Source organism: Eutrigla gurnardus (assembly GCF_963514095.1).
Source record: "Eutrigla gurnardus genome assembly, chromosome: 11".
In the NCBI taxonomy this organism is placed as follows: Eukaryota; Metazoa; Chordata; class Actinopteri; order Perciformes; family Triglidae; genus Eutrigla; species Eutrigla gurnardus.
In genome coordinates this window covers 25,733,620-25,855,515 of record NC_139925.1, presented here as the reverse complement: position 1 = coordinate 25,855,515, position 121,896 = coordinate 25,733,620, and the positions used below count along the sequence as shown (strand labels likewise).

The 121,896-nt window shown below is 43.4% G+C and overlaps 2 protein-coding genes across 7 annotated transcripts in view; both read left to right on the top strand.

Moving 5' to 3' along the window:
• The first annotated feature begins 1,702 nt into the window (after window positions 1–1,702).
• ttc27 (tetratricopeptide repeat domain 27) lies at window positions 1,703–66,154 on the top strand. Its single transcript, XM_084021612.1, has 21 exons — window positions 1,703–1,753; window positions 1,836–1,988; window positions 11,091–11,274; window positions 12,239–12,362; window positions 16,584–16,724; window positions 19,005–19,107; window positions 25,667–25,825; window positions 26,078–26,217; window positions 31,024–31,136; window positions 36,138–36,204; window positions 40,106–40,219; window positions 43,402–43,497; window positions 46,332–46,454; window positions 48,916–49,143; window positions 50,435–50,533; window positions 51,315–51,367; window positions 53,876–54,041; window positions 62,501–62,698; window positions 62,791–62,902; window positions 64,722–64,822; window positions 65,744–66,154. Exons 1-21 carry the CDS (start codon window positions 1,750–1,752, stop codon window positions 65,867–65,869), a joined length of 2,604 nt encoding a protein of 867 aa, XP_083877738.1. The 5' UTR covers window positions 1,703–1,749; the 3' UTR covers window positions 65,870–66,154.
• Window positions 66,155–89,062: 22,908 nt separating this feature from the next.
• The window catches only part of ltbp1 (latent transforming growth factor beta binding protein 1), a 142,219-nt gene continuing 109,385 nt past the window's right edge, over window positions 89,063–121,896 (top strand). For all 6 annotated transcript variants that reach the window (XM_084021602.1, XM_084021603.1, XM_084021601.1 and 3 more), the window contains exons 1-3: window positions 89,063–89,900; window positions 94,643–94,713; window positions 116,643–116,988. In XM_084021602.1, coding sequence (XP_083877728.1) covers window positions 89,551–89,900; window positions 94,643–94,713; window positions 116,643–116,988 — 767 coding nt within the window. In that variant the 5' untranslated portion in view covers window positions 89,063–89,550. The remainder of the gene's footprint in view (window positions 89,901–94,642; window positions 94,714–116,642; window positions 116,989–121,896) is intronic.

Here is a 121,896-nt window from a genome sequence, read left to right as displayed (position 1 = left end):
GAAAATATTTTGCAAATGCAGGGTGGTGGGTTGCACTTCTATATAAAGATAGCTTAATGCTCTTGATTTAGGGTTCTTTAACATCTTTGCAGTCCTTTCTTTTGTGATCTTGATCTAGATTTATCCCATGGTATCAACATTCCTGATGTTAAATGTGTAGATGCCCGTACCCGACCACCAATGCCTTATGTTTAATATAGTTTTGCTGTGTGCTATCTTTAGAACAGTGCTTGAAACTAGATTTAGATTTTTTAACACAACCTCTGCTGCTAAATTTAATACTGCCTTCAACGTTGCCACTAGCATGTCTGGGTTTCCTCTTTCTGCATATGAGATGTTAAGACAATTTTAAGAATACATGTTCTTCCATCTTAGATGAAATTGCTCCCCTCAAATCTAAAAAGCCTAGTTGCCTCTCGATGCCAAAGAAATGAATATATTTGGTTGAAGCTGAAAGTCCGCAAGGTGGAAATCGTCCAATCTTAAGGGACGGGGGGCTTAACTCCATGTATACACCGATAACGTTTCATCATTCATGGCCGAAATAAACACTATTACTGCTTTGTACATGTTGTGGATGTCCCAGATACACCAGGAAACTAAACGGCGTCCTGTCTGAGTTTATAACTTTACCCGGACGGGGACCGGTGAATCTCATAGAGCTGCATTCACTCTGAATAGCAAACCAGACATAGGCCGGTTCACAGCAGCAGTGGCCATGCTCCGAAATATAAAAACATTGTGATGATTTAACTGCAATTTACAGATAAAGAGTAACCGAAATAAACAGAAGTAACGACGATAAGTTAAGACGATACGCAAATCACCTTTTGTACCACGGACCGTCTGTTTGGACTCAAAGTTTGGTTATTATTCTAAAGGATGTTTTTAGCACAGTGACACTCGCTATTCTATTGTTTTAGAGTTGATTTTAAGATTTGATTGATTACTTACAAAGCCCTGAGAGTCAATGCCCAAAGTTATTTATCGGACCCCTTATTGCCCTATGTCCCTTCCCGCACCCTGAGATTTTCGGATGAATCATTGTATCATTGTAGTTGTTCCAAGGACCTGCCTCTTTTAAACCTGCCTCTTTTAAATCACTTTTAAAAACCCACATTTTAAAAATTGGGAACAAACTGTTAAACAACAAAAAGAAGATCCTCTAGATGGCAGAAGGGTATTTTAAAACAATTATCTTCAGAGTTTAATGAGGTATACCTGAATGCAATGCACCAGTAAGCTTCTGTTGGAATGCTTTGGCGAACAAAGTGATGTAGACATTCAATCTGTTTAAAGTGGAGATAGTTATCCGTTGCTGCATTCTCCAAATCTTCTGAGACCTATAACAATACATTGGTTGTTTGAATAACTCACTGGGAAGCCCGACAGAGATGACTTAAGAAGCAAGTGGATAGTTTTGGTGGCCATCATCTAACGACATGATTCTGACACATTAATTGTGGTTCCTGTTTCAACTAGTACTTAAACTACTGTATATTGTTTCATAAACAATGGCCACTACGAGTTAATATTAGCCTATTAATGTTAATATAATTTTATTCCATTAAATAGAGCTAACAACAGTAAAGTGTATTGATAAATGCAACATCGGGCCACCATCGACATCCGGATTTACAAGCCTCAACTTTGAAAATACCCAGCATCCCTGCAAGTCTTCATTTGATTAGTTCTCCCACAATGCAATGCGCATCTGTCATGGCTGCTCACTGATGCCACTTACACCACATGGGTGGACATAAACATTTTATCTCCGACTCTAACACACCGACTTGGCTCATAAAGAAAACGACTAATCGCCTGCTTTCTTCCAGGACGGTACGGACCGACGGCAGCAGCTTCCACTTCACTTCAGCGGGAACCGGAGACGTTAGTAATGCCGCTGGACGTAGAAATCCCCGTGCTCCGGGGCTTTTTAACAGCCAGCGAGGCGACGGAATGGAAGCAGAGTGTTTTCAGTACGGCAGGTGAGACACCAGACTGTCGTTTATTATTTTACCACACCGCCGAGAACATGTTATGTTATCTGACGAGCCCTTTAAAGGGCTACACTGGCAGCTCGTGGTCTCTCAAGACATTTAACCAGAAACGCGGCGGCGTAGAGGTGATGAAACTCCCGGTAACCCGGCACCGGTTTGACCGTTTCTCGTGATAACAGCGTTGTAATGTCATGGTAACGAAAGCCACGGTCGCTGCTTCGCTTCAACTACAGTTGCAAATTAATCCCTGTGAATTTACTAACTGCTAAGCGACTGTCAGCAACGATACGTCCCGTTCTCGCGTGTGAACGTCATGCCGGACTCCATTCAATTTGTCGCCGATTTTAACTGGCCTTACTCGTGGGCGATTTTACATGTCGCGAGTGGCTTTTCCATTCGTCATTCACACCATACGTGAGTTTCTGTGAATGGAAATACAATATTAACTTGTGTGACAAACACCATCTCACTTCCGCCCAATTTTCTCAATCTTCTCCGATCAAGCCGATGTGGAGTTTAGCGTGAAAATCAGATTGAGTTTTGCTCATTTGGGTTTAGCCTGGGAGCTAGCTAGCTGCGTCGAAAATCCTGTTGCGTTGCTGTTCCGTTGTTGTGTCGTTTTGCAAGGCAGCTCGTTTTTTCCTGACTGCTGGAGTCTAGCGTGACGTCTTCATTACATACACTTGGTCTCGAGGCGCGTCGTGCTCACCCTGTCACCATCATCCGGCAGAGCCGCTGGAGCCGGACGGACACTGAGCCACATTACCACAGCGCTAGTCCAGCCGACATTATACAATGTGCTGTCAAACCAGTGCTCTCTGTCTCAAGTGTGACCTGTTCTCATGTGTTTTATGTCGGTTCAGTTTAATGCTGGGCTGGCAGCTTTGAATAGTCGGACTGTGTTTTCTCCAGGAGGTAACCTTCTAAAAGCGAAGCCAAGGCTGAAGTGTCTTAAACGTGCATTCACTCTACTAGCCATCAGGGGGCGACTCGGTTCCAAAATGCAGTCTGATTGCATGGAAGTCTGAGAAAATGACCCTACTTCTCACTAACTCAGTGAACATGAGTTTATATTATGAGTTTCAAGTCTTCTTCAATCCGGCATGTTACTTTAGTCCATTATGGTCCATTTAGATTCAAATACACATAATGCAGGGGATGCTTTAGGGGGCGGGGCTACCTTGTGATTGACAGCCACGCTACCAATGCAGTTAGCTACTAAGATGACTTAAACACTTTGCTGTAAAGTTGACCTTGAATTATGAAGGTGATTTTGTTATATCTGTTCACTGGTTGCAAAAATTGCAAGCTGCCGATGACCAAATTGCTCAACTCAAGGCTTCATGATGATGTCATGATGACTACGTCCACTTCTTATATACAGTATATGTTTTGAACCTCCCATTGTGTCACCCTGGTATTGTATTCTTGTTTGAGAAGAAAAGCCTCTAAAACAACATGCAGATGACGATAACACTCTGGATGAAACCCCAGAGATGAAATTGATTAAAGTATAATACAAGTCATTGAGACTGTGAAACACCCCACCTGGCTGTGACTGTGAGTAGTTTCCAGTTGAAAACTAGCTGATGCACAGTATAGAAACTGCCATACCTGTCTGAGATGTTCCTGATCCTTCAGTGTTTCCCACAAATAGACCAATGTGTGGTGCAGCGCTACAGAATCAACACCGAGCCACACAAATTGATTCCGGCATTTTGTTATTTTTTCTGCACGATTTTCCGAATTATAAATGGGTCATTCCGTGTAATTTCATCAAATTTCTGAAAATCTTCCCACCTGACCATCTCGGAATGTCCTAAAAAAATTCAAGTACAAAGACACACTTGTTAATAGGACAAATCCAAAATATTAGGTCTCTACTGTCAATAGTTTTCTCATTAATTGACAAACTGTTATTCAATATCAAATTTTGGAGACTTTTCTACTGTAATGTAAAATCTTTATGCTCAAATTAAGATTATTTTATTCGGTTGTGTAATTTATATACTTAAAGTATGACAAAATGTAGTCTTCAATATTATGCTGTTTGTTCATGATTTAAGACATTAAAAGCTGTTTTCAGCATGTTTAACTCACATTCAAGGACTTATTGCCTCTATAACTACAACTGTGCTACATTTTAATGTTTTCGTAAGGCTAAATGTATCAGTAGAATTTAGTCACATGTAAGTCTTTGGTAAATGGTAAAAAACACAATTGAATTGCCCTCCTGTGATGTTTACTTGTAGGATATTAAGACATGCAGTACCAAAACCGGCCACAAAACCCCCACCAATATCAGGATTTAAAAAAATCACTGCGACAAATTGAGGCAAAACACCTTTCCGATTTTTTAAGAATATCTTTCAAAAAAAGTAAGTTTGGACCTGATACTTGTCAGTTTTTTGGAATATGGCTCTGAAGTTGGGCAAAGATGTGAATTGCCCCTCCTCTCTGTGAATAGCCCCTCCTCTCTGTGAATTGCCCCTCCTCTCTGTGAATAGCCCCTCCTCTCCGTGAATTGCCCCTCCTCTCTGTGAATAGCCCCTCCTCTCCGTGAATAGCCCCTCCTCTCTGTGAATTGCCCCTCCTCTCTGTGAATAGCCCCTCCTCTCCGTGAATTGCCCCTCCTCTCTGTGAATAGCCCCTCCTCTCTGTGAATAGCCCCTTCTCTCCGTGAATAGCCCCTCCTCTCCGTGAATTGCCCCTCCTCTCTGTGAATAGCCCCTCCTCTCTGTGAATAGCCCCTCCTCTCCGTGAATTGCCCCTCCTCTCTGTGAATAGCCCCTCCTCTCCGTGAATAGCCCCTCCTCTCCGTGAATAGCCCCTCCTCTCCGTGAATAGCCCCTCCTCTCCGCGCACACTCAATGCTCATTTGCAGGAAGGATTGTTTTCCCCACAGAAAAGATGGCTGGCTGAGTTCCCCAATAAAATCAAACTTTACTACAAGTAGGCTGTGGAGCCGTCACTTAAAGTGGGGCAATGAAGCTGTATATATTGTTCAGTTATTTGTCAATTAAAATATACAGTGGAGCACCATATACAGTGGTATTATTTAATAATTGATTTAAGAAAGCATGTGTAATTGCTGCCATTTCATTGGCGGACCTGAAGAGGAGCTGAAATGTCATTAAACATGTGGCCATACCTGAGGCTTTCATTTTCCCCCTCATAAAGCTTCGTAGTCCTCCCCCTCCCTTCTCACTGTGCTATGACAGTCCTGGTTTATTACATAGCACTGAGATGAAACTCTCCACACCTCCATTACAACACAAGGCTATTGCGTATTACTGCCAGAATACAGTTACGGGATTATGTGATTGACTCAGGGGCCGATCGCTCCGCGACGTGTAGCTAGAAATGTTTTAGAAGCACATACAAGTTAAAATATTCTCAGCTCTTTAGGGTCGCACCACTCCTCAATCTTACCTGTTTTTGTGAATGTTAGTAGAATGGCTTCTGTCTGTTTTCGAGATATTTTTTGCTTGCTTTTATTGTGCAGGGACTTGAGTCCATGTTTTGTTCTATCATGTATTATTATATTACATTAAAATGGAACATTCCATTTACATTAAGAAACTAACAATGAGTGATGAACATGTTTCATCCTTTTATTCAACAACTGAACAACAAAAATAAAAACTAAGAGCAGGATCTAGTAGAAAAGAAGTAAACATGATTTCAACAAAACTATATAAAAAAAATATTAGCATATTGCCAGCTGCCTTAGAAATAAGTCCAGATAACTGACTTTGCTTTTCTTTTTGGCACCAAGTCTTCATTTTCGGTTTTCTCTTGTTTGTTGCTCATTTTGCAAACGTTGTTGTTACCGGCAACACCAGAGACTCACTCCATGTGCAGGGGCGTGGTTTCCTACTCTCTAATTTTGATTGGCGGCTGGCAGGGTAGTCTGCTTGGCAGCTAAAGAGCGAATGTGATTGGTGGATCGCTGCACAGCACACACAGAGTGTACATGCAGTGTATGTCAGTCAGCTACCGTTGACATTAGATGAGTTCATTCGCCTCCTACATCGCAGGCTCTGTGATGTGACTACCGCTCACGCGTACATTGCAATGACGATGCTCAAACGATATATCGTGCAGCCCTACACTTGGCCCAGGCAGAGTGTACAGTGGGGTGGGAGGGTTAGCTAGCCAAACGCTCACACGCTTCTCTCTGGTGTACTGCTTCAATATGCAGATCAACTTAATGAGAATATGGAAGAAGACTAAAAGTCACTGCAAATGATATCAGACAAATGTGGGAAATGGATTGTCAAAGTGGAAGGGTCACCTGTCGGTTTCTGCTGGGATGCTATCTATCACAGGGCTGACATGTAGAGACAGACAGGTAACCAGTCTATCACAGGTAGACATGTAGAGACAGACAGGTAACCAGTCTATCACAGGTAGACATGTAGAGACAGACGGGTAACCAGTCTATCACAGGTAGACATGTAGAGACAGACAGGTAACCAGTCTATCACAGGTAGACATGTAGAGACAGACAGGTAACCAGTCTATCACAGGTAGACATGTAGAGACAGACAGGTAACCAGTCTATCACAGGTAGACATGTAGAGACAGACAGGTAACCTGTCTATCACAGGGCTGACATGTAGAGACAGACAGGTAACCAGTCTATCACAGGTAGACATGTAGAGACAGACAGGTAACCTGTCTATCACAGGGCTGACATGTAGAGACAGACAGGTAACCAGTCTATCACAGGGCTGACATGTAGAGACAGACAGGTAACCAGTCTATCACAGGTAGACATGTAGAGACAGACAGGTAACCAGTCTGTCACAGGGAGACATGTAGTGACAGACAGGTAACCAGTCTGTCACAGGGAGACATGTAGAGACAGACGGGTAACCACTAGGGTTGTGAACGATAAACCGATGCGACCGGATATTCGGTTCAACAAGTAAGAGATACGGCTGCATCGGTAGAGAGGAGGCCTCCATGCTAGGCTAAAGGCTCGCGCTAGCCGACCACCGCTACCCAGCCTCTTGCTAGCTAACGTGCGGTCTCTGGAAAACAAGCTGGACGAACTAAGAGCCAGGACTACAACACAGCGGGAAATAAGAGAGTGCAGTGCTCTAATTTTCACCGAGACCTGGCTTTCAGACAAAGTCCCAGAATGCGCCGTTCAGCTACAGACTCACTCCGTACACCGAGGAGACAGGACTGCAGCCTCCGGTAAGACCAAAGGGGGAGGTGTGTGTGTGTTTATCAACAACTCGTGGTGTGGCGACATACGGACCGTTCACAAGCACTGTTCGCCAGATGTGGAGTTTTTGCTGCTGAAATGCCGTCCCTATTACCTACCGAGGGAATTTACTGCTGTGTTTTTGGCCGCTGTTTACATCCCCCCGCGAGCTAACTCCACGGCAGCGCTCAGCAAACTCCACGAAGCTATCAGCGCGTTAGAAACTGCTCATCCTGATGCTGTTTTTATCGCCGCCGGCGACTTTAACCAGTGCAATTTACGGACTGTATTTCCCAAATACTACCAACATGTGGATATTCCCACCCGTGAGAAGAATACACTGGATCATGTTTACAGCAGTATACGCAGTGCATACAAGGCTGCACCCCGCCCCCACTTTGGATACTCTGACCACATCTCGTTGTTCCTGTATCCAGCCTACAGACAAAGACTGAAACAGACGAACCCCGTCACTAAACAAATCAAACTCTGGACCCCAGAGACAGAGAGCACCCTGCAGGACTGTTTTGCTCAGACAGACTGGGATGTGTTTAAAGCTGCAGCCACGCTGGAGGACTCTTCTGTCAGCATACAGGACTATGCTGAGTATGTGACTGGGTACATTAGCACTTGTGTTGACAACATCGTGCCCACCATACAAGTCGAGAAGTTTCCCAACCAGAAGCCCTGGATAAACAGTCAGGTACGCCACATGCTGCGTGCTCGCTCTCTTGCATTTAGATCAGGCAATGAGACGGAGTACAAAGCTGCGAAGTACGGACTGAAAAAAGCCATTACAGCGGCCAAGAGGCAGTACAGAGAGAAGCTGGACGGCTTCTACTCCACTGCTGACTCTGGGCGGATGTGGCAAGGCCTGCAGCACATCACAGACTACAGGACCACCACCAACACCATCAGCTCCACAGACAGCCTGCCGGACGACCTTAACATCTTCTACACCTGCTTTGAGACCTCCAGCCACAGCACAGAGAGGAGGCACACAGACACCGGGACCACTCGACCCCACTCCCCTCCACTAACCATCTCATCAGGCCAGGTAAACAAAGCCCTGAGGAAGATCAACCCCCGCAAGGCAGCAGGACCAGACAACATCCCTGGGCGGGCTCTCAGAGCATGTGCTAACGAGCTGGCTGATGTTCTCACCTCCATCTTCAACCTTTCCCTCAGTCACAGCACTGTTCCCTCCTGCTTCAAGACCACAACCATCGTCCCCCTTCCCAAGAAGAGCCAGCCTGCCTGCCTGAATGATTACAGGCCAGTAGCACTGACTCCAATCATTATGAAGTGTTTTGAGAAAGTGGTACTGGCACACATTAAGAGCAGCATGCCGGACACCCTAGACCCCCTGCAGTATGCCTACCGGCCCAACAGGTCCACCTCAGACGCTATCGCTGCTGTCCTCCACTATTCCCTCTCCCACCTGGAAAACAAAGACTCCTACATCAGGACGCTCTTTGTAGACTACAGCTCCGCTTTTAATACAGTCATCCCCCACAGATTGGCAATAGGACTTCAGCCAGCATTATTACAAATGTTGGCACCCCACAGGGATGCGTCCTCAGCCCCATCCTCTACACCCTGTTCACCCATGACTGTGTCGCCTCCCACAAGGACAACATCATCCTAAAGTTTGCAGACGACACCGCAGTGATAGGATGCATCACTGGTGGGGACTAAGCGGCTTACAGGAGGGAGGTGGCCAGTCTGGTAACATGGTGCGAGGACAACAACCTCACCCTCAATACGGACAAGACGAAGGAGATGATAGTGGACATGAGGAAGAAGAGGGGACCTCATCGGCCACTGTACATCCGGGAACTTGAAGTAGAGAGGGTGAGCAGTTTCAAATACCTGGGCGTCCACATCAGCGAGGACCTCACCTGGACACTTAACACCACTCAGCTGGTTAAGAAGGCCCAACTTCTACAGCTGCATTGTTGAGAGCATCCTAACTAGCTGTATCACTGTGTGGTACGGCAGCACTACTGCTATGGGCCGCAGACGCCTGCAGAGAGTGGTGAAGACCGCTGAGAAAATCACCAGGACTCCACTGCCCTCCCTGCAGAGCATCTACAACCGCAGAGTCCACAGGAGAGCCGCCTCCATCCTCAAGGACCCCACCCACCCCCAGCACGGACTGTTCACACTTCTACCCTCAGGCCGGAGGTACAGAAGTGTTAAATGCAGGACCACCAGACTGAAGAACTCCTTCTTTCCCACTGCCATCAGGCTCCTAAACAACCCATAGGAGATTAATATAACCTTACTACCTCAAATAACTGAATTCCAGTTTGCATAATTGCACTGCTACATTTGCACTGTTTTATTATTATTATTGCTGCTATTTCATTTTTTGCCTTAAATGTTGCTGTCTTGTACATTTGTTAAGTATATATTGTATATTCTTTAGTATTGTATATTTCATTGGTTGGCATTCTGCGGACAGCAAAGCAAGAATTTCGTTGTACAGGCAAACATGTTTTCTACTGTGCATATGATAATAAACACTTTGATTTGATTTGATTAGAGACAGACAGGTAACCAGTCTATCACAGGGAGACATGTAGAGACAGACAGGTAACCAGTCTATCACAGGGAGACATGTAGTGACAGACAGGTAACCAGTCTGTCACAGGGAGACATGTAGAGACAGACAGGTAACCAGTCTATCACAGGGAGACATGTAGTGACAGACAGGTAACCAGTCTATCACAGGGAGACATGTAGTGACAGACAGGTAACCAGTCTGTCACAGGGAGACATGTAGTGACAGACAGGTAACCAGTCTGTCACAGGGAGACATGTAGAGACAGACGGGTAACCACTAGGGTTGTGAACGATAAACCGATGCGACCGGATATTTGGTTCAACAAGTGAGAGATACGGCTGCATCGGTAGCAGCCTCCTCAATCGATACGAATTATCAATGGATTCCTAGATGAATCGGTTACAGAGTCATGGATCGGGTATCGCAAGACTTTGAAGCGGTCGGCGGCATTATATCTATGGGCGGCATAAAACAACGCGAGAACTGAAGCTGCCGGCGAAACGCCGTAGCTGGCTAGCTTGTATGAGTTATAAACAAAGGACAACACGGAACATGGAGGAGGTGGAGGTGGAGAGGCGGGCGCAGCACAGGAAGGTGGCTGCGACGCTGCCGTGTGACCGCAGGCACTCCACGACCGCACGTGAGAGACGGACGGCTTTGAATGTCGATCGCTTATGTCTCAACTTGCGCCACAAGAGGCGCCGCAGCACGGGTAGCGTCCACGACAGACTTTTTTTTGCTCCATGTCTAAAAATAAATACATTGACATGTGATTTTGTTGTTCTGTTTTTTTTTTTTTTTTGTCAGTGCCATACAGCTTGGGGATATGTGGTATTTTACATATTTGAAAAGAAACTATTGTACTGTCACTTTCATAGAATCGGCTTCTTTATTTGATAAAATATCTACAACAAATATTAACCGTAGAATCGTATCGTATCGTTACACTGTATCGAATCGAATCGGTCTGTAATAAAAGGATATCGTTTTTGAATCGAATCGTAACCTGTGTATCTAGATGCATATCGAACCGTTTATCACAAAGAGATGTGCAACCCTAGTAACCAGTCTATCACAGGGCTAAATGTGTCCTTCAGATGAATAGGTTGTAAATGCATTCTTTGAATCAGGTTAAATTCCTTCTAATCAAATTATTTTGACAGAGCAAAATACCATACCAAAAAATAATGTGCAAAATACCCTCGTTGTATCAATATTTGTTGCGTTTATTGTCATTGTTTCTTAGTGATGTCATGAATTGAACTAAAGGAGTAAATGCGAACTCTCTGCTCTGTTCTTCCAGAGGCAGGTTCTCTGCTGGAGTCCTTGATGGAGGGGGACTTTGAGGCAGTCCTGCTGAGCCCCCAGGTGTTAGATCTGCTCGCTGGAGATGGCAGTTGCAACGAGGGGGAGGACATTGAGGCCTACCTGGAGAGACGGGTCCTGCTGTACCTTACCTCTGGCACCAGTGATGACCAGACCAACAGGTGATACAGCAGGGAGGGACACCAGCCATCAAACCAACTAGAGGATTCCTCAAATGTCTTTTAACTGACTATCGCAGCTCTTATATTGTCGAAATGTGATTAAATGTTCCTCTGCATGTACCTCTACATAGTCCTCCATATGGTCCTCTACATAGTACTCTAAATGGTCCTCTACATATTCATCTATATAGTCCTTTATATATCCAATAGTCCTCTATATTAACCTCTCCATAGTCCTCTATATTAACCTCTCCATAGTCCTCTGCATGGTGCTCTATGTAGTCCTCTACATGGTCCTCCCTGTATAGTGAGTAATTTTGGACATCACCATTGTCTTTCAGTGTTCCCAGCAGTCAAAGGCATAAACAGCCCTTTCTTCACCAAACCTAAAAAAATAAATTAAATAAAATTCACTTCAACATGATTTATGCAAACCTGGAAAAATTAGATTTTTAAATTGTGACTCGCGGTAGTCTTCTGTTACTGATGAGAACAAATAAGTAAATAACAGTGTCCTTTTTGAGCTGATGAGGCAGGTTTTCCAGGACAGAGCTGTTCTCAACCGTGCTTGTTTGCTCTCCCTTCACCACCTTTATTCTTTTTGTTGTGAATTATTAATTTTTAATAAGGACAGCTTAACATCTCCCAGCTGGTTCTCAGGGAAGAACTGTCCACGAGTAAATGTTGAATGCAGCACATATTGCTCCTCCTCTGATTTGGATCCTTTTCCTCTCTTCTATCACCTTCCGTCACTTTCCCAGCCTAATAGAAAGGCAGCGGGGCATGTCGCCACTCGGAGCCAGCTTTTAAAACCCTCTAATTGCCTGCAGAGTGAGGTGGCAGCGAGGAAAAAGACTGTTGTCACTTTGCCTTTTCTATAAACTTCTGTGACCATCGATTAATCCCATAGACAGGTTTTGCATCCCGTGAGTCCGGTGTGTGTGTTGTGTGTGTCCTGCTGCAGGGAGCTGGCAGTGACGGCCCTGGCGGTCTCTTGCCTCCACATGTTCGTCCAGAGTAACTGGACTGGTCCTCCCATCTCCATCCAAGTCTCTGACCTGCTGCCCCACGCCCTGCTCTCCTCTCAGGTATGATGCGTCTCATCACTCTTTCCCACCTTTGTCACTTTGATTTTACAGTAGCCCGTTTCTCAGCCCCATGCTCACCAGAACAACACCTCAGTCAAAGTAATGAAAATCAACTCACAACCCCCACCCCCCACCCCTGCTGTAGACGGGCACGGTGCACACAAAGTCTCCTGTAATGAAGCATCTCTGGGGTCCTAATTACACCGGCTTGAGGAGATTGCTTCCTCTAGGCGCCGCGGTGCTGACAGCTGAATTGTGTGTTTCACACTGCCATTACACCAGAAGAGACGGCCATTTCTTTTATCAAAGTAATTCCTTTGACGTCGATGATTTATCTGTACTGTCACACCAAGGAGTCTGTGTTCTGCAGCAGGTCTTCAGTACATGCATGACAGCACAGGTGAAAGGGAGGACAAACGTGACACATCATTGTCATGCAGATTGAATTAATCTAGGAACCAGAGAAAAAGTGAACAGAGAAAATAATTCAAATGGATTTTGACAGCTGATGAGTTTACTGATCACCATGGGGAAACCCTGGTAACATATCCAGCTAAATGTAATATAGAAAATGTGGTCATGAATATATATTGAATAAGCAATTTGAGTTTTTTATTGTTTGAAAGGTATGACAGGGTATGGACATGAGTTCTGTGTAAATGATGATAAAGCCTACTGTTTTGACTGTAGCAGTAACGTGCAGTATGCAGTAAAACAAAGCCTCCAATTTGTATAAATGTGCTTATGTACACATTAGCTGGGCATGTATTATAAATATGATCATTGTTAAAAATAATGCTTTGTAATGATCAAATATTGATTTAATAGCCAGAGTCAAAGTGCATACATTTACATTTACATTTAGGTCATTTAGCAGATGCTTTTGTCCAAAGTGACTTACAATAAGTACATTTGTCAAAAGAAGGAAACAAAGAAACCACAACATATCATTGCCGATAAAGTAAGAGCTGAAAATAGAACAAGTTTTAGATCCTCGTCTGAGAAAGTAGGAGCTGTTCATCAAACGTACCTTAAGAGCAACAGTGCTATGATCAAAGTGCTATAGGTAAGGGGTTTTTTTTTGGGGGGGGGGGGGGGGGGGGGGTGTTAGTGGGTCATGCTATGTAGAGTCGAGGTGAAGTCTGAACAGGTGAGTCTTTCGGAAGATGGCAAATGACTCAGCTGTCCTGACATTGGTCGGGAGTCCGTTCCACCACTGAGGACCAGAACAGAGAACAGAGTCTGGACTTTGCTGAGCGACATTTGTTTGATTTCAGCGATGGTGGTACCAGCCGGCCAGCTGAAGTAGAGGAGCGGAGTGCTCGCTTCGGGGCATGAGGTTTGACCAGTGTTTGAAGGTAGACGGGTGCTGTTCCATTGATGGCCCTGAAGGCCAGTGTCATCGTCTTGAATTGGATGCGTGCTGCAACAGGGAGCCAGTGGAGGTCACGGAGGAGGGGGGTCACATGGGAGAATTTGGGTAGATTGAAGATAAGACGTGCTGCAGCGTTCTGGATACGCTGCAATGGTTTAATCGCAGAGGCTGGGAGTTCAGCCAGGAGAGAGTTGCAGTAGTCAAGGCGGGAGATGACCAGTGCTTGGACCAAGAGTTGCGTTGCATCCTTTGTGAGCAAAGCCTGAATCCTGCAGATTTTGTAGAGGGCTCTGCAGGATCGGGCCACAGCATACAAATAGAATGATGACTCATTTTCTATTGATTTTTTTTAAGTGATTAGTCTTCCTGCAAAAATTCAAGTTGACTACGGTATTTCATTAAAGTAGTTAAAGTAGACTAACTATCATTGTATAATACAATACAAAATAAAGAAAATGCTACCCCTGAAATATTAAATGGATATAACTAGAAGTATCAAAACATGCTCCTTTTATGTTTTTACAATACACGTACCCTCGTTAGTAATCAGCATTTTTTTTAACTGTCTATGAAATCAATATCACTTTTGTCACTTAGGAAGGTTCCTAACTGAAGAAGTGACCCGGAAGTAAACAAGTGGCCGCCATGATAAGAGCCGTTCGGATTCTCTAAATGCAAAGGAAAGGAGCTCCAATGCTTCCTTTCAGAGCTCCTTTAGCAGAGGATGCAACGGACCTTCCTATAGGAAAGGTTCATGAAAACAAACGACATGTACGTTTGCATATTTAACAATTACTTTCATGCAGACATAGTAATTGGAATTGATAAATGTGGGTGGACAGTGATAATAATTAAATGGTATTTTTTATTTATTTCAATCATGTTACAAATTTGACAAAAACAAAACTTAAACCACAAATGAAATGTACAGGGGTCAAACAGGAAGGAGTTTTTTGACTATTCGACCTCAGCCACGTCCTCTCCCAGTCTTCTCTCCTCCTCGTTGGCAGTCCAACGTTTCCCGAGGATGGCTCTCTGTCTGTCCATGAGTGAGGGGAATGCCTGCATGATATTGGTGTCGGTGCATACACTGTGTCTGTGACTTGGCCCGGAGACATGACAGTCGGCACGTCGGCCCCCGACCAATCACGGCTGCCCCTCTTTTGCGCGTGTGTGATGTCATCACTACTCACCTGGTTGTACCTCTGCTACTTCTCTCCAGCTGTTTTCTTTCTTAACTCTGCTCACACCTCGAAGAGACATCAAAGAGGCAGGGCTGTTGTTGCCATAGTAACAGAAATCTTTCCTTCATTACACAATTCCACCTCACAGCACCAACATCGTTCCTCATCAGCCTTTCCATTGTTCAGTTGTTTACAGATTGCTCTGTGCTCGTATTGGTCAAAGTGACTGCCGTGAAGGAACACATCGTGGTAGACAAAAAACAAACACACACTTGCCAGACTTCCTGTCAGTATCCCAGATGGGGTGTCGGTTGTCGTCTGCTGTGACACATGACATGCTAATGAACGATTGATTGGCGCTGGCGACGCTCATCATGGTTCCTGATCTGAGGCGACATGGCCGTCGGGATGGAATCAGGCTGATGTCGTGGAGTCTGAAGCAGGCATTCGTCACTTGCTACAATATTGACACCCAGCGACATGCCAGGCACAACTCACTCTCTGCTGCTGTTTGTGAGAGCTTTGCCCCAGATCCCGGGTACTCGAGCGTTGCTAAGGGATGCAACGATGTCATGGCAGGCAGTGTCATCTGGTAGTCCTGTTTCTTGGAAGACATCTTGAAATGTCACAACTGTTAAATCAATGAATGGGGGCTGAATGGTGCGTGTGTGAGTGTGAGTGTGAGTGTGAGTGTGAGTGTGTGTGTGTGTGTGTGTGTGTGTGTGTGTGTGAGAGAGAGAGTGTGTGAGTGTGATTGTGTGTGTGTGAGATTGTGTGTGTGTGTGTGTGTGAGTGAGATTGTGTGTGAGATTGTGCGTGTGTCACACACACACGTGAATACAGAAGCACGTGAATAAACCAGAGCCTCCGTTAACGTCTGTGCTCAAACTGTCCTGTGAAAGAGGACGGTCTTGTTGTGGTGAAGAGGGAGCCGAGCCTGGAGAGAGTTTTTGATTTACTGCTCGATCTCCCTTCCAACTCTCATTTATGGGTGTTAGATTTGGCTCGGAACAGAAGGGATAAAATAATGAATACAAGCAGCTGAAATGAGTTTGACTCAGAACGTGTCTGGCCTCACAATTAGGGACAAGATGCCTCCGTGTGCTTGGCACGGTGACCTGAGATGGGAACCTGGATCAAACCTGAACACGCTGCACGTTAAATATCCCATCTGCTCTGGGAACACTTTGGGATCCTCCGGTTAGAGCTGGATGGTGAGGATGTGGAACAGGGGCTCTGGGCAACTGGAAATCATGGCTACTGTTGCACGAGTCACTGTATATCACTGAAGTTGGATTGCTGGTTTGTGCCAGAGTCCCAGAGGCCACAGGCATTTTTTGAGATGCTTAAAACTGCAATGCTCCTTCCATGGCAACGACTTCTGGTCTTCTCCCAAACTATCTCAGCACCAGAAGTAGAAGAGTTATCGGTAAAGCCAGGAATATTGGCCAATATTGACTTAATGCAGCTAAAACTCTCTGCAACAAATTGCAGTACAGAAATACCAAGCTGATTCTCATCTACGAAATGTCCTGTTGAGTATCTCACTGTCACAATTGTTAAAAAAAACCCAACCAAATCTGTTGGCCAATATAATATTGAATTTGCGAGAAATTGCCATGGAGATGACTTAACTGTAATTTGCATATCTTTGCCTGGCAGCCCCAGACCCTGGTTGAGGCTCTCCACTCCAGCCTGCTGCTTGATGGGGAGTCTGTGTATACCCTGGTGGCCAACCCCTTTCTCCTCCTGCTGGCCAGGGTTATTCTCACCAAGTGCTCCTCCAAGATGGACAGCCTCCAGGTAAGACTGTCTTTCTCACCTCCTTGTTTAATGGTAACTCTCCCTAAACGAAGGCTTTAGCATTTTACTGCTACAGACTCAAGTAAATACCATTAATAATTTAATATTTTTGGTCCTTAGTAGTGCCGCATATTTGTGTCTCCCTGCTGCAGTACCACTCTATACCTAAAATGTTACTAATGGGACAGCAATTTATTTGTTGATAATGAAATAATTATCAAAGAAATCATGTAAGCTCAAGTATAGGAGACATTGCATTTATGTACATTTTTTACAAAATAAACTTTCACATTTAAACATTTCTAATTAATAGGGAAACGCATTTTAAGTTCCATGTTCTGTCATCTATTATTCCATTACTTTATTTATTACTTTCCCGTTCTTCCCAGGATGACCATGTATGTTATCTTGTGTAGATTAACTCTTCACACTTTAGAAGTATTGTATGTTTTGTTTAGATAAATCAACTATAGATTTAAAGTTAATTTGAATTTGGACAGTATTTTAGTCTGACTCTTGACCTTTAAAAAAAGAAACTTCCAACAAAAAAGTGTATGCTGACCTCCAGAATGTTCTCCCGGTGACATCACAGTTGGGTTCAGTAAATCCGGGGCTCTCAACACGTTAGAGCTTGCTTCTGATTGTTTTAAAAATAAAAGGGAGAACTGGGTTGTAAATTTGAGTTCTGCCAAGTCAGCTGTAATGACCAAATAAAAGACTCTGCTCAGGCTAACGGCTAATGTCGCCATAGAGGCTCATGGTCTCAGTGAGTTTCCAGCAGACTGCGTATTAAAGAAGAGTCCTAAACAAGCTGGGTTTCTTGGCTCTTCCTGCACATTTGCCTCCAGTACCGTATGCACGTAACGGAATTTCAAATATCAAAGGGAGAGTGAACACAGGCAGCCAATCTCTCTTCAGCTCTCCATAAGTCAGCGCCTCTAAAGAGTACATTAACGTGAAGTCACGTCGGGCCAATAGCCATTGTTGCGCTGATGCCAAAAGACATGCTTTGCATAAGCGTTCTAATGCCTGCTCAGAAATCACCAGAAGGGATGTGGACACAAGTGCAACAAGGCTTTTCTGCTATAGGTGATGTAGTGTTAAATTGATCTTTGCATGCTAATGAGGGCCATTCCCAGCAACATTCTGGTCCAAGCGTAGAGTTTGCCATGATCCCACCACCTTCCCCTCCTGGCAGCCGCTCATAACCCGTGGTACCGCAGCTAATGTGGAGGAAGGGAGATGTGTGAACACGTGTAAGCTGCTGAGACGTTGAATGTATGTGTGAACACGCTTAGTTGGAGTGTATGTGTGTGCTGCAGGATATTGATTCAGCGAGACAGACAATTAAATCTCTCTGTTACCAGCCAACAGAGGATGGGGTCATCTTGCATCGGAAGTGAGGCAGGAGATATCCTCCCCGACACACAAATCAGATTTTTACATGGTTCACTTCCACTCTCCTGCTGCTGAACAAAATGGGGTTTTGGTGTAAGAGGAAATGTAGCACTTACATGGCTGCAAGACATTATTGGTTTTTTTTTTCTTCCTGCCGCTTTGTGTTCCGGTCAGACTCGAAAACAAGGGAGTTGGCTGTTTTTAATGTGTGGTCAGCACTTGGCTCCAGTTTGCAGCACTCTGGATGTTGTTTTATTTGTGCCTAAGGGACTTCAAGCTGCATTTTATGTGTTTTTATTTATTAACCTCAGCATGTGTGTTCCGAGCTGAAGGTACATTTTATTACTGAAATCACAAAGTAATGAAGAATAACACATTTCCATTTTATGATATACACCTATGTAACATGAATTGATATGTGGGGGGGTCTTGTTTAGGTGGGGGTTCTGGGGGTCCTCCCCCTTAATATATTTTGAATTAAGTAGATTCAATTTCCAACATTCTGATGCATTCTAACATGTTTTTAGAAGATGTCTCTTCCGTATGTAATGTCTCTTGTTCCTAGAAATGAAAAAGAGAATTAAATAGGCCAATCATTGGTATACTGACAATGACATGACATGCTTTGCCATTGTAGTTATACAACCGACTACAGAATCAAAACAAGCTTTTGCACAGTGTATAGCACATCGTGGCATACACTCATGATAGCCTAAATATTGATCTGAGAGTGCATTGTTAATACGATATTTATAAATTCGTGTGTGTGTGTAATGGGACCACAAACTGCATTCCGTTGTGCAACCCTGTTTTACGATGAAAATAAATGAAAGAGTTTTGTCACTTATTGTCACGTTACTTCATGTTCACATCTTTCTTTAGCTGCTGCCCTGGTGGACGCTGCGCTACATCAGCTTGCACCAGCAAATCCTGGAGGCCCGTTCTCCCCAGCTCCTGGACTTGGCCCACAGCAGCATTGACAAAGGTCTGTGAACTCGACAATGTGGACATGCGTTCTTGGGGTGTAACGTACCGGGGTTAGGATTCATGCTTTGGTTCAAGTCTGATAAAAAAAAAATCCCAAATGCATAAGGACGATGTTTGTTTCATTTATGTGGAACAGACGGTGGTAGTAATGTCTATGTAAGACATAGACATTAGTTCTGTCGAGGCAGCTTTTTGCCCATTTAAAACTTTGGTAAACTATTTTTCATTACCCTTTCCTAAAAGGACACGGATCACAATAGGCTATAAAACTGAAAAGCATCTCTTGTGCTATGAAATTGAAAATAAATAGAATAATAAAAATACAACTTGTGCATTAGGAGGAGTGTTCGAGCCACCGTGGCCATATAACAATGTAAATGCCAACTGCTTCAGTCATTGATTTATCCCGTTGTGCTTCTAAAGGCAGCTTGAAAGCAGTGGGGAGAAGGAGTCTGACTCCAGTTTTTTTCTCCTCCCACATCTGGGTGATGCGTTGGCATTTTCAGTACACACATTTACTCCCCTCTTCATATCCAAACATGAAGCATCTGATCCAACCACCAATGAGAGGACATTTAAGATGTTTGAGTAATTATTGTTGTAGTTTCTCTCATCTGTGGAACGTTGCTTTCTTGAGTGTTGTTTAAAGGCAGACGGTGTGTTTGTCGCTGTGCAGTTAGTTGTGTGATACAGAAGTTAACAGAGTGTGAAGGGTGAGCAGTATGTGCAGCCTACAAAACAGCCCGATCCATATTCCAGCAGAGTATTTGGTCACACAATCCTTTTCCTGTTGACGTGAGGAGAGAGGTGGGCTGCTGTGGGAAGCATGCAGATGTTCCTGCTGCTACAGAGCTGTGGGGATGTTTGGGTTGTTGTGAGGGAAAAGTCTCCTTTTTAATAATGCTGCTCTAGCACATTTTGACCACTCTAACGCGGTACACCAGTCTGTGTACACTGTGGGTAAACATCTGCCTTTTCAGCCTGAATTCTTCCCTTCTGCTATCTGCGCCTGCTGTCTATTTTTCAGCGAACTGCAACGGTCTGGCTCTGCAAGGCTAGAACAAGCACCAGCTTAATGTTTCTTTATTTGAGAATGAATGCAACTCCCCCTGGAGACGCTTTACACACACTGTAGTAGGGGTGGGATCACCAGAGGCCCTGTGATATATTATCATGAAACTTAAGTCACAATACAATTTTATTGCAATTTTACGCGTTGTGCGATATGCTGAATATTGCAATATCATATGTTGCTTTAATGTGATTTATTCCCCTTTTCCAACTGCAAATCATGTTGGTACAGCCGTTTTGCTGTTTTTATTTTACTTGTAATATAATTTATTTTAGTTTGGAAGTATGGAAAGTTTTTGTAAGACAAAATGATTTTGTATTATCCTGCTTGTTTTTTGTATATTATTTGACGTTTGTCACCGTCATGGGGCCAACATAGGCCAGATCTGAGTGAGGCCAAATGTTGGTAATGGCCGATGGATGAGGGTAGTGTGGTGACATACTTTGTTTTGACCACTACTGTCGATATAAGTTATTTGTTTGATATTTTTTGTTAAGATTGCATGATTTACCTAATTTATAACTCCTTTGCATTACCTTTTTGTTACTGGAAAGGATCGAATGAATAATTTTTATTTTTTTTTTTTTTTAAAGATAATTTTTTGGCTAGAACGCCATTGAAGCCTTTTTATTCATTTTCCAGACAGTGTGGAAACGGGGAGAGTGAGGGAGATGACATGCGGGAATGCGTCCCGGGCGGGTGTCGTACCCGGGACCACTGCGTCTAGGACGTTGAGCCTCTGTACATGTGGCGGCTGCCCTAACCACTGCACCACCGGCCGCCCTGAATGAATCATTTTTTACGATATCAAGAGTGTGCGTAACAATCCACCTACGCTTTGACGTTATTCACTGCCACAAGAAACTTTGCTTGAAATTAGTGCTGTGCGATATGGACAAAATGTTATATCCCGATATAGCTAATTTTATATCCCGATAACGATATATATCCCGATATAGTATTTTTTCTTAGAATTATTTATATATATATATATATATATATTAGGGGTGTAACGATACACAAAAATCTCGGTTCGGTACGTACCTCGGTTTTGAGGTCACGGTTCGGTTCATTTTCGGTACAGTAAGAAAACAAAATGCAAAATATAAATGTGCTAGTTGTTTATTACTTTTGTGCTTTTAACAGTAGGAACATGCACTGGAGCTAGAATGCTGCTCAAAAATATAAATACAAGTATTTAAAATATTTATTTAAAAAATAAAAATAACAGACTGTTTCTTTAAAAAATATATTTTTTCCATCTGATATGCAAAATTGAACAGTTGCAACACTAAACAGTTTCAAGTTGTTGCTCAGATTAAATAACATGAATAAGGCTCAGACTAAAAATAAATAAAAATAACAGACTGTTTCTTTAAAAACAAATATTTTCTCCATCTGATGGTGCAAAATTGAACAGGGCAGGGAGAGGCTGTTTAAATGCGGTGGGGAGCTGTGTTTGCACTAACGTTACGCTCGTCTTTCTCCTCGTTGTAGCGATGTTCACGTGGGGGTGGTGCCGTTTCAAATGCGTCAACAGGTTTGACGCTTTGCCAGAAATATACCCGACCTCACATGAACAATGTCGGCAAACCGCTTTGGTTTTATCAACCTCTCTTTGTCCCTGTTTGTATCTCACCGGGAAGCCGAAGTGTTCCCAAACGGGAGACCTAAATGTCGCGGGAGGGTCCTCCAACTCTGGCTTGTTGCCAACGCTAGCGGCATTAAGGTACGTGTCCACAGGGGCGATTTTAAACGCGAGTGGACGCGCCGCTTCCCAGTATTGCACGCTTGGCGGGCTGCCACTAGAGGATGATTGACAGGCGCTCTCCTTCAAACAACAGATTTTTGCGAGCGTTCCCGAGGCAGCGAGTCGAGCCCGGTGCCTCTGATTAGCATAAAGTAGCTGCATGTGCGGCTGCAGCATCCTCCACACATGCGGTCCTCTACTTAATATGTCCGTATGGAAACTCGTTCGGTACGCCTCCGTTCCGAACCGAGCACCCCGTACCGAAACGGTTCAATACAAATACATGTACCGTTACACCCCTAATATATATATATACATACATAAATCAATCAATCAATCACATCTCGGCACTATTTTTGATAACCATGTGAATGAAAGGCAAATGAATGGCACTTTCTTCTTTCCTTTTATTCGTGACTTTTTGCAACAAAAACTATTACAAGCTTTTATGTAAATATAAAAAAATAAATATCTTGGGACAGCCAGTAGGCCTCGCAGCCGTCCGCCAATCCCCACAGGATGCGTTTGAGTCCGCCACGGCACAGTCCGTCGTTCGCGATAAATACGTAATCGCGCGCTGCAGTTAAAGATATGTGTAAACACAGCAACCAAGCGATACAAAGGTCAGTGTTCCCAAGGAAGGAGTACAAGACTTTTTTTGACGTAGTCAAGTGGTTTTATTAACACAAGTGTTTTATTTTGAAAAGTTTTATTGTTGAGTATGTACCGAACTTCCTGTTTCGCTATATTTGCCCTGTGCTGAATTGCTGCGCCGTGGTCCGGCATCCGCCAGAAATAGAAGTCCGTATTTGTTGCGGAGAGCTGCGGACTGCCCGAGCTGAGACGCAGCGGACACGCAGCGCAGCGGACCTGGTGGGGATTGACCCATAGACTAAAGTGAAACGTATCTGCTCCGCTGGTGTGGCGGAGACGCAACGCAGCGGAGACGCATGCAGTGGAAATGCGTGTAGCAACAGTGTAGCAACAAGTAGCCTACACGTTAAAATTACGATATAAACGACAGAGGGTTATATCCTACGGTAGACATTTTTATATCGTACTACGATATATATCGTAATATCGCACAGCTCTACTTGAAATGGACATCAAAGATGATGTTTTTTAAACATCCGTTATATCTAATTAAAGTTTTCACTCTGTTCATCTCATTTAAATCGTTGCAGCCAAATGGTCGGTCTGTCTGCTTGACCAACTAACCCAACACATTGATAAATGTTGCATCATGTACCTGACAAAGTGAATGATTTATTAAAGTCTACACAGTCTGTCTTTAGCAGCATATAATAAAATATTATCAGCATATGTTCACTAATACAATTCAAAATATGCCTCCCCCTGCAAGCATGGCTGAAGATGTTTCATACTCCAAATAAGGAAATCTATTTAACTCTAGATCAAATATTACAATAATGAAAAAGCGTAGCTTGTCTTTAAGGAGGTTGAATAATTCTTTCTCTCCTCCACTCAACAGCTCTCATAACCACCAGTTATTTTCCTGCAGTGTAGAATCACCGGTGCTAAAGGTGACACACATGTGTTGCATGTAAATCTGTCTCTAGCCTCGGGCGCCATCCGCTTCAGTGTCGCTTCATTAATGTTGAATGGGAATAAGAACGTATGATTTCTGATCATTAATTATCCAGCTCCTCTGCTGCCGGCCGCGGCTGAGGGTAACCTCTGTCTCCGTGACGGGGCCTTCAATGAGGCCGCATTAATGCTCACATCAGATGGAAGGAAGAGAAGGAGCCATCGAGCTTTCATCCAATGCCCTCACCTCCACACGGCGTTTGTCTTTTGAATGCGTCACCTCAAGGCCTCGGTTCGTCAGGAGCGTCGCTGTACTGGGTTTACATGGACGCTGCTTAAGGGAACAACTCGGGCGTCTGTCTGTTAGTACTGCTCAAACATCCCCATGTTCTCCTCCCAACTCTGCCGCATGGTTACATTTCAAGCCACTTGATTAATGGGTTTGATTGTTTTTAAAGCTGATCATTATTATCGTCTCTCAGAAAAGCACTTTTAAATGTCCTCTGTGAAGAACTTGGCTTGCCGAGTGCAGCTTTGGACAGGAAATGAGACGTAACATCATTGCAACCCAACTCGACTACAGCTACGTTTTGTAGATAAATAGTAAGAACACAATTTAAGTAGAGTTGGGACGACTTGTAAATGAAAAGGTTGTGAAATGGCAACTGGGAAATACAAAATGGTGTTAGAATCATAGAGTAATGCTGTATTCACACCAAATGTGAACTTATCACGTGGCCTGATTTCATACACAGTCGATGCAAAGCCTTGAGGTTGTCGTCCTGACGTTGCTGAATCACAAGTAGAGCAAACAAATGTTGTCTCCTGTGTCTGTGGTCCCCCAGAGGTCTGCGTAACTCACATTAGTCCAAAGACCAGACCAGACTATGTGGAGAAACCAGAGACTGTCTGTGGTCCCCCAGAGGTCTAGATAGTAGCTCACATTAGTCCAGAGACCAGACCAGACTATGTGGAGAAACCAGAGACTGTCTGTGGGCCCCCAGAGGTCTAGATAGTAGCTCACATTAGTCCAGAGACCAGACTATATGGAGAAACATAGCCTAGCACCCATCAACCAGACTCCATTCAGAAAACAAGCATTTTGAAAGTAGGTATCTTGTGTTCTTGCAGACAGACCTAACAAAGCATGACTTCACACTTTTTACTAATCACCATCATTATGGAGTTATTTCAGTTATTCAACAACTGCTTAACTGCTGTCAACATCTGTTTTATATAATGAGATACAATTTCCACCCAGTTCATCTTTGCAGCAATGTGTTTGTCAGTGTGTGAACATCAGTCAGTCTTTGTTTCGACCAAATTCATGTCAATCCATCGAAACATTTAACTTGGATTTGCAACATTTCTAGTTTAAATAATAGAAGATTGATACTTTTGTCTGTGTGACAATGCGATATGACCAGGAAAAGTATAGTGATACTATGCTGTATAAATGTTTTTCTCCCAATGCCTTTTAGATACCAAGCTATCCTTAATGCTCAAGAAAGGTAGATGGTAGGATACAATTTCAAAAATGGAAACATAAAAGCAATGAATGTTTGTACGATGGCATAAATTGTGAAAAATTATTATAGATAGATATTATAAAGACTTTATGAAGTCGCATATTTGCTACTTTATAAAGTAAGTAAAAGTAAAAGGTTTTTAAAGTAGCAAATTGGCTGGATGTTTGCCGTTGCTATGACAACAAGTAAAAGCTACTGCTAGCATCTTAGCCCAACCACCCGAAATAATAAACACCCATAAGATGATGACATCAACAGCCATCACCCTAACGACCGTAACAAGACATTTTATTTAGAATAGTGGCCCAAACACGCTGTCGTATGTTTGCCAATTATATCAATCCGAATATATAAGTGTGTCTGAGAACGTGCTTTCCTAACTAAGCCAGCTTTATAATTAAACTGCTGTAATGTGTTTGTTTCCTACGGTGTGATCAGACTGTGAAGATGATAGTCTCTCTCTGTGCTGCCTAACGTTATGACTCCACCGATAGCCGTTACTGTGAAAGCTCTTGATGTAAGTCGGTTTACTTTATACCGAAGTGTCCCATTACAACGGTCTCTACTGGCCACCGCCCTGAACCTCCTGCTATGTTGATATATTTCTATGGTGGTTATTGAGGAGAAAATGACAATTGTCCTCTGTGCTCTTTCACAGTGCTGAAATGCCAGTCTGTGTTGTTGGAGTGGAGAAAGCTGGCTATCCATTTCCACCTGGAATGTGTGTACATAAGTCTGACCTACTACGAATACCAGCCAGCCAAGGAGCACATGAAGAAGGCCCAGGAGCTCTCAGGGTTGGATATCAACATGACCGGTACGAAGAGTCATCTGGTCTGATTGAATGACTCAGTGAGAATGCCTGGTAAAGACTGTGCTGATGTGGGATTCACACTGGGAGCAGAAGCCCTGGTGTAAACCGGCGTGGCGCTCCACGGTTGACCTTGTGATCTTCAGCAGTAGTCTTGATGCTTTTGCGTCCACTGTGAACCCGGCATGAGCCCACACTGATCAAGCCTTAGCGATACCATCACTGAATGTAACTGCTGATTGTTTCTGGTCAAACTAGGTGCTCTTGGCAAACGGACACATTTCCAGCACAAGTACTTGGCTCAGCTCATTGTTGAGGTGAAGAGGAAACAGGACCAGCCTGGACAGATGGACGATGAGACCAGCCCCACCCCCACTCCCCGGGGCATCCTGCCCAAGGTAACTTTTCTTCTACCGTTGAACGACTGCTGAGCTCTCTTTCTTTAATGAAAGTTTTTTATTCACTTTTTCATTACAAACATAGTGGCACAAAACCAGTTGCCACAGTAGATCAATAACAATTAACCACGGGAGAAAAAAAACCCAAACTAAATCTGGGCACAAAATTAACTATAAATACAATTAAAAAAAAAAAGCTAACAAAGTGTAAAATGTGCAGAAAATTAATAAAATGTCCTCATGGATCAATATGCGGGGTAGAATATTTTCCTGTGAGCTTCCTTCCTTTATATCCATCAGAAACTTAAGTTTTCCTTGGTGATTATATCAGTGTTCTAGTCCTGCTCTATGTAAGGTATCCTGAGAGAACTTTTGTTGTGATATGACGATGGATGGATCGATAGATAGATAAATGGAATTACTTTATTAATCCCAGACTGGGAAATTATTTTGTCACAGCAGCATAACGTAACATAAATTGAAACAAGATATATATATTAGGGCTGTCAAAGTTTAACGCAACATCCTCTTAACGGCGTTAATTTTTTTAACGCGCGATTAACGCTCGGTATTAAAAAAAAAAAAAAAACGCGCATTGTATGATTTATGGCCGTCGGTGGCACCTGTAGTCTTGATCCAGAGGGAAGGTGCATGTCCACAGGCAGCGGTGTTTCCCCGCGTCCCATTCATTGTATTCTGGTAGCGTTGCGGCGAATGTCGAGAGACGGCGCGCGAGTTGGCCGCTCCTCAAGTATAAGTCGAATCTACTTTATGCTAATCAGAGGCACCGGGCTCGACTCGCCGCCTCGGGAACGCTCGCGAAAATCTGTTGTTTGAAGGAGAGCGCCTGTCAATCATCCTCTAGTGGCAGCCCACCAAGCGTGCAATACTGGGAAGCGGCGCGTCCACACGCGTTTAAAATCGATTTGTGAACGGCAAATTCACCTTCAAAAGACTGCCGGATGGTTCAGTCGATAAGACCAAAGTCATCTGCGCGTACTATGGGTATGAAATGAGCTACCATAGAAGCACGTCCAGTCTGAGATATCACTTGCAAGCCAATGCACTTATATCCTAACTGTACTTATCTCCTGTTACACTATCTCCTGTGACATGTTCACTTTAATTGTTTGTGATATATTCATATAACCCTGTTTTGATCCCATGTTTTGGTAAGGGGATATTTGAAGTGTTAAATAAACATTTTCATAAATCAAGTATATTTGCCCTTATGTTGTTAAAAGTATTAAGAATATGAAAAAAAATTCATTAAAGTACATTTAGAAGAAAAAAAATGTGCTAAAAAAATGCGATTAATTTGCGATTAATCGCGAGTTAACTATGGACAAAATGCGATTAATCGCGATTAAAAAAATCAATCTTTTGACAGCCCTAATATATATACAATGTACATAGTGCAAAACTATACAATAAACAATAAACTATACAAGAATACTGAGTTCTGAGTTCTCTGTAGCTCCTGTATCACCAACCACCACACCAGACAGAACACTGCCCACAAACTGTGGCCTGCCTGCCTATCAATAATCCTAAAAATAAACTATAGAAATACAATTGAATTGAACTTCACAAGGTATGTAATCAATGTCAACCATTCAGCAATCCTGCTTTGGTCTGGCTCTCCAGAAGCCTGTCGGTGCAGGTCCAACGTTTAGTGTTTAGTGTACGTGGTAAAAGAGAACGGTCCGCTGGGGAGATGCAACCACTCGCTGAAGCCTTTACTTACACTTCAAGGAATGGTTATCAACTGTGAGTCCCATTTTTTAAGTCTAACTGGTGTATGGTTTGTGAATGATTCTTTCAATGATTACTAAATTTGCTCACTGCGTCTTTAACTGACCCATTTATCCACCTCTGTGTTCAGGTTCAGATCTTTCCATATTTTCCTTTCAAACGTGGTTGAGCTCTGTTTCAACAAACCTTGACTCAAACACAGTGGGCGACCTGTGGGTGGTTGTATCAGACTGCCGTGTATCGATAAATCCATGATTCTGGACACAACCAAGAGTGAGTCAGTCAACAAACCAAACAAAACCAACCACACCCCCGTTAAAAAAAAGAACAAATTGCTGTCTGTTTTAAGAGGTTAACATTTCTGGGATGCCGAAGGTAATTTATACGTGATGATGCGTGACTGAAAAGATTCCCATCTGCTGTGAATCTTTAATTGTCCTCCGCAGTCCAATTATGGTCACTTCTGTTCACTGGTTGCCAAAATCCAAGACGGCGGTGTCCGAAATGCCCAACTCGAGGCTTCAAAACCGTAGTCCACCAAACAATGGGCGACACAGGGTTCCCCTAATGTACTTTTTTCAGTGGCAGTTTGCTAGACCTGCAGGCAGACAAATAAGTAAAAGGTTTTAATTCAGAATGATAAAAAAAAAATCACTTTTTTGACAAAAACAAAAAAAACTTGTTTTTTCTTGCAGAATACTATTTGTTAAGGATACCCAATGCATAATATACTGTTTTTGGACTATATTACAATATTACATGTTAACAGACTACACTACAGCTCTCTTAAGATGGAGCTGCTGTTTCTACCATCGGGCTAACCGACTCGGCAGCCGAGTTTCAAAGCCTTTTTTGCTGCCCCAAATGTTCCCCAGGGGCAAATAAGTCTTGATACCTGGCATGATCAGCAGAGGGAGTCGTCCACCTCTGGACCCTTGATGCCATCTAGGTCTTGTTTCTTGTGAAGTGAGGATCACCTGGTGTGTTGCTCCGGTTAACACTGGTGGCAACCCGTTCATTAGTTTTGTGGCTTCACAGAAATAAAGTCAAAGTAGAGACAAGACTTATTATAAAAGATGATAAATAATTATATGCAGTTGCTTTTGAAACCATTCGTATTGTTATGGAAATGTATAATTTGGTGTCACAGGGGAAAAACTGAAATTAATGCGCTCATACATTTACATATGTATACATTTCATTTTTTGAATCCTTTTTTCAGTCGAGTTAAATGATTAAAAACTGTAAAAAATAAATGCTTGCACAGCCATGAATCGGTGTCGAAGAGAGAGATTCTAGCAATGACCGAAACACTTCACTCCACCGTCCTCACAATCCTCAGTATTCAAGCTTCAACTGTCCAAAAAATAATGATATATGAATACACAAATATATAGAGCCATGTACATTTTCATACACGCATAAAGGGATCATATACTGTATATGAATACATACCTGTACATATAGATAGATGGTGGTGGTCACCATAGGACCTTATTTTAGTCAACAGCAAGAGGTTACATTGCCTCACTAATTAATATTAACAGTATCTCAAAGTATATCAAAAGTTAATATTTAATATTTACACATGCAAATTTGCATCCATAACACGTTCCATCTTTAGAAAGGAAGTCAAATAATCCAAAGATAAATGTAGTTTGGCCGTTGTGCTCTCCAGTTTGCTCCCCTTTAGTGTGTCATGTTGGACTGACGAGGCATTCATCATGTTTGTCTACGAACACCGACAAATAATTGGGTTGCTCCAAATGACTTCCTGTTGGCGTTTGCACAGCTGCACAGTTACACAATGTCAACCAGCTGATGATGCAGTGCTGGTCCGACTCACCGCCGCGGACACACACAAACACACACACACACACACACACCTTTAAACGACTCATTGGAAGTCTCCTAACTAGCAATCTGATAATACATAATGTTCAACAATCCTAAACATTAGAGTAATGTCCAGAATTTAAAGGGCTTAGGTCCATAACAATTATGCAAAATGTAACCGCTTCATACCCAATGGTGTAGCCATTGAAATTAAGTTGTGGTGTGAGTGAAATACTATAAGATTTTGCAGTTAAATTTGGTTATAGTTGCACGATGAATTATAGAATGATGACATTTCATGTGAAATGGAGCTCCAAAATGAAGCAACTGATTTATGAAAATAAAATAAACGGTAAGTATGGACCAAATGAGCTGAGGATTGGATATACTGTATTTAGTGTGGGGAAAACAAAGTATAAAATGGCAGCCTGTCTGCTTAGCTGAAAATTGGTATGTTCCACGCGAAGCAAACTTCTCCCACGCTGTGATTACATACAAAAACACAACCAGAGAAATAAAGAGAAGATTTATTAAATGTATATTTGTAAGCAACTGCCTCCAACCTCGTTTAAGATGATGGGTGGGGGGAGAACATCGACTCAATCAAGGCCATCGTCACCATGACTTCCTTTCTAGAACGGATCGTAGACAAGCAGACAGAAACTCACTTCATCACTGGCGAATCAGAACCAGTAGCCATTTCTGTCACTGTGGTTCTGACTGGACTTGGAACTAGGAACCTCGGACCATAGACAGTCTCTGGTTTCTCCACATTGTCTGGTCTGGTCTCTGGACTAATGTGAGCTACTATCTAGACCTCTGGGGGACCACAGACAGTCTCTGGTTTCTCCACATAGTCTGGTCTGGTCTCTCATTCATCATCTAGCAACGTCAGGAGGAGGATGTCAACGCTGAGAGGCTTTAGAGACACAGCGTCGCGCAAATTTCTTGCTCATTGAAATATTTTGCAATATATTACTTGCATGAATACGTGAATGACATGATGCTAATGATGCAAATAAAATCATTCTTGCAACCCACCGCAGATTTGCATGTATTTACGTCTTTGTGCTGAATTTATATTCTATTGTGCAAATCATGTTTGATGTGAACCCAGCTTTAAATTTAAATTGCTGTATTTCCCACAGCTGCAGGTCTTCTTTTAGAGGTTGCATATGCAATGCTGGACCTTATGCTGTTCCTGTGTGCCTCCAGGACTACAGTCTGGGTGATGACACGGTGCTGGATAAGATCAACTTAGCGGAGCCAGATCAGTATGAGCTTCCTGACTTCAGCGCTGAGGAGCAGGCCGTCATTCTGGGTGTCTGGTAAGTCCTCTACGTCAGACCTCAGTTTCTTGACCGGTTGTGTAACTAACTTCAGGAATACTAAAGATGGTCTTACAAAAAAGTAGAGTATCTGGGCCCCTCAGTGGCCCGGGTTCCATTCCAGTCTTCCCTACCATTTCCTATCTCTCTCTCCAAGCTTTCAATTAGGGAGAAATGCCGAACACTTCTAATAATAAAACCCCAAACAAACTTGAGGGTATACTTTCCTCCAGAGCAATCAGAAAAGTCCTTTTGCTTAATGTATCACTCTGAGCTGACTAACATCTGACTTTTTAAATGGTCGTATCACTTATCCATTCACTGCATAATCATTTCCTCCAGCTGATTGATGTTCTCATACAGTCACATTTTGTTTCAAAGTTAATTGTAACATTGTCGGTCACCTAAAAGAGTCTCATTCAGTGTTTGGTTATACTTAGCTCCACCCTCTCGTGTGACATCTGGTTCTAAACCCAGCTCTCGAATGCAGGCTGGGACCTGGTCTTCAGTGTAGAACTGAATCAGCAGCTCATGAGGACCTTCCTGAGCTGGCACAGTAAATCCATCCTCTTCAGGGCCTTTTTCCCAGATGGTGTCTATGCTGGACGTAAACTTGTCGTTAACAGGGAGTCAGGGACGGTGGATCCCAGAAACCTGAAGGATTCTACAGATTCAGTATGTAAAACCAGTTTGCTTCATAGCAAGCCAGTGATGAATTCCTATGATGCTGCAGGGGCTTTAAGGGTCAAGTGAAGGTCAACGGAGCAGTTAGTGAGATTGCTAGGAGATGATTAATGAGCAGCAGGTCTGTCTAAATGAATGTTAGAGCCACACACCTGCTTGCTTCTCCAAGACATAATCAAAGAGAACTCCTCCATAGAGGTTTAAATGCATTTAAAACAAGATAGTGAGCATCCCTTGTACGTTGGAATGTCTTAGATTGATGAGTGACCACCTGCTGTTAGCGACCACCAGGGGATGATGGGAGACACGTCTCCAGTTTGTACCAAAGCGTCAGCCAGAGTTTTGGCTTTTTAATAACAAGATGTTCTGCTAAAGACAAATATATTCATCATGTCACAGATAAGATGCATCTTTTTAATGAACATCCTTTTTAGTGAAAAATCATCTTAAATTTCAATAAGGCCTTCACTGGCCCGACCTCGTCTGTGCTCGGGCCCTAATAAGATGATCATAAATCATAATGAACTCCCTGCATGAAGAAATAAAATGTTTTTTTCAATCCTGCGTTTTTTAAATCAGGTTAAAGTTTTTACTTCTCTCCCATGATGGCGAGCTAGACAGCTTTTTCAGTGATTTTTATGTTTGTTCTTTTTGAAATAGATTTAGATGGAATGAATGCTGCAAATTGTACAAAGATGGAACTCGCTGACCTTGTGTTGTTGTGTTTACATTAAAAATGTACCTCAGCCCTAATTGTGTATCTGTATAACCTATCTCGTGTTTGATACCACAGAAATACACAATCAGGTACTTCCATAGATAAGTAGAAAAGACCTAAATAGACGTCCGGGTGAAGCCGGAGCCGTTCCACCGCCGGTGTGAACGCTTCCATCAGATTGGATAGGAGTAAATCCAGTGACTTTAAGTGTCAGCTACAGTTTCAGTGTCTAAAGTAATTGGTTAGACCGGACACACCATGCACTAAAGAATTTTAATTACCTCTTCATTGTCAGTGTGTCTTGTATTAATGAGAGCACATGGCAGGATGCGATTACTTTTTCAGAAATTTTAGCCAAGGGTTTAAAAAGTTGAAGAGTCCTCGGTCACCTTGGCTCATTTTAACTCCAGGAATGTGACCTTGTCTGGATTTCCTTTTCTCCCTCTGGAGATGCTGAGCTCTTAGCAGCTCTTACATTTGTAAGGGTAAGAGGAAAAAAATCACATTCTGGATTCTAGAGTTGAAACATATAACTAAATGTTCTTACACTAACATGCATCATTGAGTAATAAAGTGTGAAATACATCGCTTGATTCATGAACAGTTTAGACAAAGTGAATTCCTTAACCTGGAACAGCTCATAGTCCACTTACTAGATTGTTGTGGAGCCTGAACTTACAGTCGGGGAGAAATGAAAGTGCCCTTTTATATCACATTCCTGCTCGTATCATTCAATTCCTTTGTATTTTTATATCGATATCCAATCCTTTTTTTCTTCCTGGAAGACAAAAGTGCTTGTACCTACTGCAGCTAGTACCACTAGTACCTAGTGCAGTTAGTACCACTAGTACCTAGTGCAGCTAGTATCTAGTGCTGTACTAGCTGTAGCTGCTACAGCTAGTATCTAGTGCAAAGTTTACTTTGGGATTCTGTACAAAAAAAAAAATGTCATCAAATACTAAACAGATATGCAACATGTTGCTGGCTCTGAAAGCTTAACTAATCCATCACGGTGGTGTTTATGAAGCTAAGCTCAACAGGTAGATAACTAGGGCCCTATGAATGTATTGAATGTGTATGTCTGTATTTATTTGTTCCCAAGTTCTGTGTTTTCCGTTTTATTTTTCTTAATTCTGTGTTTTAAAATGTAAGTGGGTCCTTTCCATCAAATGTCTAATCATTTGGTTGATGACTAAAAAAATAAATAAATTAACAAGAAAATATGAGAAATGTATTGAAGAAACATCGCGCACGCAGTCACTTCATCACATCACACTAGTATCCAATTCGGGCAAAATAAGATTTAGTTAAAAAGAACAACAGTTGTAAAGTGCAGGACCAACAACAGACTTAGGATGAGTGAATCTGCAGTACAGAGGTCATGTGATGGAGTCCAGTTGACCAGTAGCTACGGGAACAAAGGAGGCCTTAAATCTCTGTCCTTCCTGCATGTCCCCTGACACGCCGGCCTGATGGCAATAACTCCAACTACGGACTCACCCTCATCATGTACACTGCTAATCTGACAAGGCTGTTAAGTCTGTTTTGATGGACTACACCATCCTATCATACAGAATCAATACAACTCAAAGAAGCCTCAACATGGTTGCACACACAGTTTATCAATTCAATATCAGAACCTTGTATGACAGTTCCTTCCTAATAACAATCGAGTCCTTAATTTGAGCCACATTTAGTGGAAGAGATTACTAATCACACCACAACACAAAGGGTCTGGTACATTTTGGAGTTTTGATCTTGGCTACTGGGAATATTCTGGATGGTTTCCATATCTTTGGGACCTTTTGTAGTTTCATAGAAAACAATAATATAGAATATACTACTCACACCCTTTAAGTACCCATGTTATAGTTTATAGCAGGGATGTTAGTTTTGCTTCATTTTTATTTATATTAATCTTTATTTCCTTATTGGGGTTAACACAGGTAGTGCAAAAAGTAACAACCAAACAAGCCTTCCAATCAAAGCTGCCCTGTCGGTCTGAAGAACTATCCTCCGTCCAAACCTGAACTTGTCTTTTTATTTCCTTTTCTATTCTTGTCTGAGATCTGATAATCCCAGTGACATACATAAATGCAACATAAAAAGCCCCTTTAATTGAGCCATAAAAGAGATCAAGAGTTTTGTTTCACCGAGTAGGACTGGTCGGCCTTTTTAAGGTACAGTGGTTGAAATTCCTTACAATATAATTCTGGATGTCCGGGGCGACAGATTGCAAGTTCTGAATGAGTCAAGAGTCTCAGCAGCAGTCTTCGCAATGGCCTTGAAATGAAAATATAAAACGCTAACAAATATCAGTGGGAATTTTCTTGAGAGATATAAAGGGCCTTTAGAGAGAGATACAGGCAGAGTAATGTGATTCTTTTTTACTGTGCCATTTTTATGCATTTCCGCATGCCTCCTTTTATTTCCGCCTGTCCTGCCTATCCTATTAGGCTTCTAACAAGCACCATGAAGATGAATCTGATCCTGATCATAACCCTGCTTATGGTTAAAATGTATGTAGAGCATGCACCCAGACTTGGTGATTGTTTGTTTGGGCATAGTGAAGACACAGGACCTTGTTGATATAAAATTACAAAGTCAAAAGTAGCTCTAGTTTGCCAGATCTTGTAGATGAATAATGAAGAATTTGCTCTGCAGACTCCGTCAACACCAACGCACAATAATTAAGACAATAAAACACCTGCTGCCGTCGCTTCAAGGGCACGCACGTACCCCAAATGAGGTATTAATTAAATTAACTCGACATCTATTAGATGCATTGCCTTGAAATTTCACATTCATGATGCTCTTGATGATAATTTATATCATCAGATCAAATCTATCATTGGTCGAACTTATTGGGAGTAAAAAGCCTATCTGCAATCCCAATGACAACCCATCAGCCTCAGCTGTACTTCCTGTTTATTACAAAATGTTAACACGCTAACAAGTTGAACTAAACCTGACATTTTCATCATGTTAGTGTGCCCTCTTTTGCATTAAGTTTAAACGCAGAGCTTCACAGAGCTGCTTCAAACTGGTCTCCAGAAATTGACCTCCCCCCACAAGAAAACTTGCCATAATTTGTCTTGACCTAAATTAGTCACAACTGGTGGTGGAAAACTTCAGGACTTTCTCCAGGAGACTGTAGTTTTGTTGCCTAAACATAACCAAGTACGTTGTTAATTTTTTTTTGGGGGGGGGGGGGGGGACAGGACATTTTTGCCCTTAATTGAGATAGTGAGCCTGAAAGGGGAAAGAGAAAGGGGGATAACATTGCAGAAAGGACCGCCGGTGTTATTCAAACCCGGGGCCGCTGCAGTGATGACTCAGCTCCTGTACGTGGGGCGCCGACTCTACCATTGAGCCATCCTGGTGCCCTGTACTTTGTGGTTTTGTTTTGTTTAAATTGTAAGCCAAATCATGTCTTTAGTAAACCTAACAAAGTAGTTTTGTCACATGTTAGGATACGCAATTGAGTTTGCAGCTTAGTTTTATGGTATCATGGTTTTGTAGGAGACAGGGTTGACTGCTAACTGTAGACTCTTTGTTTCATAATGTATGTACTGTTGACCAAGAGTGTTGTCTTGCAGCACTGACTTCCAGAAGAATAACCCTGTCCACAAACTGACCCAAGAGGAACTCCTGGCTTTCACATCGGTAAGGAATTCTTGGATTTCGTGACATTCTTGTTACAGTTTGTGGCCTATAAAACTACGTCAGGAGTACCCGATGAAACAGGTCTCCATGCATTTGCATTTTAAGGTTTTGCACTATTTACCTCAACAATCATACATTAAATTGTAATGATGTATCTGTTGATGACCTTTCTTTGAACATCACTCACTGTTCTTGAAACCACAGAGCCCTTTGACTGTATTGTAATATTCATGGAGAGAAGCCAGGATTAGGGAGATGTGCGATGAAACCTTTGAACAATATATAAATCTTAACAAGGGCAGACCAATGAATTGAATTCAAACCACCATGTAATAGAGCCACTGGCCTCTGCATACTCGGCAGCAGCATGCTGTGCCTGTCTGGTCCAGGTCATGCTATAGACACCATTAATCACGACCCGGACTATTCGCTCCGCACCTCCCCCTGGCTCCCTGTCAGACCCCCACATTTGCTCCTTATGGTCCAGAATAAATGATAATAAATTCAGATGAAGTTCTGTGAGCAGCTGGTGAGGGAAAGCTGCTAAAAGCAGGAAGACCCTACAGTAAGTGTAGAAAGCTCTGGTTGAGTTGAAGTGGTGTTTGTGAAGAGAACTTACTCTCACCATCTGCTTTTACTTTCTGTTCACTTCACGACCATTTAGGGCTTACAAGCGACTAAAAATGTTCCTTGGTGCGCCTTAGATTCAGCTGGTCTGTTTGTGTGAAGCGTAATGTTTTTTCCACACCAGCATACAGTGAAGGAGAATCACCACAGACCTAGCCAATCAGAGTAGGGGCGGGCCTACGTCTCTGATTGGCTCTGATCCCAGTCTCTTCTTTGCTGAATGTTGGTGGGGAAAAAGAAACTAGGCAGAGTGTAGAAGCCTCAATATACTACGAGTGAAAATGTAGCTATCCTGCTCCTCCTCGAGCGACACAAGAGAACTGTACAGAAAGGTGCTGAGGCCGTAACACCACCTCTCCCAGCAAAGACACAACATCATCGGTGGAGTTCACTGCTTTAAGATGCCGGTCCTGTCTTATCGGGGACTGAGTCGGTGTCACAAAGCAGGCGGTCTGATTGGCCCTAGTTTTAAGAACTGGGCGTTTGATTCGGTCTCCGGGCCGACATTATGCATTTACTGCAGAGTGTACAGCCAGAGAATGGCTGGGAACGCTGCTTTAGCTGTCGGAGCGTCGTCGTTCAGAATCAAAAGGTTAAAAAGCACCAGAAACACAACCGGTACTGTGATAGGTGCTGGTGGGCCGAGCAGCCTCGCTCCCTGCAGTGTCTCAGCATCAGGCAGCCACAAACCGGAGCAGTGAGGAGTCAGACATAATAACATATTACACTGCTTATAATATAAATATTATCATATATAAGATATAATATCACCAAAGAAGAGCATTTGAAGTTTATTTTTAAACAATTTACATTGTGATCTATTGTTTGTGTTGAGATTTAAATATAAAAATGACTATGAGAAGTGTAGAGATAAGGTATGGTTGCACCTAAATGAAAAAGTAAGGTGCACCAGTCGGATTAGTGTGAAAACTTAGTCTGGAGTCCCAAGTCTGACAGTTGTGACATTTTGGTAGCGACCTGTCAATCAGCAGGTAAGCCCCGCCCCCTAAAGCGTCCCCTGCTTTCTGGTCTGTTGGACTCTAAATGGACCATAATGTACTAAATGAACGTCATGCTGGATTGAAGAAGACTTGAAACTAGAGATGGAGATCATAAACTCATGTTTACAATGTTTACTGAGATAATACATCAAGAGAGAAGTAGGACCATTTTCTCATAGACTTCCATACAACCAGAGAAGAGTCGCCCCCTGATGGCCTGTAGAGAGAATGCAGGTTTGAGGCACTATTCCTTTGGATTAACTTTTCAGAACCGGAGGTTACCATCTGGCACAGTTTGACACGTTTCTGAAATGCTGGACTGTAGTTGTCGTCCATCCATCCAGCTGGGAGTTCAGTTTGACCAATCAACTGATGGCGAAGCGGCAGGCAGCTGCTGGTTTTGTGAGCAGGCATCTTCCCAGCCTACATGTAGATCCAGGAATCTGCAGGCTGGTTAGATGGTTGTCACATGTCCAGCTGTTTCACTTTCCTGGAGGACCATCTGGAGCTGACCTATGACCTTACATATACCGGATGCTCGGGAGCAAACAGCCTCGCTTCGATCACTGAAAGGACACGACATGCAGAAACGGAGTCGGACTGAGTCCAACCAAAACAAGATGAGCTCTTAAAGTCAGACACGGACCAGAAAACAGTCTTCAGCAAAGTGTGCAAGATGGCGGTCCCTGCTAGAGGCAGATTAGGAGTGCAGGTTGTTTATTAACTAGCACACCTTTCTTCTTCATCCTAAACAGACCACAGACTACTGTACACGGACATGCACCAACACAGTATCTCTGTTGTACGACATGCAACAGTTACCAGATCAATCCAATATAATGGAGAAGATTTGACATGCCCAGATAATAACTACCATTTATAATTATTTAATTAATTCATAACTGATAATAATGGAATATATCCATATATGTATATAGTAAGTTCTTAACAAAATAAGAAAATACTTTTCGCCAAGGGGCGTTTTTGAAGTAGTCATGCCTCTTGGTGTGATCGATCAATCCCATTATAGAAAAGACGTATGAGAGTTCTGCTCATAAATTGGGACTGAGCTGAAGGGATATGTCAATTTCAAAAAAAGTATAGATTTTTTTTTTAAACCCTTCACCATGTATTTTTTTCCTGGAGGTGTTATTGGAGGCTGTAGGTCGGTCGAGCACCCTTTTGCCTCCTTCCTGTGATATTTTATCTTACGAATGTTGTTTACAAATTCAAAAGAGTTTCCATGATATCAACTGGGTCTCCTTCCTCTTTTGTTGCTTTTGAGATGAGCTGATTGCTTGTTTGTGTTAACAGTCTTATGAAAAATGCTTAGCATGCCTTTATTTGATTTTAATTACTCAGTGATTGATGGAGCCCGACGTATAACTGTTCAATTAGAGCCATTTACTGTTGCACTAATGACTCCAGCAAGCATCCACAAACATCATTAGCGGTTTTTTTTTTTCATCTCTTCTCAAACCATGTATCACATTAATTGCATATTTCCATAGTGATCAATATAGAGTGGATAGAAAGTCATTGTCTTACAACTAATCTTTATGAACAGATTCTGCATTCACATGTAGAAACATCTGTAGCCAGCGGGACCAGATTGGGGAAGTGTTCGGTTTCTGTTCGTAGTCCGAGTCGTAGTGACCAATCAGATTCAGGTTGAATGCAGGTAAACGGATAGGCCGAAATGTAATCCCTGAACCCAGCGGCTATCACCTGGTGGTGGTGGTGGTGGTGGTGGTGATGATGATGATGATGATTGTTATTGGTTTAAAATGAGCTTGTTAACTGGCTGCTTGTGAAACAATCCCGTACACGTCTAAACTCCAGCCTCAAGGTGTCTCCACATCAAACTAGAACCCCAGGAATGTGGCCCCTCGCCCCCAGAGGTGTATCGTATTCACACTGATGGCCAATCGGTTCAGAGACTGTTAGCTTTTTATGTGAGCTCAGGTTTTAACCAACCTATCATCATCTTCCCCGGTGTGGATCAGCTCCATGTCCCTGTTCCCTTTAAACCTGCACCAGTAAGAATTGTTAGTTTCTTTCAGGATGATGACAGCTTAAGAAGGGAAGACAGACATTTGAAGCTTCATACGAAAAACCGCAACAGTAAAAGTAAAAGGAAAAAAAAAGACTTTTGGTACAGCCCAACTGACATTTTCTAAACAAACCGACCTGGACTGTTAAATCATCAGGATTGTACTAGAGTCCCAGATTGTGATGATCATACGCTTTGTTCCTCTCATGTCTGTCCACAGTGTCTTCTGTCCCAGCCAAAGTTCTGGGCTGTAGAGGTCACAGCACTTTGCCTCAGGACTAAACTGGAGAGAGGCAGCTCCCGCTGTGTCGAGAGAGCCATGATGCAAACCCAGGTAAGGAGCTGGGTTTTCACTGAAATCTGTTTTACATGTTGGGATTCACCATAACAATAAAACGGGAGCAGAACGGACATTCCCATTCAAATCAATGTAGCTGGATGGTCGGAGCAGAGGACTGTTAATGTGTACAGTGGTGACCATTGTAAGGCCAGCTCCTTGTAAAGTAAACCCTCTTACTACAAGTGTGGGACTCACTGAGGTTTCAGTGGAGGAGGAACGTTACAAAGCAGAGAGACAAACAAACATTTAACAACTTAATGCTTCATCCTCACTCTGATCACACCGTTTCACTGAATCTAGACCTGAGCCTGTGAGCCTCGGTGAGTAAAACACTGAGCTGCAGACTAACCTCCAATACAGCTTCACTATGCTTTTCATCCCCCGGCTCCCTACCAGTGTGATTTGTCTACTTGAATGTACATAACGGACCAGTCAGCAAGTCATTTTCTTTTATTGCTTTGGATTAATATGCATTTGCTTGCTGGGACTGTCACTGTATCTTGATCTGTATTCATGGTGTGTTGGATAGGAATCTAATCTGCACGTGTGGATGTTTGAGTTAAAAGAGCTGCTGAAGTCGACCTGGCTGGCGGTGCCAGTGAGTTATTGAGTAACCTTGTTCTCGCTTTTCAAAACAACCCTGAGCACAAAACCATTAATCCACTGCAGCTCCAAATGGAATTTTGGATGTTGATCAATAACAGTCGCGGAAAAAACATAATACCAACGTCATTATGGGATTATGAAAAAGCTGGTGAAGAAGTTATGAGACTCAAACACCTGGCTGGAAGAAGACGAGCTGAAAATCAATAAATGAAACGCGGATTGCTCTTCTGTTTTATACTGGAACTCTTCAGGCTCGAGGCGAGGTACTAGTGAGGACAGTAAAACTCAAAGCACTAAATGTAATTCTCATTTGATGTAGTTGGAGTGTTTTCCTATATATGGTTCAGGTTTATTGAATAAATAAAACACACTCTGTCTCTAATGTAAACATAATGCTGTATAACGTGGGCTTTAACTAGTGCTTGATCCCCATATCTGTGTATTGAACCTGCTATAGGCCCCTTTCACGTGATATCCATGGCAGGGTTAAAACAGGTGCAGTTGATCAAATTTACTATGGCCCTGTTCTGTTTGGAGGCACAGCAATTGGAACAGAACCATAATTCATGTTTACATGACACACCTGTGTTTATAGTGACCTCACCATGTTGTACTTCTGTCTGAATGTTTAGTGACAAAAGTAGCAGAGAAATTGACCCGAGAAGTAGGGCTGCAGCTATCAAATGTTTTTGTAACTGAGTAATTATTCCATCAATTAATCGAGTAATCGGATAAAAAAATTAACATTGTATATTAGGGGTGGGTAAAAATATCGATTCAGCAATGCATTGCGATTCTTTTCCCCGCAATTCAATATCGATTCAGCAATCTTCTGAATCGATTCAAGCCCCTGGCCAGTGGGGGCGCTGTGACCGACACCCTCGTGTGATTCGCGCTGTACGGACGGGGGCCGCACTAGACCAAACCATTACAATATGGCGACCGGAGTGAGTACACACCGGCCGTGGAAGCGCCGCGAATAGGCGCGTAGCGGAGCCCGCTTCCTTTCGGCGCCCCTGTTAAGCTATGGTGTCGTTCACACCAGACACGGAGCGCCGCGAATAGGCGCGGCCGTCCCGCGCCGTGAAGCGATCGTTCCGCCGTCTGCTCTATTTTTTGCGCGTCCCGCGAGCGAACGCGTCAGTTCTGGCAGTAAATCACACAGTAGCTGTGTCCCAATTCAGGGTCTGCAGCCACAGCTAAAGAAACACGAGACAATCTGGCCAATTTTCAAAATAAAAGCAATTTTCAAAATAAAATACCGCGATTGACAAATGCGATCATAGTTGTGTATCTCAACTCGCACTGGGAAACAGGAAGAGAAAATACATTTAATAAATGTTAAGAGTAGATAAACAAATATGTGCATTTCAACGGTATATCTGCACTACTACCGTCTACTACCATAGCTTCCGCGGCGGTTACATGCACTGTAGTTCAGTGTTTAAGTAGTGTCCTGTTTTATCATGCTATGAGTTATACCACGGCTGTTCATAAGGCATGAAACTAAATAAATTATTTGAAAAAATGATCTGGTACTCTTACTTGTGTATTTCTACTTGAAACCGAATCGATATCAAAGCATTTCAATCAATATCGAATCGAATCGATATTGAATCGAATCGTGATCCAACGAATCGAAATCGAATCGAATCGTGAGATTCTAAACAATACCCAGCCCTATTGTATATATAGTTCCCATCTACACTGTTAATTTCGTAACACATTTGGTCAAGGACTATAAACAGGAATAAAAATAAGAAAAAATAAAGGGGGGGGGGGATATAAGATACATGTTTTTTTCTTTATTTATATCACAAACAAAAAATCAAAATAACCTAAATTGTTTAAAAATAAACATAAAATGCTCATCTTTGGTGATATTATAAGCACTGTTAAATGACACCCTCTACATAGTCCTCTAAAGAGAAATGGATAGAAAGACTGGTATGGCATCTCAGCCTGGTTTGGCAACCCGAGTGTCCAGCTGAAGGCCCAGATCAGTCAGCTCACAAACAGGGCCATTAAAATAGTGGGAGTCAGACAACACCCCATGCTCCAACACATCTTTGAAGAAACCATCACCAGACAAGCCCGGAAAATATCCTCGGACCCCTCTCAGGCAGACATTTCTGAGTCCCCAAGTGCAGACACAACCAAAAAAACATTTTTAACCATGCACTTTCCAGGACCATGAGTAATGTATTGCTGTTTTTCATCTATGTATGCATGTAATTTATTATCGTTTTACTTGATGTATGCATGTGTGTGTATGGTTGTGTGATTGCATAGAGACAGGTTAGCAGGGTTTGGTTTTGTTTTGTTGTATGTATTGTATGTATGCACTATTCTGTATTATTTGTTACAGCAGTCACTGAATGTGTCCAAGACAAATTTCCCTATTGGACAGTAAAGTATATCTATCTGTGTCTCTATCTGACTGTTGTATGACTTGCCATTGTCTTTCAGTTTCGGGCTGTCTTCTAATGAACAGTGCATGTGTGTTGTACCGTGTCACTGTGTGGGCTAACGCATAAAACACAATGTCATCTTCTGTTTCACTCTTCAAGGCCATAGTAGACCATTTTGAAGACCTGAACTGTCCCGTGCCTGAGCGGCTCAAGGGGTTCTACTTCTGCCAAGCCCCCACCAGATGGACTGTCCAGGTAGTAAATACTTTATTTTCAAAAACGCTTTTCAAATTACAATGTTTTTCATTTCAAAATACCTAGAAACAAATGTACAATTAACTTTTCTGTGACTCATCATCAAATGTGAAGGAAGGAATTGATACGAGGTGTTACAGCCAAGCTAAATAAGCTAAATGCTAACATCTGAATCCTAACATTCTCATAATGACGACGTTAACATGCAAATGTTTCAGGCATGTTTGCCCTGCTCTTAGCTTGGTGTGTCATCGTGATACATTTTATTATTGGCACTAAACACAAAATACTGCCAAAATGTCAAAAGGCAGTGGGTCAACACTTTCATGAGGCTACATTTTCTGGGAACCATAAATCTCTCATTTGTGCCAATTCATTTAGTAGATGATATTTCCTGGATAAGTGAAAACTTTGACCTGCTGGTGTCGCTAGAGTGAAAGTTTGGGTATTCTGAATTCCTTGAATATGTGAATTAAATTTAAACCATTTGAACCATTTCACTGAAAGGCAGAAATGTCAACCAGCTGTTCCTGTAAGAGTCTGTTGTGTCTCTGGGGACATTTAAGTGTTAGTTAAGTGTAAATAGTTCAGTCTGGACCAAAGTTGTGGTTTTGTGTAAAACGTGTGAAGTCATGCTTTGTTAGGTCTGTCTGCAAGACAACAAGCTAACTACTTTGAAAATGCTAGAGGCTGGTTGATGGGTGCTAGGCTATGCTAACATTGTAGCTGCTCCATCAACACTCCAAATAAGGTCATCTAGACATAAATACAGCAGAGACCTTGCTGTTTGTAGCATAGACAGTCTCTGGTTTCTCCACATAGTCTGGTCTGGTCTCTGGACTAATGTCAGCTACTATCGTAGACCTCTGGGGGACCACAGACGGTCTCTGGTTTCTCCAGTCTGGTCTGGTCTCTGGACTCATGTGAGCTACTATCGTAGACCTCTGGTATACTGATATAGAGCTCTGGGGGACCACAGACACAGGAGACAACATTTGTTTCTTCCATTTATCATTCAGCAACATCAGGGTGGCAATTTCATCACCGATAGTCTTCCTCAACACAGGGTCACACAAATATCTTGCTTAAATTGAAATATTGGTGCCTCCTTTGCACTGATTCGTAAGCACCATGTGAAAAATTCACCTCGCGTTTGGTGTGAACGCGGCATAACAATTGCTCTTGTTGCAGAAGTAACAACTCTAAAGCAACAAGGGGAAATTAAATAAATATAGGTCTCACAGGAACGGTAAAAAAAGTGCACTTGTGACATTGTGTGACACATTTGCTGAACCCCAAAGCATCATAAGATCTTGGAAGACGGACATTAAACACTCTCACACAGCCCGGGATAGGAGGCCAAATAAAATAGAAAGAGCAGAAAGTAGAATAAGCTGTAATGGAATGATTTAGACTGCTCCAAGAGATTGAAGGCGGAGTGTTGGCGAGAGGGAGAGATCAGTTGGGGAGGAAACGTCACCCAGGCGGCATGTAATAACTGATAACAGCAATGAAGCTGGAATTGAAGAGTCTCTATTGCCGCCTGAGGACTAGAAAGCAGTTTGAGGTGGATGATTGCAGACGCTGTGATGCATTTTATGAAACCGTGGTCGGCATGTGACAAAACTTAGGAGCCTGTTTATGGTATCAGTGTTTTTTTTTCTTCTGGATGTTGTATTTTGTTTTCATGAAATAAAAAAAGAAAAAAATCAATTATAATGCCTTTTGAAGTCGAGGCTTTCTTACATGTTTTATACTGTTGGATTTCCAACAGTATAAAACATATTCAGGCCTGCAATTATACATCGCATAGTGAAGTATATGTTACATTGCTGGACTGACACAATGTTGACCCTGCCGTTTAAAACAGTATGATACCCCGTTTTCATTTACCCCTGCTAGAGGACTGAGTGGATCCACAAGAGGACGTCTTAACTTTGAAGCAGTCAAAACATCAAGTCCAGGTCCAGGATTTAAGCCCAAGTTATGCTTCCGCGTCGACACAACGGGGGGGCTTGCAGACCCCTTACGTCCTTGCGAACCCCCTTACGTCCAACGCAAGGGCCTGACGTGCACCTCCCAAAAATCCTAGACGCGCGTCGAGTCGACGCAACACCAACGCAACGCCAACGCAGCGGCATTGGCTGTGATTGGTCCGCTAACTACATCCGCTGGAGACCGCTATCCGGTTTCCACTCATAAACACCGCCATTTAAACTTTTAAAAGGCTACTTTTATTGTTTGCACCTCGTTTTATTGTTTGCACCTTGTTTTATTGTTTGCACCTCGTCGCTTTTGCACAAAGAAATAAAACACCAAGTTCTGAAAAATTGTGGACGTTTAAAGCCGGAAAGTAAACAAATAGGCTATAACGAGGCTAACGACGATATACGTCAAGAGTCTCGGTCGGTCGGTCAGTCTTTACAAAAAACATAGCGCCCTTTACCGGTGTGGCATTGAATTGCATTTCGACACGTAAACCCAACGCAGAACCATCACGGTCTCCAAGCAACTGCGTGGCCGTTGCGTGGCCGTTGCGTGATCACTACGCGGAAGCATAATCAGGCCTTTAGCGAGCAGCGCTAGCTAGAAGGATGGAGTCAACAAATGAAGTTGAAACAATATTAAAGCAGGACATGGACCGCTCACAGGCTACACAGTCCTGCACTGAGCTGTATCAGTAGAACTCATTCAAAAAAAACCTGAAAAATAACGATGCGGCTCTAATTGTTCTGAAAAAAATGAGATGAATCATCTTTTCTGAATCTGTCCAAGCGTACTGTAAAGCCATTAGCATGGTTGCAGCCTCTGAGTTCTGTTCTCTCCTCCTACAGAAACAGCTGGCCAGCCTGCTGACGGACCTCGGCTGCACCAGTTCAGCTCTGCTCATATATGAGAAGCTGCAGCTCTGGGAGGACGTGGTTATATGCTATGAGAGGCTGGGCCAACATGGCAAGGTACACACTAACACATGCATGCAATATCTCAGGATGCCTGGAGGGAATTGCTTGAAATGTTTTTCAAACGCCCACCTGGATGTAAAGATGAAGTGTTGAAGAATGGAGGTGTCTGTATCCGTTCTATCTCACGAAAGCCTTGAGGGTATTTCACTGTATCTGCTGGTTGCTGTGACCTCACAACTTTCTGCCCATAACTGATAATTGTATATGATACCTTTTAAGACAAATAGTGTAAACTGATGAAGAGATGATATTTTGGTCAGACATGGGTGTAAATTGCTACAATAATGGTTGCTTAACATTTGCAGGATTCCCGCATCATATCGAGGATATCACAGTATTGTTTGTTTTTGTTTTTTGTGGCTCGGCTGCAGCTCGCTAATCTAGAGATTTGGCGCATCGCCTATTTTTCCACGTCCCATTTTCTGCAAAAATAGACATGAAAAATGATCTGTTGAGGGCTGGCAGTAGCAGCGCCATGTGTACAGGCTGCTTTATTTAAGCAGGGAGACCTTATCATTCATGATCATCAAACACACAGATCCCTGTATGTTTGTATCTGGTCCAGTGGAGCTCCAATGGGTAATAGTACTCAGGTGTCCAGGAGGCATCCGGTTGAGATTAAACGCAGTTCTTTTCCAACTTTCATCCTGATATCTGTGCTCCACATCCTGTCTGTAAGAGAGGAGTCCTGCATTCTTGCAGAGGGAGGAATGATAAAAGCTTTTCAAGTGTAACGTAAATATGCATGCAGGTGGTCAGGGCCACAAAACGATGCTACAGAAACGGTTCACAAATGACATTATCCTGTTCAAGGATGCCTAATCCAAGTTTCCAGAGAGGTTTAGAGTTTTGTAAAAACAAAAGGTGAGAAGCGGTACTGTGGTTGGTATTGTTTGAGAGGCCAGAGGCAAATGACTGGACCGGTTTTAGCTGAGGACTTGAAATTAAACCATTAAAAATAATAATAATAATAATGCATTTTATTTATAGAGCACTTCTCATATAACTCAAATTTACTACAAAAATTACATTAGGTTACAAAATCTGGAGAAATGTTATTGACTAATTATCTGCTACTAATCGCTAACATGCTGGCTATGGTTATGATTATGGTGAGCATTAGTGACGGATGGTGACTAACGGTGCCTCCATATGTGTCACCTGGCTCAAAATCAGTTATAACAAAATCATTTTTATCACATATTTGTAACACAATAAGTAGAATTAAAATAATTTGCACTGAAAATATCAACATTTGGACCTGAATCAATCAGGAACACTACTAAATACCAGCTGAAACAAGTGGTTTAAAGGTTTAGTTACTTTCTAAAAAACTTTTTTTGTTTTTGTTTTATGTATATGAACCTGTCACATAATTATCGCACATAATATCTTTGGAATATCTCTGTCGTGACCACTGTTAACCATCTTTTATGTTTTATGTTAGCATAGCCTAGCACCGATCAATCCAGACTCGATTCAGAAAACAGCATTTTAAAAGTAGTTAGCTTGATGTCTTGCAGACAGACCTAAGAAAGCATGACTTTCTACTGATCACCATCATTATGGAGTTATTTCAGCATCTTTTCATCTGGTTATTGATATTAAATCATGACTAAATAGTTTATTTTGGGTTCATCCAGCTGTAGTAAACCAGCCGATGTGTTTCTAACTAGATCTAGTGGATCCAGCTTGGTGAAATCCACTGAGCACCTCTGGATGATGTCATGAACCCTGACAGGATGGTGGGTCTGGGATTTCAACATGTACAAAGCAGCACTAGTGGTGATTTCAGCCCTGATGGATGAAACCTGGTTGGTGTCTATGGAACTCTACGACTCATCCAACCCAAGCGAATAAACACAAACACAAGGCACGCAAGTCAAGCGAGGCCAACATTGCCTTTGTGTTTGCATCAGAGTTGTGTAGTTGGCTTCAGAAGAGTGGAGTGTGTTGTTTCCAGGTGAGGTAGGACGCTCTTGGCCCAGAGACGGTTCAGCAGAGGAATGCATGGAAGACTCCTTTGGGGCTCAGAGGCCGCCAGCCTGTCAGTGGTTAGACCGCCACACAACGATGTTAATCAAGATACAGAGGTTGGGAAAGAGAAAACAATGTGTTCCACCCTCACTACAGTGTGAGCCTCAGCTCGTCCCCGAGCATGTAGTGGCTTGGTGAGGTGCAGCGAGTGCAAACGTCCACAGGTTATGTGACACTTACCTGTAACATCATCCCAACCCTTACTTTGTCTTTAAGCCAACTGTTGTGTTTACATCTCATCTTCATCCCAGTACTCTCTCTGATATATTCATCTTCTTTTTTTTACAGGTTTCACTTTATTCATTTCACTGCCTCCCGACTCTTTACATCGACCCCACCCATACTTCCTATGATTGTTTCCTTCTCCGTCTCCTCGGCCACTCTGACTTTCCCTTTCCTCTCCCGTCCATCTGCTCAGGCTGAGGAGATCGTTCGTCGTGAGTTGGAGAAAAAGGAGACGCCCAGTCTGTACTGCCTGCTGGGAGACGTACTGAGGGATCATCAGTGCTACGAGCGGGCGTGGGAGCTGTCGGGCCGCCGCAGCGCCAGGGCCATGCGCTCCAAAGCCCTGCTGCACCTCCGCAACAAGGAGTTCCAGCAGTGTGTTGACTGCTTCGAACAGTCGCTCAAAATCAACACCATGCAGGTACTATTAAGGCGTTTTACTACAAATGTTACAAATACAAAACTGAGAAACGTCTTTAATTTCAGGAACTGACACACTGAAACCCTTTTTTCTTTTATAATTCGTTATTACGAGAGACCTCATATTCCAGATGAATCCAGTAGTTTTCCTAGTTCAGCTGTCCTGCTGTGTCACAATGTAGTCCACTTTAAACAAATCAAACCCAACATGGACCAGAAAAGAGACTCAGTCCTGTTTCTGGTCACACTATAGCTCCTCCCTTCATCACTCAGCAGGTCAATGATATGTTTAATGTCGCTTCCACAACGCTGAGCTTTCTCTCCTCATTCTCTCTGAAATATCTAGTTGATATTCACGTGAAAACATCTCCTTCAAACGACTGAACTTCATGATAATGTGGTAATATTCAGCCAATACTGTTTGTCACTGAATAGAGCCTGACTGCATCCTTATTTATCTCAATGCAACCTCTATGAGGCCAAAGTGAACCTGGAGTGTGTTGAGGAGGTCCGAGTACGGTTAGTTTCAGACAGTCTTTTGGAGTTTTCACATATGAACCATAAATGCTGACTCATCATTCCAAGTTCATTTGGAGGGCTGAAAGGGACCAAGTGTTAAAAACACCCTTCTCAGTTGGACTCAGTTACTTGTAATGAATTACAACTCTATCAATTAAACAAGCACTGTATTTCCTTATAATTAAGACCAGACTACATTATATGTCCAAGCGCCTTGGCAATCATTGGAACATGACTTTTGCAAAATGACATGAGGACATGAGTCACACCAACACGTCCATCAGCATCCACTACCTTGTACGTTGTGTTTAGTACCAGTTAGGACATTTTTAAGATGCTTACTGTAAACTAAAATGGTGAACGTGGTCACCATTATACCTGCTAACCATGATACATGCTATGTCCACAGACGAGGCAGCAGTTTCCCACTTGGGTTGAGCAAGTCGATTTCACTCCGTCTTAAATGCCGCTTGGATGCATTAACACTTTGACACTTTTTAGTGGCTGATAGCGATCCGATCTGCTCAAGATGCATGAAATGACTCGATTCAAACGAGGCCACTGTGAGCACGTTAGCATGCTGACGTCAGCATTTTATCAAAGCAGAGTCGAGTGCAGCCTCACAGAGCTGCATTGCTGTGGACTCATGTTAGGATTTAAATAGCCTGCTAGTTTTGCTCACAAACGGGTTTTGGAATGTTTTTTTTAAATGTGTGTACTTCGCTGTAATGCATGGTCTCAATAGTTTGCCCCCCCCTTTTGTTTGTGTTTAGCTGGGTGTGTGGTTTTCCCTCGGCTGTGCCTACTTTGCCCTGGAGGGCTATGAGGGAGCTGCCAGGGCTTTCCAGAGGTGTGTGGGCCTGGAGCCAGACGTAAGGAGCTCCACACACGCTCACTTTCACTAACTTCACCATAACGTGCAGAAGGACAAGTTCATGCATGAGAGGATAGCAATCCCATCAGCCTCTCAGTTTACATGTAACCTCTGTTCCCTCACGATTCTGTTCTTCAGCACACACACGCATACTGAACATGCGCACATACACACACACACACACACACACACACACACACACACCATGCTGCAGAATCCATCACAACAGCAGCATATCTTCACACCACCACACCAGACTTTGACGGCCTCCAATTATGTGGATACTTGGAAACTTTCTCTCCTATTCTTCCACATGTTATTAATATATATATATATGTATATATATTTATTTTTTATTATTATTATTATTATTATTATTATTATTATTATTATTATTATTATTATTATATAGAGACTAAGTCCTGGCTTTAAGGTGAAACGCGTTGGTGAGGTACGTTGTGTGAGACCAGAGATGTAGTTCACTGAGCGGTTTCACACTCAACTTAATGACATGACCTGAAAACTACAACACTCTGAGACTTTCTGGACTTGAAACATTATCTTTTAAATTGACAAACATCACATGTGGAATTCATGGAACAATTCAGATATTTCTCTCATCTTGTTGACAACCACAGATATTTTTTTTCCAGTGGGAAGGGGCAGGACCTCTCTTATTATCATCATCATCATCATATTATCATTATTATTATTTTTGTCTAGTCTTCCTTACTATTCCCTTTCCTTTCCTTTCCTTCTTTACGACCTCGTCTTTCCAGAATGCAGAAGCATGGACCAACCTGTCTACAGCCTACATTCGCCTCCAAAAGAAGTAAGTATGAATACACTGCAGTTGTGTACACATTGTGATGGCAGGAAAACGTCGGAAACCTGTTTAAAGGGACGGTGTCTTAAGAAATAAAGATGTGTTGTTGTGCCGTAGGACCTTAGAATAGAAATGTAAAAAAAGATGATCTTCAGTTTTATAGAATACTGTCGTTGAATCAAAACGCAGCCTTTAAGCAGATTTACTGGACTGATGAAATCCTCCTGATTTCTGGTCTCTGCAGCTCATTTCATATCAGTTTATCACTCACAATGATAAATCAATGATGAATTAATAAACATAAAGTAGTAACATTCTCAGTAGGCCATTTTATAATGATAAATACCACTGATCAACATTAGCATGTTAGCAGAAGTAGCATGCAAACAGCTTAGCTAGCTAACGTTCTAGCAGCATTCATACAGTAATATTCTCTGTGATGTGACATTTAATTTCCACTATGACTGAACACAAACTTGGCTCAGCTTTGGAAGAATAGTTAAATAGAAGCAACAGCCTGACAGACACACCTCCTCCATTCTGGAGCCCCCCAGGGCGGTGTACCCAGCACCCTCCTGTTAAGGTGGTACACCCAGTAATGCTACCATCACATATTACAAACAACTTCATATAGAGAGGAAATCAACAATCTGGCAGAGAACAATCTACTACTACACAGCTGTATTTCTTAACTTAAGAAGGAGGAATTCTTGTGCCAAGTTCTTGTTAACTTTTCCAAACAAAACATACGGACTGGAAACATTACAAAGTATTATGGGATGTTCACATTCTATGACCAGAGAACTCTACAAACCACAATCACATCCCTTGTACCGTCTACCAGCATCATTGATAGTGGTGACAAGAGGTGCTGTACAGAGCCCAAAGATATTAAAGGGAAAAAAACCTCCCAGACAGTCTGTTCACCCTGCTGCATTCTGGGAAGAGATGCCCATGTATCGGCTGATGAAACAGCAGACTTCAGAGCAGCTTCTTTCCTCAGGCTGTTAGACTGCTTATCCTGAACCCTTCAATACGTAATATGGCCCTTTTATTGTGTGCGTTTTCTTTATGTAACAAAAATGGGAAAACAAACTTTTTGTTGTGCGACCTTGTTGTACAATGGCAATGAATTGGACCTTGATATCTGTGCTCACTGGCTGCAATCACTGCAAACATGCACACACTCGCATGCACATGAATACATCGGAGCATCTAGTCTGAGGTTTATTGAACCCACAAAACACCAGTGTCAAGATGCCACTGTGTAATCCTTCTCGTCAGAGGAAGCCATATCTGAGACCAATGGAAGGAAAAGACTCAAACGGGCAAAATAACACATACGTTGGAAGGATGCTGGCATGAGGAAAGTGTACAGACGGTTAAATCTAAGTTTGAGGCGTTGGGCTCATGCAGAGGAACTTCAGTGAGGTAGAATATGTAGCGAGATGCTGAGGTAGTGCTTGATGCCGTCTGGCGAGCATCTGTCACTGTGATGGCCTGATGGTACCTCGGTGTTGGGGAAGTGGGGTACTTGTCCAAAGTAAAAGGCATATTGAACAAAGAGATGCCACAACCCATGATGTGCCGTGTGAACAGCACTAGATCGGAACCAATTTCTTCCTCAAACAGGACAAAGACCCCAAACATTAGGCTGAAGTTATACTTCAGGAGGCTCGGTGAGAAGATTACCTCGCCAAACTGAAAGCTAGAATGCTGGAGGTCCCACGGCTCTAGTCTTCACAGGGATGTGTGAGCAGTCGGAGTGACATGTCTTCATATGTCTCTAGCTAGGGAGAGACGTGGTCTGGTTCTGGTAGCAGAGGTACTGAGTGAATCCTGAGTGTCTCTGAGCTTGTGTTTACAGGTTTACAGACTCATGTGCTTTCAGGCCTGAAATTGAAAAGCAAAGCAGGAAAGATTCTATTAATATCTGGTTAGCACCACTGCCACTTCAGCAGAAGCACCTTTTAACTCAACTCAACGTGTGTGTTTGTGTCTCACTGGCAACAGCTTTGTATCCTCTTCTTCTTCTATTCCTTCACCAAATGTTGAAATGACTACTGGTAACTACTATTTAGTGGATTTGACACTATGGGACGATAGCGAATTTACATTATCGGGATAATTGTAAATCACAGGTGAATTGAAAATATAAAATATAGATTATCATGGAAGATGAGTGAATAATAGGGTTAGTTAAAAATACAACTATTTTTTTTTAAGTATTTATCTTTTATTTATGCAGGGAGATTAGATCATCTTGTTTGGGATAATTTGAATGTTTTTCACAAAAAGGATGTTCTTAAAATATAGATGTCTTATACGTCACACAATCAAAATATTAAGTATATTTTCATGATTATCGGCATAATATCGAGAATCTAGAATAATTTTGGCCAGAAGAATCATGACACAAACTTTTCATATGGGCGCATGCCTATTTGACACTGCTAACTGATTTGGTCTTTCATTTTCTGTCTGTCTCTCCCCGTCTGCCCCCCTCACTGACAGGAACAAAGCCTTTCTTACCCTACAGGAAGCCCTGAAGTGTAACTATGAACAATGGCAGATCTGGGAGAACTTTATCGTCGTGAGCACCGACATCGGGGAGTTTGCTGAAGCCATCAAGGCCTACCATCGCCTGATGGACCTCAGGGAGAACTACAAGGACATCCAGGTAAAAGACGGGGACATTATACTTGACAGCATGTAGTGTAAGGAATGAATGTACCACACAGCTGGGACTTAATCAAGTCTGCAGATTTTTCTTCCCACCAAACAGCAGCTGATATTCTAATTTCCTTCTACTTTCATGAAATTGTACTTGTACTTGAAGTAATCTCTGAGTCCACACACAGGAATGGAGGTCTTTATTAAAGTGAAAAGACAAGGAAGGAGGAGGGACAGAGGAACACTGTTAAGATTAGGATTATTTGAGTTTGGAAAAAAGAAAATACATTTTTTACTGGAATTTTGGTTGATGCACTTGTGACCTCCACATTGTTGTGCTGGTTTTCAGTGGTCATGTGACTAGAACGTTAAAGAAATGGTGATGGTTGTTGTCGCAGCTCACCAGGAAGAGAACGGACGCAGCTTTCAGGGAGACGGATAGCTGGCTGGTTGATTAGCTGGGGAGTGAGAACCTCACTATGTGGCTGTTCACCAGCCTGCTGCTAAGCTCATTCTCTGTTATCAGTGTAGCAGCAAAGAATGGCAGAATCAGCCAGCAAGCCTGCTAGTCGGATGGACCTGGATGGTAAATGGACCTGTTTTTTTATAGTGCTTTTCGACCACTCAAGGGGTCAATTTGGTCTTCAGGGAAAAGTACACTTCAGCATGCAGACTGGAGGAGCCAGGAATCGAACCACCGATCCTCCAATCGGAGGACGCGTAGTCCTCTAGCAAGGTAGCTAGCTTGCTAATTCCACTGCTTTAATGTTGCTCTTATTACAGAAAATAACTGCAGTTTAACTAAGGGCTGGTCCCAGACAAGCCTGGCCAGCCCTAAGTATAATCCAAGAGGAATGTCTTTAGCCTCCTCTTAAATGTGGGGAGGGTGTCTGCCTACACGACTGGAACTGGGAGCATGGCCTGAGCACTGTGTCCTGGTTGGGTAAAAGGTACTACAAGCTCTGATCAAGATACGATGGTACCTGACCATGAAAGGCTTTGTAGGTAAAGAGGAGGAAGCTAATACAGGAGTATATCCTATTCAGTGTTTCCCCTACCATTGTACAGGCCTGGCGGGCCGCCAGGCCAAGGAGACCTGCCACCAGGCCAAAAAAAAAAAATCAATACGCCAAAAATAAGCTACCTATCAATTAATTCATAAATCAATAATCATTTACATTAGGAGCGGCTCCGGGCAGCACAGTAGACTTGCTCCGCAAGATGCGCGGCCGCAACAATCCTCGCCGCGCGCTCCCGCTACGTTCTTCTTCGTGTACTTTACACGCTTGATATTGTTCTGATGCCGTTCCGCCTCGTCAAACCACCACGATGTCGCTTTCTACTTTGGAAACACGGAAAGTTGACACTGTATTTTGACAAGCTGTTGCACTCTTTAGACTCGTGGTGTGAGCGGAACCGGACCGGTGCATTTATAAGAAAAATGCCGCTGTGTTTCTCCGTCCAAAATCCGCTTTCCTCGCGCTGCCTGCTCGCACAGATCCGCTCGTGCGCACATTCGCTGATGCAGGTCGAGTGTTTAATATAAATATATGCAGAGACGGCGCTCCTTCAAAACAACATCAAGCCATGCATGTGTAGTATTAGGACGTGATGACGTTTGTACAACCGGCTAACGGGCCAAAGCCCGTTTGGGCTGGAGCCGAGGCACGCTACTGATCGCGCCCTTAGGCAGCCTATGTTGATAAAATAAGGATTGTTTTTGATAAGCTGTGGAACTCTGAGTTAACCTATTTCTACCTGAATTTCTATGAACTATCAGGCTGTTGAGTAAACCCATAACTTATATTTTACTTGATAAAATAAGACATTATGCACTCATATGTCGTTGTAGTGTTTTACAGTATCTGTAGCTATTAATGTGATGCTCATCATTTTCCAGACATATTTTTCCGGCCCCTAATTTTGGATCATTTCCATCAACCGGCACCTTAATAAGTCACTCTCCCCTTGAATCCTTGAAAACCTTGAATACACTCTGGTTGAACAAAAATGTTGAATGCAAATATAATAATTGCAGAATTGCAGACTGCTTGCTGTGCCACCTGACTTAATCTAACTGCACCAATACACCATCCCACGCGTCACGTCTGTATAAGGTTTTCTCGGCGGGTACCACCGGGCCTGAAAAAAATTCTAGGGGAAACACTGCAATTTTTCTGCACCATTCTGGATCAACTGGAGAGATTTAAGAGATATATTGGAGCAGCCTGACAATAAACCAATCTTACCAACCAAGCATTATCTACTCAGAAAGACATCCTATGTCCTAGCTCATATTTCCATTTATGGGAATATCATCAAATAACTTTACATAAAGTTTCTTCCTTTTGGTTCATCGCTGTGTTGTCTGCCTTGTTTCAGGCAGCTTTTCACCCAGGTTTGTTCCAATGTTGTGCAGCCCAGTGACACAGAAGGGACTACTAGTGACCGTCGGGAGAATTACGGTCTATGACTATTTCTTATAATTAAAAATGACAATCCAAATGATGGTTAATAATAGATTATTACAGATTTTTATACAACCTTAACGTCAACATGATAACAAAGAAAGTCTTAAGCAACCGCTGATTCTGCCAAACAGCACTTATGTACGAGGTTTTTCTGTCTGAAAAAAGTAGAGTAAACTAACAGACTATACAGTTTGAAACATTCAGAGTATGTATTTATTTCAAAATGTTGATCTTTGACATCATTGTCTTTCTCTCTGTGTAGTGCAGCCTGAACTAAATATACGACTGCCTTCCTCAGTGAACCCAAACTCCTCACACCTCGCCTCAAAACGTCACATTAAAGTTGTCTTTCCTTTTTTACTCTTCTATTTTTGTATCCATCTCACACCTTTCAATTGTGTTTTGCATAAATAGTGGTGACACTGCCTGCTTTTAACTTCATATCCACAAAGGCCCATTTTTAGAAGCCTTCATCTATTTGATATTTCTCTTGGCCGTGGTTGTTTTTAGCCCCGGGCCCATGAGAACTGAGCAGCAGTGAAGTGAGACGATGACGGCGACCACCATGAATTCCTCTCCATGGAATGTATAGAGGGCTGGGGGCGGAAGTGCTTTGACTAGCTGATAGATTTCAAAGGAGCTGAGGGCTCAGCTTTATGCCTCATGGAGCTAAATGGGATACAAAAGAACGTTCCAGTCACACAGGCACTATACATAGAATCCCTTTGTTGGGATCTAAAAGTAAACTTCAAAACGAGCCCCATACAAAACTCTGGTTGGTCATTTGTATAATTTTCCTTTTTCTCAACAGAGTGGTTATTACTTTTCCATTTAATTTCACACTTAAACTGGATCCAGCAGGAATCTGAAGAAGTCACCCTATCATGTCCCTTATCCCCACAGTGATGGACAGCATTGGAGGCTATATTAGACATAGTGCTATTTATGGATTTAATCTCGCTCTCATCACAGGAAATGTCACATCATATTGACTGACATCACATCACTTTCCAGGGAGGCTTGAGCAGTGTGACACCCCGATAATTGGAGCACAACCTCCAGTCCCCCTTTTCCAAATGGGAACCAGCATCCTGGTTGCTTAGTATACAGATACGAGAAACGTACCGCCATACCCTTCTGTTAACAGTGGTACGATGCCCCATTTTATTAGCAACTTAACTTAACTTTAAGTGTGACCGTGTTTTAATCAGAGTTGATGTGTGAGCAGCTCTGCTGGAGGACTGAATGGATCCACAAGAGGACAGTTTGAACATCAAGTCCAGGGGCCTCATGTACTAAGAATTGCGTGGATTTCCTACTGAAAAATGGCGTACGCTAGAATCCAGAAACGGTCGTACGCACAAAAAAAATCAGATGTATCAAAGTGTGCGTACACATGGATCCAAGCACTTTTCCTTTGTACATCCCAATCAACGTGGAATTAAGCGCACATGTGGAAGTGCTAAACTCCTCCCTGTCCACGCCTCCATTTAAATATGCAAATGAATTTAAATAGGGCCTGCGCCGGGGATTCCCCTCTCTGCACCATCAGATCTACAAAATGAGTAAAGGGAAGAAGCGCAACTTCACCGAGTCTGAGCTGGAAACGCTCTTAAACAAAGTCGAGACTCGAAGACCAGTATTATTGTGTAGCCTCTCATCAGGCATAAACACAAAAAAAAAGAAATGTGAGTGGGAGCGTGTGTGTGAGGCAGTGAATACTGTGGGGTCGGAGCAGCGCACACTCCCTGAAATAAAAAGAAATGGTCCGACGTGAAGGTGGAGGTGAAGCGGAGGATTTCGGCCCACCGCCGAAGAGTGACCGCAACGGGCGGGGGGACAGGAGGATATCAATATATTATATATTATATTATTATATATATTAATGACTGCAGAAGTGCGCCGTGGCTACTGCAGTGTGACATTTCCAACTTTACGCACGCGTTTATCGACACAAATACTGAACACAAGGAGACAATAAAGGGCTTGTTAGATAGCTCTGCCGCTCTATTTTCACCAGGGAAAAACAAATGCACATATTTGAATGCACGTGCCCAAATGGGCATTGTGCTGGTTTACATTCGGGGCGCAATTAAACGGATACATTAACTCACGAGAAGCCACCCATCGCGCACCGTGCCAGCCTCCAGCCTGTTACCAACCATGCTATTAGTAAAAATGAACGAGTCATGCGTTGAACCAGGCCACCTTGCCACGATGTTGGTGAGCTGCATTTGCGCATCACATATTATTTGAACATTTATTGAATGAAAATGTTTCCTGTTGACAAAAACAAATTCATCCTGTGATGGCGCTTTTTGCAACATGTGTGCAGTCAATAGCTCCGATTACATTAGGGAAACCGGCTCTTGCTGCAAATTGCGCTTTAATGTTGGCCTGTTCAACAGCATTGTATGGGAATTTGATGTACCTGGATGACATTCTTATGATCCCGTCCCACACAGCTGGCATGGCTCGGCTCAGAGTGCACTGGCACACTCCTGACCGATCGGCCAGTTCCCTCTGGAAGGCTCCTGTTGCCAGAAACGAAACCCCAGAGTGGTCAGCACCTGTGTGGGCACGGACAACCCCTGGCTCCTGGCTGTGTTTCTTTCTAGGGCCGGCCGCAGCTCTGCGCACAGCTCCAGTAACACTGGCCTCGGCAACCTAAAACGACTCATGAGCCAGTTGTCGTCATTTGCTAACATATCCTCCCGTTTCTAAACACCCTCTCACGTCTGATGTTACCGTTTGCGATGTCTTCTAACAAGGCCAAGGCTGCCATTGTTAATGCCATTTTTTCATCACTTTGTGCATGCTTTTATATTCATCCATATGATTGCAAACACGTGTGTGTTAATTGTCCATTAATGTGTCTCTGATGTGCACATTACTCTGAGGACTAATTGTTTTCACATAATTAACAGTTTCCCAGCATCACCTCAGAGTGTCGCCAAAGGAACAATAGCTGTAGAAACGTGTGTACGCCAGCCATGAAGCTGCCGTGGGACACCGCACATTTCCACGCTCATTTCACTTTTGATACATCTGAACGTTGGTGTGGAAAATTACGTACGCCATGTTTTTGTGCGTACGCAACATTGATACATGAGGCCCCAGGTCCAGGATTTAGTGAGCAGAGCTAACTAGAAGGATGGAGGCAATAAAGGAAGTTCAAAGAATATTAAAGCAGAACACCGACCGGTCACTCTGAGCTGGTGTCTGGATCAGCAGAACTCCTTTCAATAAACAAGCAAAATAACAATGTGGCTCTAATTACTGACCAAATGTTCTGATAAAATGAGACTCAGCATCTTGTTTTAATCTCTCCTGTAACTCATCCAACACATAATCCACCAAAGAGCCGTGTTGAAGTCGTATTTTACTGTGTTCCTCAGACTGGACTGTATTTAGTCTGTTTATCCCTAATATGTATGAACAGTTGAAACCAGAGGTTTAAATACACCGTACACTGAAAAACATTATTTCAGTTTCATGAATGCCACAAAAACGAGAGCGAGAATATTTCAGAGAGTTTGTATTACTGTTTTCAAAGTCAGAAGTTTAGATACATTTCCTTAGTATTTGGTAGAATTGCCTTTAAACTGTATGATTTGAGACAAACGTTTTGGGCATCCATCCACAAGCTTCTCACAATAGTTTGCTGGAACACTGGCCCTTTCCTTCTGTCAGAACTGGTGTAACCCAGTCAGGTTTGTGGGCTGCCTCGCTCACACACACATTTTCAGATCTGCCCACAAATGTTCTATGGGATTGAGATCGGGGCTTTGTGATGGCCACTCCAAAACATTGACTTTGTTGTCCTCAAGCCACTTTTTAACTATTTAGGCAGTATGCTTAGGGCCATTGTCCATTTGGAAGACCCATTTTCACCCAAGCGTTTACTACCTGGCTGATGTCTTGAGATGTTGCTTCAATATTTACACATAATTTTCTTTCCTCATGATGCCGTCTATTTTATGAAGTGCACCAGTTCCTCCTGCAGAAAAACAGCCCCACAACATGATGCTTCCACCCCAATGCTTCACAGTCGGGATGGTGTTCTCAGGCTTGCAAGCTTCCCCCTTGTTCCTCCAAATGTAACGACGGTCATTATGGCCAAACAGTTCACTTGTTCACTAGTTTCATCAGACCACAGGACATGTCTCCAAAAATAGTTTGTCCCTGTGTGCAAACTTTAATCTGGCTTTTTTATGTTTATTTTGGAGTAATGGCTTCTTCTTCACTGAGTAGCCTTTCAGCCTTTCATGTCGGTACAGGACTCATTTCCCTGTGGATAATGACACTCTCTTACCAGCTTCAGCCAGCATCTTCACAAGGTCTTTAGCTTTTGTTCTGGGGTTGATTCACACGTTTTTTTACCAAAACATCTTCATCTCTGAGACACAGAACCTCCTTCCTGAGCGGTATGATGGCTGGACTTGTATTGGACTGGCTGGTGGTATTGTTTGAAGAGATGAATGTGGCACCTTCAAGCATCTGGAAATTGTACCCAAGGATGAATCAGACTTGTGTTCTCAGCCCTGCTGAAAGTCCTCAATGACATCTTGCTCTGTGTTGACTCTGGCTCTTGTGCTATTTTAGTCCTGCTTGACCTCAGTGCAGCGTTGGACACGATCGACCACAGCATCCTTTTACAACGCCTCTGGGATATAGTAGGGCTGCAGGGCCCTCATCCTATCTGTCAGATAGAACCTTTTCTGTTGAGCTGGGAAATTGCTCCTCTTCATCTTCAACATCAAGTGTGGTGTCCCACAAGGTTACATTTTAGGCCCTCTGTTATTTTCATTGTATATGCTTCCCCTGAGTTCAATTTGAGAGAAACAACATTCATTACCACTGTTATGCAGATGACGCACAACTGTACCTCCCCATTTCACCCACCAGCATTTGCACAATGGATAATCTGTTTGACTGCTTGGGTAAAAAATGTTTTGTAATTAAACAACAGCAAAAAAAGTTATCCTGTTTGGAGCACCAAGTGCCATTTCGGGATTAGGCAGAGCACTTGGCCCTCTAGCTGCCAACCTACTTCCGGTTGTAAAAAACCTGGGGGTTTGGCTGGAAAGCTCTCTTAATTTTAACAAACAGGTCAGCAGTGTTGTGAGTGAGAGTTTTTCTCATCTGAGAAATGTCACCAAGGTGAAATCAGTTTTATCACACAGCGGTCTAGAGAAAGTCATCCATGCTTTTATCACCGTTTTTTATCATTGTAATTCTCCATACTCAGTTTTAACACAATCCAGCATGAACAGATTGCAGCTGGTGCAATATGCAGCTGCACGACTTAACAGGTACCAAGAAAAGAGAACACTTCACCCCATCCTTGCTTATCTTCACTGGCTACCCGTTAATTTTAGAATTTTAGTTTTAGTTTTTAAAGCCCTACATGGTGTTGCACCATCTTACTGATCTGCTGACTCTCTACTTCACATCTAGGCCACTCAGGTCATCGTCTCAACACTCCATTCCCAACACACATTTTAAGACAAAAGGTGACACTGTTCTCTTATCTGTCATCACCCAGGCTCTGGAATAAAGCTGGTATAAAGTGTCATTAGAAAAAAATCATGTGGAAAGGAAAGCAGGTGTTTTGTCTTCATAGCTGATTTAAAACAGCTGATTTGACTTGACGTGTGTGTCGAGTTTCTTCAACACAACTCCATCATTAGTGGATAGCTGTGGCATAATTACTATAAACATTGGCGACAGTGATCATTTGCAGTCTTACGCCAACAGTGCAAGTGTTTGTGAAAATGAAAACCACATTTCCCATAAACGGTTGCTTTCCATCGTGCTGCTGCTTTTGTTTGTGTTGGGCGTGCTGAGCGGACTGTTTTAATGCGGCGTCATTAAAGGATTGCATCAAACCCACAACATGCCAACACACACAATGATGCAGAGACTTTAGGAATTGTGATTTCTCTTCGGAGACTGATCTGACATTGGCGTATGTATTGCTGGTATTTGGCAGATTTTGCAGATCCTGGTTCGAGCAGTTGTTGAAAACATGACGGACAGCCAGGGTGAGCAGGCACAGAGTCTACGGTCCAAACTGAAGGAGCTCCTGGGTCGGGTCAGTTCCCGCCACAGCAGTGACGCTGACGTATGGCTGCAGTACGCTCTGGTGTACGGAGGCGGCCACGGCCCCCAGCCAGACGACAACGAAAAGGTCCGGACCAATACTTCAAATGTTTTGTAGTCTGCTGAGCTTCCCGATAATATTAAGAAGACTGTATGACTGCAGCTGTTCTCCTCTTTCAGGCTCTACAGTTCTTGTCCAAGGCCCATCGCTGTAAGGTTCAGGCTGGCGGCTGGGACAAAGAACCCAGTCTCTTTAAGGAGGTGATCGAGAGAGCCGTCAATATGGGTGAAGGTGAGAGCACCACCATCTCCACACACACACACGCGCAATGCTTCATAACCATAATCCACAAAGGAATGGGTGACGTATAGATGACTCTTGTATACGGTCTATGGGACTAACCTGTTGACTACTAAGAGTAACAGTAGTATGAATAAAGAAGTATTACTCATAGTACCTCTACTTCTTGTAAGTTACTACTTGAATGAATCAGTATTTTAGTGTCTAGCAGCCAGTCATCCACCATCAGTCCAGGCTTCTCAGGGAGGTGAAAGGACGGAGGGATGATGGGGAGAACACAAATTTCATGACAGCAAGACGTGCTGATGAGCTGAATGAAACATCAGACAGGAGCTTGCGTGGAAAGTATAGAGAGAGTTTGCAAGAGAAAAGCTCTCTATCCAAAGAGGTGCAGATGCTCCAAGAACACTTTAGTAGGCATTACAACTGATTATTGGCACTTTCAGATAAAATAACATTGTCATTAAACATCGCTGCTCTCAGTATAAACTACTCACAAAACGTTAGGGATATTTGGCTTTCGGTGAAATCTATGGAAAATGTAAAGAGTTGATGCTACACTGATATTATATCATGAAAGTAGGGCATTTAAGTAGAAGCATGTCATGGTGATTTCCTCAAATCAAACAATTTATTTCAATAAATGCCAGCAACAGTGGTGGATATACCACAACAAATCATGTCAACGCTCAATTACTTGTCATGTGACGTCCACGTCTCTGCTTTCTGGGACTCTTCCAGTCTCTCTGTGTCTCCGTAGCAACCTGCTGATGACACTCTGTGACTCTCTAAGCTCAGTGGCCACTTCCCTCTGACAATTTTGAAGCCTCGCATGGCGGGGTGCTGTTAATCAACCGCCAAACCCAGACTCGTCCATCAGATTGCCAGATGGAGAAGCGTGATTCGTCACTCCAGAGAACGTCTCCACTGCTCTAGAGTCCAGTGGCGGCGTGCTTTACACCACTGCATCCAACGCTTTGCATTGCACTTGCTGATGTATGGCTTGGATACATCTGATCGCCATGGAAACCCATTCCATGAAGCTCTCTACACTGTTCTTGTGCTAATCTGGAGGCCACATGAAGTTTGGAGGTCTGTAGTGATTGACTCTGCAGGAAGTTGGTGACCTCTGTGCACTATGTGCCTCAGCATCCGCTGACCCCGCTCCATCATTTTACGTGGTCTACCACTTCTTGTTGAGTTGCTGTCGTTCCCAATCACTTCCACTTTGTTCTAATCCCACTAACAGTTGACTGTGGAATATTTAGGAGTGAGGACATTTCATGACTGGACTTGTTGCACAGGTGGCATCCTATCACAGTACCACGCTGGAATTCACTGAAAAAAACTTCAGAGAGCGACCCATTCTTTCACATGTTTGTAGAAACAGTCTGCATGGTGTTTGATTTTATACACCTGTGGCCATGGAAGTGATGGAACACCTGATTTAGATTATTTGGATGGGTGAGTGAATACTTTTGGCAATATAGTGTATGTACTGTATATACAATAGTACCAACATGTGTCAACTTTAGTCACCCGCTACAATATTAACTGTTACACCGGCCAACACCAGTCTGGACACAATGCGCTCTCCGTTGATGTTTGAGAGAGCTTTACCCCCAGACGAAGCGGGTACTCGAGTGTTGCTAAGCAACGCAACATTGTCATGCCAGGTGTATCACTCAAGAACCAAGGAAGTGCAGTGTTGTGTGTGTGAAGTTTTTTTTTTTTTCAAAAACTTCGTTAATAAAAGTTGATTTCAAAAATGAAAAAAAAATCTCTCTCTGGCTCTCTCTCTCTCTCTCAGTGACCATCAGCTGCTGTCAGAAGAAAAGTAACCCAGCAGAAGCTCTTCAGATGCTCTCCTCCACCCGCCTCAGCCTCAAGAGTCTGGCCACCAAAGCCAAGGTACCAAATCTCCAGCTCCTGAAACCAGATAGAGGATGATGGGAAAATACTGTTCTCTTATGGCCTGATAAAGATGCACATGCCACCATGTCAGCCAGTCTTTCCAGTTAGACTGGTGAGGTCTGCTGAACCTTCAAGTGAATGTCCATAAAGTGACCTTGTGAAGAGAATGAAAGACAGTTGTGACCATCAGAAATTCTGCTGAAGGTTTCAACCTTTTCAAACCAAACTTACTCTATCAGCTTAAACCAGTTACTGAAGTGTTAAACAAACCCAGCTCAATAGGAAGTGAGTCCGTTTGTCATTAATATCTAAATACAGAAGGTGTTCTATTCTCTTATATGTCTGATCGTAATTGTCTGCCTTTAGACCATAATGCTGAATACATAAGGTATTGAAGCCTGTTAGCCATTGAGAATACCAATGACACTTCTTACATACTGACTTCAGACAAAATAGAAAATATAATAAATAATAATTACTGCAATATGTATGTACAATGAGATGATCTTCATGACTGAAAGTCGAATTGTAGAGACACACTTGTCTTATGTTCGCAACATGAGAACATATCTGGCTAGATTGATTGAATTTTTTTTTTTTTTAACACCAAAAAAATCTGTTTCTATTCCACTGCTGTGGGCAGAATATGTACTCAGCAGCACATTTGCGTTGCAAACTATGGAATAGAAAGACTTTGTAAATGACCTCAAACACATCTTTGGCATCGCTGCTTTCCCAACATGAGACCCCGTCCCATAGAGATAACGTCTCCCTTAGAAAATAGTGTTCCCTCACTGCACCCAACCGTGACCTACAAACAAGCATGTCGAGGTTCCACGTCTGCCCCTCTGGACATCCCAATCACCCCGTTGATGAGTACAACCTGAATGGTTTCTCCTCTGTGTTACTCTCTTCCAGCAAATGCACACAGACGTGGCCTCGGGTCAGATCCACGGCGAGCTACAGGACGCCGTCGCCGCACTGGAGCGACTCATCGCGGAGCTGCAGGAGCTAAGCGGGAAGCTGCGTGAACAATCACAGTGAGCGAAAGCTCCCCGACAGCAAAGACTGATCAGAGACAACTTCTGTGTTGTTGAACGTCCTGAACCAAGAGTCTTCACCGTGATGACGGAGAATAACAAACTAGCAGGGAAGATCTAACGGTCTTTGTGTTCCTGATGTTTTTATATTTCTACAGCCATGTTGGAATGTTAACGATGACTGTAAAGCGTCGGTAAAACAGTAAAATATTTTAAATGGAAAATGCTTGCTTTCTTTTTTCCTGTTGCATTAGAACAAAACAATCATTTTTGTCATGAATTGAATTCATCACAAGCTGAGCATGGGGAACATCCTTCCACCCGCTTCCACTGGCCACGTTGACAGGTCGATGCCCTAACATGTTGTTGATCACATCACAAGCTGCTTGTCACTTTACTTTGAGTTAAATTTGTTTTTATCACAGAAGTCCAGCGTTGGCGGACTGTGTGAACTCAGCTTCCCTCTTTCATTTCTTCATCCTCCTTCTTGAAGGTGATGTGATATTTGTTCATATCCAAAAACCTGTTGATATCCAAGTCCTTCATAAAGATCTAAAAGTAGGCTGCTGAAACCTGAATATCAACATATCACACACGTCTTTCAGAATATCCAACCTATATGATGAGACATAAATGAGTGTGCATGTAAACTTAGTCAGTCTTCCTGTATCTTGCTGGAGGACTCAACCTTCTGACTCCCTGCTTGTTGATTGATGAAAACGGAACCAAATAACAGACATCAACCATCAGTGTGTATTCGTGTTCACTATTTGCTTACCAGCAGCTGCAAAGGTTGTTGTTGGTTTAACTTGCTGTAGTGTCATAGAACGTTAGTATTGTCTGTAGTTAAAGTGCAACAGATTTTATAGCAGTCCTGAGACTTCCAACCAGAGAGGTCAGTGAAACACGTGTTCAAGGTTAGATCCATCCATCCATCGTCTACCGCTTATCCTGTATTCAGGGTGGCAGGCAGGGACAGACGGGTAACCAGTCTATCACAGGGCCGACATGTAGAGACAGACAGGTAACCAGTCTATCACAGGGCCGACATGTAGAGACAGACAGGTAACCAGTCTCTCACAGGGCTGACATGTAGAGACAGACAGGTAACCAGTCTTTCACAGGGCTGACATGTAGAGACAGACAGGTAACCAGTCTATCACAGGGCTGACATGTAGAGACAGACAGGTAACCAGTCTATCACAGGGCTGACATGTAGAGACAGACAGGTAACCAGTCTATCACAGGGCCGACATGTAGAGACAGACAGGTAACCAGTCTCTCACAGGGCTGACATGTAGAGACAGACAGGTAACCAGCCTTTCACAGGGCTGACATGTAGAGACAGACAGGTAACCAGTCTATCACAGGGCTGACATGTAGAGACAGACGGGTAACCAGTAGGCCTGAAATGATTACTCAAGTAACTCGATTACAAAAAATGCTCAAGGCAAAAACTCTGCCTCAACCGGTACCAGGACAGGTGCTGGTGGGCCGAGCAGCCCCCCCCCCCTCCCTGCAGCGTCGGGCAGCCACAAACCGGAGCAGTGAGGAGTCAGAAATAATCGTAACATTAAACAGTGGTTATAAAATCACTTTGTCTTCGACTGCCTGAGAAACCCACAGCCAAGCCCTTCCTCCTCAGCCATCACACGGCGTCGATGACAACAGTAGTGTCTCAAATCAGTAAGTGTTAGGGGTAACGTTAGCTTACTTCGCCAAGGTAACCTACAAATTACTGTCTAGCTTTGTGTTGCTGAGAAATAATGTTCCGTAACGTAACAGCCTCCAGCCAAACTGAAGTTCTTGTTACCGGACAAGACGGTGTGACACCGTTTACGTTAGAGAGGGGGAAATTGAAGTGAAGTGAAGTGTCACCGGGCAGTGACCAAATTTGTGGTGAAGGAATTGAACCCCTTTTCTACTGTGGAAGCCCCGTGGTTCAGGTAATTACCGGTAGCTATAGCCCCGAAACGGGACGCTGTAACTTCCCAGCAGTTGGAACTTTTAATTTCAGATTTTGATACATGAAAAAGACCCCATTTTCATATCAAGGCCATGGGCCAAGGAATCCCAAAAAGTTGGTAGAGCTTGACGTGCACTACTGTAGGAGAACATGTTTATTTGGTATTTTTGTTATTCTATTTAAGTAATGCTATAATGTATTATTACAAATGGAAACAGTTACAAACTACAAACAAATACTTTTTTATAACCTACAGTGAATTTTCTTTGTTTAAATAGGTCTATACCTTTTTGCAAAGCCTAATTTGTTCATGTCTTATCAAATAAGTTACCATTAAAAATGGAAAAATGTCAACAATTGAATCAGTCGTTTGGTCTTTATTTTAAAGAACGTGTCATATTGGTTCTGGCACTTTTAGGAACTGGTACCTTTTCAAAGAATCAGTGTTGGCATGGCATTTCTGTAAAAAAAAAATGAAAAAAATATTGATTTCAGAACCGGTCACGAACCGGCATCGGTTTACCGGAATCAAAAAACAAACCGGAATCAAAATATTTAAAACAATACCCAACCCTAGCTGCAGCCCTAGTAACCTGTCCATCGCAGGGCTGACATGTTGTGATGTCACGAGAGGATACACGGCAAAGTTTGAATGTAATCAAGGATTTAATAATGTTCTTGGGGATTAACAGAAATGGTGTTTCAAATTCAAACTGTAAATAAGGTGCTCTTTAATGGTCATAAGGATAAATAATGTCTCTTCAGCCAACGGTGAAATCCCAACTCCGGTACGTATCCCCTCCATAAACAGTCTTCGAGTTCAACCCAGTCAAACAATGTTCCGTCAGTGGGGAGGGGAATTCAGCCTCCCGCCAAACTTCGGCTCTCACCACTGTTGTAGTCTACTCCCGGCAGCACTTCAATCCACAGGTAAGTATCTCAGTCTTCAGGTAGGTATTCCCGTGTTCAGGTAAGTGTTCCAACGGGTAACTTCCACACAGGAAACCCTTTTGGTCTGGCTGGTCCTCTGCAGAGGATACAACATTGAGCCTGTCTCCACCACCACCCTCTCGCACTCACTGCGTCTCTTACCCTCAAAAGCTCTCAGTCAATTAGTCATTGGTCAGCCTCAGGTGTGTTGGTGTGTGTTGAGGTGTAGAGTTCAGGGGCCTCATTTATAAAGCTTGCGTACGTACAAAACGGGGCTGGAAACGTGCGTACGCCACTTTCCACGCAAAGGTTGTGATCTATAAAAAACAAACTTGACGGGAAAGTGTGCCTACCCGTAAGCAAACCCTGAGGCATGCGTACCGGTACGCACATTCTGGAGACTGGAGGGGAATCGGCGATACAGATGTCAGATTGTAGGAAGTAAACGTGAGAACTATTATAGTTTTGATGACTCGCACACATTTAATTTCACTCCATATCATGTTAGATCCGCGTTATCATGAGGAACTCAACTTCATAAACACCTTCCTTTAAAATCCAACCCGTATCTTAAATCAAAAATAATTTCGAAATATTGAATCAGCGCTGTCACCACAGGAGGAGGAGACGGCCCGACTGCATGTAATACAGGATACAACAAATACCCTCCATTAGATCACTGTAGAACACAGCGGGAATAACTAAATATTCTCCTTATTTATGTGCATATGTCATCAACACACATACATACAGCCATTAAGCCATCGTATAATTGTTACACTTTATCCTCGTTTTTAAACCACCAGAGCGCAGAGGAAATGCGCTATAATGAGTGGCACGCTCGTGCGCGCTCAGTCGTGGAGCGTGGAGAGCGCAACTTTACCAAACTTCAGGAGGCAGAATCTACCACCCGGCAAAGGTGGTAGAGTCCCCAGCATGATGAGCCTCGGCCCCCTGCCCGACTGGAGGGGTATCAACAGGGCGCAAGAATCCGTGAGGATGTCATACTGCGTTTGTAAGATAAGGAAGACAACAATGTTCATTTTAAACGTATTATTTTATTAATCACATTGCGCGTTTGCCGTAGCTCATCTGCAACGTTGTTGATGGTGGTGATTGTGTCTCGTTGAAGTTGCAGGACGGCATCAGTGAGCGCCCGACCACTTAATGTGCCATGTGCCCAGAGTGCACTGCTGCTTTGCGCTGGACCCGGACACTGTGCCGAGGGCCCGTCACCGTCACCCTCCTCACCGTCACCCTCCTCACATCACCCTCCTCACCGTCACCCTCCTCTGAGCCCAACGCTGCAGACTCTGGAAGGACAGAAACGATTTAACGTTTTGTTTTATATATAATAAAAGTTTAAAATCTGTTTACCCTTATCCCTCTGGTCTCAGTCGCGTCTGTGTCTCCCTCCTTTTCAGACACAATCGCCTCAAAGTCACATCAAAATCAAACTTGGCTTGAACTCTCTGGGATGAGCAGATCTGTTGTAGGAGGCTTGCTGTTGCTGTTGGGCAGTTTCCATGTGTTCGCGCATCATGGGATAGATAATACATTTTATTTTCATAGGCGCCTTTCTGTCACTCAAGGTCACCTTACAGTAAATAAAAGACAATGTACAGTACACAATAGAATAAAATAAAATTGAAGTAATAAAATAAAATAAAATACAAAGAAGCCACAAAAGTACACAAGAGTAAAGTGAAGTATGGACAGGAAACTTGGTTAGAGGGAAAAGGCAATCTTAAACAGGTGTGTTTTGAGTCGGGACTTGAAATGTGAAAATGTACTGATGTTCCTTATTTCGGGTGGCAGAGAGTTCCAGAGCGGGGGAGCAGAGCGGCTGAAAGCTCTGCTCCCCATGGTGGTAAGACGGACCGGGGGGACAGTCAGCAGAATGGAGGAGGATGAACGGAGTGTGCGAGAGGGGATGGCAATATGGAGAAGATTGGAAAGATATGGGGGGGCAAGATTGTGAATGGCCTTGAATGTTAACAGGAGGATTTTGTAGTCAATGCGGGACTTGACTGGGAGCCAGTGGAGCTGCTGTAGGACGGGAGTGATGTGGTGGATGGAGGGGGTTCTGGTAATGACACGGGCAGCTGAATTCTGGACCAGTTGAAGTTTGTGCAGGGATTTATGGGTGAGACCGGAGAGGAGGGAGTTGCAGTAATCCAGGCGGGAAGTGATGAGACTATGGACAAGGATAGCAGTGGTATGAGGAGTAAGGGAGGGGCGGAGGCGGTTGATGTTGCGTAGGTGGAAGTAAGCAGACCGGGTGATGTTATTGATGTGAGATTGGAAAGAAAGTGTGCTGTCGAGGATGACACCCAGACTCTTAACCTGTGGGGAGGGGGAAACGGAGCAGTTGTCAATGGTGAGGGGGAAATTGTTGGTTTTGGAGAGTATTGATTGTGTGCCAACGAGAAGAATCTCAGTTTTGTCAGAGTTGAGTTTTAGTAGATTTGAAGTGAACCAGGATTTTATTTCAGTTAAGCAGTCGGTAAGGGAGGAGGGCGGCAGGTTGGAAGTGGGCTTGCTTGCGAAGTAGAGCTGGGTGTCATCCGCATAGCAGTGAAAAGTGATGTTATGTTTGCGGAAGATATTGCCAAGGGGGAGGAGATAAATGATAAAGAGGAGGGGCCCCAGGACAGAGCCTTGAGGCACACCTGAGGTGACAGGGGAAGGTTGGGATGTGAAGGTTTTTAGCTGGATGAACTGAGTGCGGCAGGAGAGATATGACTTGAACCAGTTTAGAGGAGAATGAGTGATGCCGAGGGAGAATAGTCTCTTGAGGAGGGTGGTGTGACAGATGGTATCGAAGGCTGCACTGAGGTCGAGGAGGATGAGAATGGAGAGTAAACCAGAATCAGCTGCCATGAGGAGGTCGTTGGTTATTTTAATGAGTGCTGTCTCTGTGCTATGTAGAGGGCGGAAACCAGACTGGAACTGTTCGTACAGGTTGTTGTTGGATAAATGAGAATGGAGTTGAGTTGCTACTGTTTTTTCAAGAATCTTGGAAATGAAGGGGAGATTAGAAATTGGACGGAGGTTATTGAAGTTTGTGGGATCTGCACCAGGTTTTTTCAGAATTGGGGTAATTGCAGCAGTCTTGAATGATGTAGGAACAGTTCCAGTGGAGAAGAGGAGTGGATAATGGCGGAGATGAGAGGGACCAGGGGAGGAAGACAGGCTTTGACCAGAACTGTGGGGAGAGGGTCGAGCTGACAGGTGGATGGCTTGGACTTGCGGACAAGATCTGAAATTTCTGGGGTGGTGGGGAGCTGGAAGGAGGAGAAAGAGTGGGTAGGAGGAGGAAGTTCAGATACAACATTGAGGGTGGTTTGTGAGCTGAGATGTTGGTGAATCATCTGGATTTTCTGACTGAGGAATGACATGATGGAGTTACAGAAAGCAGTTGAACAGAGGTGAGATGGTAGAGATTCCGGGGCTTGGGTGACATTCTTGAGCAGTGAGAACAGTGATTTGGTGTTGCCTTTGTTGGAAGAGATTATGCCAGTGTAATAATTTGATTTAGTTTGGGTAATGCAGTTCTTGTAATGTAACATGTGATTTTTGTAATTGTCTTTGTGAATATGAATATAGCCGCTCGAGTTGTCGTCCTTTAGATTTGATGAGTCGAAGTTCGGGGGTAAACCAGGGAGCGGAAAGGGAGAAGGAGACAGATCTGTTTTTTAGCGGAGCAAGGGAGTTGAGAATGTGTTGAAGTCCAGTGTTGTAGTGTGAAACCAGCTGTTCAAGGGAGACTGAGTTGTGAGTGGCCATGAGGGAGTCGATGCTGGAGGAGAGGGAATCTAAGCTAATGTCCTTAATGTTGCGAAAAGAAATGAGACGGCGGAGCTTGGTGGTGGAGAGAGGGAGTTTAACATTAAATGAGAGGAGGAAATGGTCAGATATGGGAAGTTCGACTGCAGTTAGGTCAGAAGGGGGAACACCAGAGCAGCAGATTAAGTCCAGAATGTGACCCTTCGAGTGAGTGGGGGTATCGGTGTGCTGATGAAACCCAAAACTGTCGAGGCAGGATGTAAAGTCTTTTGTGAGTGGGTTGTTGGTATTGTCCATGTGAATGTTAAAATCTCCCAGTACTATGTTGTTAGGTGAAAGTGTGGATAGGTGGGTGAGCAGAGCAGCAAAGTCATGTAGAAAGTCATTGTTTGGTTTTGGGGGCCGGTACACAGTTGCAATGATGGTGGGAGTAGGTCCAGAGAGCTGACAGACAGTGGATTCGAAGGAGGTGAAAGCAGGGGTTGGCACCGGCGAGACTTTCCACTTCTTGTGATGAATTATTGCTAGACCCCCTCCCCGGCCGGTGCCACGGGGTTGACAGGTGTAAGTAAATGCCGGAGGAGTAGATTCATTGAGTTGGGAGAAGTCATTGGGTTGTTGCCAGGTTTCAGTTAAACAGAAAAAGTCAAATTTATGGTCAGTGATGAGATCCTGGATGAGATGGCCCTTGCTTGTGAGTGAGCGGATATTAAGTAAACCAAAGTTGACAGTGGTGCTTTCACAATTGGCAGTGGTGTTAGCCGACCGGGGCAGGGAGGCTAGGACACTGTGGTCAACGGCCCGGCCGGTGTTGGATGAAGGGGGACGGGAATTGAACCAGATGGATTTTATTGGCTGAGTGGGAGGGACGGGGGCGCTAGAGAGCTGGACTGTACTTTGTACTGCTGCTGGGATGGGGTGAGGAAGAGTGTCTATGGAGGGGGTGTGTGGTGTAAATAGTCAGTCACGTGGAGCATAATGTACAGAATGTTGGATATTGGCTGTAAGCATGCGAGCGCCTGTGGTGCTAGGATGGATGCCATCTGATTTAAAAAAGGAGGGGCGGTTCCAGAAGAGATTAAAATTGTCCGTAAAGTTAAAGCCTCGGACGTAGCAGGCAGGTTTGAGCCAGGTGTTGAGCATGAGCAATCTGGAGAAGCGCGCGTCACCGCGACCAAATGTGGGAATGGGGCCAGAAATAAAAACAGATTTTCCACAAGTGCGAAGAAAGTCCAGGAGGGAGATAAAAGCACGTTTTGTCAGTTCCGAGGCACCCCGAGCCATGTCGTTTGACCCTACGTGCACAACTAGTTGGGTAATGGAGGATGGGAGAGACCGCAGCAGCCCAGGAAGTTTTTCCAGGATTTCCAGGACTGTGGCACCAGGGAGACAACAGGTGGTGGCGTTGAAAAAGCGGATATTCCGTGTAATGGAGTCCCCAATGATCAGGGTGGTTGGTGGAAAGAGTGGGCGAGGATGAGGTTGAGCCGGTAGGGATGGTGGTGAGCCAGCGTCCGGGGCGTGTGCTGACGGCAGAATCGGCGACTGCCCGGCATGACAGGTGTTGCGGTGGGTCGGCCGCCCCGGCCCCAGGAGGAAGAGAGTCCGCCAGCGATGTCGGGTGGCGCACGCCTCCAGAGCTTCGGAGAACGGCTTCCTTCAGGAATTTGCGGCGAGAAGTAAAGGTGGTTTTCCTGGAAGACAGCTGGCGATCCGTGACCGAAGCACAGCGGCTCCGGGCACCGGCGGGTATCGGTGGGGAAGAGGTCCCCGCAACAGCCGCGGGGCCCCCTCTCACCGCCAGGATGATCCCAGACGCAGGGCAGCCGGAGCGGGGGGAAGACGCACCAGCAGCCACCGAGGCACCGGGGACCGCGCGGCCATCGGAGCACGAAGCCGCAGGGACGCCACCAGTCGCTGGAGTAGGACCAGCCATCCAGGACGTGGAGCCGCCCGAGACCGAGTCCGGAGCACCAGCGGTCGCAGGCGGAGAGGGGCCAGCGGCTCCCTCAGGCAAGCAGCCCCCGGAGCCAGGAGCCGCACGACCACCGGCAGCCGTGTGTAGAGAGCAGGTGGCGGGGCCTCCCGGCACCGGGCGAAGATCTGGATTGTCGGCCAGGGCGTCGAAGCGGTTGGAGAGGCTCAGGCGAGGAGGAGAGGCAGTGGCATCATGGTCTCCCTTTCTGCCGCGGATCACAACTTCAGCCCAAGATGACTGGAGGCTGAGGGTTGAGGACGTGAAAGGCCGCGGACAGGTGGAGGTATCCCATGGAGCAGTATCCTGGAGGGCCGCTTTGAGTGAGACTATTTGCATGGATTGTTCGTGGGCAATGTCCAGACAGGAGGTCAACAGGGCCTGTTTATTCTGCAACTCCTGGGAGAGTCGACGGATGTCATCTTTAAGGTTGGATATTTGTTTATTTGCTTTTACGACGGTGGTGTTGTCGAAAGACATGGCTGTAGCTCGTAGGCTAGTGCTGGCCTTCATTCTCTCTCTCATGACCCCGACATGCTTGATCAGGGTATTGTAATGGGAATTTTGGATGTTTGTACTTTATAATCGGAATATTTGTCAGGCCAGACGTCGATCCGCATCTCCTCATCTGACTGTTATGCTATGACGAAAATGAATGCCTGTGCCACATTGACATGAGATAATTTCAGGACTATGTCAGGACTCTGTGTTCTGTAAATCTTGACCTTGCCTGTACATCTTGTCTTTGTAAGATAGGACATGATCCGTCCTTTGTCCATGGTTCCTCCTCCTTAAAAGGGAGATTGTTGTTGGACTCAGGGTCGTTCCTGCTGATTCTGAACCTTTGCATCAGAAGGCAGGGGTGAACAGTCCCTCCTCTGCAGATGAGAATACTTAGTGGAATAAACCTCAGAGAAAAAGCTGATCCTGGTTGTTGATCTTTATTGGGCAGATTCATTTTTCCACAACAGTATACTGTCGGCACGGATGCTCCTCCCAGGCCTCATTGGCGATATTCAGCAGTCCCCTGGGTCTGTAGGAGAGTAAGTACGTGCTTTGGTGCCACCAGGTGACAACCACCACAGTAGTTCTCTACTTGTCTTCTTCTTGTGTATTCCTGGCCAAAAGAAGTGTGTCAATATTCTTTCTTTAGTCTTCTCTACCTCTAGGTGGGCCCCTAAGGGCTGTGTGAGGGTTAGGATGAGCACTGTGGCCCGGTGGGGCTGTGGCAAGAGGAGCTGTTCAGGCACTTCATCATTTTTCTTTACTACTTAGTACACTAACCCCCGGCTTACTGCGAAATGGGGGTAAGTAGGGCTGGTCCTATTTCCTAGCACTACTCCCTCTAACACCTGCACATTTCTCAAGGCAATTGTCAGAGTGGGGTTTTGTAACTGGGCAGTACCATACTGGCCTGTGAGGGGGAAGCTCTTTGGTGCCTCGGCCATCTCCATCGCTGGAGCCCGGAACAACTTCCCCCGTGTCTGGGCCATTCACTGGGTCAGTTTGGGCGCCCACCATCCCTGCCAGAGCACAGGCTCTCCGCTTCCGAGGTACTCAAGTTAGCCTCTCCTGTGTCTCTCTCCACAGCAGGTGAAAGGCTGGGCAGTCCCGTCCAATTAGGACAGGAATGGGTAAGGAATCAACCACACCGGCATCGTGTGTATGGTTCCCTGGGTGGTGGTCATGGTGAGTTCAGTGGTTGGGTAGTCTCTGGTGTCTCAGTGGACACAGGAAACAGGAAGGATTTTCCCTGGGTCCAGACATGACAGATCGACCAGGTCCTTAAGCACCAAGGTGATCCGGCTACCCAAATCTAATAAGGCTTCGACATCATGGTGATTCACGGTCACCAGACATGCGGGGTGTCGTCCTGGGAAGCCATCTGTGACTCCCACGAGTGAGGCAAAAAAGTGGGTAGGTTGTGAGTTGGAGGACTCGGCCGTGGGCATAGACTTGTCCACCGGTTTCCCACACTGCCAGGAGATGTGTCCAAACTCCCCACACCGCCTGTCGGGTTTCACTTTCCCGGGGTACTCTCCCCGGTCCCGACTGTTCAATTGGGGAAAGAAGCAAAAAACAATAAAACAATTAGGTGGTGGCTTTAATGTAGAGTCAAACACATTAATCGTACAAAGAAATACACACGTTCCTAAAGCACTAGTGTTCACTTGCAGGTTTCGAGGCCAATTCCTCATAGAATGATGTAATTCAGATCGTTGGTTCAATGATATAGCACTGTTGTTCTTAAGGTATGTTTGCTAAACAGCTACTACTTTACTCAGACGAGGACCTCTTACTTTATCGGCAATGATATGTTGTGGTTTCTTTCTTTTGACAAATGTACTTATGTAAGTCGCTTTGGACAAAAGCGTTTGCTAAATGCTGTACATTAATGATGCTGCTCTTATTTCATTTTATGTTGGCACTTTCAACAGGGAGTGCTCTGAATATTTAAATCTTTGAAAATCAGTGTATCCTCAACATTAAGTATGACACCACAAATTAAATCTTCAATGGATCTGTAATGTATAGTCAAAGTTCATATCAACATTTAAAAAAAACATTTTTCTCCCATAATCAGGCCATTACAATTGTATATGAGAGCTCTGTAGAAGACTGCTGCCATCTGGACGAAAACATCCACATCACAGTTGAAGTCATGAACCTTCCACCAACCTTGCTCTTCAGCAGTGAACTTAAAACATTGTGTGAAAAAGGTGACGACGACTAGCCAATCAGAGGCAGAGTAGGGCGGGTCACACTACCGTAAACAGGCAGCACACCGGTGGTTGAGAACAAGCTCGTTTGACATCCAGATGAAGAGAATAATATTCCAAAAACTCTTCCATCGCAAATTTGTCTCGATGGAATGATGCAACTTATGATGTTTCCAGGAAAACACAGTGTTTTCTGGACTGAATGGTCACAGTTTGAAATAATATAAAGACGTGGGTAACGTACAAAACTACATAGTTAAAAAGCAAGAAAACGACTTGGATGTAACGGGACACTATATCAGTCTCCTGATTAAAGTCCTATGTTGTTGGCCCCGTCCTCCACCCAGACCTCCTCCCTATAAGGACTTCCACGGACTTCTTAATTAATATAATCCACCACAAAATGTTTCCCTTGAAACCTCATTCATTATGTAGTTTGGTTGTGTGGGAATGTCATTTTAAGGAGAGCAGGCTGCCCATTGGTTGAGCCCATAGACTGTAGTTAAGAAGTGGATGGAGTAATGGTGACGTCACCCCATGGTTTGTGGACTACGCTTTTGAAGCCTCGAGTTCAGTGTTCAGCAGGTTGTCGTCATCTTGGATTTTTGCAACCTGTGAAGGAAGTGGCCATATTTGGACTTTTGAGGAGTGACAGGTGGATCAAAAGCAGCAGAGCAGCAACCTTACTTGCTCTGGATCCATCTGGATTTAGGTGTGAAGCTGCTAACAAAGTTAGCTTCATAATTTAAAGTCAACTTTACAGCTAAGTGTTAAAGTCATCTTAGTAGCTAACTGCATTGGTAGCGTGGTAGAGACCTGTCAATCAGCAGGTAACCCTGCCCCCTAAAGCATCCCCTGCTTTCTGGTCTGTTGGACTCTAAATGGACCATAATGTACTAAATTAACATCATGCTGGATTGAAGAAGACTTGAAACTAGAGATTGAGACCATAAACTCATGTTTACATCCTTTACTGAGATAATACATCAAGAGAGAAGTAGGACCATTTTCTCATTGACTTCTATAAAATCAGACTTGTTTCTACAGCCAGAGGAGTCGCCCCTAATGGCCAGCAGAGATAATGACAGTTTAAGGCACTTTAGCTTTTGTTTCACTCTTCAGAACGAGAGGTTGATGCCTGGTTGACCTACATGCCGAAGGGTACATTGCTTTACACATTTCCCCCAAAGGGGCTGTAAAATCTGAACATTACATGAAAAAAAAAATGAATGAAACCTTCGAAAGAGCAACTGGGCAGGGGTTCCTCTCTTGGGGCAGACAAACATGCAATAGATGTCATGTGTACAATGTTAGTGTAAACACAATCCAAAAGACACAAATATACAACACAGCAGAAGTGAATCCAGGTGGTTTAGCTCGTCACCCCAATAAAATCAGAAAAAGATGCTACGGATGTTACTTCTGTAGCTCCGCCTGCTGATATTGTAATGGTCAGACGTTGACATTATTCCTGAACTGGAAGTACAATTCTGAAGAAAGGGATTTGAACACAGCTTTGGCCACAACCCCTCAACTTCCTCTGTCAGTGAGGTCACCCGTTTGGACATGCTGTACCATTTTAGAGTTTAGTACTCTGAGCACCACCTCCACTTTGTTTGCTCAGCTATTAAAAACCAGATTGCACACTGATGCTCTGTCATTTCCCGAGACACACACACACACACACACACACACACACACACACACACACACACACACACACACACACACACACACACACACACACACTCATCCTGCTTCCTGCAGTCAGCTCAGGGACTATCCCACAATCTTCCCTCCATTTCTTTCCTCACCCAGCAGGAAATGACCTTGACGTTACTCAGGGTTTTTATCTGACTTATTTTTATTTTATTTATTTTTTACTACAATGGAGTTTGTTTTATTTTGCCTTTTATCACAGCCCACAGAGCCCCTGCTTTGATGGAGAGCCTATTGTAGCAGACTGATAAGGATGAAGAGGTACTTGTTTCAGATAGGGATACATAAATGCTGTAATGGAAGCCACTGTTCATGGATGATATGGCTGTTATCATGAGGAATGCTACAGGAACGCGGGACTTCCAGGTACATGCTGGATAGATATTAGTGCTATACGGCTCCGGCTCATGTTTCTCATTGATTCAGATATCTACATATGACGTCACACTCACACACTCAGTCATGGAATAAAAATGGGGGTCTATCTCATTCATTCATCACCACCACACTCACACACACAATCAGCCCGTAGTGGTAAATAATGTACTTAATGGGACCGTACATTTGCCATAATGCTATTTGTAGAGAAACCATATAACCATAAGAGTGATTTCAATATTTCAAGATTAGTATTTGTCACACAGACAGTCGGAACATACTAATTCTTATTATGCAGTTTCCCTTCACACAGTGACGTCAACTAAAAAATGCGATGTAATATGACGTTTGCTGCTGTTCTGTCATCACTCAGAGAACAGCTTTACAAGAAGCTAAGCCCCGCCCCGCCCTGTGTCCACCATGGGACCTTATTTCAGAATAAATATCTACGGTAGTCAACGGAGGACAAGTACTCTTTAAACCCTTTTAATTATTCAATGAATTCCATATGTGATGTTTGTCAATTTAAAAGATAATGTTTCAAGTCCAGAAAGTCTCAGAGTGTCGTAGGTTTGTCGTCATATCATTTAGTTTGGTGTGAAACCGCTCAGTGAACTACATCTCTGGTCTCACACAACGTACCTCACCAACACGGTAGCTTGAGTAACATTACATCCTGGTACCCAACACACAGAGAGACCTGTTGTTATAGTAACGTTACATCCTGGTACCAACACACAGAGAGACCTGTTGTTATAGTAACGTTACATCCTGGTACCAACACACAGAGAGACCTGTTGTTATAGTAACGTTACATCCTGGTACCCAGCACACAGAGAGACCTGTTGTTATAGTAACGTTACATCCTGGTACCCAACACACAGAGAGACCTGTTATAGTAACGTTACATTCTGGTACCCAACACACAGAGAGACCTGTTGTTATAGTAACGTTACATCCTGGTACCCAACACACAGAGAGACCTGTTGTTAGTGTGAGTAATGTTACATCCTGGTACCCAACACACAGAGAGACCTGTTGTTATAGTAACGTTACATCCTGGTACCCAACACACAGAGAGACCTGTTGTTATAGTAACGTTACATCCTGGTACCCAACACACAGAGAGACCTGTTGTTATAGTAACGTTACATCCTGGTACCCAACACACAGAGAGACCTGTTGTTATAGTAACGTTACATCCTGGTACCCAACACACAGAGAGACCTGTTGTTATAGTAACGTTACATCCTGGTACCCAACACACAGAGAGACCTGTTGTTATAGTAACGTTACATCCTGGTACCCAACACACAGAGAGACCTGTTGTTATAGTAACGTTACATCCTGGTACCCAACACACAGAGAGACCTGTTGTTATAGTAACGTTACATCCTGGTACCCAACACACAGAGAGACCTGTTGTTAGTGTGAGTAATGTTACATCCTGGTACCCAACACACAGAGAGACCTGTTGTTATAGTAACGTTACATCCTGGTACCCAACACACAGAGAGACCTGTTGTTAGTGTGAGTAATGTTACATTATTTCTGATCAATTTGTTCATAACATTTGTTGAGATTTATTGATGAACCCACATCACATAAGGTCTTCGAAAACCCTGATCCAGTGTATTGGAATGATAATTTGGTCCTTTAGACTCAAATTGTATATTGTCAAATCAGTGATTCTATACACATCTAAATGAAATTACTAAATGTTTACTAGATGTTTCAGATGTATTCCTGTAATAGTAAAATGGTATGAAGCTCATGTGGAATATATTTATTTATTTATTAATTTAGTTTAGTTTATTTTGAACATTAAACACAAAAAACAAACAAACAATAACAAAATGAACAGTTCACATTTAGCAAACTCAATATATAAATTCTTTATAAACAACAAATAAACCACATTATGAATATTACGTGTCCGTAAATGGGAAGACGTTTTCACTAGTCTAGACCTAACCCTTCTCCATAACTCAAGCTATTAAATTATTTTCATGAAATATACAACAAAAACAACTATCCCAAATATACACACGGTATTAATCATGTTAATCAGCCTGATTATTTATTACATGTTAAACCAGGAAGCAATTCTCTTTTTTTCCACTTGGGGGCACTGGAAGCAAGTGAACACAATCTGTAATCACCTTTTCATTTTACATGGTAAACTGCTTTTTTTACACAATCAGCAGTCAATTCAGATGGATCTGTTATCGTGTTTCAGACCACCTTATGAATATAAGTTCAACTTCTCTCTTCTCTGGTTGTAAAAAGAATCTGATTGTATAGAAGACTATGAGAAAATGATCCGACTTCTCTCTTGATGTAACCTATTATCTCAGTAAACATTGTAAACATGAGTTTATGGTCTCAATCACTAGTTTCAAGTCTTCTTCAACCCAGCATGACGTTCATTTAGTACATTATGGTCCATTTAGAGTCCAACAGACCAGAAAGCAGGGGATGCTTTAGGGGCGGGGCTACCTGCTGATTGACAGGTCGCTACCACGCTACCAATGCAGTTAGTTACTAAAATGACTTTAACACTTAGCTGTAAAGTTGACCTTGAATTATGGAGCCACCTTTGTTAACAGCTTCACACCAGAATCCAGATGGATCCAGATCCAGTAAGGGTGCTGCTCTGTTGCAAAAGTCGAAATATGGCCACTTCCTTCACAGGTTGCCAAAAATGGTGGGAAGAGGTGTGCTTCCGCATGGTACGGCTGCTCAAGCACAAGCACGGGTACGCATTGTGGTCATGAAGTATAATCGATGTGACCGTTGCTCTGGTCAATCTTTTTAAACAATAGTGGCAAAGGGTTCACCTTGGTCCGAGTGTTTACTTGAGATTTGGGCTGACACGAATATTCAGGTCTTTGGGAAAATCGATAAATATATTCTCAGTCGGATACCTTTACCTCAGAGTTTCTGGGCAACTAAAGGATGCTTCATGATGACGTAAAGCCATGCATGTGTTGTATTGTGATGAGATGATATATGTACAAGAGGTAATATTTGGGCTTGGAGCAGTGCAGGCTGGCAGGGGGACTGGGGTAGGGGGGACAATCATGCTTCGGCCTGGTAACAACTGGGCCTAGTGACATGTGAGTGTGCCCTTAAGGGCAGTCTGATAAAGCAATGGAGTGATTTTCATTATGATACAGTGTCTTCCTGTCATTCCTTGCCCCTTCTCCTCACGTCCTGATCCCAGCAGCAGGACACGTGAGTGGGTATAGAAAGTAGAGAATACCACCACTTCTGTTAATGCTACTACCATACTACCAACACCAAATGCAGTTGGAACCCAAGGGCCTGGGCTGCACCAGATTTCTGCCTAAAAGCCTATTAAGGCAGTTTTTTCTCGCCACTGTCGCTGTAACGCTTGCCCCTGGGGGATGTTGGGACTTTGAAATAGTGTTGACTCTTGAAATTTTGAGCGTATTCTAGTCCTGCTCAATGTGTTAAGTGTCCTGAGATGACTTCTGTTGTGATTTGACACTATAAATAAAATTGAATTGAATTGAATTGAATTGAAATTGGCCCTGCGATAGACTGGCGGCCTGTCCAGGGTGTACCCTGCCTTCGCCCAATGACAGCTGGGATTGGCTCCAGCCCCCCCGCGACCCTAAATACAGGATAAGCGGTAGAAAATGGATGGATGGATGGATGGATGGATGAATTGAAATTGAATTGAATTGAGACGAGGTACAGGCATTCAACAAAGGTGACATCAATTCAATATGTGTTGCTCAGTCAGATGAGCTCCATCAGATGAGCACAACACTCTCAAGGATTCAAGGATCATTGATCGTCAACGTGCAGATGCACAACGAAATGCAGTTGCAGCCCATCTGCTACACAAGACAAATATGAAACAAACACAGTCGTTCATTCCTGTGGTGTATCTTTTGAATTTGCATCAGAATGAATGTAAACAGCAGCAATAGAACAATCCTCTGGTCAGATAACATAGCGGACATCGCTATGTTTACTGTGCAAAGGTTTTGGAAAGCACCAACGAATGGTGCCTTCCTGCCAATAGCATCAGACAACACTGGGCTTAATGGGTTAATTACAAATATTTTGTTGTTTAATTTGGAGTACTTGTTGAGAGTTCCCCACCAACCCCACTCGATCATCACAGGCCCCGACCAGCAGGATTTGAACCCATTTGGAGTGGCAGCCAAATAAGCCTTCAGCTCTTAATGATGATGCCCACATCCAGTCACAGGTTGCAGACAAACAAGTAACCCTGCATGAGATGTGTGTAAAAAAGGATTTTAACATATAAATACACATTCTATGTCTCCCGGTTGAACTCCCCTTCCTACACCTGTTTCAAACATATCTGTCCTTGATGAAAGCCGTCTCTGATCCAGGCTGACTGAACTCTCTGCCTTTTAAAACATTGCATCATCGCCGCTTACAAATCATGGCTTCAGCACTCCTCAGAGTCTTGCCATGTATTTCCCTGCAAGTTTGGCAAAGGCTCCCAGCCTCCACCCTCTTTCCCAGGGAGGCTGTTGCACAGTCGCTGTGTCTCTAGGTTCTGCTTACCGTCACCTTCCATGGGTCCAAACTGGGCAGCAGCTTCCTCCGCCCAGATCTGTCTCACACGTACACATAACCATCCAAGAAATGAATTAAAACAAAAACACACACACTTTCCATCCAGGTTCTGTGAAGGAGGGTTGTGTGGTTGGTAATGTGTAACTTTCTCACGCATCCAGAATGAGCACACACTACATCAATGATCGGAGGAAGTCGATGTAAGAAACTAGCACGGCTGGTGAAATGAGGCTCATGCTGAATCTATTCATTGTTTGACCACAGTTGTGCCGACGCTTTGGCATGTGGTGGTGGAAAGTGGCAAAAGATGCAAGATGCAGAAATGTGCCAATGAGAAGTTGACATTCTGGTTGCAGAGGAAGTATGTGGTGGGATTAAAGGTGCCAACAGCTGTTCTGTGTTAAGACACTCCAGGGACCAGATGTATTGACAACGTATAAGCATGGATGTGTATAAAGAATGGATGCTTCTCAACATACTGGTGTACAAAGAGTGAATCTGGTGTCTGGAACCTTCCCCAGGTGCTATGAGATTGGGAACATATCTATTGCCTCAAACGGCTCTCAAAACAGTGACGGCTGGCAGCCAACTTAAGGCCCTGATCACTGAGACGCGTCCCACTCCCAACAGGTGCAGCCGCTCCAAAAAAACCCCCCTTTTGAACTGTTACTTTTAAACTACCAGATAATGTGCTAACGTGGGCATTTTACATATTTCTTGACGTTGATGGTTGTTCAATTGTATCCAGCTGGGACAAAACCATGAATGTCTTGTTGACAGTATCTTCATCACTTACCCAACGTACAGTATAATTCTGTCCCATGAGTAATGAGATTCATCTGATTTTCATCTATTTAACTATTTTAAGTTCCTATCTATCAAAGAGTGAGTTAAAACAATGGTGATTGATCAAATGATCACATGACTTGTTGCTTTGCCCAGAAACAGGTTCTCCGGGTCTGTGGCGACATTCCCGCTCAAAATTCAAAATGAGTGATGCTTTTTCCATCAGTCATCAGTCAAGCCGACACTATGCTCCGATAGAACAACATAAGTCATCCGGTTTTGAAAAAGCGCGCCTCTATGTAGACCCTGTTGTCTGTTTTGCAAAAAATCGACAGCTCCCGGATCATCCTGTCCAATCAGCACGCAGGGCTGTGTTCGTGCACACACAGAGCCCCTCCCCCCTCGGGTCGTAACACTATCACGGTGGGAGGCGGAGGGAAGTAGCAACAAGCTTCCAATTCCTCGGTTAAAAACCGAAATGAGGAGGTCCAAAACAACCAAGGAAAAGAAAACACCGGTGGAAAAGAAGGAAAAAAAGAAAGACTGCGACGGTGCCCTTAATGGTGATAAAACCAGAGTCAACATCGGACCCGCGTTTCAAAGGTGGCGTGATCTAAGGGATTTCAAAGGGCACAAAGTGGAGGGGGAGGAGCTCGGTGGTTGTGGGGGAGGAGCGTGAGAGTTGTAAACATTCAAAATCTGACAGAGTGCCCTCGATCCGCTGGACTTACCGACTGGGACTTTAACCTTTCCTCAATGTTTTGTTTACATCGGCTTTTCCCCAGTCGTACCAATACAGTGATTTTATTGGCAAGCAATTAATTTCGGCATAATGACAGGTCAATGAGATACATCAACAGAAAGGAGTAGTGTCAACGCATCCTCACCGCCAACGAGGGAAAATGACAAACGACGAGCTCACTATTATTGCGGACAGTTGTTTTGACAAAGTGCATCAAAACATTTCCTTGTTTTTGGCTAAAAACGCTCCAATTTAAACATGAAGTTCAATGTATTGAATCCATCAGTTCAGCCCTTCTTTGTATCAGTCCCTTGTAACATCATTGAACATTAGTATAGAAAAACATCAACCTAGAGCTGAAACCACTAGTAGTGCATTGTGCGGCGATCGCTGATGTGGTTACAGTCATGCTACCATTAGTTTCACATGAGGTAAGGTAATGATGCCAGCTTTATAGATTTGTATATGCAAATACAAAACGTTACAGTTTTTTTCGATTGCTAAGATGCATTGGTTGAAACTGAAGCGACATGTTCAAAACTCTTAACACAGTCTGCAAAACAGAAATGCATGTGGGTGAGTCACCGGAATGGATGAAATCTTTTCTCATTCACTAGTTCACACCTGCAAAACACTATGCTTTAACAGCACATTTTTCAAATGCTAACACACTTTGTTCAAAACAGTTAAAAACACAGTCAAAACAGAATGATAGGGGAAAACACTGGGAATTTCTGCTGCAGCCACATTGACATCTATTGAAAATGATATCAGAATATTGACAATTAAAATAAATAAAACGAAGATGCAATTACAAACAGCTGATGGTAGTTTTCAGCTGGAAACAGATTCAGGTAATCTGCGTTTGGCCTCATTAGAGAGCATATACAAAAGGAGTGGCTTCTGATTATTTTTCCTGTGCAAGTATGGATCAAAGAGCAGCGGGTGAAGTTGGTAGAGAGAGAAGAGCAGCCAGGAGAGGAAGGAGAGGAAGATCAAGAGCTGTGGTATCTGATGAAATCAGGCCTGCCAGGGATGGATCAGACATTCAGGAAGATTCTACCCGGTGCCTTGCCAGAGAAGATATAAGATGTGACGTCAAGGAAAACATGTGGCGGAATGCAGATGACAGGGTCTGAATATTACAGTATACATGTGTTGTTTTTTAGTTGATCTCTTACTGTAATTTGTATTCTACCTCTGGAATTCTGAGATTCTGCATTATTCTGTTTACGTAATCTTTATTTTTTGTATGGTCCTGAAATACTAATGCAAAAGCACAAATGTTCTTGAATAAATCTCTGCATTCCTGATTCAGTGTTGTTGCAATACAGCATATACAATAATTTAGAACCATTAAAGTGCAAAAGATCCTATATAAAATATTGATTTAACTGACAAAAATCATTCTAACTTGAAATATGAGATGTATTTGATGTAATGTTCTTTGTTGTTAGTATTTTGTCGTTCCGTTTGTTAAGAGTGATTGTGTGTGTTTCCAAAGTGAGACAATGTGTTAGTGATTTGTTGAATGAGCTTCTTTTAAGACAAGTATGGAGTGTTTTGTTGGTGAGACACACTTTTGGGCATGATGGAAATGCAGACTGTGTTAAGAGTTTTCAACATATCGCTTCAGTTTCGACCAATGCATCTTGTAATGATTCATTTGATTAATCGATGAATCAATTGTCAGTCCTTAGTTAATCGATTCAACTAAATCGATATGCTAAAATAAATAAATAGAATGAATAGTTTTGGCTTCACCAATAATCGATATAAATGCATTTAATCGGATGAATCGTGATTCTTACTTATGATTAATGTTTTAATACGTTTAAGACATTCTCTCCCCTGCCAGCATGTAGTCTATTGAAAAATGTTCAAAATAAGTGAGCATTACATTTTTGTATTCAGCATAAAATATTATGCAGGACTACTTTTTTATTGAATAAATGTTATTTTTTCACCTTTCAGAAGAATACAGATAGTCTCACTCGCATTATTGCATGTTTATTTCATGGATATAGAATTTTGGTTACAAGTTACTGAATTGAATTGTGGTTTACAGAATCGAATCTAATCGAATCTTTACAAAAAAAAAAAAAAAACGTCCTTGAATCGAATCGCCAACTACTGTATCGTTAATCGAGACGAAGTGAAGCCAAAGATTCACACCCCTACATCTTAGCAATCGAAAAAAACTGGAAATTTGGATTAATGCTCATGGTCAATACGGTATACAGATCACGCTTATAAGAGCTCAGTGTGTGTTATTTGTAAGTCCTATAGCTGTTGCAGTGTTTTATAAAGAAAAGTTGTTACAGAAAGAAAAGAAAACCTGCGTTTAAATTCTGTCTGAGAGCTGAACATGATTAAAGGATTCTGGAAACATCAGTTTGCTTCACCGTTGTCTGTATAAGAGCTTCACCCTTAATGACTAGTTGTATTTGTTGAGAGATCATCTTGATGGAATCAACTGAGGAACACCAGGCTACAGCATAGCAACAATAAACATAAGCATGGCGTAATGAGACTGCAAATCAGATTGATTTATTTGTAATCAAATGTGCCTGAAGGGCAGTCTGGATCGCTCTGTTTGGATTATAAATGCATAACGAGAAGTTAAAAGCAGGCAAAACACTGAAATGGCACATGTAGTCCTCCTATAGCTGGTCAGCTAGAGTTAATGTGGACACTGTGAATCACAAGTGCATGATGGGACAATGAAGAATGAGTGTTTGAATCATAGACTATAAGAAATGGACGTAGTCATCATGACATCACCAATTGGTTTGTGGAACCAGTGAAGGAAGTGACCATATTTGGACTGCAGAGGAGCAACGGGTGGATCTGATGAACACAAGCAGCAGAGCAGCACCCTTACCGGATCTGGATCCATCTGGATTCTGGTGTGAAGCTGCTAACAAAGTAACCTTTATAATGCAAGGACAACTTGAAGTGTTAAAGTCATCTTAGTAGCTAACTGCATTGGTAGCGTGGTAGAGACCTGTCAATCAGCAGGTAAGCCCCGCCCCTAAAGCATCCCCTGCTTTCTGGTCTGGTGGACTCTAAATGGACCATAATGTACTAAATGAACATCATGCTGGATTGAAGAAGACTTGAAACTAGAAATCACGTGGTGCATATAAAATTTGAACTTTTTCAACAACATTAAAAAAAAAATCTTTATTTCAAGGATTGCCCCTTGAGATGTACCATCTCATTTTCGAGGGGGTCCTTGAGGATATTTCATTGCTGATACAGTCACACAAAACAAAAAGAAAATGTCTTGAATTGTTATCTGGGACTTATTTCAATTAATTATGTTTGAGATAATGAGGTTGTGAACAGGAGATAATGTATCATGTTGGGATGAGGGGATAATGAAGCCGTGACCTCCGTATCTGCAGTGATCATCACCACCTGCTGAGGGAAACCAGTCTGCCTCCACAGTGTTCACTGTACACGTTTCTACTGGAAGTCACAATGAACTGATAGAAATGTGAGCGCAGAGTGAGTGTGTGTGGGGCGAGGGGGTGTTGGGGTGGGTCAGTCTGCGAGTGAGCGAGTTTGTGTGGGCGGGGGCTTTGCTTTGGGTCCCCTGACACCCTTGGGCCCCAAGAAACTCTCAGCGAATGTAGCGCGCGCCCCCCGACGTCATGTCTGGAGGCTGGCTGCTCGCGCTGAGCTGACTGTGTTCACCTCCAACAGAGAAACTTTCCTGGAGTTCGCTCTTGTGACCGCGGACCAAGTCCAGTCGTGCTCAGAGGAAGAGGGCCTGCCTGGTCCAGGAGGACGGAGAGCGGAGCGACATTCACTCCCACCCCGGGGGACGTCTACATGCCCAGTCTTTATATCAGTCTTCAAACCAGTCTTCATACCAGTATTTATAAGTTGTTCCTGTGGAACGTTCTGGTGCATTCCCACAGCGCTGGAGGTCGGCAGCGTTCACGTACCAGGAATATGCTCCGGAATACAGCCGCTTTCTTCACGCGTAACAAGTGAAAGGAGATATTCACGGAGCCGAAAGTAACCTGGACCTCTATTCCCCCTAAAGTTGTTGTTTTTCGTACTTGACTTCCCCTTCGCTGCGGATATGGCTCGGGTTAGATGGGGCCTCTTATTTTCGGTCGGGTTCTTCCTCTCCCCGGTATGTATGTCAGCGGAGCAGCAGCAGCAGAGCCGGGGCGGCTTCAGCCGGCTCTACGTGCTCCAGCCCGGCCCGGGGTCCGCCGGAGCCAGCGGCGGGGTGCGAGTCAGCTCCATCTCGACGCGTCACGGCGCCGCCGGCCAGCCGCACACGTACAACGTGGAGCTCAGTGCCAACTTAGGCGGCCAGGTCCGGACCCGCAGGATGGGGAACCAGCCGGCGTCAGCTCCGCAGTTCGGTCAGCAGCAGAGCGGACCGGCGCAGGGCCAGCAGAAGCAGACCCTGAAGCTGTCTGGGTAAGGAACTCTGGGGAAGTGTCAGGAGACAGGAATGTGAGCTAGTGGGAAAATGAGAAGCCACTTAATGACTTCCTGTCATGTCAGGACTTCCTGGCTTCTATCAGAAAGCAAACGTTCAGGAAAGTATCTTGAAAGTAGCCTACACTTCTCTGGTTGGCCACTATGGCTACCAGCTACACTATAACCACCCAACCACGTCTCCATGGCGCAGGCCCGAGTCCGTCCTCCCTCAGTGAACCCGTGTTATCAGCTGCCGACTGCTGGGACACTAATTGGAGGCAACAGTATCGATTTGAGGCTTTGTTTGCAGCTCACTGGGTCAAACAGTCTGACCTGGTAATAGTGTTGGATGAAATGAATGCTGACGATAACGTCTAAAGATGCAATTATACTCAACTCCAGTCACTGGTTTTCAGAGAGCATTTCTGTAGACCCATAGTAGAATGTGATAGAAGCTGTAGCCTCAACCCCTGATATATATTATGTTGTTCTAGCATGAGAATCAATGTAACACAGTAGGAATGGCATGTAAATATATGATGGGCAGATACAACATTTTATTGCTGATCGTGATATAAATCCAACACGGGATAAAAAAAATACATATTTGTATTTCAGTAAACTCTACGATTTATGATTATTTATACTTTTGATCTTATTTAAGAATATATTTTATTTTCACTGAAAAGGACGTTCACATTAAAGTCCCAGTTGGCAACATTTGTTAGATCATATTCACTGAAGCCGTGCACGTGCACGCAGAGCCTGTTGTTTGTTTTGTAAAAAATCACCACAGCCCGGCTTATCCTGTCCAATCAGCACGCAGGGCTGTGTTCTTGCACACACAGAGCCCCTCCCCCCTCAGGTCGTAACACTATCACAGGGGGGAGGCGGAGGGAAGTAGCAAAAAGCTTCCAATTCCTGGTTAAAAACTGAAATGAGGAAGTCCAAAACAACCAAGGAAAAGAAAACACCGGTGGAAAAGAAGGAAAAAAAGAAAGATTGTGATGGTGCCCGTGATAAAACCTGACAGAGTGCCCTCGATCCGCCGGACTTACCGACTGGGACTTTAATAAATACACGTCTTATCTGTGACGCAATAACAAGATCAGTTTTTAAATGAAATGTAGTTATTCCAGTATGTTTTAGTGCCATTTTAAGTTTGATGAGTTTGATGATTATTAATATAATTGTGACATGACATTTTCATAGCGTCCCATGCCCTGCACATGTTTGGTATAATAGCACTGTTTCATATGAAGTTTAATGAAGTGGTCTTCATATTCATATTAGCTATCGTACGACTCTGTAAATTCAGAAGTACAGTTCATAGATTTTTCTGGAAGGTTGGGGTTAAAGTTAAACGAAATGAGACTTTCAACGGACATCTGCACAGAGCCCTCGCAACTCATTTCATTCACAATAACGGCATTGCACGTGCAAAGGCTGTGTTTCCATCGTGATGTGAATAAGCCATTATTGGTTCAGAGCAGAAGTCTAATTATCCTGAATAAGTCCAGTAGTCCAATAAGTCAGTTGGACTGTAATACAAACATTTAGTGTTTATGGCAGTTTTAGTTCGTCTGCTTGACGAATCAATCTGTTGGTCGCAAAATCAGCAGCTGACTGAAAACCCGCTTTAGCTTCAACAAAAATGACGAGATGAACCGATGAAACTTTACTACTATTTTACTTTATGTACTTTATGTTCAAAATCTTATTGTGTGTTCTATTGTGATAATATTGCTATCTAAAACTGTCGCCATGGCAACGGTATACATAAAACCATCCTGCTACATTGATTTGAATAGGCATGTCCATTCTAATCTAAATATTCTCACACCGTTTCTATACTCGACAGAGAAATACAAGTGTACATGTTCTGAACTGAAGTAACGGACAGGAAACACATACAGGGTACAGATTTCCAAAACCCTGTCAAGTATACTGCACACTTGTGAGATACACAAAGAAATGAATCAGGGGAAATGTTTGCCTTGAGAAGCCTGAAGCTGTCACATTCTGCCACATTACTCTCTGGTTCTGATGTGATGCCTTAATGAGATTGTGTGGCAACCATGATGGCGTGCAATAAACCCAACTACACACTTTAAAACGCCCCTTAACAAGAACCAAGTGTGTGTTTAAAAAGCCCCAATTGTTGTTTTATTGTTTATTTTAGCATCTTGAATACCATACCTGATGACTACCTATTGGTACTGCCGTACTGACATGATCATATTTTCTGACAGTCAAGTTTACAAGTTTATAGTTTTACCATAACAACATTCACCCATCGTTGGTGTTGAAGTCTGCTCTTGTCACAATAAGCCATGGAGGAACAACCCTAGAAACACTTGGAGCAACTAACTTAATCAGACCCTTGTGTTGTAATTCATGCTGCTCAAAGTAATCACAGTGACGGGCTTGTCTGCAAACAGCAAGGAGTATCTCCCTTTAGAGACAGAGCTAGCAGCTAACATTGATACGGGTTATTATGATGTGTTCAAGCATGATTCAGCAAATATGAGTATTGGGCGAAGGCCATTCATAACACTATGATCCATTAATCCTTCCATCCATCGTCGGTAACCGGGTATCCCGCTCAGGCTTGTGTGGCGGGGCTGGCATTGGGTGAAGGAACACCCTGGACAGGTTGCCGCTCTATCACAGGGCTGACTCATAGAGACCTTGCTAGGTTTTCACAGTAATAGAAAACATATTAGAGAGGGAATTATGAGCTGTATAACTTACTAACACCAGCTTTAAGCAGCTTGGAATACATCATGCCAATAATTTATTTTGATTTAAAACAAGTGTTTAAAGTAAAAATATTATAATTAATTTCTGAATAATTTTAATTGTGCAGAAATCATTACAGATGACAATAACAAATGTAAATTCATGACGGTTTATGCTGACCTTGAGAGGGTTTGACTTATTTTTCGGAACGGTGGTCTGGACCTTTGCTGACATTAATAGTAGAGAGAGAATCACAATCTGCGAAAAATCAGAATTCAGAATTGGCCAAGAAAATTGCAGTTGGTGCATCTCTAATGATGTTTTTAAGCCAGTTACATGCACTGGATAATATCTGGCTCTGTAGCCAGGTGAAGCCAAGTGCCATTAAACTTGCATTCTCTCTACTGGCCATTTTGCTATTATGGCCCCTGACATGACCTTTCCTTGATCCATGTGTGTACAAGACACTGTTTTCATGAACTTTGTCTTTTTCTTGTTGGATTAAAATGACATTAAATATAATTAATGGCCAAGGAATGGCCAACTCAAAAATGGGGTTTACCACTGGAAATAAATCCCCAAACTATGGGGAAAGCTTTTAATGTTCACTGACTGCACCCCATTCAGACTAAGGCCAGGTCAAACCAGCGTTGCCGGCCTGTGGAACTGGGTCAATGAGTTGACTACGAGAAAAGAAGGAGAGGAACGAGACAAAAGAGAAGTATATAGCTATAGTTACATAACATGCAACGGTTGCCGCCTGGGGTGCTGCCGCTGCTTGTGTTCGTCAGATCCACGCGTTGCTCCTCCACAGTCCAAGTATGGTCACTTCCTTCACTTGCAAAATTTCCAAGATGGTGACATCCACAATTCCAAACTGGAGGCTTCAAAACGGTGGTCCACAAACCAAAGGGTGACGTCACCATGACTACGTCCACGTCTAATAGGGGTGTAACGGTACAGAGATGGACGGCCTTGAACAGTAGTTCCGTAATTAATTTGTGCGCCAGTTTTATTTATTTTTATACCGTGTAAATCCACGCACCGAACCGTGACCCCCGTACCGTTTCGGTTCAATGCGAATACATGTATCGTTACACCCCTAACGTCTTATATACAATCTATGCTCTCAACCAGATGAGGCCACTGGCCATGCTTATTCAATGCACAATATGTATGATTCAGACACCTTGGACTCATATGTCAAGACTTGGACCTGAATTAACCAACAGTACTACTTAATACCCATAAAACTTGGTTTTCAGCTGATTTGAGAGTTTAGTTACTCTTTAAACTCCTCAAAAGCTCCAAGAGGCGGTGACTCACACCATCAGCTAAGCCAACTTCCTGAATGATAATGTGAGTTGTGAGTTCCCAGGTTGGTTCAGCTTCCAACAGCCTGACTCAAAGTCTTCAAGTTCTGTAGTAAAACTAACCTCGTGAGGTTCTTGTTGGCACTGCGAAGCTAACAAACCTACTACAATAAACAGTCCACCTCAGAATCGTCAGGATCATAGAACATTCCTCCCTCCCCAGTCAGATTTCGCATTACAAAGCCAAACCACATATCATGAGCTCTGTGTTTTGAGACGGCACTCAAGTCTGGAAAACATCCGGTAAGAATTGGTGGAGACCAGAACATTTCTGCCAAAAATCAGATAACTATGATGGAACATTTATATGATGACGCGACTTGTCTCAAACCCCCTGAACCTTGTGGTCATCCATTTTAACTCAGCGTTACAGACCTCAAATGAAACTTGACGCGGCCTGTTTCTAACCTCAGATTTTTTCAGAAACCAATGACCAACGACAGCCAGCAGGTGTGGCACCCATCCAGGCAGGTGTAAGGCTGGATGTTAATGTAGGGTCTACTTGAAATTCCATCTCTTCAAAGGTCTTCGACAAGCAAAGTCAAAGTTCTGGACTGGAATTTAAATTCTGCTGGGATCTTGAAAGTTGAAAAACAGCTCAACTGTGTTGTTTTGTGTTTGCAGGGTGAATGTGTGTGGAGGACACTGCTGTCATGGATGGAGTCAAGCTCAGGGGTCACAGTGGTGCACCAAACGTAAGTGGACAGCAAACTCTGTATGGTGGACAGTTTTACTTGTATAGAGACGCAATATCTAGCCCTTTGCCCATGGGACCTCATTTCACAATAAATATGGGCGGAAGTCAACAGCAAGAGACAATTAATTTTGTTCATGTGATGTTTGTCAATTTAAAAGATGTTTAAAGTCAAGAAAGTCTCAGAGTGTCGTAGGTTTTTCATCGTATCATTTAGTTTAGTGTCACTGCATGAAAAGTCGGATTTTCGTCCCTGTAAACGCCCGAAAATCTCCCTAATTTTCGGGAGTTAACGACAATTTACAGGCTGCGAACGCCGCGTTCGTCTGTGCCGAAAATTGTCGGAAACGAACCACAGCGAAGGCTCTAATTAGCATATGAATAGCGGCGAAACCCCGCCTGGCCAGAGATGGCTTGAATATCCTCACTCAGGATTGGATGAAACCACTAGTTTTAAACAAGTATAATCGCTCAGGATTGGTTGGCAGATCTGGTCATTATAAATGTAAAGCCAACCCACGTTGGTAGATCTGTCACTATTGGTCAACCTGATGAGTCATTATAAATGTAAACCCCACCCCCGTTGGCAGATGTGTTACTATTGGTCACACTGGGTCTTTTAAACAAGAATAATCACTAGTGATTGGTTAGCAGATCTATCACTATATATATATATACATATATATATATACACACACATATATATATATATATTTATATATATATATATGTATATTTATACATATATATACACATTTATTTTTATTTATTTATATATTTATAAATATAAATATTAATGAATTTATTGAGGAAAGGAAAAATTGCCAGGAGGAAGTATTCAAAGAAAGAGCTTTATTGACAACACAACACACAAATGAACTGGCGACATTCTGTCCGAATTTGGTCAGTTTTACAGCCGCCTGCGGTGCGTGGCCCTGTACTTGGGAGTCTTCTCTAATCCCGACTGTAGAGTCGCACAGAGCTCGGTGAGCTCCTGGCTACGAGAGGATGGAGGTCGCACAATCCATCCAGACACCCCGCCAACGACGCCGTCCTCCTCATCAGACATCATGTCTGTGGTGGCGCACTTCCAACGGTCCGCCTCATCGCCAGCAAGCACACTCCGTCTCGCTTCCAGCAGCTGTAAAACAATAAATAAAGACAATCAGTACTGCGCGATGCACTGCGCATGGACACAACACATCTATTAATGCACCTGAAAATAGGTTTAGGTAGGTTTGGTCACATTGACCAAAAACGGATCTAATAAATCTAATAAGTCTTACCCTCTTTCTCCTGGAACGACTCCGAGCTGACCTCTTCACAGCTTCCGCCTGCGATGCGAGATCAGGCTGTGTGTGTCTGAAGCTCCTGCGTACCGTTTCATAGTATGTCCTACAGGCAGCTGGAAAACAATTAAATGAGTGGTATGAATAAGAAAACTTAAGTCACAGTAAAATTAAAACAAGGAAGAAGAAAACAGTAAAAGTGACTTACACACAATGGCGTCGTAATTCAGCGTCATAGAAATCCGGACTTGCGGACAAAGCTCCGAGCAAGTAAGAGGTCACAGCTTCGTTATGAGGCGAGGTTCGTCTGTGAAAACAAAATGAACAGTTAAGATCGGTATCTACTGTTAACGCATCTATTTCCGTATACAGCAGAATGAAAGCATATTCTTTAAATCGTACCCTTACTCCGGTTCGTAGCGCCTACAATTCGTCTCCGAGTTGTGAAGACGGCGTACTGCTTCCTGTAAAAGACCAACAACGTACACTTAACAAAGCAACTTAACGTTACACTGGTTCCTCTCTCTTGTTCTTTTACAAGGCTACTATGCTACTTTTAGCTTGGACTATTAGCTTTTAAGCTACTTTTAGCTTGGGCTTGCTTTGCTAATTTTAGCTTAGCTAGCAGTCACCGAACATATTCTTACCGCAATCATCCTGAGAGTCTCCAGCAGTCCTGGGACATCCTGAGAGTCTCCAGCAGTCCTGGATATAAGAATTATAACATTTAAACCACATTTTCTTAAGTGAAGCCTCTCAGAGCAGCATCCCTGCTGCCGGTGAACGTGAACGTCTCCGCCTCGTTCCCCCCACTGAATGAGGCGCCCGTTGTCTGCATCAGTCCCTTTAACGGACAACGGTGCACGGCGTTATTAATCACCGTTAGTAAATATATTATAACCACGGTTTAACATAAGCACTATATTATTAGTTAACGTCGGTAAAAACGGCACATTTTCCGCTTCGCTTGCGCTCGCTAACCCCTAAATGGTAAATTAGCGTCAGTAGGCTAGCCGGCTGGAAGGACCTTCGATTCGTAACGTTAACGTACAATGCCAACAACAATAAAGTAACATTCATTATCAATACGATTTAAAAGTCAGCTGGAAACGTAAAAGTCATGTTACAGTATACTTACATGTGTACGCGGTTTGTGTCGGGCTCCTCGCCAGAATCACCGCAGTCGTCCGCCATTATCCAAAACTTGTGAAGTCAGACGAGCCGCAATGCATTTTGGGAAGTTGAGTAGATTTAGCAAGGTCCGCTGTACTCAGAAATTCTTGCCAATGCAGTATACATCCGGGCATTTCTCGCGTGCACAAATTCACATACTATTGTATGTGAACGCACTACGTACTCAAATTTACGTCACAATTAAGTACGAGTAGGACGTTAGTATGGCATTTCGAACACAAGCCTATAATCTATGAACCCATCCTTGACCCTCTAGCAGAACTACGACCAGCCATAATAAAGCAGTTTATAGTTGTTAATGTTGTGTCAAAAGGTACTGCATTTAAACATGTTACTGCGCAAGTTTCCTGGCTTCATCCCCATCCGGACAGACATTTTTATGGAAAGCCAATAGAAGTTTGGAGCTTGCAGGGAACAGACACGTCATACCCAGCATCATTTCTGCCTGTTGAGCGCATTGCTGGGAGATGTGTGGTTAACACATCCACTGTGCATTTAAGCACAGAAAGGGTCACTGTAGTCATGCCACTATGCACAGTGGTTGAGCTCTAGGAGACGGTGATGTTGTTTGCATGAATGTACATTTTACCTTTGTGGCAAAGCCTGATTAAAAGTAATTGTTGAAGCAAATTGTTTTGTGTATCTTTGAATGAAGATGAAATTAAGTTATATCTTTGAATGAAGATGAAATGAAGTTAACACCTTTCAGAAAAATGTCACCTGGGGGAAAACTCCCCCTGCTACCCTGATTTGCATTTGTATAGCTCACAGCATTTTCATTTACATGTTAAAGCCTCCCCTAGGATTACGGGGAGGGGGGTCATGGGGGGACAACTGCCAAGCAAGGCCCACGTCAATTCCCGGCAATTTACGTCAGTTTTCGGTGTTTCCTGCAAATTGCCGTTTGCAGTCGTAAACCTGAACTTCCACGTCAATTTACAGGGCCGCTAACTGACGAAAATCCCACTTTTCATGCAGTGTGTGAAACTGCTCAGTGAACTACATCTCTGGTCTCACACAACGTACCTCGCCAACATGTTAGCTTGTCTTGCTAGGTCGCTAGCAAACTTCACTACATTCCATTACTTATGTAACTTTAGCTTAGCTGATGTGCTTTATCCAGCAACTCTTTTTATCAGCAGGAAGAGAAAGGAGGAGAGAGACCTGTTGTTAGTATAAAGTTACATCCTGGTACCCAACACACAGAGAGACCTGTTGTTATAGTAAGGTTACATCCTGGTACCCAACACACAGAGAGACCTGTTGTTATAGTAAGGTTACATCCTGGTACCCAACACACACAGAGACCTGTTGTTATAGTAAGGTTACATCCTGGTACCCAACACACAGAGAGACCTGTTGTTCTAGTAACGTTACATCCTGGTACCCAACACACAGAGAGACCTGTTGTTATAGTAACGTTACATCCTGGTACCCAACACACAGAGAGACCTGTTGTTGTTCATCTTTTAAATTGACATCATATGTGTAATCAAGAAGTGATTTGTCTCTCACCGTTGACTACTGGACTTCAGACTTTCCAGAATAAGATCCCATGGTGGTCCATCAAAAGGGACGGGACTCTATTTCAAAACATCATTCTTGTTGTCCATCCATCCATCGTCTACCGCTTATCCTGTATTCAGGGTCGCGGGGGGGCTGGAGCCGATCCCAGCTGTCATTGGACGAAGGCAGGGTACACCCTGGACAGGACGCCAGTCTATCACAGGGCCGACATGTAGAGACAGACAGGTAACCAGTCTATCACAGGGCCGACATGTAGAGACAGACAGGTAACCAGTCTATCACAGGGCTAACATGTAGAGACAGACAGGTAACCAGTCTATCACAGGGCTGACATGTAGAGACAGACAGGTAACCAGTCTATCACATGGCTGACATGTAGAGACAGACAGGTAACCAGTCTATCACAGGGCTGACATGTAGAGACAGACAGGTAACCAGTCTATCACAGGACTGACATGTAGAGACAGACAGGTAACCAGTCTATCACAGGGCTGACATGTAGAGACAGACAGGTAACCAGTCTATCACAGGTAGACATGTAGAGACAGACAGGTAACCAGTCTATCACAGGGAGACATGTAGAGACAGACAGGTAACCAGACTATCACAGGGCTGACATGTAGAGACAGACAGGTAACCAGTCTATCACAGGGAGACATGTAGAGACAGACAGGTAACCAGTCTATCACAGGGCCGACATGTAGAGACAGACAGGTAACCAGTCTATCACAGGGCTGACATGTAGAGACAGACAGGTAACCAGTCTATCACAGGGCTGACATGTAGAGACAGACAGGTAACCAGTCTATCACAGGGCTGACATGTAGAGACAGACAGGTAACCAGTCTATCACAGGGAGACATGTAGAGACAGACAGGTAACCAGACTATCACAGGGCTGACATGTAGAGACAGACAGGTAACCAGTCTATCACAGGGCTGACATGTAGAGACAGACAGGTAACCAGTCTATCACAGGGCTGACATGTAGAGACAGACAGGTAACAGTCTATCACAGGTAGACATGTAGAAACAGACAGGTAACAGTCTATCACAGGGCTGACATGTAGAAACAGACAGGTAACCTGTCTATCACAGGGCCGACACGTAGAGACAGACAGGTAACCAGTCTATCACAGGGCCGACACGTAGAGACAGACAGGTAACCAGTCTATCACAGGGAGACATGTAGAGACAGACAGGTCCATCCTGCATGTCTTTGGACTGTGGGAGGAAGCTGGAGAACCCGGAGATAACCCACACTCACTGTGTTTATTAAAAAAATATATATAAATACAAAATGAAACTTGACGCATGCATCATTGTTATCTCTTCTGTATTCAATGCCTGTGGTCAAAGGTTTAAGCCTTGTTGTATGTGTTGTATTTGATGTGCTTTGCTCTCTCATGGTTTAGAATTTTCCACAGAGCACAAAAATAATTTGTGCATATGACAGCTGTTACGACCAAACACACATTTTGTTCTTCCATACAACAATGTCATCATGAAGAAAATACTGATGAACCTCACAGTAGTTGTAGGTGTGTGTATGCATAAGTTAAGATCAGATCGGTGCTAACATGCATTTCATGAATGAGGCCCAGCGCAGGGATAGTCTTTAAGCTGTCTGACTGGAAAGAGCACGTGTCTCAGAGTGAAAGAGAAACAGACTCCAAGTGGATTGTACCTCTTGGCCCAGACCCACCGGCCAAATCATTTTCTTGTTTGCTAGATCTTGCCAACTTGTTATTTAAGAAGTAAACAGCTTTTCTGCAGTGCTTTGCCCATCTCTTGGAGTTTCTAGAGGGAGTTCTCTGCAGAGTTTTTAAGAGATCACATCATCTGACTCTGACTGGGGCTGCAATTAACTATTTAATAGTTGTTTTCTCTTCATTTTATTACACCATTATAGTACAGGCATAATAATAGTGTAATAACACATAGGGGTACGGCATACAGCATGGTAACAAGATATCTTACATGGCAATATTATAAACGGAGGCCAAGTATCCATCTTTTATTATATAAATATTGCAAACTAAAACCTTTTGGGAACACTTACTTCTTCAGTTCACTAGATGGAGATGAGTTTTTTCTGGTGTGGTCACGGGTAAAGTTGCGGGGTGGGCTTTTAGGACTCTGCAGACCAGCATGTTGTCTGCAGAGCCCTAAGGCAGTTCACTTGAGCTGCTGGATGCTGGATATATTAGATCCATATTTGTTTTTTACTGTCTTATCTTGACATAGAGATTGGACCACATCACATTCTATTAAGGTAATGTTTCATGGCCGGATTTTAGTAATTCACAATATTATTAATGTCGACAATAAAACAGGCACACTAATGTTTTTATTCTTTTTAAACACACTAGATTTGTATTACGGTTAAGAGGACTTCAAAAGCCACAGCTAGTCACAGATAATGTAATTGCCTATTTGGCTTAAGTCAAACCTGATGTTATTAATGCCAGTTAGTCAGGAATGCAGCCTGTGTTCTCCCCTGACTGCCATAAATGGACAAAGATGTATGTTTACTCTCTGCTGCGGAGCACAGATTGTTTTTGTTTGCTCCTTTCTTGGAAGCGGTCGCCAACGACATGTGATTCATCTGATTCAGGAGAAATGATCAGGAGACATTCCATTCCAATGCCGGCACATTATTGAATTGCAGGGCAGAATGGCGCTTTGTTGAATTTGTCTAAAGTGAGCACATTGTGGTTATCTGGCAGACAAAACCTCTTTGTAACTTTGTGGAATTGCTCATTAAGTTTCCTAAACTTTCCCAGCCAGTAAATGTAAAGTGAAGGTAGTGCTGAGTCAAAATTAAAAATGATAGTCATTTTGATGAAATGGATAATTGCTTAAAGTTCAATATAGAGCAGTTTTAGCTCTCTCTTTCTCTCTCTCTCTCTACAAAGTGGGAATTTTAGATCATTTATTCTTTCATCCTTGACTTAACTGCTTAATGAAGATCAAGAGTCTGTGGCTTGGAACCGTTAAGTATTCAGGTAAAAGTATTTTATTCATCTGATTCCTTTAGAACTGGGTATATGTCAACTTACATAATAATAAAACGGAGGCATCGTATCACTAGTTCTGAAATGAAGCACCGACCTTAGTTGGAGATCCAGGCGTACTTTGAAGGCTGGTATCAGCCAGTAAATATTTGAATTCATGCTGCAAAGAATCAGAATCAACTTTTTGGCCAAGTATGCATCAAATGTCCTCATATTCATTAAAGATAAATTACACGATAACTGCAACGTGCTGCGCCCAGGTGCTGCAGTTCCCTTGTCCTCATGTTAACTGTTTACATGCAACACTGTTTACATGCAGCAAAGTCTTAGCACAAAAAAGAGGGGCCATGTCGGAACAAACCTTCCTCCATGTGGGTCGGCTTGAATTAAAGCGTCTAACTTGCTGACTCGAGTTGTTTGCTGCTCATAGCTCAGTGGCGGAGCCCATTCCAGCTTGTTATCGTGGCCATCAGCAGCCCCGACACCGGAGGGCTGTGTGCTGAATGCAGGTGTTGGGAAGTGGAAGGGGAGCCACAGTACATGTTGGGCAATGCACCTGACATCTCAGTTCACAGGACGATGGGGGAGTCAAAGCGATTAAGACGGGACTGTCACTGGGTATTGTGTCTGCGTGATGTCTGCCCCCATACACACACACTTAACAGATGAGTCAGCCAACAGTGGAGTGTTTTCCTGCAGTGGGAGCTAATAGCCCACAGCAGGTAGTAACGTCACTCCACTCATTCTCATTGTCAACAGCAGAGGCTGATTATCCTTGATGAGATCCATGTTGTTGTTTCCTCCGTCTCATTTTAATGGGCCTCCTTTATGGTAATGAAATGATGCAGTGGAAGAAGGCTGCTGGCAGAGACATGCAAACAATGCAGGAGACACAGACACGGAAATTTAACACTCATAATATACATAATAAGGAAATACAACAATGTAAGGATGTCAACAGGAGGTGGACAGCCCGAAACTGAAAGACAACGGAGCAAGTCATACAACATTCTTTCTATCTATTTGGTTAAAATGTACAAATTACAGTTATTTAAAAATAACACGTAGAGGACCATGTAGAGGACTATGTGGAGGACTATGTAGAGGACTATGTGGAGGACCATTTAGAGGTATATGTAGAGGACTATATAGAGGTCTATATAGAGGACCATATAGAGGACTATATAGAGGACTATGTAGAGGACTATGTGGAGGACCATATAGAGGACTATATAGAGGTCTATATAGAGGACCATATAGAGGACTATATAGAGGACTATGTAGAGGACCATGTAGAGGATTATATAGAGGACTATATATAGAGGACTATATACAGTATAGTCCTCTATATAGAGGACTATATAGAGTTGAGTTGGGCTGATTTTCGGTTCCACCAGTCTGGTTCGGTGTACGGGGCTTAAACCGGTTTGATTAATGCAAACCGGTTGAACCGGCATTTATCCTTATGAAACTTTTGGAAATGTTTTGGCACTAAATCCAACTTGTCTTGCATTAGCAATAAGCAGCAATAATGACAAGTGATTAACATAATATTGTGTTTATTTATGAATGGCCTAACTGAGCCACCACTAGCGTCTGAGGCGGTCAGTGTGCAAAGTGTGGCTGCCATGCTGCCGAGCAAGCCGAGGCCGGCATGATGGATATGACATTTCAGTCGAGGTGGGAGGGGGAGATGCGCACGGCATACCTTGTGTTTTTTACATCGACGTTTTGAAGACGTTACTAGGCGTCGTGCCACCGGCCACATTTAAAAAGTGTAGATCTTCGTAGATCCGAAGAAGATAAAAAGCCGGTAGTTGCTCGTAAGAGGACACCGCTGTACGCAGCAACATGTATATGATGCACAGCAACTTCGCTTGCGTCATGTAAATATGCAAGAAGAAAAGTTCACCTTTTACAGTTGTTTTGAAGCCTTGAACTAATCGGATTTCCGATGCTCGTTGAACGACGCTCGTCACACTGCCACCGCTGTATCCGCCTCTCTGGTTCAGCAAAGACGGGATGCTTTCTAAAGAGACACCGTTGCAAAGACACGCCGCAAAACAAAGTTATTTATCAACAGTGCAATCGTGGCGTATTTTGGACTCTCCTTTGTCCTTTGTCCCTTTGTCCCTTTGTTCTGACCACATGTGAAGGCTTCTGGGCCTCCTTGTAGGCCGCATTGTGTAGTCCTGATGGTGAGGTCCCTACATTAGGTTTAGGCAAAACATCATGGTTGGGATTCAATTAACTATGTAGAGTTAGGTTTAGGCAACAAAACGAACGTTACATTTAGGCAACAAAACCAACTCTACGTTTAGGCAATAAAACCAACGTTACATTTAGGCAACAAAACCAACGTTACATTTAGGCAACAAAACCAACTTTACGTTTAGGCAACAAAACCAACTTTACGTTTAGGCAACAAAACCAACTTTACGTTTAGGCAACAAAACCAACGTTACGTTTAGGCAACGTAACGTTGCTTTATATGTTTGTTTTATATGTGTTAGTGGTTGTTGTGATGAATTCATCATTGAAGTCAAGTCAAAATGGATTCAGTGAATAGAGGTTAAGCCCCGCCCCTTCCTGTGTTACCCATGAGACCTTATTTCAGAAAGGCTTAATGAGAATACTTGTGTTTTAAGGGACTCAGCCTGTAAGGAAGGTAGGGGACTACAGCTGATTCGTTAAGGTTGATACAGCATCCAAGGTGGTGTGTCGGTCAGGACACAATAAAGGGGGAAGACCGGCGTCTCTTCAAAGGCAGGGTTTTATTCTTATGTGTACACACACGGGCAGTTGTTTTGCAGTTCTGAAATAATAATAAACAATAATATTTCTGATGAGTTTTTTATGCACTCACATGAACCCTATATATAAATGTATACACGTATCTCCTGTGTATTCATCAAGATTTGTACTCAAGCAACTTAGATAGACATGGGATATATACACACACTGCCCTCTGCTGGCTAATCGAGGGAAAAAGAACTGGGGTGCAGTCGAATAGTCAAAAAATAAGGTCCTAACTCCTATTCCTATCTCCTATTCCTTGACCTCTGGGGAAAACGTCACGGGGTTAAGGAAAGGCGATAGGAGAACTCAAAAGGACTTAGGAATAGTCTACCGCGGTGCTCAGAGAATCCGACCGGACTTTCACTAAGCTACGTCATTATAACGCGGCCGCTGATGATTGACAGCTGATGATCAGCGCCAGCGATTGACGTGCGTCTGCGCTGGAGAAACTACAAAAATGGACTACAAAAAGCGCATCGTCCACTTCTCCACATGTTGGTTTTATCAACAGCTGGTTCACTGACCGGCTTCAGGTCCAGCAGCTCCTCCTTCCTGTTTGACCGGTTGCTTTATTTACTTTTCATTTGTGGTTTTAGTTTCGTTTTTGTCAAACATTTGTAACATGATTGAAATTAAAAAAAAACATTCAATTATTATCACTGTCCACACACATTTATCATCACTATTCCAATGACTATATGTCTGCATGAAAGTAACTGTTAAATATGTAAATAGGCATATTGTTTGTTTTCATGAACGGCCGAGGTGTGCGGCACTTTAAATGTTGCTCTCGCAAAGAATTGTGGGTTGGCGTGATCTCCTTTCCTATCGCATAGGAAGGTCCGTTGCATCCTATGCTAAAGGAGCTCTGAAAGGAAGCATTGGAGCTCCTTTCCTATGCATTTAGAGAATTCGAACAGCTCTTATCATGGCGGCCATTTGTTTACTTCCGGGTCACTTCTTCAGTTAGGAACCTTCCTAAGCAAAAAAGACTATTCGACTGCACCCCTGGTCTCTCACGGACTGCGCACATGTCGGCTCTCAACGAGCAATTAACGACAGAAAAAAAACCCCAACAACATCAGCAACACGTAACTGCTACGCATAATCAACTTTTAGGCTGTAGAAATTACATTGTGATCTGTAGCAAGGTGAGGATAACAAACACGGCAGATGAATACACACATTTCTGCCGACACGTTTAACAGGTTAACGAGGCAATAAAAGATACTAAATACGTGACATGAACGATACTCACGTTTGTTCATTCACTTTATACCCGTAGTGTTAAAACAGCACACCTCCAAAAACACACGTCAAAAAACACAGGTAATCCTCGAGTATCTCAGGTACATAACTAACTGGAAAAAGGAGCGAAAAGTTCTGTTAACATGACCGAAGGCTATCGTCTCTCTGATGTCTTCGTGCCGTACCGTCACCACTACCCGTAGCAGCCGGAAAAAGGCTATGCTCCACCTTCAAAATAAAAGCCTTTTATACAGCCGCCCCCAAATGTGCATGGCACATTTGCATCAAATAAAGGCTCAGTCCGTCTTAGGGGGTCTAGAAGTCGGAGGAGGATCTTCCTCTCCAGGTGGAAGAGCTGGTAACAGCACTAACCGGGCGACTGGCCGGGTGAAGATGTGTCCTTTAATGTTGACATCAGCTGATCTGACACAACCATCCTCACTGCGATGGACCTTGATCACACGCCCAACTGGCCACTGGGACCGTGGTAGCTGTGGCTCCACCAGCATGATGACTGCCTCATTTTGTAGGTCAGGAGGAGATGACTGCCATTTCTGTCTCGTCTGAAGACCAGGTAGGTATTCCCTGATAAACCTGGACCAGAATTGGTCCGCCAGGACTTGGGAATGTCGCCAGCGCCTGCGGCTCAGGATCTCAGTCTCTGGGTACACCACCTGAGGAAGTGAACCATCCGGCCCTCCCATGAGCAAACTGTTCGGTGTCACAGGATCGATGTCGGCTATGTCGGCTGATACATAGCCTAATGGTTTTGAGTTGAGGATGGCCTCTGGTCTCCAGGATCACGGTGTGTAGCACCTCGTCCGGAAGTGGTTGGGCTCCTACACACGTGTAAAGTGCTGACTTGACTGACCGGACTTCCCGCTCCCATACTCCACCGAAATGGGGAGCAGCAGGAGGGTTAAAATGGAACTTGATCTTCTGATGGGCAAGCCGCTGCTGTAACGTTGGAACCATGTTCTCGAAAGCTTCCCTGAGTTCTCGTTCGGCTCCTTTGAAATTGGTCCCTTGGTCTGACCACAGTTCAGCAGGAGTCCCTCTTCTGGCGATAAACCGCCTCAACGCCATCAAATAAGCGTCAGAATCCATGCTCTTAAGGAGATCCAAATGTACGGCTCTGGTCGTCAAACACTTAAAAATGATTCCCCAGCGTTTCTCTTGACGTCTGCCTACTTTTACCATCATGGGCCCAAAACAATCCACACCAGTGGAGTAGAAGGGGGGTTTGTGCAATCTGAGGCGAGCATCAGGGAGATCAGCCATCCTGGGGATGGAAGGCCGGCCTCTCCAACGTTGACACTCAGGGCATGCACGTTGATGCTTACGGACTGCCTCGCGGCCTCTGATAATCCAGAACGATCTCCGCAGCTCCGCAAAGACTCACTCGGGGCCTGGGTGATGCAAATCACTATCATACTTCTGGATGAGCAGATGTGTCACTGGATGGGCGGCATCAAGGACAACAGGATGTAGGGGGACATCTTCATCTCCCAACCGTCTGAGCCGTCCACCAACTCTTATTAGGCCAGAGGTCTTGTCGAGGACAGGTGCCAAGGTGAGAAGGCGACTTGAAGGTGACACTGGTTTCCCTGCAGCAAGGAGCTTGTAGTCGTCAGGAAAGGACTGCTTCTGAGATCTCAGCAGGATTTTGGTTTCTGCTTGCTGATAATCCTCAGCTGTGGGTGGGGTGGTATAGGGGCTTGTTCTTTGGAGCTCTTTGACAGTGTCATCCATGAGTTCTTGCCAGGAACTGGATCCTTTTCCATCTGGACCACGGTCAGTTGAGGAGGTGACTGTAGCTCCGCAAAAGGTAGTCTTTCGAAGCTCGGCGTGATCCTCTGGGGGTTCAGCGTTGGGCCTTTCTGGCCAGCTATCTGGGCTTATCAGCAGGAAGGGAGGTCCCTGGGACCACCTGTTAGGATCTTTGAGCTCTTCCAGTGTTTTTCCTCTTGTCAGGTCATCGGCAGGATTTTGGTCGGAGTCCACATAGCGCCAGGTACAGTTCTCCGTTAGGTCCTGTATTTCTGCCACTCTTGCCCCAACGAACACCTTGAAGCGGCAGGACTGGGAATGGAGCCAGGTAAGCACCGTGGTAGAATCAGACCACAGAGTGGTGAGCCACTTCCAAGGTGAGTTCCTTGGTGAGGAGACTGGCTAGTTGTGCTGCTACAAGAGCGCCACACAGTTCCAGGCGTGGGATGGAGTGTACACGTTTGGGGGCTACTCTAGAACGGCCGAGGATAAAGGACAGATGAATTTGGCCATCCCTTGTCTTTGTCTCGTAGTGAGCAGCATCCCTAGGGAAGCCAAGGGGAGGCTGAGGTGAGGGAAGGTGACTCAGATTAACTGGACCAAACTGGGGGAGGAAAGCAGCCTGCTCTGGGGGAGGGGGGGAGAGTGGCGGTCGCCACGATGATGAGCCTCGAGGATGATCACTCGTATAGTCCACATCATAATCTTGGAGCCTGGCAGGTCGACGTGTCTGACGCTTGGGTCTCACATCAGTGACGAACTCTTCCTCTGGCTGCATCTTGAATGCTGTATCCGGCTCGAAGGACCAATGTGTGGGAGGTAGGGGACTACAGCTGATTCGTTAAGGTTGATACAGCATCCAAGGTGGTGTGTCGGTCAGGGCACAATAAAGGGGGAAGACCGGCGTCTCTTCAAAGGCAGGGTGTACACACACGGGCAGTTGTTTTGCAGTTCTGAAATAATAATAAACAATAATATTTCTGATGAGTTTTTTATGCACTCACATGAACCCTATATATAAATGTATACACGTATCTCCTGTGTATTCATCAAGATTTGTACTCAAGCAACTTAGATAGACATGGGATATATACACACACTGCCCTCTGCTGGCTAATCGAGGGAAAAAGAACTGGTCTCTCACGGACTGCGCACATGTCGGCTCTCAACGAGCAATTAACGACAGAAAAAAACCCCAACAACATCAGCAACACGTAACTGCTACGCAGAATCAACTTTTAGGCTGTAGAAATTACATTGTGATCTGTAGCAAGGTGAGGATAACAAACACGGCAGATAAATACACACATTTCTGCCGACACGTTTAACAGGTTAACGAGGCAATAAAAGATACTAAATACGTGACATGAACGATACTCACGTTTGTTCATTCACTTTATACCCGTAGTGTTAAAACAGCACACCTCCAAAAACACACGTCAAAAAACACAGGTAATCCTCGAGTATCTCAGGTACATAACTAACTGGAAAAAGGAGCGAAAAGTTCTGTTAACATGACCGAAGGCTATCGTCTCTCTGATGTCTTCGCGCCGTACCGTCACCACTACCCGTAGCAGCCGGAAAAAGGCTATGCTCCACCTTCAAAATAAAAGCCTTTTATACACAGCCTATAAGTCACTATAGATAAAAAGAGAATTGTGGAGCAATGTACTGAGAGGTGAGGCCACACTCCTTCAGGTGTTTCCTATGGGACCTTATTGCCGAACAAAAATATACGCTAGTCAACGGGGAGAGAAAAATCATTCTTTGCCCCTCTTTGAATTGTACCATGATTTACACACAGGATGTTTGAAGATTTAAAGGATAATTGTTCCAAGTCCAGAAAGTCTCAGTGTGTTGTAGATTTGTCATCGTATATATATTTTTTTACAGTATGCTTCATCAGTTCCATGATAAAATGTGACTTGATTATTTCATAAATTGCCAAATGTCAATTATTCATTCATGGCACAATTGAAACAAGATCCAAACATGATTTGTGTGGGACTGAGCCTCTCCAAAGCTCGGCTGTGTAAAATGAGGGTTTCTAAAGCATTGCTGCTGGCCAGTGGAAAGATACGTGTATCTCTCCCCCGGAGCGTTACTGAAGCCCTTAGATTCTCAACAGACTCTTATCAGAGCTAATCTGTACTCGGAGGGCCAGCAGTGACTCAGATAATGTGGAATTCAATACCTCATATATCGATGTCATATCTTTCCACCGCTACCTACTTCTGAATTTAGTGAACATCTGTCCCAGCCACATGCAAGGTTAAACAGGCTGTTGCAGTTCCCCATAAAGTCTCAGCAATTTTCTTTCCTTCGCTTTGGAATTTCTTGCATCAAGGCAGTGACACAAAGAAAATCATTATGCCTCCCAGTCTCTGCTTCTCACCTTGGATCCATACCACATGAACACAGCCGCATACCCACTCACACACACCCAAAAATATGTTTAACTCTTCAGTGGGAATATGGAGGGGGTCTGCATGGTCTCATCAAAAGGCCAAGGACATCAACATGACTGATATATTTCTCGTCCCCAGCTAACAAGTAAATTACCATCACTTAGTCCGTCACCCTTGTCACAGAACGGAGCTTTTATGTCGCTGACCTCAGTCTAAGAGAGAGAGAGAGAGAGAGAGAGAGAGAGAGAGAGAGAGAGAGAGAGAGAGAGAGAGAGAAAACTATTCAGAGAACAGATGGCAGCCTCTGCTCCAGGCCAGAGAGGGTGGGGGTGGGACACACACTATTTACGCTAGTCGGAAAAGAAAGCAAAAAAAGCTTCGCCCCAAAGTGGAAAATGAACTGTGGGGTTATTTCAAAACTCTCACATAACTTAGCTCTGGGGGGCAGTGATGATGTCATCTTTGAGGATGAATCACTCAGTGGAAGGGAGGTGTAACTCCACTGATATTTCATGGTGAGAGTAGGGGAACATTTCTTTGCACTGAGGTTGCTGTGAGAAACATATTGTGGTGTTGATCTCCTGGAATCTTAGCATTTCCATGCAATTATACTCTGGCAGCAACAAATATGGAGTTTGTAACAACAAAATTCGTCAATCACCGTGTGATGGGTTGGTAGAATCACCACATCTAATGGAGTCACACCATTTTACATTAAAATATGGTAAACTCCGATGCAAGAATATGTGCTGTTGGCAAACTACAAATGGTTTAATATGAATGTAAATGGGTATGAATGTGTGTAAATGTGTATGAATGTGGTATGGTAATGTGAACATGCAGGGTAAAGCGTTTTGTGTGGTCAAACAATAAAGCCCTATATAAATAAATGCAGTTCCATTGATATTATTTTATGTTATACCCTACACTAGTATATTATATAATATGTTATACTTTTGGAATATTCTATATATTATGGTATACTACCTCTACTACTACTACGTTGGGTACGTCGGGTTCGTTGGGTACGTCGGGTATGTTGGGTACAACGGGTACGTTCGGTACGTCGGGTTCGTTGGGTATGTGGGTACGCCGGGTACGTCGGGTTCGTCGGGTTCGTTGGGTACGTCGGGTATGTTGGGTACATCGGGTATGTTGGATTCATTGGGTACGTTGGGTACGTTGGGTATGTCGGGTTCATTGGGTATGTCGGGTATGTTGGGTACGTTCGGTACGTCGGGTTTGTTGGGTACGTCGTGTATGTGGGTACGTTGGGTACATTTACATTTACATTAAGGTAATTTAGCAGACGCTTTTGTCCAAAGCGACTTACAATAAGTACATTTGTCAAAAGAAGGAAACAAAGAAACCACAACGTATCATTGCCGATAAAGTAAGAGCTAAAAATAGAACAAGTGTTAGGTCCTCATCTGAGTACAGTAGTACCTTAAGAACAGTGCTATGATCGGAGTGCTATAGGTTTTGTTGCTATTTTTTTGGGGGGGGGGGGGGGGGTGTTAGTGGGCCATGCTATGCAGAGTCGAGGTGAAGTCTGAACAGGTGAGTCTTGAGCCTTTTTCGGAAGATGGCAAATGACTCTGCTGTCCTGACATTGGTTGGGATGTCACAGTGGTGTCTTCAACAGTTAGACCACAAAATGAGACTTTATTGACAATGATCTTCTTAATTGACAAACATAATTTTGTAATTCATGCTACATTTTTACCTATAATCATACCTCATTTTTCCAAAGTCAGGTCCCATGGTGGTCTCCAGGAAAGGGTGGGACTTCAGCTCTCCTTTGTTCATGTGCTGCCATGTTGCTGTAGTGACACCCTGACATTGCAGGTCTTAGCCTCTCTATACACATACGGTCTAAACCACGTCTAGTAAATAAGTAGATAGTTGCTGGATTTGGCATTCAATGGAAACTACAAGTTTACTTCTTAAAAGTCTTTATTTCTGTGTAACAATGACAACTATCTTTATCCTTCTATTTTTGGTTGTCTTGTCATTTACTTTCTCAATTGTGTATATTAGAGCTGAATGTGTTTCCTCTTTTTAAATTTTTCTGATCACATTTCAATTGAAGTTGCAATCATTGTCTATGGATCAAACATCAGGCTGGTGTTTGTGGTCTAGTTTTAAACAATATCCACTTTTAACCCACATGGGCATAGAAAGACTCAGGTACAATGATGCTGGTGCTCGTTGGTGACTTTTCAACTGCTCACGGAAAGGTCACTAGGTGAGTATTGTTGGCCAGTGGGAGCCACTGGGGAGAGGCTCCTCCCACTCAGAGTAAAAATATCTAGAGTTCATCATGAAAGTGTGACTGACTGGAGCTCATTAATCACTAATACTGGATTAGTCATGGACATGGGACTCATGGGAGTTTTGCTTTGTCTCAAGCAGCTGAATAGTTGTATCTGGAAGTGTTTTACTTGATGTTACTACATCACACCTCCTGAGATGTGACTGTTGCACACACACATCAACACATCGCTGCAGAAACTATACGTCATGCAGCCCAAGGATCTAATGTACTCCCATCTCAGATGAGAAGAACCGTGAAGCTCTATCAAAGCTCCATAAAGCAAAGAGATTTCCCCATTTAATGATGTGGAGCACTTTGTATTGTTGTGAACATACAATTGTGCATTACCAACGTTACTATATGAGCTTCGTGCTGAAATGAGGTCGCTTTCACACCCGACGTTAGGTTGACTTGGTCTAGACCAGAGAAAAAAAAGATTGTTGCCTTTTGGTTATCGTCTGTTTTGTGTTGTAAACATAAAGGTAAGTCTGGATGATTTTCCAATGCTAAACACAGGCAAAGCCCAGAACCTGTCCATCCTATGAGAAACAGCTATTCACTGGGTGCAGGCAATTTAAACGTCTACTCCACCACTGCTCTGTGTCCAAACGTCAGCTGCTGCACCTTATTAAAAAGCTCCAACTATGACTGTGTGCTTCAGACTGGATGATCCCGTCTCCACGTCATGTCTGTTGAAGTAACAGCTTCACTTGTTGCTTGTTCTGATCCATGAAGATTCCCTCATCCTCTACACTGCAGCATCTGACGTCCGGACGTCTCATTCAGTAATGAGCAGTGTTGGGAACATTACTTTAAAAAAGTAATTAGTTATAGTTACTCACTACTTGTTCCAAAAAGTAACTGAGTTATTAACCAAATTACTTTATAATAAAAGTAACTAGTTACCAGGGAAAGTAACTATTTGCGTTACTGTAAAAAAAAAAGTTGCTTTATGTCAAAGAATTTGGATTTTTCTTGTAATGAGATGGCAAACTGTAGTCTTGTAGTCTACTATAGTCACGTAGCGTGTAGTCTTGTGTATAATAATTGAGATCGCATTCTCCACACCTTGCATGCGGGAATAATTAAAACTTGAGGAGAAATTCTACAGTGGGAGACGCTGTGTCTGTCATATATCACAAAACAGGGTCAGAGCCCACAGCAGTAGACATAATGACGGCGAGACCCCGGTGCCTCCACGAGCCGCCGGGCCGTTCATCATCATCATCATCACCACCGTCTTCACCATCCGCGCTCCACAGCTGCACCGGATTCCCGTCCAACACCAGAACGGCGGGACACCGGGGCCCGCGTGGCCCTCGCGCGCCGCTCAGACCAGCAGCAGCCCCAACTCCGGCTCCAGCTCGCGGCAAGTTTGCACGTTTCTCCACGGACAACAGGCTGCCGAGACCAGGCACGAGCGGCGCGCAAGCAGAACACGATCCTGACTTCTTTTTTTTAACCGACAACCGACAAATTCAATTCGTAGTAACGCACCGCATTTAACGTTAGTAACGATAACGGCGTTGTAACGACGGAAACAGTAATTAGTTAGATTACCCCGTTACTGAAAAAAGAACGGCGTTACCTAACGCCGTTCTTTTTTCGTTATTCCAAACACTGGTAATGAGCTTCAAACTATAATACGATGGCTTCCTTTAATGACAGTTTAACAACTGGGTTCAACATGTGTCTCTCGTTTCAACACTGTCTCCTACTAAATGACCTTCCCATACAAATAAACTCTCATTTATGTTTCCAGGAAACTTATTTTTTTCTGGACCAAATGGTCGCAGTTTGAAACAGTTTTTTCAACATGTGGTAAAAGAACAAAACAAAACATGCTACACAACTACACAATTAGGTTAAATAAAAATCATCATGGTTTGGCTTAAAATGTCTACAAAACTGAAAGATAATAAAACAAAAACGTAACAAAAGTACTCTGTTCTAACGGTACACTAACATCGGTCCGGTTAAAGTCCTATGCTGTGGACCCTTCCACAACCAAGACCCCCTCCCTATAAGGAATTACACGGAGTCATTTGAAACTAACAGACTATAGATGGCTCATTTAAATTCTGACTCCGTCATTATTTAGCAATATTTAAAATAATATGTATCAAGTGGTTTCTAGACTGAGTACATGTCTGTATGAGGTATTTTCGCTTTATTCTATTCTAGTCCTGAAACACCCCTGTCAAGTATATATTTTGGTTTCTACCGATTATGGGGATTCAATCAGGTCCTCTTTAAGTTGAGGAGTTTAGTTAGTGGGAGGGCTGCTCATGAGCTCTGTACTCTATTTATCAGAACTGTTACTAGTGTGGATCATCTGCAAAATCTATTGTACGTGTTAAAGCAACCTTTAAGAACTTTTCCTCTTCAGTCCCCCTACAGGTTGGAAGGGAATTGTCCATTACTGCCATCGTAAATAATTTAGCCTACTGCAGCCTACCGTCGCACACACGTTATTTGTTTGTATGCAGAACCGGCCCTGGAAACGATTTGAACGATGTCCAGTGACAAGGTAGAGTAGCTAACGCCTTAGCTAAGATTAGCTAACATGAGCCATAGCGATAGTTACATATATATTAGCACAATAGCTAACGCCTTAGCTAACATGAGCCAATAAAATAATGGACAATGAATTGTACACAGATGCACACTGTTGGAAAAAAAATGATTACCGGTATTATTTATTATTTAAGTCCAGCAGCAACAAAGCCAAGTCACCATCCGTCTTGCATTTTGTAGCCTCCTTCAGCTCTCACCAACGAGTGTGAGCCGGTCCGATATTCACTCTCGTTTGAGCTCTTTCTTTGTCATGCTCCCGTTTTCTTTTCTTCGCCTCATCGGACATTATACTCCTCCTTTTCTTTGCAGGCTCTGCCATGACACCAATTTAAAAATGACCTAGCTGCAAGGTATCTTCCACGCACCTGCCGGGTGTTCTCCCACTGATCTCTACGCAGAGCCTCCACCTACCGGCTTTTGTAACACTTGCCGTAAAGCAGGTCAAATTCGTAGTCTCATTAGAACTACAAAAACACTACCCGACAAGGTAAAGTTACATTGTGCGGTCACAGCCAATAGAGGGCTGCAGAGCGAATGCTGAAGTGCCGGTTTTGAGGTGATGAACCACTGAAACGATTTTGGAAACATTATTTTAAGGCACTAAATACTCTTTAGTGTTGCTTTAAGTTATTATTTTTGACTATGATGTAATTTTGCTTTGTTTAGTGAAACATTGATTTTTTTTTAGTTGTTTTTGTTTTTTGGGATCAATAAAAATTCCGTCTTCCCTATCTTTACTCCGTTTCCTCCAAGTGCTACTTACTACTTCAACAGAGATACTAGGTTGTTCTTTAGTAGAGATACTGGGTTGGTCTAGAGTAGAGATACTGGGTTGTTCTTTAGTAGAGGTACTGGGTTGTTCTTTTGTTGGCAGAAGGATGTGGCAGACCTGAAACACATTTGGGGATTGACTGCTCTCCACTAAAAAATGGGCTATAAGGACGTCAGTGGTAACAAGCATTAAAAAAACGACATTGATGAAATTCAAATGCAGCTCTGCCCTTGTAACTCGTATCGGATCGTCAACATCCCCAGAACACAATGTCTTACAGCTTTTGTTGGAATAACTTTCTGCTAAAGAACTATTCCCATGACAGTGTGGTCAGTGGAAACAACCCATCCCATACCCAAATCCCAAATCTCATTGGACAAGGCCTCCCCCTCCTTGCAAGTCCCGATTTAACCACTGATTGTGAACATTATTAGTCATGGCTGGAATTGGACCCAAGATGTCATAACTAATGTTGACTTGGTAGAAATGGGAGAGAAAGGACGGCAGACGGTGGGGGTCAGGGGTGTCTGGTACGTTTACATCACATTGCATTGAGGAAAGGCCAAAAAACACATATTAGGACAAGAGCACAACACTATTTTTTTCCAGCATATAATGTAAAGTGTCTTTGAGTATCGAAAAAATGCTTTAAAAAGTAAATCCTATGAATTATTATTATCTTTCACACCGGCCTCAATGGAACGATCAAATGGCAAACACACACTTTGTCTATAAAGATATATTTGAATCATTCACCATGAATGATTGTAAATTCCTTGAAAAAAGTATGATTGAAACTTTATTTTTATACTTTTACCCTCTAACCTAATCATTGCAGATACGTCATAATGAATGAATGAGGTCTATTTAAAATCCTGAAACGTCAAGTGTAATTTCTCCGTATGCTTGTGTGTATGTCTGACTGTCACCACTCAATTTCTTTGTCCATCTGTTTCTCCTTCCTTCCTTTCTTTCCTTCTCCTCTCTGCTCTGTCTGCCTTTCTGTGTTGTAGCCAACTGCATCCCTCAATGCCAGAACGGAGGAATGTGCCTCCGGCCTCAACTCTGTGTCTGCAAGCCTGGCTCAAAGGGGAAGGCATGCGAACAGAAGACGGTGGCCACACAACCCTTTCCAGCACTTCCTGAGAACGGGCCCACCAACGGGCACACCACTGGAAGTTCAAATGGACACACTAATGGACACAATGTGGTCCCCCAGCGGCCCATACCTCAGCAGGCACCTCCCAGTGGTTATGCCTCCGCCCCCTCTCCATCTAACGTGGCCCAGATGAAACTAAGTGTCAAGTCGGCCCCCCAGTTTCTAAGACCGCATTACATCCAACAGCACATCCAACAGCAGTAAGTACCACTTAACTTTGATTCAACCTGTGTTTGTTCAGGAGAAACCCGCTGAGGCTCCTACTACGGCGGCACCATGGCACTGCAATATCTTCTTTCTGATGCAACAGTTCTCAATATAATATTGAACCGTACAGTTCAATACACACTTGTGAATTGAGGTATTTTCAGTTTTGCAATACAATTTCGCGTAATTTACCGTTTCCATGCTTGTATTTCTCTCTGAATTGGCTATGTCAAAGCTTTAGAAGAGCTCTTGAACGCAGCGTGCGTTCACGTACTGCAATGGGGAAACGCCTCCCTGCCAGTAAATATCTACCATCCTGGAAGCAGGACGGCTGAGCAGTTAAAAACACTGTCACTTAAAAACAGTTTCTCTCGTTGATACTTCCAACAAGCCGATTCTACCGGTGCAGAAAACACAAGAACACAACAAGTGCAGTGGAACGTTTATTGCTAAAGATTTGCGGCCCTTTTCCGTAGTTGCCGGCTTCAGTCACCCAATCAAAGCGCTCGATCCGCGCTACACTTTTCAGCACTAACATAATTCCCGACTTCTGCGAAACAACAGAAAGGCATCGATGTGGAACTGGCCAAAGCACAGAGTCTAGCACTGAGCCGGATAGTTGGAGCTCTAACACAGAGTTATCTCACTGTGACGGTCCGCTATATGTTGAGTGGGGATGAAGAGCGCGGTACTCCATACCTGTCCCGTACTTACTACTGCTTACTGGTATATTTATTTAAAACAATGACTTTATGTTTTAAATATGTACATATTTCATATATGTACATTTACTTTTGAAATTGTTTACCCCCTTTTGACCTTTACCAGTCGTCAAGGCTAAGAAGCACTTTTACATTTAAAAGTGTTACTTTTTATTTATTTTTATAATACAATACACTTGAATGTGTCTGAATGTACAAAAGAAATCTTAGCTTATAAGCAAAATAAAGAAATAATTTAGGAATATATAAATAGCAATTTCTTTTGTGCTTGTGCAGAAAATGTGTACCGAAACCGTAACCCTATAATATGATGGCTTAAATGACAGATTAACAACTCGGTTCAACATGTGTCCATCGTTTCAACAGTCTCCTACTAAATGACCTTCCCATACAAATAAACTATCATTAATATTTCCAGTGAAACTTATTTTTTGGGGGTTTGAAACCGTTTGAATATGGTTCAGTCAGGACCACTTTGTCAAAAAGAATCTTTATTTATTTGCACAAGTTTCATTTGGCGGTATGGTACTGTTCTGGGACTCCCTGCTCTTCCACGCGCTTGCGTGGAAAGCCTGAGGCAGGAAGAGCACCTTCCTGCCCTTCATGAGCCATCATGAACGGCATAAGCAGGGAGCGTAGCAGCAAAGAAAAACCCCAGACAGAGCAGAGCAACCAACAAGAACAATGGTAAGGTACATAACAGATGACGGGAGGAGCTGGGGTGGAGGTGGGTTGAAAACGCCGGCAGAGAAAGCAACGAGGGAGGTCAGGCTAGAGCAGTTTAAATAGCGCGCTCTGAATGCAATTTCCCAATAGGAAGCGAGCACGGGGAGTCAGCTGAGTCATCAGCTGATCTCCTCGGTTTTGACAGCTACGCTGTTGCTGCTGATTTAGAGCTTGACGTCGTGGCCTGCCAGAACTAACGCTATGCTTGATTTAACGGAAAAAAAAACAAAAAAAACATGCTACATGGTTAGGTTTAGACAACAAAACTACCTGGTTAGATTACTCTTTCAAAACAATTGTTTGCTCTAGTAAACAAAATTTAAATAAATACAAATGGTGATGACACCGCAAAAAAGTCCCACCCACAAAATAGACGGGGTCTTTGTTTTTAGACTGGTTGAGAGGGTCACCATCACTGCAGACCTCACACTGAGGACGGTCTGCCCCAGTTGACAGCCTCACCGGGAGCCCGGTCCCTCTACACAGGGAGAGAAGGCCGGGTAAAGCTCACAGTTGGAGCAGTGAGACACCTTCACCCCCAGGCGTTTCCATGCCGACCTACGAGAGCCAGTCAAGATGATCCCCGCCCTTGTCACTGTGTCATGGTCGTTGTGTCCTTGAGCAAGACACTTCACCCAGCTTGCCTCGTGTGAATGTGTATGACTGCTGTATGTTTGAGGTGGTGGTCGGAGGGGCCGTAGGCGCAGAATGGCAGCCACGCTTCCGTCAGTCTGCCCCAGGGCAGCTGTGGCTACTATCGTAGTTTACCACCACCGGTATGACTGTGTGTGAATGAATGGAACCCGGAACCCTGTCACAGCGCTTTGAGTGTCTTGAAAAGCGCCATATAAATCCAATCCATTATTATTATTATTATTATTAAGACACACATGGAGGAAATCTGCCAGCCAGCACCAGTGAGAGGATCGTCCCACAGCGAGGAGCCGTCTCTGACCCACCAGGTCGAATCCCCACCTGTTGAGAAGTGTAAACATATATCCAGTGCATTATGAAACTGTAGGCCGACCTGGCCTGTAGCTCATTCATGGGAAACACTGATCATAGATAATGAGAAACATGTGAGTTCTCTTTTCATATGAAGCAGCAACAAAGTTGTATCATGACGTGTTTGAGGTAATTTGCAGACATCACACGGCCCTTGATCATCACATTGAGATGTTGTTGCTGAAACACTATATCATCGACCCTAGTTCATGCTACATGTTAGAAACACAAGATGGAAAATAACTAAAAGAACAAATCAATTCAAAGGCTCACATCATAATAACAAAAAAATAAGGGGGCATCATCTTCAAATGTCTTATTTTCTTGATAAATTCAAATTACATTTTAATTCTATTGAGAAATACTTTCTGTTATATTACTTGAAACCCTTGTAACATACACATAGGAATGAATACATTAAATGCTCCGACATAAAAAAAAAAAAATTCAAAAAGTAATCTGTGGCCAGATTGGGCAGGACTGTCCAATCAAAAATGTTGGGCCATAGAAAATCATTGGACAGACTGCCTGTCTGTCAATGCTGACTTCCTGATTGCACTCTGCCGATCTCAAGCATTCGTTTTGTGTTCTGGGGGAGCGGCTTTGAACAGCGGTCTGAACATAGGAGGCGGTTCGGCGATGCGTTCAAAGTCATTTAGCATCCTTTTCTGGGAGGCATCAGATAGCATTAGTGTTTACACGACAAAGACACGGTCAAACAATCCAGTCTAATGGCAGTTTGTGGAATAGTTGTGAAATGTCTCTCAGCACTAAAACCAATATAAAGTTAATTAACGTAAATCCTCTAATACCGGCCTGTATTCTATTACGGTCTCTAACATTGGCCGGTCTCGCTGTCGGCGGAGGTAAACAACGGCCGATCTCTAATGGAGGCCGGGGCAAGTGTCCACAGGCAGGGTTATTTCCACGCTTCCCATCCATTGTCAGCCTGCAATGACTTCGCGTCGCGGAGATTTTGGCTGACGCTATATCAGAGGATTTACGGTATGTAAGAAGCCCTGCAATGCATTCGCCTGACGGCGAGTGTCGAGAGACGGTGCGCTGCCGCCTCCTGAAAGCTCTGGAAAATCTTTTGAACTGACTGTTGTCGATCTAAAATAAAGACAGATTCAGAAACTGCATAGCTTATTTCTCGCATAAAATGTTTTCAGAAACACATTTTGGTGAACTATTGTCGTAAAATAAGAGAACGTTTCCAAACGAGCCGCCATGTTGGTCGGTTTGAAATCCGGGAGCAGACAGGATAGCTGTGAAAGCGATCGTCCAATCAGGTGCAGCCATGAAGTGTGCGCGTGATTGTATGAAGGAGAGCGCCTGTCAATCATCCTCCTAGTGGCAGCCCACAACGTTGTTTACCGTAATATGACAGCTGCGGAGCACCTAGTATTTTATAGGTTCAAATAGACACAAAATCTCGTTTTTATTCATTCTACTGGTAGTCCGTTTTGCTCAAATAGAAATAGGGGCCTGTCTCTAATTCTTCCAATAAAGGCCTAGGCCGCGATGCGCTTGAGTAAATAAAGGCCTGGGTCTATATTAGAGGATTTACGGTAGGATCCGTAGTGGGAGTGGGAGACGAGGAAGAGACAAGGCGTGGACTGGGATTAACACAGCCGATTCTTCACCAATCAAATGAGCTCCTCTCCTCACCTTTAATGCGCCAAGGCGAGGTGCAGTGCAAGTTTCGTCACTTGACAACCCAATGACAGAAGCAGCGCCGCCTCCCACCATGCGCATCACGCGCTGTCCATTCGTATAGTCATAATAATTATGATAAACATCAGTGTAATCAGTTCTCGAGTTGAAATGCCACGGACTCCTGCTGTGGTGAACTGTTGGTTGTTTCTTTTCACCACAGCAGACGACCGGAGAATGTGCAGTCACATCAGACATAATAAAAAAGGCCCGAACGCCTCGATTGGCCCAATTGGTCAATGTAGACTCCAAACAGCTGTCTGCTGTTCAGCTCAGTGTAGCAGCATGTTGATGGAAATATCCAAAATCCAAGTCGTTGAGATCCTCCTTGAATCAGTAATGGGGGGAAACACAGCGTAGCAGTCTGTGGTCTCTCGGAGCTCTGCGATAGTATCTTATGTTTCATACAGAGACCAAACCAAACTATGAGTATAACCCAGAGATTGTTTGTGATACAAACAACAAGGTTGCTGCCGTATTTATGCTGACGTTATTTTCAGTGTTTACAGAGCAGCTACGGTGTTAGCATAGCCTAGCTCTGAGTGAGCGGAAGGCCATTGCCAAAACAAGCATTTTCACAACATGTCCAAAGCAGTAATCATGGTTATTTTGGCCATAAATGGAGTTAAGCCTGTGATGTAGATCAGGAGACAACTCGAGCTGCTCCGTCATACTCATGTGACATGCCTCATGCTCCAATAATATCCTTCCTTCACATCCTCCCCATTCGGC

Coding starts and splice junctions, on each gene's coding strand:
- ttc27 (XM_084021612.1), top strand. Junction 62,699..62,790: donor AGCCAGACGACAACGAAAAG/GTCCGGACCAAT, acceptor CTCCTCTTTCAG/GCTCTACAGTTCTTGTCCAA. Junction 62,903..64,721: donor AGCCGTCAATATGGGTGAAG/GTGAGAGCACCA, acceptor TCTCTCTCTCAG/TGACCATCAGCTGCTGTCAG.